The 121782-nt window shown below is 39.7% G+C and overlaps 5 protein-coding genes across 7 annotated transcripts; 3 read left to right on the forward strand and 2 right to left on the reverse strand.

Moving 5' to 3' along the window:
• The first annotated feature begins 8607 nt into the window (after window positions 1-8607).
• Window positions 8608-67677, forward strand: nlgn2b (neuroligin 2b). Of its 2 annotated transcripts, XM_040151370.1 has the most exons (9): window positions 8608-8924; window positions 33540-34291; window positions 41636-41689; window positions 46580-46729; window positions 59168-59353; window positions 62510-62775; window positions 62957-63110; window positions 64202-64568; window positions 65093-67677. In XM_040151370.1, the coding sequence occupies exons 2-9, from the start codon at window positions 33775-33777 to the stop codon at window positions 66024-66026; spliced, it is 2628 nt and encodes an 875-aa protein (XP_040007304.1). In that variant the 5' UTR covers window positions 8608-8924; window positions 33540-33774; the 3' UTR covers window positions 66027-67677. The 2 variants fall into 2 exon arrangements, with proteins under 2 accessions (XP_040007304.1, XP_040007305.1); XM_040151371.1 differs by lacking the exon at window positions 46580-46729.
• A 5531-nt stretch (window positions 67678-73208) lies between these two features.
• On the reverse strand, window positions 73209-74716 carry LOC120802997 (endonuclease domain-containing 1 protein). The gene is made up of 2 exons (XM_040151239.1): window positions 74390-74716; window positions 73209-74091 (listed from the first exon to the last, which is right to left on the reverse strand). Exons 1-2 carry the CDS (start codon window positions 74690-74692, stop codon window positions 73483-73485), a joined length of 912 nt encoding a protein of 303 aa, XP_040007173.1. The 5' UTR covers window positions 74693-74716; the 3' UTR covers window positions 73209-73482.
• Window positions 74717-81434: 6718 nt separating this feature from the next.
• Window positions 81435-99108, forward strand: kdm6bb (lysine (K)-specific demethylase 6B, b). Of its 2 annotated transcripts, XM_040151290.1 has the most exons (21): window positions 81435-81568; window positions 84027-84083; window positions 84644-84767; window positions 86111-86167; window positions 86503-86722; window positions 86844-87089; window positions 87242-87397; window positions 87489-87773; window positions 88108-90749; window positions 90875-91001; window positions 91584-91689; window positions 92473-92678; window positions 93553-93710; window positions 93809-93877; window positions 93968-94116; window positions 94244-94358; window positions 94452-94639; window positions 94786-94927; window positions 95022-95148; window positions 95269-95439; window positions 96069-99108. In XM_040151290.1, the coding sequence occupies exons 3-21, from the start codon at window positions 84649-84651 to the stop codon at window positions 96090-96092; spliced, it is 5307 nt and encodes a 1768-aa protein (XP_040007224.1). In that variant the 5' UTR covers window positions 81435-81568; window positions 84027-84083; window positions 84644-84648; the 3' UTR covers window positions 96093-99108. The 2 variants fall into 2 exon arrangements, with proteins under 2 accessions (XP_040007224.1, XP_040007225.1); XM_040151291.1 differs by lacking the exons at window positions 94244-94358; window positions 94452-94639; window positions 94786-94927; ... (1 more) ...; window positions 95269-95439; window positions 96069-99108 and having other exon boundaries at window positions 93814-93877; window positions 93968-94080.
• Window positions 99109-102392: 3284 nt separating this feature from the next.
• On the forward strand, window positions 102393-105673 carry tmem88a (transmembrane protein 88 a). Its single transcript, XM_040149728.1, has 3 exons — window positions 102393-102918; window positions 104146-104471; window positions 105143-105673. Exons 2-3 carry the CDS (start codon window positions 104163-104165, stop codon window positions 105428-105430), a joined length of 597 nt encoding a protein of 198 aa, XP_040005662.1. The 5' UTR covers window positions 102393-102918; window positions 104146-104162; the 3' UTR covers window positions 105431-105673.
• A 1830-nt stretch (window positions 105674-107503) lies between these two features.
• On the reverse strand, window positions 107504-113618 carry pcolcea (procollagen C-endopeptidase enhancer a). Its single transcript, XM_040151358.1, has 9 exons — window positions 113417-113618; window positions 110761-110869; window positions 110412-110670; window positions 109050-109174; window positions 108822-108958; window positions 108364-108719; window positions 108198-108275; window positions 107950-108120; window positions 107504-107858 (listed from the first exon to the last, which is right to left on the reverse strand). The coding sequence occupies exons 1-9, from the start codon at window positions 113503-113505 to the stop codon at window positions 107728-107730; spliced, it is 1455 nt and encodes a 484-aa protein (XP_040007292.1). The 5' UTR covers window positions 113506-113618; the 3' UTR covers window positions 107504-107727.
• Window positions 113619-121782: the final 8164 nt, after the last annotated feature.

Genomic DNA, 121782 nt, shown 5'->3' on the forward strand with positions numbered 1-121782 from the left:
GAGAGAGGCGAGTGTTTGAGAAGAGACACAGAATGAGAAGCTGAACGACAGAGAGTGAGCTTGGCAAAGCTACAGCGTTTCATTGCAGAGGTTTTAAATCCTTTAACATGATTTCCCTCATCCTATTAAAGACATAGCTATGGATAGGGAGACTGTAAAGTGTTACGTACAGGAGGGAGGGGGACCGAGTGAGAAGGAGAAAAAGGGAAAGCGAGAGCGAGAGAGATTAAATGGTTGTTAAATATAGGGAACAAATCATTCCCATTTCTATCTCCAATCAGCCTGTAAATGTTCTCTATATCATCTCTTGTATAATGGGCTGGATGACTTTTCATTATTTTGCTCTCCTCGAATACAATTTCTTACTCCTCACATGGACATCAACACAAACCTGTCTCCCTTGGATTAGGGTTTAGGCATGTCAAAATGTATCTGAAGCATTTTTTGAATGGCACCTTTTTTCTTCACTGCAAATAATGAGGAAAAAATAATAACTGGTCAGAGCAACATCAACCTTTTTGGTTTACAGACGCACATTGTTGCTGCTTTGGAGAGGAATGTTATAATGGCACAAAACAGTTGAAAGTAGTGTCAACCTCATGAAGAGATTGTCAAGACATTTCATGCTTTTAGTCACTTTGCTGTGTTTAAAATACCTGCTTTCCACGACTGTCATAGTATATATTATGGATACGTGGTAAAGGGAGGAGGAATTGTATAGTATATTGGCGTACAATACAGCAAAGGACAGTATAAGACAATATACAGGCCCCATTTAGTTTTCTGTTCTCACACAGCAGATATATGGTTTACATACAGGTGGCAGATTTGCTACTTGAAATGAGTGATTTCTCAAACAGTGGGTCATTGGAGATAGACAAAAGCATTCTTCACATTTTTAACCAGTAAAATCAACGATTGCCAACTGAAATGACAACTGTCGCTGTAACACTGTAGCAGATGTTATCAGCTTTATCCTTAACTTGTTAAGGTAACGTTAGCTCTATGAGTTAGCTGAAAACATTGTCTCCCGCTCACGTTGTAATGTTTCCAGCTGACTCCTTTTATTATGAGAATTCTTCAGAAGGGAACTTTAACACAAACTTGATGACTACATACATGATATAATGCTGAAAGACTGGGGCTACAGTAACATATCCCAGGCAAAAAGTTAGCATCCTCGCGAGTAAATGATCCATGTAGAAGAGTTGTACTGCAGTGTAGGGCTAGTTATGCCTAGTGTTATATATATTATATTTGTTTGTTTTTTCAAGTAATATGTTTTCAATTTTAATGTTGCAGGAGAAAAGTCATTTAGGATGGTATATGGTGGATATATAGTGGGCTATGGTGTGTGTGTGTGCGTGTGTGTGTGTGTGTGTGTGTAGCCATAGATAATAACAGCTTTTTTATGTTTTATGTTAATAATTTCCATTATTATAATATATTAGAAAATAGTGTCCTTGGCTGAGAGTGTGTGTTATGGAATTCTTTGCATCTGCTTTATCTGTTAGTTGGAAAACCTTGTTCTGCACTATCTCCTGTCTAAGCAACAAGTTATCTTTGCATTAAGCACATTACAGTATATTTACAATACTGATCAACATTCATGGTTACCTTTACACAACGACAGTGTTAACTGAAAATCAGGTCAGAGCAAATAGATACAACAGTCATTAGCTGGTTATAGAAAACCAAATAGTGAAAAAAGGGAAAGCGGACAGCTAATAAGAGATCAATGTCAGACTGAATGATGCACTGGCATCTAAATAGTAATTGAGGCTCAACACAAGATGCATGCCTTGCTTTAATGCCAGGATTACACATCTTCTTAGACACAGAAATGGTAGGAAGTGAGGCAGAGAGAACACTTTACCTTTCACCTCCCTCCGTCACTGCTATGGTCTACCACCATATACAACAGATGAGCTATGCAGTCTTTGGCTGGCACCTCTGATTAAGGAAATTCATATATTCTCTTTCCCTATGAGGTCTATCAGGATGAGGACCTCAGCTCCATCGTGGTATCTTTCCAGCAGCAGAAAAGCTGTTAAGTTAATGGGAGTAGACTCTATGTAATTATGTTCCTCTATAAATCAGTATTTTGTATTTTAACAATGCACTTACATAAACTGTTAACTCATTTAAGCTTGTTGGTTTGTGGCTTAGTGAAGTGATTTGACAACTTTTCCAGAGTTTTATTATATACATTATGATTCCAGAGTCAGCCACCTTGCCAGCTTCTCTCATTTCTTGAGTCACAACATTCCTCTATGTTCTGCTCAGACTGTGGTCTCAACCTTGGAAAGGCTTTACAGTGGCATCATGTATTCAGTTCTTACTGACGACCTTTAAAGGTCATCGGTAGGTCATCTACTTAAAAAACAGTAAATGCTGACTTGAATTGTATCATCTTTAAATACTTTAGAGGGACTTAGGTTACACAACTCTAATGTTTGACTTCATGCAAATACAGCGCATTCAAAACAAAAATCTTAAACAACACTAGTGCTGCTTTGAATGCCAAGAGATGCAATATCAACTTGCATCCAGCAGAGTGAGCTGTTCTCCAACAACTGAACAGTTTAAAATGCGTCATCTCTTCATGAATGCATCTGTGAACTGGAGCTAGCTCAGTCTCTGGTGTGTTTCCATGATGCACAGATTTTTGTTACTTTAAGTTACAGCAGTAGCCTTGTCTAGTGATTGTCTATTCATCTCTGTATTTATACTGGTTTATAATTTTTGTTTTCAAAGTATACAGTACATGTATTTTGTCAACACCTAGATTTAGTTGCCTTCAGCTCTATACTTCCATTGTGTGTCCATGTCAGAGGTAGGTTTGTATGGTCCAATGGTCTTTTAAAATGGTCTTCGTTTTGCTTTATTTTTGTGCAAAGGATGATTAGAGTTTAGGTTCAAACAGGTTGGTTAAATTCAAGATAATGTTTAAGCAATAGATTTGTTGGCATTTTAATGTGAAGTTCAACATTTTACTACTGTATGTTATATCCTCTGCTACCGTTACTCTCTTTGTAGTTTTTTGGAACAGTATTTCAGTATACAAATTGCAAAATTTAGCCTACCACGCTTGATTGAATACACGTTGAAGGCATTCATCCAATCCTTCTGTCTTTTCCATGCTTCTAATCATGTACCATCTCCCACTGCATTTCAACTCCTATGACCCAAGGACACGGGAGCAGCATGCACAAGCTTGATTTAGGAAACAACAAGCTTATATCTCCCTGCTGAATTCAAGCCAAACCAGCCTACAATTTAATTCAGTAGTGCAAAGTTTCACTACTCTCCTATCAAGCCAGGTGATGTTGAAAAGCTTGATCTTGTGATGCAATGCAAAGGGAAAAAAAAACACTCACTCCCCTTCACAGTTTCTGACAGAAAAACTCCAGGGCAGGTCCGGTCAGATACTGCTTTGTTGTTGCCGTTAATAATATTCAGTAAGCAGATGATACTTCTGCAGCTGTTGGCTCTTTAATCTTCTCTCTGGCCTATGATAAGTGGTCAGAGCCCTAGGGACCGCAGCACCTCGGTATCTCTCCTCTCATTTTAACATGATACCTGAGATTTGCCCTCTGCACAAGGACTACTGAGAAATGCTTTCCCTCTGTAATGACCCATAGTAAGAAGTTGTGGTTAATAGCCTTCAGCTTAGGAGTGAAATTCTGTTTTTCTGTATTACAATAAGGCTTTTTTTCCCCTTATATCATTACTGTCAGTTATTCAGCTTTGTAAATCTAGCCAGAAAGAAGACACATTTGTCTTGTAAGGTAACTTATCTTTTAGATGTAAAGCAAATTTCTGACACACGATATTCCATCTCAAACCTCTTACAGATGTTTAGGTTTTTTTCTAAATAAACGTTTTGGATAATATGTCCTTTGTTTTTGTGGAACCACAGTTATTCAGTAAACTGTTGAGTTACTGATGTTCTTAAAATTAACATTCCTGTTATCTTTAAATAATAGACAATTGGTGCTCTATTTTAATCGCCTTTATTGAATTTGACAATCATCAAAACAGAAACAAGTAACAGGATTGACTTAACAGAAGCACAAGAATAAGATGAAAAAAAATTAAAAATAAGTTAAATGATACTGAAGTGGCATAAATCTCATTTTCACAATTGGGAGCCAATTAAGTAATTGAAGTTAGAATAAGTATGTTTAAGAAATGCATGGGCAGTTAAAGATGTAGGGACGGGGTAAAATAATAATTCTTCTTGAACATAACATGAAAAGTAATGCAAACAATAAAAACGGATTAATCATTCAGTCTATCAGCAGGAGCATATTAATTTTTCTACAGTAAACAATTACTCTTATGATAGTAATTCTGGGATTTAGTATTCATTTTTGCATAAGACAAAAGTGAGAGACAGTGCAAATGGATACGCAAATACATAATTTAATGTGTCTGCAAGCTAAATCAGGTCAGAATATTGCTCATTTTGTTTTTACAGAAAAATTTGTTCTTAATTTTATTTTCACAGTTAAAAATGTTTTGTTGTAGTTTCATTACTGTACATAAAAAAGGAATGACGTTAATAAGCTCTGATTGTATTATCTATGAAATATGTAATTTAAAACATTGATATGATTTATTTATTTGAGAGTTTGCATGTAACCTTTAAAGAACAATAAAATGTATGAAATTTGATTTGAAATTTGACAATGGATTATATGCCAACAGTGCAGACAAATGGATGATTTGTAGATCCAACCAAACTAATGGCTACTCTTATAAAAGTATGCATTTATCAATCCATCCATCCATCCATTTCCTGCTGCATATTGTGGGTTTGGGTTGTGTGGGCAAGCAGGCTAAGTAGCCCATACTTCTTTCTCCTCAGCCACATCTTCCACTTCCTGGAGCATCCTGTAGAGTTCACAGGCCTAATGGGATTTTTTGTCTCTCTACTGTCTTGGTTCTGAGTGTTTTTCTGTATGTCTGGGCTGCTAACTTTGCTCCTGTGAGAGGAGCTTGTTTTGGCCGCTTGCTTCCTCACTTTATTATTATTATTATTGTTATTATTTTTTCAGTTACTACAGAGAGCTCATGACCATAGGTGAGAGCTGCAATTTTGGAACGTAGATCTGCAGCTGCGGTTATATGCACACGCATCATGCAAAATTGATGAACACGTCGTGCATTCATCTTCCTTCATCGGTTTGGGCCTGTTAATTCTCATTGGGGTATTTATATGGAGCATTTTTATTCTGTTTGGGCTTTTAAACCGATTAATTCGAAAATAAGGGTCCATCTAAACGTACCTACTTTTGACATCACACCAATTCGCCTTTGGATCTCATGCCCAATTTTACCCTAATATACTTAAAATTCTAATTAGGGTGCCCAACCCAAAGGGGAGAATCCACCATTTTACAGTACCAATGTCACAGTTGAATGAAGCCAGCAGAACTACATCATCCACAAAAAAGCAAAGAGGCAGTCCTGAGGCCCCCAAACCAGCTGCATCCTGATATTTAGTCCCTGAAAATCAAATGGAAAATTGCAGGTTCAACAGATCTGGTGACAAGGTACAGTCTAGTAAAGACCAACACCCATTGGGAATACATTTGACTTAGCCTACTTACTGGACTCCTACTGGGCTCACACAGTGGTAATACAAACAGGGGGACATGGAGATGTCCTTTAAAAATCGAACCCATGGGTCATATGTGCAAGAAGCTTATTACAACCCTTAGTTATATTTTATTGTTAGGTGACCTCTAGTGGTTGTAGTTAATATGATGGGAGCAAAGGCGGAACTCAAGTGACATAATATAAAGAGTGACAAAGTCCGCGTTAGGAGGTTGGGTGGATGCATTGGTCCACAAAACACAGAGCTTTGACACTAGCTACTGCTGTTTGTTTCCTGTATGAAACCAAGGCAGTGTTGTTTGTTTTATCCACAACTATAACCATATGTTCACAATTGTAACCATGACAACGAAGGTCCTCTAACCTTAAGGAAGTACTTATTTGAACCCAAACCACGATCTTTTACTATACTAAACCAAGTAGTTATTGTGCCTACACCTTACCAAACTGTGACCGGTCCACAACCTTAGCTGCGTGTTTATAATGATTACCATGGCAATGAAGATCTGGTACACCTGCCACTGGTACACTCCTACAGCTTATATTTTTTTTACCATGAGGATGAAGGTCCAGTATGCCTGCCGCTGGTACGCTCTTATGAGCTGCATCTGAGGGTAGGGACAAGCGGCCTGTATAGTCGTTTAAGTTGGAGGACTTATTACAAACAGCGATCCTGGCACCCATATTTCAGCGCAATCATAAGCCTTCTCAAAGTCTACCAAGCACATGTAGACTCCCATGACTGCTCAGGATCCTTGAAAAAGTACAGAAGTGGTCTGATATGACTATAGGACTGTCTCCTGAAATAGTGCCTCTCCAGCAGCAGCCATACCAGACCTTCACTGTCACTGTGACAACAACAAATATGTGGTTAAGCTTATGGAAAGGTCAAGGTTTGGTTAGGTGTAGGCATAAAAACTGGTTGGTTAGGTTTTGGAAAAGATTTGTGGTTTAGGTTAAAGTAAGTACTTCCTTAAGGTTGGAGGACCTTCGTCATCATGGTTAAAATACTATACAAGTGGTTAAGGTTGTGGAAGGGTCAAGGTTAAAACAAACAATCATGATTATTGGTTTCAAACAGCGTTCTCCTGTGTCCAAGTCCTATGTTTTGACGACCCATCCATTCAACCAACCTCCTCCTAATGTGGACTTTGTAGCTCTATATACTATGTGCCCTTACTTCCTTCTTTGCTCCTGTCTTGATTATTATGGCCACTAGAGGTCGCTTAACGATAAAATGTAACTACGGGTCATAATAAGCTGCCTGCAAAGACAAGACAAGTATTCCTTACTCCTTTACAAGCAAACATACAATTCAACAAATAAGGAGAATAATGTCTCTAATAACTGACATATTTCACATTTTTGCACGTTCTGCCGACCCGCTGTGCAGTGACTAAAGGATTCTTTAGGTTACACTAGCAGTAATTTGTAATTTATTAAAGCTGCTCTAATCAATATTTTTTATATTAACAATCAATCAAATGACTGCTTGTAAGTGATGTACCCAGAGATAATTATCACATGACTCCGTTGTTCCCCTCAGCTCTACAGTGTATTCTAGCATCTTTTAGCTCAATGTTTTGATTTTATGGACCATGACTATACTGTTTTGGTTCATTCTCCTTGCTCTCATCAGTTCTGTTTCCAGCCCTAATCCACACTGCATGCTACCGGACCAGCACCACTTGATAGACAAAGTTTGAACATAGTAGGCCATTTAACAGCTGAAGAGCCAGGTATTTTCCACTGGAGTCGGTGGAGAAGAAAACAGAGCTAAATGGAGAGTAATTATTGGACTTGCATTGATCAGGTGGACACAAATGCAACTCTAAAGCCGACTGATGATGTTGCTGTATGTTGGCTGAATGTGTAAATCGACAACTGTTTGCTAACAAGTTAAAAGTTTATGTCAGTGATGGGTTTCTACTTTGTGTTTAATTAACACATACTGGATTGTGAAAGGAAAAAATACTGAAAGTTACAGGGAAGCATGGGCATATTATGGAGAATCGTTTTGTTGTTGGTATTATTATTATTGTTATTGGTAGTAGTAGTATTTTTTGTATCTTCTAAAATTACTAGCCTACCACTGCTAGTATTATTAAATTTGAACGCTGTGAAACGCGCCCATGCCTGGCGCCAAAAACTTGAAAAAAAAAAAAAAACTTAAAAAAAAAGATTAAAAGACTGACGTCAGCCTTGTGCAGATCCTGATCTAAAAACAATCAAAGCAAAACCCCTACCCTGTGTTTCAGATGCATACTTATTTTCACATGACGCTTTCAGAAGCAGCGCATGGGCGTTGAATTAGGCCTATGCGTCGCACCTCCTCGTCATGACAACTGGCTGTGTGATTGAAATATTGCAAGTGGTGTCCTATAAGGGAGAGAGTCGACGAGACCGCACTGAGAGAGAGAGAGAGAGAGAGAGAGAGAGAGAGAGAGAGAGAAACAGAGAGAGAGAGAGAGCTGTTGAAGCAAAAGCCGCGGGATCTACTTCAGCGCATGTATCGGGCTTCAAAATAATATCACAGCATGCTGATATTGAAAGCTGTTACGGTTCTGTTCTGAAAGCATGACGGCCAAACGGAAGATCCCGTTTCGCCGTTTCTCAGACTGAGCCTCCGCTTTCTGTCAGGACCATCAGATGCCAAGTCAAACCAAGAGAGCGAGGGGGAGAGAGCACCACGCAAGCGCGTAAAGAAGCGATTGGACACCTGATTTCGTGGGGTGTCTTCAGAGCGCTATTTCACATTATAAGTCGAACAGTCTGTTGTTTTTGAAGGCCCCTCGCGGTGCAGCGGGGCAGATACCGTGGATTATTATCGGCATGGACAAATGGGGAAAAGAGGACAGATCACTGCGTTGACTTCTGAAGCAACGCGCAGAGTCTTGACGCTATAGCGTTACGCATTTATTTTACTGTGAGTGCTCCCCCCCCCCCCCCCAGTTTGAATCATACTCGCTGCTGCATCTCAACATCATAAAAGTCAAATATCTGGGGCCAAGGAACAGAGCAGGGTGTTGTCAAAGAGGGATGAGAGGAGGAGGGGGGCACTATGAGGTGTGCTTTTTTTGGAAGAGCCGGAGAAAGACGGACACCGAGAAGGTGTACTGATGTGCGAAACCCTGCAACGCGTTGCCCTCCTGAGAAATAATTGCGATCAGGGAAGAAATGGCCTAGTTAAAACATCATCGGCACACCGACCGAGGATAGAAAAGAAGAATCGCGTGTAGATGGACGGGCCACCATCGTCGTCATCATCGTGATTCCGGTGTTTGCATCGAGTCTTTTAGGTAAGCCATATGTTCACGACCACCTACTAAACGTGACTAGAGGTTTTCTGTCTGTCGTGGGTTTTATGTGTTCGCAATCTGTACGCTTTGGTGACTTCGCACATTGCGCAAGTTGACCATCTTGACGCACTGTCAGAATTGGGGAATGAGATTTCAATGTAAATTCTCATACCACTTTGTTGCTATAGCGCGTATTTTCTTCCTTTCCCTGGGAGCCTTCCATTGGCCTTGCCTGTTGATAAGCTGTCACATCTTAACGGGATCAGTCCACTTCTTGCGTTCAGCATCAGTATTCTGTCATTTTAATCATGCTGCTAACAAGATGATATTCATGGGATTTAATTGGAATCAGTGGTACTGGCTCCTCTTCTGAATGGGGCTCTAGTTGTGTTGTGTTGTGTTGTGCTTCTCTGGTTGTAAAGGTATAGATTATTCTAATAATGTCTTTTATTACATGCTTTAATGACTGCTTAATTAGACACACATGCTGCTTTGGTGTAATATAACTAATCTCAACCAGAGTGTGTGATAGGGCTCAAACTCAGAAGATGTCCTCGCTCATGAACAGACCCACAACAGCTCTGAGACACACACAGTATGCACAAATCACACACAGACACACAAAGCCTGTGCCCTAGAAGATGCAGATAGGATTGTGAATTAAATGCACACACTCTGATGATCCAGGGAAGGCTCCATTAATATTCAGTGGTGGTTGGGCATTGCTCAGTTAATGGCAGACAACAGGACCTCTGTTCTGACAGGTCATGGATGAGAAATGGTATATTTTCATTTTTAGGGAATAAATGTGGTGGGCTTTTTTTTCCACGGATATTGTGCCTGTAGCTACAGAGGAGTGACATTTAAAAGCAATTTGTAGGAGAAGAAGTATTACTCTTGTTCATGTATTGTTGAAATAGCTTTGATTGCTTTCGTAGGCCGGCATCACATCCACCTGGCTGCTGGCATTTGGACACTTAGTCAAATACAACAGAACATGGGTGAAGACATCGAAGACTTCCATGGGCTTCAAATATGCCATGCATCTGCATAATTCAGTCCATTTTAAACCTAATGTTGTCATTGCATATAAGAGAAAAGACATAGTATATAGAGCAAAGAATGGAGACCAAATACCAAAATTTGGCAGAAATATACCCAGAGCCCGAAATTTAAGCGTTTTTTCTGAAGCATTTAAAACATTGAAAACCTTTATTCCTTTTAAGATCACAATTTTAAATGATCTTTTTCTAAAGTTTGTTAGTCCATGTACCATTTTTGTCTGTATTGCATTTTTTTTTGTCTCTGTTGCATTTGTTTTATTTAATAGCAAGTGGGACTGGACGATCTGGTGGCAAATTTATTTTATGGATGACCCTTTTCCTTTACCAAAGAATGCAATGCAGTGACATAATACACCTAATATAAACAAACAAACAGGAGTTAATGCATGAATTTTAACTGTTACAACTGGTTTTCAGGCTATTTTTAATCGTTAAGAAAATATAATCTCTTTGCTACCTTTCTCAGATTACTGTGTCCAAAAAACTTCAGTAAAGGGCCGATAAAGCTAATATTGTGGTTACCACTCTGTTATTTGGTCCAGAGAGAAAATAGAAAAGATAATGCAGTAAAAAAGAAAGAATGGCTGCTTAATGGATTGGACGACAATGCAAAGTGTAAATTTACAATCCAGAACAAAAGGTGTTAAGTCTTAATGTTTAATGAAGTATGTTTGGTTAATATGTGAGTGAGGAAGTGTCCAAAAATGTTCAATGTGAAAGGCCCAGCATTTAAAAGGGGTAGTCACATAATTTAACTTTCATATTGTACTGTCACAGCTTTTAGTAACTGTGGTCTTTGCTTGGTTAAATTTTTGGTTAAAGCTTGATTGTGAATTGATTGTCTTATTATGGGTCTATGCAAGTAAAACAAATGAAACACTTGAATTCCTCATTAAGACTTTAATATGTGACATGTCAATTTTTCATCTACATAATTTCTTTCTGCTGCTAACAGATATAACAATGGCTCAGTGTATGTCGTGTATTGAAGTGTATACTGTATATTTTATAACAGCAGGTAACATATAGCACATGAATTGGCAGCTGAAATGGCCCTTTAGTCGGCTCTTTGATGCTGTGCTGCTGTGTGGATGAATCAAATCTTTCTATTTAAAGAACAAAATTTTTCTATTGCCCAGAGTCAACAAGCCTTGCCATGAGACAGAACGAGCTAATATGAAAGTACTGTATGTTAGCTCCCCGACCTGCAGGTCGCTGTATGCTGTACAGGCATAGGCTGCCTGCTACAACCACAGGATGTGCTTTATAAAATTTAGGCGGTAAATTATGGTAAACAGAGGTGTCATTTGTTTCTTCATTTAACTATGGTAATCAGAGTAGAAACAACAGTAGGAATAACAAGTTGTTCTGCTCTTGTTTGGGTTATGGATTCATGTGTTTTTACTGGTTTTAAGTAATATTATTTGCACAGAAAAGTTGCATTGAAAACAGTAAATATGCAGTGACTTTTCAAAGAACAGCTGCAATTTCATTTTATTGTCCTCCTACTGTGCCTACATATTTTACCTCAGCTTCTTTACCTCTATTTCCACCATTTACTCTTAATTCCACATTCTTTAGTTTGGCCACTATCGATTTTAAAAGTATAGATACTAATGTCTCAGTCTTTATAAATTATGTTATCAGAGAATCTTGTCTTCTGCTTTAAAACAAGTGTGTCCAAGTATAAGTTAAAAACTCCTCACACCAAAAGTATTTCAAGCTGTACCGTATCATTATACTGCCATCACATTAAAAGGCAATGTTGAAAAAAGTGGGCTCATAGCAATGACACATTCAGAGTTTGGTAAGTGCAATGATATTAAATATTCTCATATAATTATACATTCTCATATAATGCAGTTGCTTTCAAAGTGCCTCTGATAAAGTTAAAGTAAGAACAGCAGATCCAGGCTGTGCCTCATAGAGGATGTTGGCGAGATTTTCTGTTCTTGGTCAAACATTATCTTGGCAAGTATCGCTGGTGAAGTCAGCTTAGTATTTTATAGGAAGTCTGATCTTTAGAGCGAACACTCGTATGTCCATCCATGTTAGAAATTTTCTAATGGAAGCTAAGTCATACAGTATAATACTGACCCAATCTCAATGTTCACTCTATGGTCGAAGCATTGAACTGCACAGAATTTAATTGATGTCACTTGTGCAGCATATTCATTAATATGCTGGGTACAAAGGCTCCAAATAGAGTATGGGATATAAATTATGAGACAGCACTACATGGCAACACATGCCTTGTAGCAGAGGTAACTGACCATCACTCTATTTTTTTTTCTTTTTTCTGGATGTTACTGGGGTTCCCCTGTCAGTCCTGTATTTATATGTCACAACACTTTGAATTTTGGAATTTTGTGTCTGTCCCTTCAGGAAAGTCTTCAGGATTGTGCACTTGGAGGTAGTGTGTACTGTTAGGGAATTTCCTTCGGGTTACACAGATCAAGCATGGGCCTTGAGGTCTCAGGCGAAACAGCAGCAAATCTTTCTGAAAGGCACACTGTCTTCTCTCCTTGAGATGTTGGGCAGCTGCCTGAGGTTATTTGGGGAAAACAGAGCCATTCTGATAAAAGTGAAGCAAAACTGCTGTAGTAGCCAAGGTCAAAGGAGATGGCGGTTTTTGCCTGCCTAGATGCCATAGATTGGGGTCTGCTAGAATCCATGGGCATAGCCAGATGACAGTGGCTCCAGACCAGGATGCGCTGATGTTATACTGAAGGCTACATGCAACGTGATCTGAACTAACTAAGGCAAAAACATTTCCCTGTTTACAGAATAGGGAACCAACGGACTAACTCCAGATACTGTGGAGGGATTGAGCTTGACCATTTCTGAGTGTAAAGTTTTTGCTGCATAAACTGTAAAGGTTAAAAGACTGAGCACGGGGGACTGAGCTTCAGAATGGAGATGGCATCATGCACATAAACTTGTATTGATAATTTCTCCAATCTCCTTGACCAAGCTTCAATAAATATTTTCAGCATAAGACATCTTGGGCTCCTGAAAACTTTCTTCGCTGATGAGTTGACCAATAATCAGCAAAATCTCCGCAACATGTATCAAGGGCCCAAAAAGTTCACAAATAACCCCTTATGCGCTTACCAATTTTTTAGCTTTAGACTGTCCTGATCCCTCTCAAGAACCTTCAAAATCTGTGATTTCTGCTGGACTGAGAGGTTGGACATTAGGATTGGACGTAACCTGTAGTGTCACTGCTGCATGGAACCCATTCCCACTGCCTGGGAAGCTACACATTTATAGCACAAAAACAGACAAATAAACATAGGATATGTGGCTTTAGATTTTTAGCACTACCATGTTGTGTTTTTATGCCTCTGCGATGGTAACAGCTTTGGCTCTAGTCAGAATTTTTACAAATATCATCAGCCCGAAACAGAATGAAAATCCATCCCATATTGCCTTATATGTGACTGGAGCTTGGAGGTATGGTAGCTTACTATCCATACTTCCTCTCACCATATGACTAGCCTAGTTTCTCACCAAGCTATGGCATCTTTACATAAAGCATTCACTGTATGCTGGGACATTGGTGTGAGCTGCTGTAACGGAGGTTTGGAGATTTTAATTTCTGTGTGAAGATGTCAAGTCAAAGAAAGGGGAGGTTAAATGACCCAGCTCATAATCACGTCACAACCAAGGAGGAGAAAAGCAGGAGAATAGCTTGACCTGACCCATTATCCGCGAGCAAAGTAAAGCTGAAGAAACGCCTGTGCAAATGCCATGGTAACTATCTTGTGTAACTTCCTTTGAACAATATCACATAACAGTCATCCATGAGATAAGCCAGGATAACTTCCATCCTGTCTTGTACAGTCTGGGAAGAATATCAAACCAAACCCCATTAAAATATCTGGTAATTTAATGTGTCGTTTATTAGCAGCAGAGGCACAAGCCCATTAAAACGGGACACGTGACCTTTCCTGAATTGTAAAGTTCCACCCTTGAATTCATCAGACATGATCCATTAAGCAGCTGTAACATTTAATTCTCTGATATTTTTGGGGCAGTGATGCAGAGGCTTGAGCTGGCATTCAAATATGGCATGTATTCTTAAAAAAATAATAATAATTGTTTCTCACAAGCAGTGTTAGTGTATCATTGACGATGATGATCATAATTCACCTTGCTTATGACACAGCACAGGCATTAGGCAGCTGGTGCTCTTTAGAAAGGTGTGGGCAGTGTTGACATGAGTTAGGCCAATAGGCAGTTATAGCCTACATGATATACTGTATTGGAATGGCAGCTTGTTTGCTCTGAATTAACTGTCATAGTTTCTACATTTTCAGATGGGAATATGATAGCTGTTTAATGTTGCAGTATGAAGTTAGCTAATGCTAGTTTCATTGCCTTGGGATACAGTGAGGAACTTTAATGCCTGAACAAATTTGAGATATGGTGTTCAAGGAAATGTTAATAACCCTGCCCCCACCTACTCTGTTCTTCTAGTACAGAAGTAAACTCTTGCTTAAAGGAAAGATGATTGGAGTATGTGCTTGGCAGTGCAGTCAATGCAATGTGGAAACCCAGTGTAGCTAAAAAAGACATAATTAGGGCCAAAAAATGAGTGAAGATTGGCATGTGATGACCAAAAAGAAATGCATGTACTGTCGTCACTGGCTGTTAGAATTGTCTGATCATTATCAGGATAAACCGAAAGGCAACAAGGCTGAAAATATAACGTCAGACAATGCAATCCACACACATTTTAAGACAAAGCTAGAATCTGAGGCAAACACTGAAGAGCACTGAAATGAATAATACTCTGAATACTATAGGGACCTGAAGAGATTTTTCAAATTCTACCTGACAATCAAAATGTTGGACATTTTGTCTTTAATGAACATTTTATAAAAATCTCTTGATATGCCACTGGAAAGGTGCAAAGCCACTAAGGAAAATATACTCAGTATGTAATGACAGTACAATTACACCCTGCTGTTCAAAGTACAGATATCCACCTCAGAACCACAGTCAGCTCCTGGTTGAACAGATTTTCGTGGAAACAGTGCATCAGTAGGTTAATGTAAGGTTTGGATTTGCATGTCTATGGCTTAAAATTAAAACTATCAACAACAAGCTTTGACACATCACTGCAAATAGCAAAATCAGAAACATATTTAAACCGTGTTTAAATATGAATATTGCAACTTTAAATGTTGTTTTGGTTTAATTAAAATATTTGGTGTACCAAATCAGACCGTGAACTGTACTTGACCGTTAATTAACTAAACACTCAAGTGACTGCTCTGCTCTGTGTAAACTCTGTGCAAAAAATAGGCATCCCACAAGGCTCTTGTAGTCAGTTATTTCAAATGAAATTACAAGATAAATGACTTAAATGGTTTACAGTTTATACAAAGTGTCTCCTGCTTGGTGTGTACTGTGTTACATTACATCTGATGGCTTAAGTCTTTGATTTCCATTGATCTCGACATAGTTATTGACACACTGTGCATTCTAAGCTGCTGATTTGGTGCTTATATACGGGGACCTTTAGCCATATTTGTTCCTGAACTGTTTCAAAGCAGAGGGTAAGTGGTTCATATCAACTCTTAATCATGGTATGTTGTTGATTTTAAAAGTTCTGATAATTCTGGGTTCTGGGTTAGTCACCGAAGTAGACCATTACTGCCTGCCCTTGTTAATTCAAAACATGACTGTCTGTTCAAACAAACAAGCTTCCACTGCGTTGATTCCAGCTCAAACAGCAAGAAAATGTGGAAGTGCTGTACCAAGGTTACTATGTTTTCAAAAGTTCAAGAACTCCTGTTTGAAGGCAGCAAACTTTAATGTTTGTCAGAAGAGCAAAATGTTGGTTTGCAAGTTTCAAATACAGTTGCAGAATCCGTAGGCTGGTGCAAATGGACTAAAAAAGTGGAGCTAAATGAAATTTAGGTCCAGCAATCGGGAAAATTGATTCACCTGGACAATAACATGAGGGGGAACACTAGATACCATCATCTTAAAAATAAAAAATAAATTCTCATAAACCATCAATTTGGCTCATTAACAATATTTCCTATGACCTATTTAACCAAGGCTATTTACTCTTGTGTAAGAAATTATAAGTAAACATGAAATGTCTTACAGTTTATTATATTAGGGAGGCAGCGTGAGATTATGTGCTGTAATACAGTGGGATTGCATAAAAATTTGAATTTCAGAAATGAATGCCAACACTGTAAAACAAGTCAGAATAAAACAGGTCACTACAGTGCAATTATTTGAAGTGACAGATCATGACACAATTCATGTTAGTAAATATCCCCAATTGTTGTAAAATCTAAAATTTCCAAACTTAATTATGCCAAAGCAAATTGTTAAAACAGATGTATTCCTGCAGTGCAGAGTGGCTCAGCTAACACCCAGAAACATGGAGTTCCTGATCCAAATGTAGATTCCAGTATTTCTTGACAACTCTTTGACAACTTTTGTAAGCAGTGGGGGTCTTTTTGTGGTATGCAAAATGTAACGTAAATGTAGCCAGCCAGGCAACTGCGTGGGTGTTACAAACAGGGTGGCAGGTTACATTGACAGCATAGATATCAATAAAATGCAGGCACCTCTAGACCTCTTTGGCAATAGTGCCATACTACATGCTAAAGGTGCACAATGAAATTCATGTTCACATCTTTGCAAATGTGGATCCAGGATTTTGGCAAGCAAGGCTCGACAAACTATCAGGCTTGCTAACTGTGAAAAATCATGCACATTTGCTTTTCCCTTGTGCGTGCATCCAGTAATTGCGGCGATTCCATTGGAATCAAATTATTTTGTTGCACAATTGCTCGTGTCAACAGGCTGAGTTTTTTGTCTCATGAATAATGGCTGTTTGTTGGTTGAATACAATTTCAAGTCTATATTGGATTTTTGTTAGGCCTGCTGTATATATAAACTGTTGAGCAGTATTTTAATGCCCAGTGTAAATATAACCTCATGAGGTCCTCAAGTTACATTTTGGCATTACATCCCACAACAAATCACTTGAACCTGAAGAAGATCAAGGTCAGTTGTAAAGAAGTCTCCCATTTAAGCAGGTTCATGTGAATATGACCAAGGGGTTAGATTGTGGACTACTAAAACCACTACACTGTACAGTATTCTTGCCAAACGTAAGGTTCTTCAGACAGACACTTAAATCAGTGGATTCAGGACAATTTATTGTAAATAGATGTCCAGATGCACTGGGTGGAAAATGCCCTGCATTCATCTCAACAGATGAATCCAAGCAGCATGGCAGATTCTGTGTGGCATATGAGCCATAACAGAAGCAGTGACATGAATAATCATGGGATTGAGAGTGTGAGCTTGTCAGATTACCAAAACCACCTAATTACCTTGTTTCAATCTGATAAGTGATTGAAAGAATCATTTGATACTGACCAGCTGATGGCATGTGGGAACCCATTTCCCTACTTGAACCAACACGATGCCCTATTTCCCTACATAAGAACCAGAGTCCATATTATTTTTTTTTAAAACCCTAAACACAAACGTTTAGCAATTAACAGTATGGCAAATTACTAGCAATCCTTCCTCTAGTATTGTATTTTGGGTATCGTTTGTATTGAGTTAAAGGGCTTAATGAGGTTGCAACATGTCTAGTTTTACTTTGAGGTTTCAATGTCAGCTTACATAGGCAATTGGTGCTGATAAAATTATGCTGTCTACTTTTTCCTGAAATATTTTACAAAGCACATAGTAGTTATACTGTCAAATACACTATTTAGGGATGATTACATTAAAATACAACGAAAACACTGTAGCAAGAAATTTAGCAAGAAACAAAGGCGTCTATGTTTTATGAACTATCTGTATTTTGAATTTGTCCATTTTAAAATTTAGAACTTGCACTGAAACCCAAATTACATCCCCCATCTTTTATTCAACTGACCTCAGAGCAGTACCTTTGGAGTACAGGAAACCTCTTAACACTTTTGGGCATACAAATCATTTCAGCAGAGTACATCACATACAGCGAGTCTCAGTGCTCTACTTAGGCTAACTTATACATCATCAGTCCAGCCAGCCCATCTGTCAAGGTACACTTTCCACTGAGCGTGACAGTCCTCTTAAGGCAACGTTTAGATTTCAGCAGCTGTTTTGTGTTGTGGCAGCTTGAATAGCATGCCAAAATAAACTGTATGTATTTACTCAAATGAATGATGATCTTGAGTCAAAAGCCCCCCCAGTGAGAGACAATAAAGCAGGCTTATGTTTCAGTATGTGTGGCTGAACTCCCAGGCTGTTTTCCCCCTTCCGAGCACATGAGCAGCGTGTATCTATAGGACCAGCTGGGTGACATGATTATATTACCTATTATTATGACTGTCTGTGGTCAAACACAGAGCACCTGCTATCTTACCTACATATAGCATATGATTTTTTTAGGTTTCTGTTTGTCATTGCTCCTCTGTTGTAAAATCAAATCTGCCATGGTGTATATCTAGATCCCCAAAAACCCACAACAGCTCCTTCCTTATTCTGTCACCAGGTATACGAGGTTAAAAGGGCCTTTTATAATATTCTATAAATCTATAGTATACTCATTTAACTACAGTACCAGCACATGGCAATTACACTATGGTTAAGGATAGGAAAAGATTGTGTTTATGGCACGTAAACTATGGTTAAAGTGCCAGTTAGGGTTGGGCATTTTAAACACTGAAAGTTTTAATCCTTTTGGTCCTGGATGATTTTGCGACATCCATGGTTACCATGGAAACAGCAAGTTCAGTTTAATACTTCAAACACTCTGAGCAGCTGCTTTGTCAGAAATGCAACAGAAGAGGAACTGGTTAATCTGTTTATAGTGCAAACTAATAAATAAAGAAGTTTCATTATTTTAATAAAGCATTTAGTCAAGTCGGTCGCAGTTTGATGGTTACCTTGCTGAGAAAGTTGAGGTGTGCAGCCAGTCTCTTGCAGCTTTTCATCACTTTTGATGAACGAGTGCTGTTAGCGCTAGCCCTGCTGAGAAATGCTTTGCGTTTCCTGTGGCTTCTTCACAATAAAACCCATTCCGTGGTGTACAAATTGAAAACTTTTAATATGAAGCAGCAATACTAGGATGTTACAGTTGCTTTAGCATTAACTTTATACAGCTGTAATGCTGTATAAAGAGTGTACAGTACATAGTTGGGCTGTTATTAGTGAAATAAAATAGCTCTGGATTTTAATTCTGCATTGTTTCCTGTGAATCCCTCGTGCGTAAGTAGGGAATCTGAATCCAGTGCGTGAAACACAGACTCTGCCACTACCAATAAAAACTAATATATAGAGAGGTGATGACTATATGTGAATACACTGAATGGCTATTGCTGAATAATGTTGACCATAAACAGTATCAAAAATGGGGTTTGATTTCATGAAAAGCTTAAGGATTACAACTGTAAGGTTAGGGAAAAAATGTAGTTGAGAATTAACATTTACCTTTTTAAAAATTGAAGACAGAAGTATTGTTAGGCAACTACAACTCTTTGTTAACATTACGGAAAGACTGTTGCTGTGATTTATAAAAAGTCAAATTGTTATTTTACTAATTGGATTGGTGTATCTCTTAATCCAAATTTTCTAAACAATTGTGTTTTAAGCATCTCAATTTCCCTTGGTTTTTCTAAAGTCTATCAAAGTATCATGGATTGCTTTTGTCTGAGCTGATCTTCACGGTATTCAGATTATAATGCAACAAGAGACTTTCCCTTTTTTGAACAAACAATGGTAAGAAAAAAGAAAACAGCAAAACAAACAGTTGATTGGTTTTTCAACTTTTTGATCCCCTGTCGATATTGTGGGAGTAACTGCATTTACACATATAGAGCTCTCTGGTTTATTTTCAGAAAAAAACAGGGTGGTGTGTCGCAAAAGAGGAAAAACACTATGCATGTTATCCCAGCCTTTATGAAAACATTTTAATTATTAATGTGTTTGGATACTCAGAACACAGCTGGACTACAGTGCATTACACCAGCAGTTGGGGAGCTAGGTTTCAGCAGTGGTGAAGGACACAAACTAAACAAACAAAAGCATGCAAACCAAACAATGCCAGCAACTTAATGAAGGAAAAGCATTAAGTAAGAAAATAGGAGACTTTCACATGTTGGTGTAATGATTTCAAGCATCTGCAGATAAAGGCTGAAGTTAATCACGTTCAACTTTCCACTCCCCCTCACAATTTATTCAACCCACTGGAGCTCTGTCATTGAATCTCTTAACTATCATGCATGGTATCTTTTATATTGGACAATTAAACATTTAACTTAATAACAAACTTTCCATGGAGGTATTTCATATATATATATATAGGAATATATATATAGATATATATAGATATACACACACAGTACATGTATATACTGTATATAAACATCATTAAGCCACAACATTAAAACCGGTAACTGATTTTAATGCTGGCTGATGGGTGTATTTATCAGTGAAAAACATCCAAATCCTTTGGTGTCTGCAATAGGTCCAACCCCGAAAAGGAAAATAATAGTGTCAATGGGCTATTCCAGTTTTATTCATCATTTTAAAAATTGTCCTTTTTAATATAACATTAAGTTTTGACAAAAGCTTATATTCTTATATACTTATATACTTGCATTTATATTCACATGCAATATTATTTAAAACATGCAGCCTCCCTCAAGTTGTTAATCTTGACCTGCTCTGCACAATATAACCAGCTTCATATGTGCTGTAAAGGACTTATCATTATTCAACATAGGCTGAAAATTGATAGCGCTTGGGTTTGAATAAGGTAATCATTATAGGGACCAAGGTGATGGTTGCTATAGTCATAGCAGAAAAAGGCATGGTTCTCAAATGGCCAAAAAGATTGTTTGTATTATAGCCACATCAGCAAGGGTTTGATGATGATTTCCAATCACTGTTTGTGATCAATTTTAATGAAATACTAGTGTGGTCATCATATATGGAGGTGAGTGGGTTTTGACAACACCCCTGTCACATAAAGTGACATTATGAAATAAAAGATGAAATTATGAAATAAGAGCAGACTTTTGAAAAAGTCAGAGCTTCTCTCTGTGTTTCTGAGCTGGGCCATTGACTCATTCGCTGGATTGTACATTCCTCATTCAATAGAGAATTTTACTGGAGGGGGAAAAAGCTTTCGGAGCTTGTTAGCTTTGTCACTAACTCAATAACAAGTTCACATGGACTTATTTACTCATACCAGTCAGTAAACCATACCTCTGTTGTAGAGCAGTTGACACTCCAACATAGGAGGTTAAGTAAAAAAAGACAAACGTGACAGCTAACGGGCTATGATAGCCTCCTCCATTTTGGACTCTTCAGTTCTCTGCTCCCTCAAAGGTCAGCACTGTCAGGACGGCTTACTATTGCTCGATGTGCAAGTAAGCATGTCAAGCTCACCGGAGTTTAACTTGACGCGGAAAATTTGTGCAAATTCACTTCGCCGCTGTGAGTGAATCCACTGATTATGTCGATTCCATAATGACATGAATTGATTTCTCTTTGAAATTTTGCTGTTTTGAAATGCTGCTGTGACCAGGCCTTTACCTTTTATTCCCACCTCTTTTCTCTCACTATCCATGCACCTTAACAGATACATCCATAAGTGTGCTGCAGTGTTATTGTCTCATTTCATCTACACATCATTGTCACTAATATAACTCTATGTTTCCACCTTTCTGTTGAGCTTTAGGCCACTTCATGTAAAATCTCAGATCGCTTTTCCAGCACAGCACTTATCCTCCAACATTGGTGCAGTATCCAGACTGCAGCTGCTCTTCCCTATCCCCCCAATGACTGCACACTTGTGTAACATTGAGTATTATTGTGTTCAATGTGCTGTACAATGTCAACCGTGTGTGCTTTTTCCAGCCGAGTATTTCTTTGTACTCAGATGATCTTATGTAAGAATGGAGCAGGTGTGGCTGACATGTGTCTCTCTGCCACACACACTCAGGATGCTCCTTAAAGCATATTGCACTTTCCACTGGGGAGTGTGGGAATAACAGGTAACAAAACCCCAAAATGCAACACGTTTTGAAAACAACCAAATGTTAAGTGGATGCTTATTTATGCAAAGCATGAAATAAAAAATCCCCACACAATCACATTTTGGAAGTCGATATCAGAACACAACAGGCTGTCATAACAGAGATTGAAGTAATAGTTCAATTGAGCAAATGCACAGTTCAAATTGTGTTCAAAAGTGATTTCACCCAGCAAGGGTATGTCTGATTAGACTGGGGGCAGTTTGCATAAAGAAAAACTTGACATCAGAAATCACTGAGAATTTTTTTGTTGTTGTCTCTTTGATTTTATCTCCTCACAGACAATGTTGAATGGAAGCCTCATTATTCACAATTTTAGCTAAAAGCATTCAATCCACAAGTGTGGGCTTGTGCAACTGCCACTTACCTTTTTGTCATCCCTGTAAGCAGTCACACCAAATCCCACCTTCTGACACAATAACACATTTAAGAGAAGAAAATTAAGAGGTGGGATTTTATCTAGGTGATTCTCACATTACTCATGTCACAGAGAGACCAGTTTTAAGAAGCCAGATGCAAACAGCTGGAGTAATGTCCTAATCAGGGCTGTCAATTGTCCCTAAAATCAATGTTGATGATTAACCAACTGAGAATAGCTTCAGTAAGTAATGCAACCCTCGCAAGAGATGTGATGAACAAGACATTTGCTTTTACACTTTGAGTCCAAGATGGGTTATATATTTACTGTATTTTGCTATTAGATCTGTAACCAGTTATTTTCTCTGTTCTACAAAACTGCACAAACTAGTTCACCTGACGGTCTTCCAAAAGGCAGGTTACTTGCTAAATCCAGTAAATCCCTGCAGTAAATGAAAAAATATTAAAAATATGAAACGAACATACTGTACTTGTTCAGATAAGTCAAGATTATTGCTACCTAGAAACAGATCTTTTCATTTTAGACTGTGGCTTTATAAAATCACAGTAAACAACCATGCTGCTTCTCCTTTGAAAGTACTGAAATTGAACTGGTTTGAAATTAGTTGCGAGGGAAACTTTCAGGCAGAACGGTTGTTTGAAAATTTATGCAACACCGTCAGGAAATATTGGGATAGTGACATGTTTTGATTCTATTCCAGCACATTTGATTTGAAATGAAGCAATGGCTGTGAGGTTAAAATGATCAGCTTCACGTATCTCCACGTGGCTCATATCTCACTTTTATACATAACATCCCAACTGCAGCACAATGAAGCAGGACATTGATCCGAAACATAAAGAAAAGACAGCCAAGGAGTTTTTTGGGCCAAAGATCAATCAGACATCAATCCAACTGAGCACTTATTGAAGACCAGACAGAAGGTGAACGCCCCTGAAACAAGCAAGATGCTAAAGTGACTATGAGATTGCTTTTTTGGTTTGACCACAACAGCGGGGTGAGCCCTATAAACGCGAATGTCTGTCGCTGACTGATTGACTGAGTGATGAAGTTGCACCATCGTCAGCCGGAGTGTTGGAGTTCCCCATTGGCTATTGCTCTTTCAAAATGAACTGGTGCAAATAGTTTGTATTATGTCCTCAGGGGGGGCGTTTACAGGCAGTGTAACTTAACAGAATGAATCTCGAGTTACCGACTTTTCACACCCCTTTAGCGACTTTATTTCTTTTTTTTAAAAACTCCTAGCGACAATTCTAGCAACTTTTTGGACAAACCCTAGCTACTTTCCGTAGGACAGCGGTTCCACAACAGTTTTCAACTACGTCCTTGATTACACACATTGATCATATGTGGTCCACCCATATACTAGGGTTTGACCTGGTCTTGTTTTTCTTTTGCAATATCTCAAGGAATGATGTTTGGCTGTCATGCAGTACGGTAGGAATAAGGCCATTGACGGACACTTGTGAATGCTATATGCATATCTCAGAAAATTCAGCAGCATTAATATTAGTGTTAAATGCCATGCAGTTCAACATGTTATGGTCTAATCATACATAGATTTTTTTAGATTTTTATTAGGTTTCATCTTTAGCCACCAGGCTATCTTCACAAACTGTCAGTATGGTGGAGCTTTGAGAAAGAGGATTAGAGGATGAGCTGTAACTTAACATTCAGTAAATGACTTTACCGTGCATGTCACTCAGTTACCTTTACCTGCCTCTATTTTAGCCATTACAGTTTTTTCCCTCTTCTCCTGCCATTGCTCCCTACTCCTACATGCCTTTTTTTAGCTGTCCTCTTTCCTTCCTTATTTTGACCTCATACTTGGCTCTTTTCCTCCCCCTTTGCAACTGTACGATTTCCCTTCCTTCCTGTGATCACAGCCTTCTTCAGTTTTGCCGGGAGCAGTTTGAACATACTGTACAACCACCGAAAAGACATATGCAGAAAGAACCAACGTGTGGCAACAGGTAGTGTTGTTGAATAAACCTTAAACATGACAAAATTAGAAAATTTATATAAACATCTACCCTGATACCTCTCTAGTAAAGCCCAGATTTATCATTCCACAGAACAAGGCTTTACATTGATTTAAAATTGATCATTTTGAATACAATTAAACTTAAAAATAAGTGGCTGCTGGCTAACTGGGGTAAATTTGTGGCTGAAAGCATAAGTTGTGTCAAATTGTGTTCACAAATCAAATTACTTACTGTTTAATTATTAAAAGAATTTGCAGAATACCATTAGCTGTGATTAATTCGGCAACCCAAGCCCCTAGTTTGACTTAAGCCCCTAGTTTGACGTAAACCAAAATATTTATTTTGGTTTACTTTGGCTTGTAAGTTTGACACCAGTTAAAAACAAAAAATCTTTATTTTTCAATACGACTAGCTAATACATTTCAAGTTGTGTATGATATTCTTCTAACAGAGTCTGACGATATCTAGTACCAAATACTAACTTAACCGCACAGTCCTTGACTCAACAGTAAGTTTGGGATATTTTTCCTCATGCCACTATAATAATATTAGTGATCTGTATAGTAGCCTATCCCATTTCTTTTATGGCATTTTATTCCACCAAACTTACTACACGACCTTTCCAGATGGTGTCCAAATAAAGGAAGAGGGGTTTGCTTGTCAGATGATTGTGGCTGCCTCACACAGTATTGAATTAGTCAGACTTTGACATTGACAGCAAAATGTTGATAAAACACACACATCAAGAGCATGAGGCACACATCCACAGTGTATTACTTGAGAGTCCTAGAACAAATGGGATACATTGGAAACCACTGAGGTCGGTGGTTGTCAACCAGTGCACCGGTTTACCTCCTTCAGTCTAGAGGAGGCATGATGTAAACTTGCGCGATATTGTGGGGCTCTGGCTTGGTGTCATCACTTTTCAATGATCACATTTTAAAGTAGGTAACGTCTGGCCTGTGGCTACATTCAGACTTTTGAGTTTCCTGTCAGCCTGAGCTCCTCGGGCTCTTTTGACTCTTCTTCAGTCTAGAGTCAAGAATAAAGCTGATTGCAGTTTTGCTAGGGGGGGCTTAGCATTGTACGTGCCCGCCTTAGGAACGTAAGCTAGTTAATTTAATGTTATCCTGTAAATCTCCTTTTAAATTGCACCCCTCTAGACATACTTTTATGTATTGTCTTCATCTTTGCAACCGCCTTTTGTGTTTTCCCTGTTTTTACTAGCTTGAAAAAGATAATCATCAGCATTATTATTTTTATTTGAATTTTTTCATTTAACAGAATATCGGCGAGACTGGGCAATCATGTTTATATGGTTAAGATGTCATCTCTGTTTAACTTAGTGGGCCATTCTATTCTCTTCTTAAATTAGCTTTAAGCTTGAGGCAAAGCAGCTGTCAGACTGCTCGCTCAAACTGTGTGTTCGCCCACAGACAGCTAGCATTTCACCTAGATCATCGCTAATTAGTGTGCCACCAGATTGTGAACACTGCTTGGCTTCATTATGACACATTCTCCCACTTACAGTTACCAAACACACTAAGAGAACAGATAAATAAAAAGTAAAAGTACCTTAAAGGCAGCAACGTTCATCCAGACCAGATTTTAAAGGGTGTCTGACCAGTAGCTGTCAACATATCATACTTTATTCGTGTGCTGGTGTGGAGAGCCGTAAGATAAAGGGTTTTCCGTGTGATCTGCACGTGTTAAGCAGAAAGAACAGTAGTGACCAACAGCAACATATTGATTTTCTGGTCCAGCAGTGACAGAAGGCCTTCTGTCTTACATCTCCTATCTGCTCCTACTGCCTGCTGCTTTATGATTCCTGCTGCTGCTTCAGTAGCATTCATTGATGCTTCATTAAGGCCCCTTTAATTAACTTCTACTTCAACACTTGTGAACTTTTTCATGCCTCTGCGCCGGCGACAGTCGTGGCCAGAGGCATTATGTTTTCGGTTTGTGCGTCCGTCCTATTCTCATGAACGAGATTTCTCAGGAACGCCTTGAGGGAATTTCTTCAAATTTAGCACAGACACTAACTTGGACTCAAGGGTGAACTGATTAGAATTTGGTGGTCAAAGGTCAAGGTCACCATTACCCCTCAAAACATTGTTTTTGGCCATAGCTCAAGAATTCATGTGCTGATTATGACAAAATTTAACACAAATGTGTAATAGGATAATTTGATGAAGTGATGACATTTTATATCCAAAGCGTAATCTGTCAGCTTCACTGTGGACATCATAATGTTCTGGAAAAAACACTTTTCTGGCCATTATTCAATACCATAATTCAAGAACAGAAGGGGAAATTATGACCATCTTTCTAGCAACTTCACTGTTTGGCAGAGGCATACAACCGTGAGGCAGCAGTTCTAGTTTAATTTTAATTTGTGTTTTCATGTTGTTAATTATTGGGGTGAATTCATGGAGCAGTGTAGTCAAGAAATGAAACACAGAAATGACATTTAATTTGTTTTAAATTGAGCTTGGCCTCTGCTGCTCAGTCAGGAACTGTCCAGCAGAAATGAGGTGTTTGCAGTCATTTATTGTGTCGCAATTATAATAAGTGTAAAGTGGTATTTCCTTGTGGATATTCCCACATTTTTCTGGCTGCAGTGTGATGAGGATAGGAAAGCAGTGCCAGATGGAGTGGCTGTGGTATCTGATTGAGCTGCTCTTATGGTAAACAGAATAAATTATGGTATGAAGACCACAGCCTTTCTCCGCACTAACAACATAGCGGTTCGCCACAATTATGGGGTCTCCCTGAAATTAACACTGTGAAAAGAACTTCCAACCTAAAATATTTATTTTTCCCATTCAGATTAACCTTTATTTGGATATTGCTCTCTAGAACTGATTTTCTGTGGAGATTAAACAAGAAATCAGGACAGACTGTCTGGGAGATGGGATATAGTAGAAATAAATGTATATAAAAGCTTAAGGAAAGGAATTAACAAGTAAATTCACTATGTGTTTATGTGTGTCTGTCACCCAGACCTAGTGACACTGTACTTTGAGGGATTGGGTATATAAAACAAAATAATACTAAAGGTCTCTTGCAACAGAATTAAAAAATTTAGCATGGAACAAACAACACTGTCTCAGTTAGCGATTTGCTAAAGATGCAACATTCGTCGTGACGGTAGTGGTAGCAGAAAGGCCATGGGATCATTAGAATTAAAGGGTTCATCCTCTTGGCAACATCAAATGCTCAAAATTAGCACGGTTGCAAAGTTGTCATTTGGCCTGAGGGTGGGGCCAAAGTGAAGCTCGTGCAGTGTCCAAAATGGAAAGCATTAATCCTGTGGTGAGCATACAGTAGTTGAATTAAATAAATATCTGTTTTTGCACAGTGTGTAAAATGTCAACTGAGCCGTTACAACATGCACAAAAAGATTATTTTTTTGTCAAGAAGTAATGTAGATGATAGCTGACTACAGTATCTTAGCAGCCTTGAGTCGTGAAAGTCCTGTAAACTGTGACACAAATAGTTACACTTGATTGTGACTTATACTTTCCGAGGATATTATTATCTCTGATGTCCATAGCATATAAGCCTCCCCACTCAATATGTTACAGAAATTCTCATCAGCTCCATGAAGATACAGCTTTAATGACAGTGTTGAAGTCAGCAGTGATTTTTTTTTTTATCTCCACAGCTTGAAAGAATATATTACAAAGTAAATATGTATCTTCTCAGAAGGTTCAACAGTGATCCTATTACAGTAATCCTAATATAGTTTAAAGTTCGATTGACATAAAGTCTGCCAGATCTCTGCCTATTACTGTCTGCAGCCCTTCCCTTGTCTTCAGAGGCTTCAGTTTTCATTATGTGACATGTCACATAGTTGAAGACAAAAACGTTTTAGGGGCTTAACTGTTTTTATCTAATTAAAAGACATTTTTTTAATCAGTTGGACAGTTAGTGACATTGTTATGACCAAATAAATTCATAAGTTGTGACCCATAATTAAATGATGAAAAAAAAAAACAGTTGGGTCTCAAAGTAAATGAATCACACATGATCCTAATTGACAGGAATAGGTGGAATCTGCCCTATCACTACCCCATTTTAAAATGAACTAATTTGCTGGATACTGTAGGAAGCCCACGCCCTGTTGTCTCAGCATTCTTGGTACATCATATAGTTGTTATAGATTACAAAGGAGAGAAGCTGTCAGACTTTTCCAGTGGTGGCTTTTGAGTAAATGAACTCTGAAATAAGGCTGCACTTCGCAGGAGTGGCAGCCATTTCTCCCCTTATCTCCTATTTCTGTAACACACAGTGCACCCTGGCAATCTGTACAGGGAGGCGTTGGGGCGGATTCTGGACAGCTTCAATGTCTAGTGTGAAAAGAGGATGAGGCCCTATGGCTGAGCCTACATACACAGCCTGACAAGTGTAATCTTAACTTCAGGAGCTTCCAGTTTCAGGAGTCACTCCTCCGTTAGCCTCTCACTTCGTCAGAAAGACAAATTATTCATCTTACAAAATGTCAAACTTTTTTTTTAAACAGAATAATGTCAACATATCTGTGCCTTCTACTACCAAGGAAGGATGAAAGTGTGACCTGAGAAAGAAGCCTTAGATAGTAGTAACAAACTAAATTAGCTTAGCATAAGTGATGTTGTGATGGGGCACTTGGAAGCTCTGACTAGCTCTATAGACAAGGTTTTTTTTTATCCATCTCCTTTAATAAAATGCCATGATTCTATTACCAAGGAATAACCAGAAGGTGTGCCCATAATTCGGACAAGATATCGGACTAGGAATAACATGGATTTACTGTCAAAGTCATTGCATACAAACTCTACCATTAGTGATGTCTCTTGCAAAAAGGTGTTCTCTTTCCACTCAATTATTAATGCATAAAGACAATTGATTACTGTATCTAGACATTGTGGTTGCAATGGAATAAAACATACAGAGCTTATTTTTATTTTTGAATTAAAAGGTCCCTTTTTCTCAGCACGGTGACAGTAGATGACTAGCAGAGGAGAGCAGTTTGACAGTTGAAGTAGTGCATGTCGTTTTAACACTTAAACTGGAAACAAAGCAATATAAAATCCCAAGACAAGCATTTTCCTCAAACCACTCTGACCATTCCATTTAAACATATTCATAGGTGTGCCACTGGCAGAGAGGCATTACCTTCTCAAACAGCTCCAGCTGACAGGACTACCTATTATATAAAACAAACAGAAAACAGCTTACATCAGCCTGGTGATTTGTGTGTCAATTTATACCATTTTATGTGTGAAGACTCACGCTCAATGCCATTTCAGCTCACGGATGGCTGACATGAACAGATGTTAGGGATGTTAGGGTGCTACCATTTGCCAGTCACATGTGAGAGGTTGAGAACAGACTGATTTGTGCTTACTGTAGAGTCTCCACTCACATGCAACATCTGATGCCTCATTTGAGTTTACACATGTGCGTGCATGTGTGTGAACGCTGCTCATATATACAGGGAAGCAGACGATGCAGAGAACACTGTGACAGGCTAAAGACATTTGACCCACACCAATGCTATCCCAGTCAGTAAGGACATAATAGAGTGTGCATCCCTGGAACTACTGTGCGTATCTTGGGCTTGTGCGTATGTTCAGTCACATATAAGATGTATTTTTTCTAGGCTTTCTTCCATATTCCCCTTTAAGAAGCATCCTGTGGTATTTTAAAGCACTTAATTGGCATTCTTCTCGTGTGGTTGATAAGATCGACACAGTACCACTCATATCTCATATCATATTAAATGTCAGACTACAGCCGGTTCGCTTAGCTTAGCATAAAGACTGGAAAGAGCTAGCCTGGCTCTGTCTGAAAGTGACAAAATCTACGTACCAGCAGCTTTAGAGCTCACTCATTAAATGGGAAATCCACTGATTTTACACATCAACAAAGTCTGTTTAGCAGTCTAGGACTACATATGTAACGTACATATGACAATATAGAATGTGTGGAATAAAAAAGACAATGTTTCTGGTTCTGCTGCATCAAATTCGATCCTTGTCCATTGGAAGTTTGACAGTATAATAGGAGTGCAATGCTAAATCGGTATGGTAACGAGTGCTCTTTCAACCAGTCATACCTCAAACCAAAAAGAAAAAATGACACGTTTTGGTGTCATGAGGGTTATAAGCAGGACTACTTCTTGGCCTGGAGCAGTGACTTCCTGGAAGGAACATGTTAATTAGTGAGCTTTAGAGGTGCTGAAGAGAGACACTAGCTGTTTCCCCCTTTTCCAGGCTTTATGCTAGGCAAAGCTAAACATCTCCTAAATGTAGCTTTACAGACAGATGTGAGAGTGGCATCGATCCTCATCGTCTCACTCTGGGCATGACAGCGAATAAGCAAATTTCCCAAAATAACAAGCAATTCCCTTAAATGGACTTGGCTGGGTAAATAATGGTAATGCAAAAATGAGATGAACAATTTGGGAAATAAACACATCTCCCTCATTTCTTTCTTTCTTTTTCAACACAGTGTAGAAAGTCATGTACTGTGTATAATTCACATTAATCTTTTTCTAAGTTAGATTTTCAGCTTGACTATGTATGCGTATTAACTTTTTTGATAAGGATTCAGGGCGACCTGACACATCTTACCTCCTCCTTAGAATGTGTAGAGTCGTCATAAGATGCAGTCACTAGGAGGGCTTTAATGAACTGACTATTTTTCCAGTCAGCTTGTTACTGTTTTGTCCTATAATGAAGCCGAGTACCTCTCACATCACTAACTTTGAACTTCCAGTGATGTTGCACACCCTCTTTGTGCTGTATTTTACTGTCATCCCTTGTGTCTGCTTGCTGGCAGTGGAGTGTGGATATTGCAGGGTTGAGGGTGGAGGGATGAGGTGGCATTCAACCAACAGTTAGCGCCACATAAAGCCTTTATCACACCTAAACGGCTCTGTCTCCCAAAGCCAGAGTGCGATAAGCACTGCCCATTCATCTGTAATGATGGGGAAGCAAGAACCAACTGAACTGAGTTGAGAGGGAAAGGCTAACTCTGACACAGTGTGGATGGCTGAGAAGGGTGCGGGGCCAGGGGGTTTTCGCTTGTTAACCCTTTAGAGTGATGTGTGAATATGCTTTTATTTATTTTGTGTTCTCCGTGGGTTGAAGTTAATTACAAGACATGTGTTGTTTTACACTTCAAAGTACTGTAATTATCATGGAAGATGAAAATATGAAACAGGGGCCACATTACTCCATGGTAATTGAAAAAGTTTCCCTTTGGACTGCAAATTAAGTTTTAGCAAACAGACCAAATATTCTTAAGACACTGAACCCTGCCTTAACATGCTCATTGTAAGTTTATCTTAATAGTAATATTTGTAAAACCCATTAGTTCCCAAGTTCAACTTCTAAATTGGGAACCAGTGTTTCCAATATTTCTGGTAGCCTGTGAAAGCAGAATACAATTTAACCACAGTCTTGTTCATAGTAGTGGACCATAACCTGGTCGGATGTCAACTGTGAAATGAACTCTATACAAAATCTGGATACGCGACACTGATTCTGGGCAAGGCATTTAGGAAACCAGGACTCTACAGATACTTATCATCCAGAGCAGTTCTAAGTACAGCCTACAAATCTCTGTAAAATTGTAAGTCAGGATTGATATTGTAGTCAGATGACATGGCAGTCACACAAAAGAAAAGATAGATACATAGAGGGAAAAAAACATATTCATATCGTTTTCCATAGTAGTAGCAATAAATTAGCTGGCTCACATGACAGTTGAAAAAAACAGACAGCAGTGGATACAGTAAATGCCCTTGTGCTGAACCCAGAGACATGCAAAAATGTCCTTTTTTCAGGTGTTTTCATATTCAATGAAAATTTATACTATTAATACTATTAAATTTTGAACTTAACATGACAAAGTATTAATTGAAATTCAAAGCGGACTCTGCTTCTGTTAGAGAAGAACACGAAGAGTCTACAGCCATGCTCACGTTTCTACGAGGCTATACTTGTGCACAGCAATGCTTTGAGCGAAATGCTAATGTCAGCATCCTAACATCCACACACTGTCAGTGCTAAGATGTTTATCGTGGTCACCATCTTAGATTAGCGTTTTAGCATTGTAAGATTTGCTAATTAGCGCTAAACATAAAGTATAGCTGAGGTTGATGGAAGTGTTATTAGTTCTGTAGGTATTTAGTAATAAACCACAGTGGTACCAAAGCAGTCCATCCTGTAGTTGTGGAGACATTTCAGACAGGATTAAAGTGGTGAACCCACTGACCTAACTGACAAACTGACAGACCAGTATTACCATCCATTGAGTTACGCTGCTAGCAGGGCCAAATAAATGATATTTCCCCAATCTTTGATTTAAGAGAGAGGATAGGAATTTTCGTAAATTCACATTTAAGTAACAAATGCACAGTACATGTCTTGAAAATTACTTTTGTTTGCAAAAGTTGTGGAGGCATTTACCATGATGCAGTCTTTTTAGAGTACAGTGTGTCATTGTGTATGCATTAAGTTTCAATCATTTATTTAGATTGTTGTCAAACAAAGATGTGATCATTTCAGGTAAATAAAAACTTGCGGATGCACGCTACTGCAGTACATATGTTGAGTTTTGAATTAATTTGACTTATGCATTGGTTATTCACACTAAAAGTAAATAACTGTTGCTCATTGTATGCTTCATTTTAACTATTGGTTCATGAAGTCTGCATAGTTGGCTTCTTCGTAGATACTGTATATCGCTGGTGTTCCGGGATTAGCAATGCTATGCCACATTGGAATTACATTTTAGTGAAACAGATTCTCACTGACATCAATATTTGCAGGTTAAATAAATCATCTTCAAGACGACAAAATCACATGACATAACAGATATAATCCTTGATGTCTGTTGTGGTTGACAAAAAAGCAGAGTTTAGTCATGGGGTAATATACAGGTACTATAAAGGAATCGTCTACAGTAAAGTGTAATTATTCCTTCCCTTTTGAGATAACAGACACTTCATCTTTTTACCTGTTGTGCCTTTTTAAACACACTGACAGGGCTTAACAAGCACACCTTTCACATTCAAACACACTGACTCAAACCTGCAACCTGTCTGTGTCTTCCAGGTGTAATTGGCTCACTGACTGACTGCAGCTCTGGACCCAGCAGGAGTTCCAAGGTGGAAGACGGATGAGACCACAGAGTCTACCTGAGAATGCTACCTGACCCTCTGCGTCACCATGTCACCCTAGGAAAACTGTTAACCTGTCCCTTTCCACACACCCTCTTTTTGCCTTTGTTATTTCCCATAACCCACTGAGTTTGTGATCCCAGTCTACACCAAACTGAAGTCCTAGTGATATGACTAGAAGAGCCCTTATTTTGGACATGTTGTTTTTTCCTTTCAATGCTGCCAGCCACCAGGGCTATGGTGGAAAGCATCATTATACTTCTCAGCAGATTGCTAATCACTGTCTGGTGTGGCTCTTGGGACTAGTGCTACACCTGACCCTTTCCTCATGTCAACGGGTTGACCTGAAACACCCCATAGTATCCACAGGCTATGGAAAGGTCCGTGGCATCAGGAAGGAGCTCAACAATGAGATCTTGGGCCCAGTGGAACAGTACTTAGGTGTGCCATATGCCACCGCACCTATTGGCGAGCGTCGCTTCCAGCCACCCGAAGCTCCAGGCTCCTGGCAAGAGATTCGCAATGCCACCCATTTTGCACCTGTGTGTCCCCAGAATGTGCACGGGGTTTTACCTGAGATCATGCTACCAGTGTGGTTCACAGACAACCTGGATGCTGCAGCGACCTATGTTCAGAACCAGAGTGAAGACTGCCTTTACCTCAACATTTATGTACCCACTGAAGATGGTGAGTGAGACAAACCTCTCATACTAGGTACAGGAGGAGATAAACTTAGCCTTGGCCTGTTGAAGTCTTCTTTTGATAAAGAATGGGTCAGCAAAATGTCAGTTTAAGAGTGAAATCCCTGGTCTGTCTCTTTGCATCAAACTGAGAGAAAAGATTAGTTTGTGTCACAACTGTTTCAGAGTGTAAAAACAACTTCTACTTTGTAGATCATTTTCAAGTATCATATTTGTGTCAGTACTCCCTGGAAAAGTGTATTTTTGATAAATTAGTTAGAATTATATTCTGTGGAAGGAGAGCTCTTAATGTGAACCAAAATACACTCAGGAGATTACCAAAGAATATATTCTCTGATAATCCCCTGGGTTTGTATTAATGCCAGTCTCAGTCACTATTGGTTATTGAGTGTGATAATTTTCTAGATGTCTGTACTGCAGCACATATGAAATTGTCCTTCTGCTAATACTCTGTTAAGCAATTAGATACACTTTACTTTTATTGCTCCTATGTAATTAATTTGAACGTTTGATCAAATGCTTAAAAATAAAACAGAACATGTTGTAGTTCATTTTTGTACCATTTAGCTACATTGTTGCATGCTGCATTTTAACTTGACTTAACATTAATTTGTTTAAATCATCCATGAACATTATACAGTATCTTCATTATGGTAATTGTATTAGCTTGTTAACATTAACCTTTTGCATGAGCAATGCAGAGTAGGTCACATGTGTTTTGAGTGACAGAACAAAGTGAACCACTGATGTAGTAGATCAAACAGTGACTCACTGGCACCATTAACATTTTGTTATTTCAGCTGGTAGAAGAGGCAAATCTCTCACTGACATAAGTCCCAGCATTTAGAACATTTTCTGTAAAACTGTCAAAAGTATTTACTTTTATTCTGATGTTTCTTATATTTTATTAATTTGTTGTTCATTTCTTTCCTGTCAGCTGTTTTGTACTTTTAGTCCTTGCTAGCTAGAAGAAGTACGTAACATAACTGTCCTTAAAAAAAATTGTTAGAATGCTCTACAGCAAAGGGAAAAACACAATAACGATTATTTATTGATCTGCCACAATTCTTTTCTTCTTTCACCTCTACTCAGCCTTGACAAAACAGTAACTCCATTTATGCTGTTATTTGAATGTAATCGGTGCAAAAAAATACAAACCACATTAATGAGAGAAACAAACCAAAGAAATACTTGTAGCAACACAATTGCCTTTCAAAATATGGCATTATACCCCTCAGGAATATACACATAAACATAACTTCCAAATCAGATATTGAAAACTACATTTAAGGATCACTTGAGTAAAAATGATTTTCCAGTTCTTCAGTGTATGGGTCTGTTGCTCAGCATGAGACTTCCACCAACTCTTCACCAGCAGTAATGAAGTAATGAAGAGGGCACAGCTCACATCGGCAGTAGTGGTCACCAGACATTATCGGTAGTGCTTGCTCAGCTTCCCCTGTCAGTGACCTTCACCTTGCAGGTCCAATCAAGAGCCTCCCATTTGACAAAAGCATGGTTCACTTTTAATAGTCAACAAGTAAGCTGGACTTACCTGCATATTTTTATCATGTCAGTTAGCTGAAAGACTAACATTCACACTATCATATATTGCATTACCGTTTAATAGAACTGATACCGCCTGTTATTCTAAGGATGGAACTCCTATGTCCAGGATTTTAACCATTGATTAAAACTGTTTTATCAAAGTTGGATTTGCAGTGTGGCAGTTGGTATTGAACTGCAAAAAAAGACCTGTAATTAACTGTGTTTTTAGTATTGGTAGCATGTAGTTTTAAACCTCAGTGACCATTGTGTTCATATGCATGTGTTAGCTTCATGATTCGAATTACTCTTTACGCTTGTATTGCATGGATTCTGTACTGTGGTTCCAGTTGTTAGGCTTGGAAAACTAATGCTGTTGTAGCAGCTAGGTTAGTAGAAATATAACAAATATAATACTGCCAAAAACAGCCTCCTGGGGTGAAATTAGTCAAAAACTGAAGATCACTATAAGGTAAAACCTCCATCTCCTCATGGGCTATTTGGGTGTAATTCTTGCATTAATGATCCTGTGGAGAGCGTTTGAGAAGTCAGATGGGCAGGTAAAAGAAAAAAGGATCAAAGTGTATTTTTGGAGGCAAGGCATACTCTAATGATGCCAGTCAGCAAGAATAATGATAAAATGTTTAAAAAAAGTCAGTGATTAATGGGCTCACCTGAGATTTCCCTGAGAGTAGAAACATGTTTATGTATTACTGCTGCTGCTCATGTATGAAGTCTAACTACAGGATTAGTCTAGGGTAGTGTACACCATTGTTGTATTTTAACACTAAAGCTCAAACCATACCCTACTTAGCAAGATTGTGTCAGTGTTACAGATTAATTATTTTATTGATGTTCCACAGCTCAACAGAAAGATGGAAACAGATTAATAGCTAGTGGAAAATATCAAGTATTACTGCAGCATAAAGTGAGACCAGAGGACTGAAAAAAATATTGTCAAGTGATTATAACTACTCTGGACATATAGGAAAGTGTAAATACATGGGTAGAATGACAGCTCACAGTTGTACAGTATGTGTGCTGTACACTACATATGTCACATACTCACTGAGAGGATGATGTAGAGTCTCCTGTGTTATTCCCAGGAGAAAAGGTGTGCAAATGAGTGAGACAGATTTTACATGTAGCCCTGTCTGCTTGTCAGAATCTGTCACTTATTGTCAAGGGTCACTGCTTACACAAGGCTGATGCAGTCTCCAAGGATATGTTCTGCCTTGTGTGTGAGAGGAAAATAGAGACAGAGGAAAAGTGAAGTGCCCTCAAAATCAAACACTACATTTTTCACATATAACTGTTGTCACAATCCCTCAAATTGTTTACATGTCGTTAAACTTTCAGTAATCACAGAAGTACCAGCTTTGAAGCCTAAATGAACTACAATCAAAGTTAGTTTCCTTAAAAAGAAGTATTCGGTGCCCCACCTATCTGCCTTCAGTGCAGCATTTATGTATTTATCCACTCTTGCAAAGTATCTTTATGGGATGACAATTTCCAGACTGAAATATCTGAACAACTATAGGAAGGATTGTCATGAAATCTTCCTACTGACTTTGGCAATCCCTTGACCTTTCCTTTAGCGCCACCAGCAGGTTGACATTTTTGTTTTTAGTGAAATGTCTCTGGCACTACAGGATGGATTGCACTCGAATATGGTACGGACATTTATGGTTCCCAGATGATGGATCCTAATCCTTTATCTCGAGCACCACAGTGAGGTGACATTTGTGGTTCTGAGTGAGATTTCTCTGCACCTATTGTATTGATTGCCATGATACACATATCCCCGATTGTAGTTTATATAGAAGCACGTCCACTGACTATGTGCAAGTCTGCAGCTGTCCACGTCCATCCTGGAGTATGCTATAATCTGGGCTTTAGTGGTGTTTCAGTTACACTAAGCTGTTTTAGCTAGTAATTAACTTGGTACCAGTAAAGTGATGGTCAAGCATGTACAAAGGGTGAATGTCGATGCTATATTGTGCTGTGTTTGGGGGCGAGCAGTTGCATTCCCACTCAGAGTGGATATAGGCGGGCCAGAATGAATTGGCAGCAAAGATTCATACATAGCCTGGATCTTGGAGCCAGACCTGGCCTGCACAACTTGATTTTAATACATTAATTCTCCAGAGTACAACATTACGTATTATCTTCCTATTCTACCATACACACACACACACACACACACACACATTTTTCAGACCTAGAAATACTCATACTGAACATATTCTCTGCGTTATACTTTGGAAAAAGAAAATTCAGAGCTCTCTTTTCTTTCTGCATCTGTTCACCCCTCCTGCTCTCTTCTCTCTGAAACCATCCCTGCCTCTTCCCCTCTCTCCTCTCTCCTCCATCTTTATGCAGATGGCGGTAGAAGGGGTCACTGTTCTGAATGCAAATGAGCTCTTCCCAGCCCCCTCCCTGGGCCACTATGTTGCCCGCTGCTTCTTCAACTCAAATGAAATATGAATAACTTATTAGAATAATGTAAATAACACAAATGTTCTAGTGGACCACACAGTGAGTTTAATACTCTCCATTTATCTCTCTCTTGCATCCTGCCTCCTTCTCTAGTGTTCACCCTAACTCTCCTGTGTGGCCAGGCTGCTAGGTTAGAGCACTGTCTCAGTGCATTCCTATTTTCTCAAGACACTCCTCAGCCAAGAGCCTCAGATCCCTCATTTTTATTGCTGCTAGAGCAGCTATTTATCCTGCCTTTATTAAAAACCATATTTCAGGAGGTAGTACAGTGGAGGTAAGGATGGAGCTGGAGGCTGAGGGAACAGTAGAAGAGATGGAGAGCAGAAGGATAGTACTGCATGTGCTGGAAGCTGCTGCCTGGATGCAGGGGGGGTTGAACCAAAGCTGTGTCTGACACCTTGTCAAGCAGACAGGCCACCACAGACATGACATACTGCAGCTTCATCCCGTTTACTGCACTGAGGAAATGGAAAGAGACGGGAGACAGCTTGCGCTCTGGCCACTGGCTCACTGAACCGAAAAGAAACACTGTTGACTGAGAGATAGAGCTGCATTAGGTCAAACAGTACTGGGACAACCCAAGCTAAATGCTCCTGTGTAGGCCAACAAATTTTACTGACCAGTGGCCCATAACATCATGTCACAGAGCCTACTGGCAGGCTTCTCTGCTGTGGCGATGGGAAATATGTTTTCTGACCCATAGAAGTTTGTGTATGTTTGTTTCCCTTTGGCTGTATCCTACTATTTGTCTGGTCTAATCCGTTGTGGTATTTCTTTATAAAAAGTCTGTTGTCAAAATTCACAACCTAGATAATGCCATTATCATGCATTTCAATGCAATTAGTCAATCAATAAAATTTCAAAAAAATTTAATATAAAAAAAAGAAAAGTTTTTTAAAACTTTGCTGCTTTTCAAAGTTTTATATCATTGAAAATTGAGGGATGGCAATGTTAGTCTGTTGGGCAGTCAACCACTTTGGACCAGACTAAAAGATCTCAACGACTATTGGATGGATTGCTATGAAAAGTTGTGCGAACATTCATGGTCTCCAGAGACTGAACGCTTATGACTTTGGTGATCCTCTGACTTTTCCGTTTCCTCCACTGGCAGGTAAAGTTTGTTTTGTTTTTTTTTTGTTTTTTTGTTTTTTTACATTGGTTTATGACAAGTACTTGCTGTACTTATTGTTTTGTACTAATAAGTTAATGTTAGTATGCTGACACGCTGAAATAACATGGTAAACCTACTAACATCAGCATGTTAGCATTGTCATTGTGTGCATGTTAGCATGCTGACTCTAGCATTTAGTTCAAAATGCTGCTGTGCCTGAGTACAGCCTCACACCGGCTAGCATGGCTGTAGACTCTTAGTGTTGTTTGAATCTTGAAAGACTTCACCTTGGGCTTCAGGGAAACTATGATGGGCATTTCCACTATTTTCTGATATTTTATAGACTGAAAAATCATTTTACAAAAAAAAAAAAAAACGTGTTATCTGATGATGAAAATAATTCTAAACGCAAAACACTTTTTTTAAAAAAAGACTACAAGAGGCGTCTTCTGTTTACGTGAGCCTAAACAGTCCGTCAGTCAAAACTGACGTTCACTACAAAGTGCGACTGTTTGAGCAGAGCTTATCCTGACATATAGGTTAGGTCTTTATTGGTCATTAAAAAAACGAATGAAATAAGAGAAGTCTCCATTAAGTGCCGAGGCGTGGTTTTTAGTGTGGTGCTAAGTAGTGGGGAAATGCTGACAAGACAGAGGGCTAATGTGCCTTTCTATCCATTACCGGTTTGTCTATTTGCCTGCTCTGTAGCCTAGGACCAGCTACTGTACTATCTCCCTCTTTGGCATGAAGTGCTCTCTAGATCCGGCACCTGCATAGTGATACTCAGAGGATGCAGCAAATCCATTCAGCATTGATCCTTTTTCCATTTAGACAGAAGATAAACATTTTATATCAAGAAACCATATTCATATAGTGGGATGAGCAAAAAATGCTGTATTGTAGTAGAGTGCAGTGATACTCAGTCTCTCTCATCATTAGACGCAAAGCACTGTGAAAAAGAAAAGGGTATATGCCATCACTTAACTGCGAGGTTTCCAGCAGAATGATAGAAACAGACATGTCAGCACTCTGGCAGAGTGATAAACCCCTTGGCAACCCAACGTAGAGTATTCCTAAAAATGAGTGACTGCAATGCCTCCCCACCAGAGAGCTGGCTGGGTACAAGGAGGATAGCAACAGATGATAAGGACACTGTTAACATGCTTTGTGTAGCGTGTGGACGTTTAATGTGTGTGGGGCTGTGGGTGTGCGAACATGGGTGTGTTTAACGACTTCCTCGAAAACGTGTAGACTGACTGAGAACGACACAAAGCACAGCACTAATTGTGGGCCGATGGAAAGCTCAACTGACTGAAACCCCCAAAAAAAGAACAATTAATTGGATCCTTATCAGTTCAGACTTACAGAGGTTGACATGCCAGGGTGTTGGTTGGTCACTCTGATAAATGCTTATTATTGGCTCTGCCCTATGAAGCATCTAACTGGCGTTACAATTCACGCTTAATGTTGGGCTCCTCTTTGACCTTGGTGAGGGGAATCCTGTCACAAGCCTTTGCAGGCAGTGTAAATTTCAAAAACCGCTCCCTTTTTGCGAATATTGTAGGAAAGACTCACATTTCAAGCTTTATGCCAGCATTTCTCTGTGCACAATGTGTGTGTGTGTGGTCACATGTATTCATAATGCGTGTCTTTGCCTGCCCGCATGTGTTTGTGTGTTATCAGTGTTAAGTTTTAACAGTCTAGGCTCTCTGGATCTTGTAGGGACTTTTGCCTTAGCAACACTGTCCTGAGCTGGAGCAGGATACAGAGTATCTTGGCATTCCTTTTCTCTCTTTTTTTTTTTTTTGACTGAAAAGAGTGATGGCTTGATTCTGCTCATTGATTTTTCTTTGCAAAGCAGCAGTGTGTCAGGACTGATTGGGAGAAGGGTTGAGGAGAAGTGGCCTCTGGGGTTATTTACAAGGCAGTCCGTGACTAGATCCTAAGCAGTTAAAATAGATGAGTTTGGGGTTATCTTTTCAGGAAACTGTGTAATCCTTGTAAACATTTATTCTTCAGCTGTGCAGTCACACAATTGCAACAGAGCATAACGTCTTACAGTTTTGCTGTTTTTCTCTTGTAATTATTTCTTGTTTTACTGGTTTTTTTTTTCTTCAAATGCAATCTTTTTGAATTTTGTCCTTTGTCTCTCCTCCCCCCTTTTCTGAACCTTAGGTCCGCTCACAAAAAAACACGATGAGTCTACAATGAACAGACCAAGGGATGAAGGTATTTTAATTGCATGTTTTTTTTTCTTCCTGCTCCATTTTTGAAACTCCATGGGGAAATGTAGTGTTTGCATCTGTGTTAATAATCATCTCTGTGTGCACATTACACTGTCCATTGTTAACTGCTTTTATTAGCACACAAATCACAAAAAAGTCTTTATGAAATAGTCTGCTAAGTTATTGTCCTTCATAATTATATTGGGCCTTCTCCAATTTTTCCTTTTTAAAGTAGGAAAAAGTGGAGAATTTCTGCATGTTTCTGCTATTGCTGTACATTTTCAAGTTCACTGCAGTCAAAGGGAGATGCTCTCACTATTCCTTACTGATGCAGCCAAAATCTATGCAGACAGCATGTGCGTATGTTTCTGTAAACGTGCGCAGACGTACTATGCACACATAGAGTGCGTTGCATTTCTCATTTGTGCATGTGTGTCTACTCAAGCACAGCGCTATTTGTGCTATATGGTATTGAATTCTCTCTCCCTTGCATCTCTAATTGCTATGGTTTAAAAAGAGACAGATGTAGCTAATCCAATTGTGTGGTGAAAACAGAAGGATTCACGCAGGATTGTCGAGGAGTGGAGCAGAACGATAGAATAGAGATGAAAGAAAAAGGAAAAGCTGAGTACTGCGAGAGCAAAGGGGAGGGCAACGAGGGGGAGAAAGGGAAAAATAATCATAATGAAGACAAGTGCATGATGAAATGACATTTATAGAGCCTTGAAAGCGAGAGAAGGAAAGAGTGAGAAGGGGGATGAGAAGGAGACTAGTAGAGCTTGACATTTATGCCAACACCTGAAGGATCTTGACAGGCTCAGGAGGGCTCAGGTAGGGCTGAATTCCTCACTTAATTGTTCAGATAAGGATTGGACGCGGGTTCCCAAATAATTTTGAAAAAACTATCATTAACATCATTTTGAAAGTTATTTGCAAGAACCTGCACTGCTTGGGTGTGGGTTTTGCTGTAAAAAAAAAAAAAATACTCAAGTGCTGAGTCAGGCTAAAAACTTTAACGCCCAAATCAATCAAGCTTTCCATAAGAGAAAGAATGAGAGAGGAGCACGGGAATGGAAAAGTAAAAAGTCGGCAGTTTCTATTTGGAGGTAAGACGTTACATCGTGGATGGGTGTGAGGGAGTGAGGTGGATATTGAGGAGGATAGTATCAGGTTAGGTAGAAAGGAGAGGAGTGAATAATGTGCCAGTGTTTTGGAGGCAGGCAGGAGAGACAGTGAGCTCCTTGTTGGCCATATAAGCTTTGGATCTGAGTGAAACACTTTTACCATGCGACCCTGCATCCACTAATCACCTCTCTGTTTGTGCTGAGCCCCTTTCAGTCCTAGTACTTTTCCCTCACTTCAACACACACCAAATTCTGCGTCCATCTTTTTTTCATGTTTTCTATTTTGTTTTTGTTCTTTTATTAAACTTTGTTGCACAAATGTGAATCATATGCAAATGTGATCTTCAGTTGTTGTTTTTTTATTAACACCAGAGGTCGTCTAGTCAGAGAAATGCCTGCATTCTCGCCAAAATACCTATACCGTGCATTCGTGCAGTTTTTTTAAAATAATGAAATCTAGGCAATTGTTCTTTTTAAGCTCACCTGATGAAAATCTAAAGCCCCAAAATGTTGTCAGAATGATGTGCGTATGAGTGATGAGATAATATGCAAGAAGTTTTCTTCATTTAGACCACGTTTGGACCTTTTCCTATCCACCTTTCATTAAGGCATTGTAGGTATGCATGAGCTTTTTATCTTTTACTCCAAAATGAATGGATTTTTATTTCCATTTAGGGTTTTTTGGCTTACCCCTACTCTTTATTGGGCTTAGCAAATATTCCAGCTTTAGCTTTTAATTTTTCCAGGGTTTCTGTGGTTCTGAATTATTGAGAAATTGTGACTAACTCTTCTATTCACAGTATGATCATTTTAAAAAACTCAAAGTGAAAAAGAGTTATATTTGTTTATTTTGGAGTCACATATAAGAAATTAACTTTAGTTTCATTGGTATGCACTTCATAAATTAAAGAACTTCATGTACTGTAACACTATGTGGTTACATTGTATACTACAGGTAGGTGTATTCTCAGATGTAAATCAACTTAAATGCCCTCTTAGTCATTGGTGTGCTATAAAAATATCAAAGGGGCTGTAGTCATTAAATGCCAAGATAATTGTTGATTTATCCTAAAATAAAATTGAAAGCTTCTCAAATTTTATTTTCCAGTACAGCAGTAGATACCCATGTAACATCATGTTTCAGCCACTTAGAATAGCCAGTGAAAGAAAGCCTCAATGGGAAAATTAATTTTTCCGTCCAAGGCTAATGGAGAGGAGGCTAGCTTGAAAAGAGGGCTCCCTATTAAAGACACAATCTCTGATCTAAATTCAAACCAAAGACTTGCCCCACCACCTCTTAAAACTCTCCTGTCACTCCTGTCACCACTGTTGGTGACAGATTTGTTTCACTTCAGTACAGCTCTTTATTGTCCTACAAGAGGAAAGTCTTGTTGCAGCTAGGCAGCATAAAAACACAAACACATGGAAACATACCACAATAAGAACGCAATAAAAACATTTAAAAAAGCCGGTATTATACATGCAATTTAAACAATAAGGATGTTTGTTGGAAGCAAGGAAAACGGCAACAAAGAGAATAAAGATAAGAGAATAAAGTGCTTAGCTAGGTTAGGAAAAAAGCAGTGCATAATGTGCTAGAATTAAGAGCACTTAATACAAATGGTATAAATGAAAACTTGAACCCCTTGCACCTGATTTTTGGAAACCTGTGTCTGTGACCAGAAGGCAGGATGTCAGATTCATTAAAGAGAGGATGGTCTGGATTAAATAGGACGGATGTAGCTTTTCGTGCAATTTGACAGAGAGAGGGAGCCTGCTCACCGATGATTTTACTCGCTGTCTTGAAAATGTTTCATTATTGATTTCTGTTTTTTACATTTAAATTCCCATTCCAACAAATCATTGAAAAGTTTAGGACTGATTCTGTGACAGATTTGTAAATAACACTGTCAGGTGTCTTGTCAACATTAAAAATAGTTCTTGCATGTTGACTCATTGTTCACAAATAACACAGCTATCTGCTGCATCAGTTTTTATCCTGTTTTTTAAACTGCCCATTGTGACTCTGACAATGCACTTTGAATATTCTTTTATGTTTTGATGTTTTACAGGTAAGTTTGCATCAAGTATGTTTACATCAGTAGTCTTTGTAAACACAGCAGTAAAATAGTAATTTAACAATAACAATACTGACTGGACCTTTAAAATGGCAGGTACGTGTCACTGTTCTTTCTCTCTGAGGATATAAATAATGGTATGAGTGTTGCTGTGAGTGTGGCTGATGATGGCCTGCTGATGTCGCTCCTCTGTACTGTCCTGGTAGTGCCAGGATAATTGAACTTTTTTACATATCCTCTGGGAAATCAGCTAAGGTTCAGAACACACCAGAGAAGACAGCAGCACGTCAGAGTGTGTGACTGAAAATTTATATTTTTAGCCTGTCTACTTGTGTCATTCGTATGATCCATAAAAGATCTCTACATGTGTGAAGCCATATGTGCCATTTTGTTGTGTTCACTTATGTGTGCATGTGTGCGCATCTGCGTGTGTGTGTGTGTGTGTGTGTGTGTGTACGTTCGACGGGGTGACGCACCCAAGTGGATGTGTAACCTGAGATTCAGGTGGTGATGCAGGCGGGTGTGCAAATACGTGAGTAGAATTTGTTACCACGGCAACTGGCATTCAGTGAGTCGGTGCAATGGAATGGCTGGTGCAGTTCTATTAGCGAGAAGCAGTTTCCATAGCGACTCGACATCGCAGCTGCCTATGCAAGTGTGTGTGTGTGTGTGTGTGTGTGTGTGTGTGTGTGTGTGTGTGTGTGTGTGTCTGTATGAATACGGTGTGAATCCTGCATGAATTTCCCGTACCTCACCATGTCTGACTTGCTCCGTAACATTTCATCCTCGCTATCATGTTGGGTTTTTTTTTTATATATAAACCTCCCATCTATGTTTTTACCCCTGTGAGCTCTCTCACGCTGCCCTATTTTCTACCCCTACTCTCTGTCTTACCCCCCTTTATCTCTTGTTCTCTCCTCCTATCTCTCTGTCTCCCCATCTCTGAGTGCTGAAGCTCATCAGGGTAAACAGATGCCGTGGCTGTTATTTATGTTTCCACTTGGTCTGGCTTTCATACAAATTATCCACAGGCCCTGCACAGCGCAGACGCTTAGCCTAACTGGGCTGCACTGGCAGCTCTCTCAGCCTCATCCAGGCTCAGACATTCAGACTATACCACAGACACTGCAAGGGGTGGTGGTGGTGGGGGGGGGGTTCAGGAGAACAGCAGCACAGACACATGCTGACAGAGCAAACCATAGCAACACACGGATAGGCATAAAGACACCAATAACAGAGAGGGCCTCGGAACTGGCTGCACCATTTGATCCACACATGGAGAGGCGTAACAGTTTGGGAAGGTACCATCACTGCGCAGGACAGGGGATACAGACATCACAGAATCACAGAATAAAATATAGAGGATAAGCCCAGTGGGGCAGAAATGAAGTACTGGCTGCCAACTTAAAGGCAGTGTACTGAAAATGTTTCATACTTAGTATCTTCATCTTCTTTTTTATAGTGAATCTCTGGCTGTAGGAGGTTAGAAAATGCTCCACGGGGTTCTTCTTTACTAAGAAGACTGCTGCATTTATATAAAGCTAGAGCTGACAGATTGAACTGGGCAGACTACCTGTTGCTTGTGGACAATTAAGCTTCACAAGAATTTTTAGACGTGATCGTCTGGTAAAGAATTTGACCAAACAGTGAATAAACAATAATGAACACTTTTGTCTGTGCTGTGTTGTGCAGATATCCGGGATCGTCGTAAGAAGCCGGTCATGCTGTTCATCCACGGCGGCTCCTACATGGAGGGCTCAGGGAACATGTTTGATGGCAGCGTCCTTGCTGCTTATGGAAATGTCATTGTGGTCACCATGAACTATCGGCTCGGTGTGCTCGGTAAGTTGGGTCAAATGTGCGGAATTTGTTTGGCATGTGTCATCCCACCTTGACTTAAGACCCTGTGAGTCAGATATCTGAACAGCAGCATTCTGTGAAAATATGTGTCGAAATGATGGTACAGTCCACATATTAAATCTGCTGTATGAAAACATAGCACACTATTAAAGGCACCCAAATGAATGGCATTATGATTTATGTCCCTTTCGAATCATAAATCACTGTTGAACGCAGAATATCTAAAAATGACCGTGTAAATCTCTCCGTCAGCAGGCTCCTGCAGTCTCAATAGGTCTTATATTGTCTTACTCTAAGCTAACTTTACAAGGCATATGAATGTCAGTTTGCTCCTGTATTGGAATATACTATAAAGATTATTTGAATTTTTTGACATAAAGCAGCCACTCATCTGAAATTATTAGTAGTGTTGACATGTGTCTCTTAAGATAAAGTAGTTTTGTATAATGGATTTTAGGGTGATCTTAGCCTTAAAAAGCATCTTGACACTCCATTTTGGCTTGAGCATGCCACCTTCACAAATTCAAAAAATGCATTCAAACCCTGACGCCACAACCACCACTGTCACAGCTGTGTCAGACCAGCGCTCCAGTATCCCTCTATCTTTCCCCATGACTTTCTACTCCATTTCAGCTGTTTTCAGCCATTTTAATGACCAGATATTTCATCTGACGGTCATTCAGAATCCATAGAACTGTATGTAACTCCCATTATGTAGTTCAGTGCGTTGTGTCCCAGGGAATTTAGAAAGGAAAAATAGGAAAGGAAAGGAAAAATGAAAAGGAAAATAAATTCTGTTGTAATAAACACGATTAAATGAGACCAGGATAGTGTAATAAAAAAGTGACTGTTCACAGATTTCTTTAACTCGAAAAAGTGGATTTACTGTTAGGTTACTCTTTAAGACGCTTTTGGGAAATGGGGCCCTCATCTGTGCCGTCATCTTTAAGCCTTAACCTGTCTGAACCTGACTGGTACTGCTAAATTTAGGGCCTGAACCTGACCCATAGCTATGTTTTTGCTTTATTTTATCAATTTCTGACTGCTAGTTTCCAAGACTAATGCAACACAATGGCTACAATTTGTCTCTTTTCCTCATCCCAGTGGGTATTGCATACGTAGTTGCAGCACATGACAGGCATGGACATAGTTGACTGGCAAAATTAAAGAGGGAAAAAGAAACATTTCTTTGGAAATGACATCTGAAAATGAACAAATGCAACCCATGAACCAGACAGGCCCTGACAAAGTATCAGGATTCGGGCCGGGTAGCAGAAGTCTAATGCACACCTGATAACACAGACTGTACTACACTATACTAGATTACTGGTCTGGGACTTGGAAACGTGTATTCACAGTAACAGCCTATGTGTACACAGTTCTAAAGAGATTTCAGTCTTGCAGTCATGCACAATGCAGCCTACTTAATCCTGAGTTAGCATTTCTGCTGGTAAAGTTGCTCACTTATACCACTGTCTGTTCACTAAATGTTATTTCTGTGCAGCAGGGATTTCATAAAGCACAAACAGGTGTATTTGCTGTGTTCACTTAGCCTGAAAATGACATTTTTTTTTATTAATTAATTGAATTCACATGCACTTCTGCAGAGAAAAACTGACTTAAGAGTGATTTCACAGTGCCATTGAAAAAAGCACGGTGTCTGTTGCTTTCAATGTATTTTTGGATTAAGGGGTATTCTATTTGTTCATTCTGTTGGAGCTTTGCAGTGCTTGCATGACCTGTGAGTTTGGGCTCAGCGTTGTGTGTGTGCGTGCATGTATGTGTGTGTGTACCTAGCCCTTGTGCTGGTGCCGGGTATCAGTGGAATCAAGTATTTACATTCAGCGTCATCTTTTGGAAGTGTTTGCACAAAGACTATCTGTGTCAGTCTTTGCTGTTGCCAGGTTGGGCAATCAGATCTTGTTTATTGCATCACGCCTGTTTCAACATATCAGAATAATGATAAACAGAGAAATGGGAGTAGTTTAGGATGCCATCCAAGAGTTGCAGCGAGTATAAGCACAGGGTGCCATGATCCAGACCGTTATTGACCGTGCCAGTGGAGAGGCACGGGGACAAGGACAAACTAAGAGTTAGTGGAATGAGGACCTGGACCGGCAGCTTTATCTGGCTCGATTTCAGCTCGTTATGCGGTCTTTTTCACAGCTATCAGACAACCGTGACTACTAACAAGTTGAGCATGAGATTCAGTTCACAATTTGAAATCCGGTTGGTTGAATTTGGTATTAAATTACACACTGATCCAAACGCTCTTCAGTGGTATTCTTTCTTTGGTCTCCTTTGCAGACATGCTCCACCTTGCTTCGCTTTGGCCGATTTACTGTGTTGGAGATGTTTGAAGAAGTGCACTCATGCATTGCACAGCACACACAATAAAATGCGTACAAAATGCACATACATCCAGGTGGAGAGCGATCCTGCTGAGTGATTATGAGGGATGGCGCAGTGTCCTCGATTCCTTTAACATTGTTGAAAATTTTGGTATGTGGGCGAATGTGTGCTCTCTGTCTCTCACTACCAGATATGCTTTAAATGGGTTACTGTACTAAGGCGATTATCCTTCTCTCTCTCGCTGTGTGTGTGTGTGTGTGTGTGTGTGTGTGTGTGTGTGTGTGTGTGTGTGTGTGTGTGTGTGTGTGTGTGTGTGTGTGTGTGTGTGTGTGTGTGTGTGTGTGTGTGTGTGTGTGTGTGTGTGTGTGTGTGTGTGTGGGTTTGTTTTACTGTATTCTTGTGATCCAAAAACCGGGAGCCTACTGTACTTGTGGGGTCCTACAGATTTGTGGGGACCAAAATACTGAAATTTAAATGGCTGTTTGAGGGTTAAGATTTGGTTTTAGGGTTAGAATTAGGTTTTAGGTTAGGGTAGGGAGCTAGGGAATGCATTATGTCAATGATGAGTCCCCAGGAATATAGTAAGTGTGTGTGTGTGTGTGTGTGTGTGTGTGTGTGTGTGTGTGTGTGTGTGTGTGTGTGTGTGTGTGTGTGTGTGTGTGTGTGTGTGTGTGTTTTATAACCATGCGTGTTTGCCTGTGTGCACACCAGTATCTTCTTTTGTGCACGTGATAGTGTGTAAGTGTGTGTGCGCTACTTGGTTGCGTGCCATGCGTAAAATATATATATGAATAATACACCATCTATCTGAATTTTTAATAGAACTCCACTCTGACACTGTGCATTTGAGTCAAAGTGAGAAACACAAGCATACCGTATTTTAATAGTGTTATGTTCTAATCTTTAGTATTATCCTGTACTTACACACACAGAGGCTTACACATGCCAACCTCATTTCATACAGTGCCTGCGCCTATCAGAGAGTGATAGGGAGTCAGGAATAAGGGTAGACGGGAGAGCAGGGAATAGAGACAGATGAGCGACGGAGAATCATAGAGAGACAGTTAGGGAAAAGGAAACAGAAGGGGAGGAGATGGGAACAGTCTAAAAATAAACCATCAGAAATGCTTTTTAAAATCTGCAGCGATGCAAACATTCATTCAAATAAATTCTCCAGCAGTGTGACCACAGCACTCCTGCATACGGTCTAATGCCTTATGCTTTAATTCCAGTACGACATTTAATTTTCCAACAAATGATACAATTTTCCAGCAAATGATATACTCTCTGGAATTTTCTTATTAATTTATGATATGCCCTGTCATGCAATAAAATGGGTGAATGAGGGGAAAATGTCTGCTGCAGCCAGCCCGGTTCAGAGGTTTGGTGACAGTTGAGATTTCAGATTGCTGCTCAGCTCACCTTCTCCTACCTTCCCTCTGCTCCAGGCCCAGAGAGCCTTCTGATTTGTGTTGCATGGCCATCTGTTCAGACTAATTAACTAATTAACTAATTAATGAACTCTGGGGAAAGGCCCACCATCGTGGGCTCTGAGAGTAAGAACATTTTTCACCTCAGGAAGAGAGATGAAACGCTTCTTCTGGAAACGTTTCTCTGCACTTTCTACCCAATTTCAGCTTTTTACTTGTAAGTTCAGTAAGAGCAGCCTACTTTGCAGTAATACCACCACATATAATAACCACAGCTTTTACACTGAATAAAAGGAGTTATGAATTTAACATTTGTTTGGTTATTATCCTGCCAAAATGTATTTTTCATATTTATAATTGTGCTGGGTGACACTTTTTGTCTTATAATAACTCAGTTACTCATAAGTTTTGCCTCATAGATACAACACGTATCGGATAAGTTCAAAACAAACACATTTTGCTGTCAATATCCTGAAAATTGATATGCTGTTACCAAAAAACCCATATGTGTGGTCTGTTGATTTGATTTTTACGAGCTGTAAACACATCACTGGCAAATTATCACCTCAGAAAGTTGATATGGTGAATGTGTTCACAACATAGCTGCCTGTTTAAACAGTGCACATTCATTTTTTGCATTAGCGTTCATTCACCAAGGAACATTAGCCTTTAAAGCCCTGAGCACCTTTTCAAATTGTTATGGCTAACCTGTTAGCAGGAAGCTACTCATGTACATAATCCACAGGTACAGAGCAATGCTAGCATTCATTTGGAGTCATGGTCATGGCCACCTGACAAATGGAAGTCCAATATTTGTTCTCTTTTTAGCTCCGTATTTGGTCTCCAACTCCTGAAGGAAATATCTAGCTCTTTAGCTGCTAAACACGCCACTGTGTTCACCAGCTAGTAACTGTGCGTGTCTGCCGCCTGATGCGGGGCAGCAAAAGTACAGGGAATTTGTCAGAACTTTTTCGTTGAAAACAGCTGCCCGTCGCAGCTGGAGCAAGGTTGATGAGAGCGGTAAGACTGAACCGGATCATTAGAGTTGCAGGCTGGAGAGCCAAAACAATGAGTTGAAGGATGCAAAATAGCTCTGTAGGGCTGAGGGGAAGTGCAGTCAGTTGACAATTATCGGTGGGCTTGTCACTCTGAGCGACATTTTTTCACAATACACATAGTCATTTGATCCATTTTTAATATTAAAAATGTGGATTTTGGCAGCTTGAAATCTTGTTTATTGGCCTAATTTTTGTTTTACCACTAAAGCAAGTTGTTAAAATCAGTAGAGACATAGTGAGATCATGTAACATCTTAAATGATCAGATATGCCACTTAAATTACCAAACAACGGATTTGATAAAGTGAATGTCATCTTTCTCCATTTGTTATCTTCGACAGTTTTGTATAATGCTTGTTGTACTGTGCCCAGTTAGTTTACACATCAAGTACAGATTAGTCAGTTAAAAAATGATGTGCTCATGTACCCTGTTTGGGACTCACTAGTAAGCACTGTTCTATCCATTACTTAATAGGTAGAATTTTACAAGCCTACGCACATTAGGACTTTTTTAGCAAGTCAAGTCACAATGTCAGTGCATCCATAAATACGACTCAGCTCAGTTAGCCATAGGAATTAGTTCAAATTGTATGACCCGTTGTTCTCAAAAACATCCCTCTAAATGTGACATAAACAGTATTTTTAGCCAGCACAGATTTTGCTGTCGATAAATTTCAGCCTGCTGCCTTCTCACAACTCAGCTGGCCCTAAATACAAATGAAACACACCTCCCACTCTCTGCACAGAGCCACAATCTTCCCACTCTGCGAGCAATCATGATCAGTTCTGTCCCCATATTTTGCCTGTAGTGCAATAACTGTGATGAAAGCAAAAAAAAAAACTAAAATCATTTTGCTACAGTAACATTCTGATCGTGATTGGATCCAGGTGCAAACTAAGATGTTGAGTCTACAAATTAAATAATAAAACATTAAACTTGACTTCTTCCCTTTGCAGAATTTGCTACAGTATGCTTAATACTTTATCTTCTATGTAGTTCTTATTTGTGATTGTGTGTGAGGTTTCAGGTTCTTGACAACAAAAAACGGGAGCCAAGGACAGCTTCACTCTTATAGGACAGTTCACATTGAACACTAATGACTTATAGGTATGTTACCCAAAACTCAAACCAATCTACATGGCAGGCTGGCAGCCAGATGCACAGCTGGACCATTCAAATACAAGGAAGATAATTAATGCAGCTAATAATACTTGATGCTCGACTTTTTATACACCGTATAAAGTGTCTAAATCGAATTCAAATTGTCAAGGTGTCTAGAAAATATTAAAAAGTATCTACTGTAACTTTTTTTACAAGTATCTGTTTATGGGAACAACTGTATCTTATAGCATTTATACAATGTTTCCTTGCTTACAACTTCTGTTGATTTTGAATCCACCAGAAAACATAGAAAAACTACGCTCCATATAAATTCAGAACTCGCCTGAGAATCATCAAGTTTTTAAGTTTTCTTTTGTGTCAAAGTAATTCAGTGATAGTTGTCTCTACATCCATGGATACACCGCAAACAGGAACTGCTAATTGCTAATTCGGCATAATTTTAATCGTCCAACTTGCCAAAATGTAAACAAATATAGGCTACAAAAACAGGGCACAAGTTGTAGCCCACAGCGAGCTCAACGACTCCATGGCAACATGGTGAGTTGGGGCACAGTCGTCTCAGTTTTTGTCCTATTTAGATGATTTCTTGGTTGATGACAGTGATTTGCAAAGAATTGTAAACCATCCTCATGGCATTATTTGGTACCTTCTGTTCTTTAAAACTACAATTTGATTTTCCAAACAACTATTTCTATGTGACAAGCCTAATTGACTAAAGGAGAAGTAGGTTAACCATAACCAGGTAATTGACCCATATACAGTAAATATTCAAATACTATAATTCATGCTAACGTTCACCATCCACACTGCAGATACCTCAATATGACTCACCAATAAACTTTAGACAAGCCAGTAAATAGGGAGTGATATAATAGCCACACTAAAATTAAAAAAACTTACTATAAATGTACTGTAATCAGTGGACAGTAGCATAATACTTAAGATAAGAGTTACAGCGATTAAGAGTTCGGAGGCTATGTTTTAAGGCTTTTACTTTATTTAATTAATCTGATATATTTTTAATTGTCACTGACTGTGATTTTCATCAGTGACCAGTTGTTTCTGAAATGGAACCGAATTTTTTTTTTTCCGAAAAGCTTTGAAATGTCTTTGTTGTCAGTGTGACATTTGAAGCATTCAGCAAAACATTTCAGTTTTGCATGACAGCCGGGGTTTATTGCAGAGTTTGGTGCCACATTTGAATGGACTGGTGAGACTAAAATTGAATGAGACAAGTAAGGTGATAAAGACAATGACATTGGAAGCCTATGGGTGGTGCACAGTAGTTCCGTGGGAGGGAGCCCAATTACAGTATCATTTCATTTCTGGGTATACTTGATACGGCGTGATACGTAATTGAAATGGACGTACCAGCAGGTCTTCAGATTGAACTTCCAGTGCCAATAAAGAGACTTAACTGATTTGTGTAAAAATGTTGATAATCCAACAAGAATGTGCAAGAGGTGAAGTACAGCAGGAGTTCTTTGAGTTCTTAGAGAATGAAAATGATCATATAACACTTTTACACTGTGGAAACAGCAGCCTCTACAGGATGTCAGTAATGCTTTAGACTTTTAGTCTCAAGCTAGACAGAAAAATGTTTTCTTGGCTAAACTCATTAAAATTTAAACTACATGCTTGTTCAAAAAGATGCAGGCTAACTAGTTAGCAAATCAGATGGTTTGCTAACTGGTCATACTGTACCTCAGTCAGTGTTTTTTTTTTAATTGATAGAACTTTAAAAAAAATCTTATAATTAGATGTTTAGTTATAAGTACATACTAGGTCATGTCATATTCGTCCATGCTTACTTTCATACACAATAGATAATCCCCTAGGTTGCCCCATAATACTGAATAATCAAATCCACTTTATTCCAACCATCAGAACAGATTCTTTAGTCTTCAGTGTGCAGGAGACAGTCACCATCTGCTGTGGTTTTTTCTTTCCTTTTTTTTTTTAACAGTGCTTCTACTTTCGCTTGATCAATTTAGTGGCTCATATATCCAGAAAAAAATTTCCCACTCCTCAGTCATCTTTTCTATGTGTATTAAGAAGACAAAATCTTCCCTCTGATTTTTGACATCTCTTACATCTCCTGTGTGACGTCAGTGAAATTATATAATATGTCCTTCAGTATATTCTTTTCACCTCTCTCATTTAGGATCTGAAAGTAGCTTTGAGCAATATTCAGTTTAATACCTGTTTTATGTGTCTGGATTTTGATTTTTTATTTATTTTTTTAATTTTTAATTTTTTTTTTTTTAATTTTTAGCCCTCCCTCTCCCCTGCTTCTTTCTTCTCTGTTCACAGAAATATGTTCAGTGACCCACTGCAGTCATTCTGTTCAGTCCCAAAAATTACTCTACAGATGCATGTTCCCGTCTCAGTAGTCAGTCAGTCAGATGACTGACCACACTTCAGTTCTGGACTGTGAATTTGTGAATAGTGCAGGCTTTTGCAGAGATGGTCGACAACAGAATGTAGTGAATAAAGCTCTTCATTATAGTAGACTGAATCGTTGTTCAAAATACTAAAAACATGCTTTTGATGTGGGGCTACTTGCCCTTTTTATATAATGGAAATCTCTTGTGAAATATAAAATGAAAATCCTTCTGATACATCTCTGTGCTAATATAAGACCCTGTTGTAGATGCAGTACCATATCAATAAGGGATAATGGCTTTTATCATGACTCATCTCATCAGTGTATAATAGAGAAAGACTGAGTACTCCCCCTCCTATTTTTTTGCATTCAGTGGTAGTATTATGCTTTCATGATTTCATAAAATACATTTTTTTGAAAGATTGCCTGCAATCATGACATCGAAGGTCGCAGTTATTATCAGATGTTTTTGAGCATGATACAATATGCTGTAAATATTTCTGTTTTAAATTTCCCTCCATCAGTTGCTCACTACTCCTCCAATGTGTTTCAGCCATTCATTTCCCTGTGTTCAGCCTGTATCTTTACTTAGAGGTTGATGACTCGCCTCACAGCTCCTTGGCCGCTACCTAAAGCAAGTGTTGAATATGCATGAGTTCAGCCTCATAAACTGCTGCTCTCAGCGCTAAAGTCAGTAGGAAGCCCAACTCAGCAGATGGGGGGGAATCAGAAAGAAAACTTACTGAAAGAGAAAGAGAGGAGAAGAGTAAAACTTGTTTGACTCATCTTCAATGGTGGAAGATAAACCACATTTTGGCTCTTCATGTTGCCCTTGCAAAGAGATCGACGGGAGGTGCTAGCTCGAGCTAGCATGCTAGGTCATGCACTCATCTGCGTGTGTGTGCAGTGACTTTGTTCTTTGTGTTCATGTGCCCGTGCATGCAGCTGTTTGTGTACTTGAATATGGAAGTGCTTGAATGTGTGTATGCAAGTGCTTTTGTGAGTGTCTGTCCATAACATTTTGCCTGAAGCTCTGGACAGTTGCCAGGCAACTGTGGCAGGCAACTCAGCATTCGGCTGGGCAGCCATGGAGCATAAACTTCCACATGCCTATGGTTTTGATAAGAGGCACAGGTCAGCCCTGATTCATTACCAGGTCAGAGTCACATCAGGCTAAGAGCTACTCAATTGCTTGGATGATCCAAGGATAATACAATTACACAGTAACACGCAAACTCTATCTTGATTACTGGGAGTAATCCTTTTAAGGTAATTTCTGCTGTGACATTGATGTGATTTAAACTAACAAAGATACTAGGCTCAGTAAAGCAATAATGTACACAGCAATAATGTTACTTTCTCGAAAATGTCGAATTTTTTTTCTTTTTTTTGACAAGTGTCTTTTTTTTATCCGTAATGTGTTGTTTATGTGATATTCTTGTTCATTAAATGTGAGAAATGATTATAGGCTAAAATATTTTACAAAATTTGCGTAGCTAAAAATTTTTGCCAGCCTATCCAAAATAATTTTATTAAGACACCTGGTACCTTAGTGTACCCCTATAATAGGTTAAAGTAAATACAATAAATATGAGCAACCACTACATTTTTTTCACTGGCTGACATTTATAATTGTCCAAGTTGTCCAAATGGGAGAAAATTAGTAATGACATGAAATATATTCATCAAAATATTTTGACACCCTGCAATATGAATCATAACTGAGCCAGGTTACCCCACCAAAAATGCCTTCGGGCTTAAAGGGATGTTAACTGTAGTGTAAGTACAGTGTGGAAGAGTGTGGAATGAGACGTGTGTATCACCCTGATGGTTGTAGAAAGGTCATTTTGGCAGGTTTTCATCATCACCACTGCTGTTACCATTATCATCATCATCAGCACCGTCACATTATAATCAACAATAAAACTTCAGTTGCTGTTCAGCACACTTGGAAACTAACTGACTGCTGTCTTCTACCATCTGTCTGTGTATACTCCCTATACTGTACTTTACAGCCGTTCTTTAGAATATACTGCTTGATTCAGTGATTAATTATATGTGTCTGTTTCAATTCCCACGCAAGGAAACTTTGTGAGTTTTGATCACTTTATTCACCAAATGACACATCATACATTTAGGATGTGTCATAAATGTATGACACATCATAGCTAACACAGTTAGACACACTGACCATGACATCAGGACCTTGTCTGTAGTGGGATATCTTGTATACACTAGGCTTTATTGTACATATCCCTGCAAAGGTATACATTTGCTATTCAACCACTCAGCTCATCTGGATGACATGTAGTGTGGTTGCACTGTATACAGCTTTATGTCTTTGGCAATGTCTGCAATCCAAGTTTTGAATTATTACTGAATATGAAACTATTCAATTCAAACTACACATGGAATGCCTACTGTCTATTAGCTGTTGAATCTGCACAAGAAAAGATGTAAATATTGTCCAGCCATCTTATCCACTGAAGTCACAAATTGTGGTTGGAGATAACTAGAGAGCTCCATCTTCCTTAAAGCTGCTATAGTCAATATTTTTATGTTGCCAATGGATCACATGACGACTTGTTTGTGAAAGGGCTCACTTGTAGTGATGAAAGCACAGATAATTATTACCAGACTTTGCACTTCCAGCCAGCTCTGCAGAGCTTTATAGTGTTTTTCAGCTGTTTTGGTTGTTTTGGTTTTAGTCTCACTACTCTCATCAACATTGTTTTCTGGCAGCATCAGATAGCTGTTTACTTCGAAAAAAAACAGTGTAGGCTACCTTCCCAGCGTTAAATAACACACAAGGTCGGTGACTAGCTAGATATGTAAGTAGACTATGTGTGAATATAAGTGAAGTATAAATAGACAACTGTTTGCTCACAAGTTTGTCATATCAACTTAAAAGGTGATAATATGTCAATGTTTGTTTACAGCTTGTTTTCCGCTGCCCCCAAGTGGCCAAAATTTAGCTGTTGCAAGTTGAATTCGGGCAAAATGAAGTTCAGGAGCCAGATTCACAAAGATATTTTTGACTTGTTTGTAGGCCAATCTTAATTTTGCTTTGAGATTAATCAAATGCAACTTAGACAGTTTCACAAAAACAAATTCGGACCTTTTTTAAGCCTAATAAGTTAGCCACCCTGCCCCCATGCTAACTCTGAACTAAGAACCACATTTCCACCAGTGGCAACAAATGAAGAAAAAAGGAAAACATGGCTGATAATTTGTGGTTTCCTAACAATGTTGTGCAGCAAACAATTAGAAAGGAAAGAGTTTACAGAGAGCGCAGTAACCTGTAGGAAGTACACAGCAGTAAGGGCATCATCAGTGATTTTTATTTGTCCTAAGAAACTATTCTGAGTGTGACTGACTTGCTCAGTCGTGACACAAAGAATCACAAAACAGATACTCCTAAGCAGCACGTTTCACAAGGAAATCAGGAGCCGAGCTGACCTCCACAAAGATACTATGATTTTTTTTTTTAAATCGCATCCTCCACCCCGACACCCACTAATCTGGGGAGTCATCCAGTCACAATTTTGAAAAGCTACATTTGTTTCAAGGTAATATAGCGCGGTGCTGCTTGAAATTGTGTAATGCACTGTAATTCACTCTCATAAAAACAGAGCTTTCTTTGTGTGTGTGTCTTGGTGTGTGTGTGTGTGTGGCATTTTGTTCAGTTTATTTTATCTTGTTGTGGGTGTGCACCTACTGTGTAAATGTGTGTCCTGGAAGTAGGTGAAACATGCCTTCTGTTGCTCTCCTCTCCTTGCTGACAAGTTCTCTTAACTGTGTTGTATTTCCAGCGTGGGTATTAAAAATGAGTAATTTGGCAAGCTTTCCGTGTAAAATCTCCTCAGACTTGCAATGAGTTGGAGGCTGAGAAGTTCCTGAAAATGACAGGATGCCATCTTCTGTTTATGTGGGATATTTTTTAAAAGGCAGTAAACGCACAGGATTATGTTATCCTGTGCCCCTTAATTTCTGCCCTGCTCCTCCATTTGCACATAAATCTGTTTTTTTCTCTCCCTTTTCCTCTTTGTGTTTGTTCTAATTCACCCTGCAGGGTTTCTGAGCACAGGGGACCAGTCTGCTAAGGGGAACTATGGCTTGTTGGACCAGATCCAAGCCCTGCGCTGGCTCAATGAAAACATTGGCCACTTTGGAGGAGACCCAGAGAGAATCACCATCTTTGGCTCCGGAGCCGGTGCCGCCTGTGTGAACCTTCTCATCCTCTCCCATCACTCCGAGGGTAAGGTTCTTTCACTGTCATTGTCACTTTAGTAGTATACCCTGCTCAAAAGGGATTAACATTTCAGGACAGTGTGGATAGTGTATTTCTTTAAAGAGCATTTTAATAAATTCAGTGAACAGCCTAGACCAGATAAAGATATATGAAAATATTATTCCCACAAGTGAATGGATTAAGTGTTCAGAAATTAATTATCTACTATATGCACCAATATAGTTTTTTTTTTTTTTTTTTCAATAAACATGAAAAACTGCAAAGATTGAGTTATCTGAAAGAAAACCAGATTGTCAATCTGGACGGTGCAAGAGTCGACAGATGGCTGAAAACAGTAGGTTATTTGCCATAAAGCCATTACTCACCTTGGGACACAAGCTGTAATAATCCCAAATATCGTCATTCCACATGGGGCTAAGGTCACTGAACCGCACTAACAAAATTGTCCTTCTCCAATAAAACTAAGCCTGTCAGGACAAGGCATTAGAAAAAGATACTACGTATGAGTGTGTGTGTGTGTGTGTGTGTGTGTGTGTGTGTGTGTGTGTGTGTGTGTGTGTGTGTGTGTGTGTGTGATATAGATATAGATAATTATATATACTTACTCGTAACGTCAAACGTTTTAGAACACCATCATTTTAACAATTGTTACTGAAATGTACATAGTCTCGGTGTACTCTGAAATAAATGAAAAAAAGGAATCATGGAATCTTAAATCCTAAATTTATTCAAAATTTTTGACTCATCCAGCAGCAGAACAAACTCGTGGTGTTCTCTCTACAATGGAAACGAAACATTGTTTGGAAAGTTCATCCCAACACTGTTGCTGAAGTTCCCGTGAATGTGTTGCACTTTCTCGTTCTGTCCAGTTCATCCCAAACCAGTTCCGTGGGGTTTAGGTCTAGAGACTGATCTGCTCTTCCTCCTAATGTTTATTATCTTGCTGTAGGATGAACCCCTGACCAACCAGTTTACCAATGTCTTATTCAACTGAAAAAGGCCTTTTTTCTGTGAAATTTACAAGAAATTCAGTTTTTGGTGACCTTAACTTTTTTTTTTTTTTTTTACGTTGGGCAGTTTACCACTTACCTTTGTAACATTTAAGTTTATTCACCGGACTCGAACTGTTTAAATTTCAACAAAAACTGGAAAAATGGGGGTGTTCTAAAACTTCTTCAGAAAAACATAATTAGCACATCCCATATTTATTATTGTATGTATACTGTATCATATTATTGAGTTTCATTGGTGGGTTTAATATTTTTGCAAGGTTTTAACAGTGCTACTATTGATAGGTGATTCTAAGACATTAACAACATGTGTCTCAGTGAGGACTGAGTTTAACCATATTTTAAAATCATTCCATCCCTATAATAGATGGACAGTTAAAAGTGGCTCTTTTGCTCAGTGATTTTGCAATTTGGGCTAAAAGCTAATTTACAGAGTCTTCAGGTCACACACCTGACATCGCTAATGTCACCAGCAGGTGACACTGCTGAAAAATTTGCTTGGTTTGTGTTATATTAAAAAGTACAGAAAAAGAAAAAAAAAAAAAATCTTGATGCATCATTGGTCTGTCCTCAAGGCACAACTTCGGGAACCACAACAGTAGGCTATACTACTTTTGACTTTATACCAAGAACTCAGATTATGTTATTATTGAATTGTCAACCTTCATACGGACAGACTGACCTTGGACAGATAAAGTAACATCTTTTATTTGTGCTGTATGAAGCAGATTCTCAGCATTCTGAGCGTGTGCAAGGGAAGACACATCTTTTTGTCTGTCATGAATCAGAAGATATTCAGGAGGAAATGGATGAGCATTTCAGTGATTGGGTAGTATTGGCCAAGTTGTTTGTTGGTGACAAGTTGCCAGCTAATGTTGGCTGTATGCTGTCCATAGACAACGTCAAATACTCACACCTACAAGCACGAACTATACTGGGTTTTCTCCGATCAGCCAATCTGATCCCACACCAAAATCGCACTCAACAATTACACGTAGGCTTGTGGATAAAACAATACCATACAATCAACTATCACATTTATATTCAAATACATTATTTTTGCTTCCAAAATTGCACTGTGGCCCCCCAGCTTTGCATGGACACTGCTGTGCTACACCGGATGTGTGGAATTCAACCAGACAGACTTTGTATAGTATTAAATATAAAAACACATTTTATATATCATATCAAAGCTTTCTCTTATTTGCCAATTTGTTGCACTACTTCAAAAATCCTCTAACAAGAATTTGGTAGGTTGGGCTCAATATTTTGTTTAATGTTGGATTATTTTTGGTTAGTATTTGGTCATTATGGTACATTTTTTCTCATGTTATCAGCTGGTGCAATATCAAAAAATGAAAACTGAACATCCACATTGTGCATAGATTTTGGGCAAAAATCCTCCTCTGCTCCATTTTCAAGGCAGGCTGTAGCACCACAAAGTGCTGAAAAAGTTGCAGGGTGAAGAGTTTTTAAAGGTACTGTGTGTGTGTGTGTGTGTGTGTGTGTGTGTGTGTGTGTGTGTGTGTGTGTGTGTGTGTACGCACGCAGCGGAGAGATGAGATGAGCAGTAGAGTGGAGCTGCAGCTGAGAGGCTTCTTAATTGATTTCACAGGGAGAGGAGCGGGGGTGGGGCACATGCAGAATATGGGGGATCTTAATTATTAATGACAGAATCTGCAGATAAAACAGAGGGACAGCAAGCCACTTTACATAACAGTGCAGCGGTGCAACAGTGCGAGCAGTTTTCGTTCTCCCTCTGTCTCTCTTTCTGTCTTTCTCACTTTATCCAACTTGGCCATCAAGCCCACTGCTCTGTGCAGAGTTGTCACCATCTTTCTTGCTGCTGTCTCTCATTGTATATAATGGAAGCACTTCATTTTCCTACACTAATACTCATAAAGATTCTCTCCGGCTATGAAAAGCAGCACGATATCTGCTTCATCTTGCTTCGTATGTAATACACTACTATTGCTCCTCCTCCAACATATGCATTATTGAAAGCACTCACACTGTAAAGCCTTGAAGGCCCCATCAGCTGCTAGCAAAAGTGTGTCAGAGGGAAGAAAGCAAAGCTAAACTGAGAGAGAACAAGTGGCTGTATGTTTTCTGTGGAAGCTATATCTGCTGTATACGGTCCTGCTCTGTGTAGGCCTGTTCCAGAGGGCCATCGCTCAGAGTGGCTCAGCCATCTCCAGCTGGTCAGTCAACTACCGACCGCTGATGTACACCAAGATCCTGGCGAGGAAGGTCGGCTGCACTCTGGGGGACATGGCTGATTTGGTGGACTGCCTGCGGAGAAAGAGTTTCCGGGAGCTGGTGGACCAAGACATCCAGCCCGCACGCTATCACATCGCTTTCGGACCTGTGGTGGATGGGGACGTGGTGCCAGACGACCCTGAAATCCTCATGCAGCAGGTAAGATCTGGTTTCTCTGGGTATCATCCAGTGAGTAATTGCATTTTTTCTGTTAATCATTTCCTTGCATTTGGTGTGTAAACACAGCACTGCCCTAACTACTACTAATTGGGGCTGATAGCATTCTGCTTTAGCAATCTGTTTTGACATGTCATGCTATGTGTGTTTGTCGCGACACCAGGGCGAGTTCCTCAACTACGACATATTGCTGGGTGTCAACCAGGGAGAGGGCCTGAAGTTTGTGGATGACAGTGAAGGCGAAGATGGAATATCAGCAGCGTCATTTGACTACACCATCTCCAACTTTGTGGACAATCTGTATGGATACCCTGATGGTCAGATCCTCTTTTACCTTAAAATTATTCACTGATTCAAAGCGCAAATCTGTAATTTTCCACCTGTTGTTGGCCTCTGACACTTAGAAGTAATTAAAATGATGTCCAAAGATGGCAGGGCATCTTAAGTTGTGCTTGTGACGGGCGAGTCTCGTCAGGCCGCTACGACCTGCAGGGCAAGGGTCAGGGGTAGCAAAGCTCACACTACAGTATTGTATGGATTTTTATATGCTACAAAGGATATATATCAGTAGGATTTTTTGTCTTTCCGCTGCAATAGCATTCTTTCCTCTTCACTGTCTGATGCTTTTTCAGCCAAACTATCTGAACAGGGTTAGTGGAAGTCTTTTGCTCAGACCCACTCATTAAAGAATCTGAGGGAAAATTCTGTGATAATAGAACTGTAATACAGAAAGCCTTTGAAAATCTGATTAATTAAAAGTTGCATTTGCATAAATTATCATGAAGGCTATATATTTTGGAATGAGGTTGGTTTGCTACAAGTCTTTGGTTGGTTTCTGAACATTTTTGCACTGATTGCAATCAAATCACAGTTCTAAGTTACTGCTTTGTCAAAAATAAATAGAGGTGACTGAATAAAGAAACGTGGCATATTGATAAATACACTTTGCTGCGTATTTACTTCTACTCTAGAGTAGATTTATTTTTTTAGGCACAGTTATGTTAGGAGCTTCTTCACTGATTTACTTGGCTGTAAGCAGACAAGCTAACAGGCTACACTAGCCTGCTAATGCCTGTCATGTGACCATAGCAGTCCCTCATGTCTCCTGCTTTGACATTGTTTCACTTGCTGTGATGAACTCACACACTAAAGGGGCATAGGCTAACATGGATTTTCCAATATAAAACAGTGTTCACAGTAAACTTTGATTTATGATGATTCCTGTGCAGTGGCTCTGGTCTGACTTTATTGCCGCAGTAAAGCAGTAAGACTTAACAGCAGAACATAGATAGGAAGTATAAAAAAAACAAATCTAACAACACACCACCATGAAGATAATGTTGCAGATAACCACACACTCTATCACTGTGTATAGTACATACTCACATTCCTTTTTGTTTCTTCCCAGGTAAAGATATCCTTAGGGAAACCATCAAATTCATGTACACAGACTGGGCTGACAGGGACAACAGTGACATGCGTAGGAAGACCCTCCTGGCTTTGTTTACGGACCATCAGTGGGTGGCCCCGGCTGTCGCCACTGCCAAGCTGCACGCCGAGTTCCAGTCGCCTGTCTACTTCTACACCTTCCACCACCACTGTCAGACCGAGGCAAGGCCGGACTGGGCAGACGCGGCCCATGGAGATGAGATCCCCTATGTGTTTGGGATTCCCATGGTGGGAGCCACTGACCTCTTTCCCTGTAACTTCTCCAAGAACGACGTAATGCTCAGTGCTGTAATCATGACATACTGGACCAACTTCGCCAAGACAGGGTTAGTAAAATGACAAATTTAAGAGTAACTTTCCAATGTGTAGATTAATCGTACTAAATATCAAGCGCGTACAGTATACAGTATTCTTAAGCTGGTATGTAACACAGTGGTTATTTTTCTTTCTGAAAAAATGAGTCCATTGTCCCTTCAGCAATGTAGCCCTCTAGTGAATTCAGACGTTCAGTGAGTTTTTGGAAAAATTAGCTCAAGAAAGGACACACTGTAAGTCTGCTGAAAATGAATATAAAATGTCTATTTATTTTCGTTCCTAGTAACTCTGGAATAGTTTCCTAGAAGACAGAAACTGCTGAGATTTCAAAATACCCGTTCTTTCTGAACATTCTTACATCGAAATTCCACAGCAGATATCTGCTCAGTTGCTCACCTCAAATAGTGCATCAGCTGCCATGTTTCGGTATATTAGATTATTGAAGTCACAGGTAATGCTCAGTTACTAATTTATTAGTAGTTAATTGCTCTTAACAGAAAGAAAGTATTCTGATTCTCTTATTTCCCTCTTCCAGGGATCCTAACTTACCAGTTCCTCAGGACACAACCTTCATCCACACCAAGCCCAACCGCTTTGAAGAGGTCATCTGGACCAAGTTTAGCTCCAAAGACAAGCAGTACTTGCATATCGGCCTGAAGCCTCGTGTCAGAGACAACTACCGGGCTAACAAGGTGGCCTTCTGGCTAGAGCTGGTGCCGCATCTGCACAGCCTCCGCGAGGAAATCATTAGCTCCTTCACAACTCGACTGCCGCCCGGAGGCACCAACCGCAGGAAGGGCCCTCACAGCCCCGGTGCCCGCTCCACACGACACCCTGTAATCTCCACCTACCCTCCTGATCCTGAGCCTGATGGTTCAGAGACACCCCGCTATTCTCCCTTCCCCAGTGAGACTAGGGACTACTCCACCGAGCTGAGTGTGACCGTAGCTGTGGGCGCCTCGCTTCTTTTCCTGAATGTGCTGGCCTTTGCTGCGCTTTACTACAAACGGGATAAGCGCCATGAACTCATGCAGAGACGCCACCGCCGACTCTCCCCACAACGAGGCACGACAATGGGCATGGGTGTTGGCATGGGAGTCGTAGGGGCCCCGCCGCACAATGACCTGGCACTGAGCCAGGAGGAGGAGCTAATGTCGCTGCAGATGAAGCAGCAAAGAGTGGAGCTGGAGCACGGCACACCCCTCCCGTCCCGCGGCGTCCATGGCGACCTAGAGCCTCTGCGGCCCCCCGTGTGCCCGCCTGACTACACACTGGCCCTGCGGCGAGCACCGGAGGATGTGCCACTGATGACAGCAAATACCATCACCATGATCCCCAGCACCATCAGCAGCATGCAGCCCCTCCACCCCTTCAACACGTATCCCCCCGTCCCGGCTCCCTCCACTACACCTGTCCCCAGCCACAGCAACAATGCCCTGCCCCATCAACACTCCACCACCCGTGTATAGGACCAGGCACAACCTCTGCTACCCCACTCTGGGCTTACAGAGACACACCACACAAACTGCTCCATACAAGTTCACTCTCTCCACCCTCTATTCTTCTTCAGTATATCTTTGTCTTTTCTCATTAAGCCCTCAAATAAAGCTGCAGTTTGTAAGATTTTAAGCAGTGAAATACCTCTAAAATGTAATCATAAATCAAGGAGTCGATTAAAAAAAAGCTCCTTTGCCAAAAGCCTGTCATCATAGATACATTCTATTTTGCCCCGTTAAAGCTCTGTCAATATCTGTTGCTTTGTCGGGCCACCAAAAACGCAGCTTTAAGCTTGTAGCTCTCTCTCAAAGAGGTATCGAGCTAATCAGGATCAGTCAGGCATCTTATGTGTAGCTTGGTTGTTTCGCGCATGTGCTCTTGTGTCAGTGTAAAACTAAGTTTAACATAGAATACAAATATTCATTTTTATTCGTTTAGTGAAAAGATATTACAGTAGTTAGCAGCTTTGTATGCGGCAACATATGCTCCAACAAGCTGGCTGTCATAAAGCAGTCATTTCTTGAAACTTACAAATTGCAGCTTTAAAGGCCCAATCTGGAAGTGAAGTTTGGCACCCTGTGTTGAACACTATGTCCCAACAGCTGTCTCTGTGTTCTGATTTTGGAGAATTTTGTTTCATGTGAAAATGTACTGACAGGACTGGGAGTACAAGGATCAACACTATTTGACAGCTAAGCATGAGTTTTTTTTATTTATTTGAAAGCTTAATTTCTTCTACTCACAAACGTATGTACCTGTTTTCAGTTAGGATGCAACCTAAATGCCATCAGAAGTTCTTTTTTTTTAAAAATCTGTATACTCAGAACTGATGCTCTCAGAACATTTCCAGATTGGGGCTTCAACTGATGGGCGGTACAGGAAATAACTGAATCATACTCAGTCTGTGGGATGCAACCTGGAATCCAGGCTGCCCATTAGAACTCGCTGCATCTCCGCCACACTGGCTCTAATCATGTCCATTACTTTATTTGTTTCTCACTCATTATCTCTCTGTCTGTATGACCATCTCAGCTCATTTAACTGCTTCACTCTTTTTGCTGCCTCACGCTCTATCTCTATCGCTCTACATCTTCCCTTGTAGCTCTTTTTATTAAACCATTGACATAATCCATTTTCATCTCCAATTCTTTCCTCTTTCTCACAATCACTTCTAGACTCTTTTTTCCTTTTGGAGTCTTTTATACAAAAACACAAATGTAAATGATGTATTATTAATAAATTGTAAGGATATGAATGAAAAAAAAAAAAGATATTCTGATATCTCGTTTTTACCAGCATTCTTGGTGCCAAGTACTGTGATAAAGGTCCTCTTTCACTGGCGTCCAGTGGACTGCCTGGAGAGGTCCGTCCTGACTGTATCTTACAAAAGGAATTACCATCATAAAAAGTGCCAACCCTCTTCATCTTTCTTTTTGATCCACACACTTTTTTTTTTAAATTACACTCAATGTTGCACTGTGGCTGGTCCCTTCCTTAAAGGGAAATCAGATCGAATCAATATACCCTCTTTTAAAAAAGAAGAATATAAAGTTTTATTAACTACTTTACTGTCTGGGATATTTGCATGGTGTTTTTTTCCTAAAGAGTGTGGACAGAGAAGTTTGTTTGTCATTTTGATGATTTGCCTTGTTCTTCGATGATTTTTTTTTTGATTTTTTTTTTTTGAAAATCATTTTCATTTTCTATTTTAATATCAACTGCACTTTGTGGCACTTCAAAAGGTATTAAAGTATTAAAAGATGAATATTGTGTAAAACTACGATTACAACAAAGAGTAAATATTTCCTCTTTATTTTTTTCATTTCCTAACACTGAGGCTGTGCTGCAAAACTACCAGAAAGACGGATGAAAGCCGTTTTTCTTTCCCCCCTCTATTTTGCTCTGTTTCTCTGTGAAGTTTGCACAGTCACTGTCTCTCAATCCCACCTGAAGATAGCACTTTTTTAAGTTACAAAAAAAAAACTTTACATGAATAGTCTAAATAAGGTTTTTGTCTGTGACTGACATAAACCACATGCTTCAAGTGTTTGAAGACTGCCTGACAGTTATCTTTTCGTCTGCTCTTTTTTTGTTTTATGATTCTCCCTTCTGCAAGGCGGGAGAAAAGATGAGATATATTTATGACGGTCAAAAGGTGAGAAAGCCTTGTATGCGCATTTCACATATTTCGCACAATTCAGCACAGAGACGGGTCGCACTCTGGACAATTCTGAAAAAACCCTGTGGCATTAGGACAACACTGGACAAAAGCCAACAGTGATTCAATGATGACTAGGAAAAAGCTCATCAACTACAGTATAATCTGTCAACGTGCAGAGGATGCATTCGAAAAACCTGATTTTAAAAAAAAAATCTTTAATGACAGACATTACTCATACACCATATACCACAAAAGCAAGGCGGGCGGGATCAATTCCCCCTCCTTGTAATGTTCTATATCCTGTCTGCTGAGGATAACAACACTCTGGAGCCAGACTGCCATCCCACACTGGACTGGAGAGAGCTGCGAGGACAAAAGAACAAAAACCAACACATGAAACAAACTGTACATTTTTTAAGTGTAAGAGAACAAACTGGAATTTGTAAATATTATGTTTGTTGTTTGGTTTGAGTGATTGGCCGGATCTTTTTCTTTGTGACAACAGGTGCAAGTTTAGATGACTTACATGATTTTAGCACTCGTGTGTGTTTGATTCTCCTTTATTTCCTAAATCTCAAGGGGCAAATTCAATAGGTTGTGGGCACATGGATACATCTGTTAACATATGTGAATAATTTTTTCAAAAAACCACAACATAGTCGAGGTCAACATAAACATGAAATGGAATGCTTCTGGCTCAGGTTAGCCTGGATGTTATGGTGATCAAAAATGCTCTTACTGCATATATGGCTGTCTGAAGCATACCGTACACACCTGGCACTCTATCCCATCAATCATGGAGGAAGCTTTTGCCCTAAATGAGTCCTTGTATTGGTTTAAAAGCTAGAGAACAGATGCAGAGAACAGACGAAGGAAGGGGAAATATGGGTTGATTCGAGAAATGAGGCAGAAAAACAAGATAGGGCGGATGGTTCAAATGTGCTCAAAACAAACCACAAATCAAGACATTTTACTTGTGATGCTGTTGGATTTAATTGTTAGTGTCTCACATTGTCTTGACCATTGTCATACAATATAACCCTGAACTGGAAGGTTGTGAAATCCTTTGTACTCTTTTGGTCTTATTTGAGACTCATGGTGGTTATAATCTAATCATGGTGGTTGTTTGCCTACCTTTTGCAATTTTGTCTGCACATTCTGTATATGGGATTATTGACCCAGCTATTTGATGTGAGTTTGAGTTTCCCACACTTCCAAAAACAGCAAGACAAATACAGTTGTTTTGTTTTGGCTTTTTTTTTTTTGTTTGGTTGGTTTTTTTGTTTTTTTCTTTTTTTTTTCTTTTTAAAAAAAATAAAAGTATGGACAGCCAACAGGTAATGGAAGCACACTCACCAAGTTTACATGTTTACACTACAGTTTTGATGTTGGCTTAAAGTAAGGGACAAAAGAAAAAAAAGCATTACAAGAATCTAGATACCTTCTTATTACAACATTAAACGCTGGAATGGTAAAGTGAAGGCTTGCACCTGTTTGTCTGTTTCATTTAGTCTGATTCAGTAGCCTGCTTGAAGCTCAAAATACTGTAAGAGAGTATAAATGTCCAGAAGGGGTTGAAAGAATTAAAGTTAATATTTCTATTTCAAATAGAGGCTATTACACACTGTATGTTGTGTATCTGAACTGGAAAACATTAAAAGACATTCTTAAACAAATGATTTGCCATTACTGTTCTTCAGTTTTGTCACATGGTCAGATCTGATAATAAAGTTGTATTACGTATTTTGGCCACTTGGAGGCAGGAGAAAAAGTAGATAGAGACTGTTTGGCTATCATTTTAGCATCCAGTTGTTTATTTTAAAAAAAACTAACCGATATATGGAGCAGAGCAACTTAAGCCACCTGCTGAATATAAGTCCAATATTCACATATCTTTTAGCTTTGGTTTGGTCTCCACCAAGTCCTGGGGAAAACAATCAACTGCTGTATTCAACTTGTTTCACCAGCTAGTTAGCTTAGTTGCTAAGTTTGTGGATTTACTATTTGGTAGCATATAGTGCGGATAGACGAACTTTTATTTGTTAAAGTACTTCCCACTGTTGCTGGCGAAAGCGGCTGCTCACATCACAATAGTAACTGAATTACCTGTCAGTACTAAAACATAGAATATTAATTTCAAGGAAGTGATGATTGTTGTTTTTGTTTTTTTTGTTTGTTTTTTTTTAAGACAGAAGCAATCGATGTGGCTGTCAAGAGAGAACAGCTAACACCAAGAACAGGGCATATACATTAAAGTAAGGCTACTTTAAAAAGGACGTAGTGATCCCTGACTATGATATAGTCATGACCACTAATAGAAATTTTGCAAGCAACTATGGTATGTGTCTCCTCAGTGTATCTGGTATAGGCAGGAGAACATCCCAAACTGTTTTTTTTTCCCTAGGTCGTTGCTATCCAGCATCTACTGTAGTATTTATCACAAAATGTATTTCTTCAAAGCAACACAAAAACTGGTTTTCATTCGGTACGGTATTTCAGTTATTTAAAGGATTTTCATTTCAAAGCCTAAAATAACTTGGCAGCAAAACTCTTTTTAGGGGAGCCGTCCTCGGATCTGTGTTTATTCAGCTGTTGTACACAATAAATCAGTATTACAGCAAATATACTGGAGCGGACTGATATACTGGTCCTGTTGGGGGGAAAAAATGTTGATGTACAGCCATCCATTCATTCAAGCACTGATGTGGAAATAACAACACTTTTTTTTGCCAAAGATACAGTTGTATTCAAAAGTTTGGGCACCCTTGGGCAAATAACATATTATGTTGATTTTTGAGGTGAAAAGACATTAATACCCCCCACGAAGCAAACTGATATTTAAAAAAAGCCTCTCTTAGAATGTTATTGTAACTTTTTATATCAATGTCTGGAGTGTGCAAAGCAACATCTGGATACGCCAATGTCATTTTGGGAACAAGTGCTGCAGACAGGTGAAGTTAACAGGTTAGCATTAGGGATAAGGTAAGGGGAAATACATATCAACAGGGAAACAGACTTCTCTTCTCACAGAATCTTCTCCGGAGCCTTGGAATCTAACACCAACTCCACCCAAAGGTTTGGTGTGTTCGGAGGGGAAGAGGAGCAGCATTTGATGAAAAGAGCACCTTGATATCTGTTAAGCATGGGCGTGGAAATATTCTACTTTTGGATTGTGTGGCAGCCAGTGGCACAAGAAACACTACACGGACAGAGGGAAGAATGGGTTCCACTAAATAGCAGCAGATTGTGGATGCAAAAGTCACGTGTTCAGTCAGGAAAGTGAAACTGAAAGAAGGCTGGTTTCTACAACAGGACAATGATCCAAAGCAAACCTCCAAATCCACCATGTACTACCACCAGAAACCCAAGCCCAAGCTTTTGGAACAGCCCTAACAGTCCCCTGACTTGAACATCAAAAATGAACTAATTATGTATTTTGCCACGAGGTGGCCAAACCTCGAAATACAACTGTATATTTATTTCTGTGTTAGCACTGGTAAATAAGTACTTTAAGACCACATTACATCTCTTTTTACCTCTTCAAAGTCACAGTTTACCCCATGATCAATTGATCATTTTTTTTTCTGATACATCTTTGGGATTATGAATATCCCAGGTAACCTACAGATAATTACCTTGGCGAAACAACAAAGACTGATCAGCTAAATAAGCATAACCTGCCTGCAGTTGTACTTAGAAGCACTGTAGAAAGTTTTGGGGATTAATATGCCAGAATTTCCTAAAGGAAAAAGGGAAAAGCCAAAACTGACTTCATAGCTGAAATACCAAATTCATACCTTTGGTGTAGAATAACTGGCTTGAATTATTGCTGCAGTAAGAAGCAAGTCATTAGTTCCCAGTCTAATAACTCATATGGTGGATGTGCACTGTATTAATCATCTTTGTTATAACTTCAGCAGATTCATTATGTATAAATGTGCTTCAGATGCACTATTGTTTAGATGGCAGATGCAGATTGTAATGTCATAGCATTTTTCTTCTCCACTCAACCCAATTACCTTTGAGTTACCTCTTCAGATAATGATACTCTGTTTCTTTCCTTTAAGAACTCATCACAGAAAATACTATTCTCCCCTCACTAGATGGCAGTGTGGTAGCTATAATGTATAGAAAAGGTCTGCATGCTGTACCAAAAAATGACTCTATTTATAAAATTTAAAAAATAAAATAAAAATACTTGCTGCCCTTATGGTCAGTTTGGGCGGATTGCAGATAATGCCCATAGAAAGAAAGCGTCTTCCTCTTTGTAACTGCAAACAGAAAGGTTATTCTCAAAAACCTTACAGCAGATTACTCCAAAAACATTTCTTAAAATGTGAAAAGTCAAATATTCCTTATGATATGATATTTACAGATTTAGTGGTTGAATATTTTTAATTTTCCATTGGGTACCCAAATGTTATTCTCACTGTCTTTTAAATGTTAACATTTAGATGGTAAGTTTGTTTGGTGTCCTCAAATCCTGTTGGTTTCTCCATTTAAAAACTTGAAAACTTTTATATTTAAAAAAAAACTTGAAAACTTTTATATTTAAAAAAAAACTTGAAAAACGCTTCAACAAATTTATGCAACTGTCTCTGAATTCCTTTTGTTATATTCAAAAGACTTTTACTACGGGCAGATGAACTAAATGATTAAAGACACTAAAATCCATCAGACAGCCATAAAAGTCAAATCCAATTTTTATGACTGACCAAACACTGAAACTCCCATATGCTCATGAATTTGAAGAAAGACCCTTTGTGTCATACCACATTTGTGATTCCCCACCTTTGTCACTACAAAAATGAAACATTGGTGAAACTGTGTTCTTCCTAAATTCAGTATTTTATGTAAAACATGCCTCACATAGGCTACAGTATAAGTAACACAAACACAATGTAGGCCAGTAAATTAGGATATTTTATTAAATGAGCCAATTTGCATAACGTCCCACACATTTGTGTCATAATTCCTCTCCCAACAAAGTCGCTCTCCAGTAAAATTTGTCTCAATGATGACAGGGAATATTCATCTAGAAAGCCTTACTGAAGAGAGAAGTTAGGTTCCTTTAGTATCTTCAAGAACTTTCTAAGAACTTTTAAAGAGAATAATTCAGCTACAAGGAACATTCTAAATTACCACCACAGAAAATTCTGACAGTATCAGATCGTTGTACTCTGGCAAAAAAAACAAACATTTCTACTGTTACTCATGAAAATATATAGAAACCCACATGCACATAGAAGGTATAACTGGGAGAGCTTTCATATGGTGTGTTGCAGGTAAAGAGGAAGGGGTGAGGGAGAGATGCAGTTGTCATAGAAGAGCTGAAGGTTCTGGTCAACGTCCATATTATTTTTCAGGAAAATCTCAAGTTCCTGGACCGGCATTTCATGAACGCTGTTGCCCTCTTTGGCATTTTTGGCCATGGCTCCTTGGGATGGGAAGCGGATGCGAACATCGTGGGGTGCGTTTCGGTCGTAGTCAGTGCAGCAGTAAGCGGACCACACATCTTCTGGGATGGCCACGCGGTCCTGGTTGTTGCGACGGATCATGTTGCCTCTGGTGGTCACTCCGGTGACAATGTAGGCAGTGCCACGGCAGTAGTTGTTGAGACGGACCCGGATCTGCTCCTCATACCGACGCCAAGGCCCGATGTTGAACTCCCGTATCTCTGGGACCACATTGGTCAGGGTGTAAGTGGCAGCGCGGTCGTGAGAGGTGGACTGGTGCTGGTCCGGATTCAGGTGACCTCTCTCATAAAGAACCACATCAGAGTAGTCATCCAGGACTGCCTGGCTGTCTTCAAACTTCATGTGCAGGTAGCCAGTGGGGAAGGGCAGCATGTTTCCATTTCCATCGACTTCTGCCAGCTTGGGAAAGACAGAAGAGCAGTTACAGTATATCTTTGATCTGCTGGGAAATAATACAAAGCTGCAGTTGTCTGTGAGGCCTCTGAGTTCTCCCCATTCTTTCGAGTACATCTATTGCCTATTTTAGCTGCTGCCAAGTCTTCTATGAAAGATATTTTTAACTTAAGTGTGAACTACCTAGTTAAACAATGGTCAAAAATGAAAGAATTATTGAATGAAAGAGCTAGTATGAAGATAGTTTTTGCCAGTTTTGAAAAAAATAAATGTGAGAAAATTATTTTAAAGACAAGTCTCTGACCTGTGGCTCATACATCCAAGGGTAGTCGACACGTCTGTCTCCCTCTGTTTTCTTGAAAGTATAAGCTGAGTAAACTGGAATCCGCTTGTTAGGGTCATACAGGGTCACATAACGAGGTTTGTCTGCGTAGCGTTGGCAGATCTTCTTCAGTTTTGTGTCAATGATCCCCCGTGGCGGTGTCCCCATATACAGGGAGTCCTTGCATCTCTCTACGTGGTTAAAATCTTGAACAACCGTCGCCAACATAACAGGCAAAAAACAGATGATCAAAAGAGCGAAAGCTAATGGCGTTAACGTATTCATGGTCAATAACGTCTCCTCAGTGTGTCCCACTGTGGCCTCCTCTGCAGAACAATGGCAGAAAATGTTTGCAGGTATGCGTTAAATGTCTCAGAGTAGATATGTAAAGCGAGTAGAGTGTGACCGAAAGGCAGGCCTCCCAACACACGTGGGCGTGGATGTGAAGGTTATTGCATTACTCTGAGCTATGATTTTTTTTTTACTACAAATGATTTAAAATACCCTAACCGGTTTGTCCCTGTGCATTCTTATTGAGGTTGTGGTTTTACCTGTGTGATAGAGACCAGTATCATCATACTGATATGCAATCAAATGGTCAGACAACAAGAGATGGATCACTGCTGTCTATGAGGTTATAATTCTACATATTCACCTTAGTACCGCAGGGAATTCATAATAACCAGTGCACCTATTCTAAACAACTAGTAACAACTACACTTGTAAAGCCTCTATTTGGCACAAAATGTAAAAACCCCATCTACCTGCCAAAATAACATGCCCCTGCAAAGACCTTTCGAGCTTGCAAGATGTTTTTCCTCCGCTGACGTAAGCACAGTAGTTTTCTTCTCTTTCATTTAGTTATAATTGGAATTCATTCTCACAGAATCCCATTCTCTGCTGTGTGATGAACACAGGGCACTGAAATGGGATATGTGCTATCAATGTAATAGTAAAATGCAAAACTGTCTAATCTGTCTCACTGATGGACAAAAGGCGTACAGTGGCCAGTGTGCTTCAGAGGTACTATGGTACTCACTGTGAGTGACAGATAAGCCAATGGGCAAAAGAGAGATAAAGCAGGAAGGTTTAACATAGTGACAGAGCGAGTTACGAGCACTGGACATTTTCAAGACAAGGTCTTTGCTTAACTGCTCATGTGTGTCTCGCTATTATATTATATCAAAGACAATAGTTAAACTTGAAATATACTAAAATAAATCTACAGTTACCAATGATCAGAGATAATAAGCATTTTAAAAGGTTTTGTACAGATGGGGTTTATTTAGATTAGGAGGAAAAACGATCACAGTGGAAAAGTGTTGTTGGTTTTTTTTATTTAACAAGCAACAATCTAATATAGAACAATAATTGCATTTAAAGCAATTGTGAAGATAATGATGAATATGACGAAGCAGAATAAGAAAATTACCTAGTACAAGTACTTCATAGAACATGATGAAACTTCATTTTCAGTGAAGTAGAAGTATTTCAGAGCAAATGACTCAGTGTTCCGCCAAAATGGGTGCTTGACCTATTTTGGCAGTTCACTGTATACGGAGCAATTAATCCATCTGAAACTCTTTTTTTTTTTTTTTTTTTTTGTCCTTAGTCCTTCATAGCAGCTTCATGCAAGTTCTTTATTTGTATCTTTCTTTTTTAAACACCCTAACCACCACTGTTTTGAAGTCCTGTCAAAGTGTCTTTGACCTCATTACACATTTTCATCTAAATCAGTGATTCCCAAACAAGGGGCTACGTCTGCACTTGTGTGGAGTAGCTCAAGTAATTTGAAAAAAAAACCAAACAAACAAACACAGAAATTGTGATTTGATTTAAAAAAAAAAAAAAAAAATTATCCAATTATAAGGTGCATGAAAACTAGCTAGCAAGCAAGCAGAGTGGTTGAAACATTTGGATAAAAGTAGTAGATGAATTGTTGCAATAGCTAAAAGTACTGGATAAACAGTTGAAACAAAAACAATCTAAAAGCAATAACTAAACAGGTGAAAGAGTTATCTAAAAGTAAGTTTCCCTACTTGAAATTAATTCAGATGAACACATTTGGAACAGGATTGGTGGTGACGATGGTGCTACTTGAGCTCATCTGACCGGGCTGTGGCGGTACGTCTGACAAAAAGATTGGGAACCACTAATTTAAAAGTGTGAAATGTAAAGCAAATAAAATGTGCTGCATAAGTAGATGGAGTTTCCGTTGCTGTCCTGCACTGCCCTCTGCTCAATTCAGTCTTATGCAAATGGAGACTGTTTGTCAGATTAGCTGGAGCAACAATCTTTCACTGCCCTAATAAGTCAATTTGAGTGACTGAGTGTTGTTATTCATCGAGGGACCAGCTTGCCTCTCTGAACTAATCTTGAGTTATGACAATCATAACTTATGTGGCTGGGGCTGATGATGCGGTTATGTGAACAGACATTTTTCAGCTGTCAGCATTTTTACCAATTAAAATTATAAATTCAGGCCAAGATGCAGACCCAGCTCAGCTGCCCCCTGCTGCTTCATCTTCAGTAGAGGAGGGAGAGCATTTCACTAGTGCTGAGTTACATGTTCATCAGGTCTGCAGTAGAAAATGTCACGACTGCTCATGACTGGCCGTGCAACAGATTTGACTTCTCTTCAGTCAGTTATTGTCAGCACTTTAGGGTAGGTTTTATGATTTTCAGATATGCGACAAAATCATCTGTATGATAATAGATCATGTTAATCTATTTTAAATGTGACTGATAAATAATTCACCTCGGAAACTGCTTTCACTAGGACCTGAGCCAAAACTAGCATGGCTAAAAATTAGGTTTGAAACCATGTTGATATTTGCATCTCTCCATCCAACTGCCTGCCTGCATGTCTGTTTGCTTGTTCCTTGGGGTGGATTAAAGACGTCAAGTAAATGCGTGTGATTTAGAGTACATCTCATACAGAGTCCTTTACACACAGAACTGCTATAAATCCCTGAATTGTTCTGTGTTTGTCAGACTGGCTTGGAAATGTGGTCAGTCAAAGTAAAAATTTACAGACACGTCAGTTGAAAGACATGTCTGACTGACGTTGAACAAGTCCATTAGACAAGCCTGAGTGTGCGAGGCTGTTGTGAGATTTAATGGCAACTTAAATAAGTTAACCGCTGATTTTGGTACTGGAGCCACACAGTATCTCGTACAGTAAGGCAGTTAATGTAGTACATACTTAAACATATTCCACCTATTCTACTGTATTTTGAGCACCCATTCTTCTCTGCTTTTAAATTTTAATATTCCTGGCAGGTTCACTTCATATTCTGCACATTCATGGAATCCAGTATGTCATCGAGCAACATTATATGTTGCCCACTTGGAGGCAGTATAGGTTTGGTTGTTGCTGGTTCCCAGTTCCTGCTCCATAAAGATAAATGCGTACAAATATAAATTTAACCTGTTTTAAAAAAAATCCAACTAGATGGCTGCTTTTGTAAGCCCAAAAAGTGAAAGAAACACAAACATTGTCATGTTTAGTTTTAAAAAATACTGACATTTGTTAAGCAATTATTCAAGTTGATGAGAATTTTAAATACTTAATGAGAGGGGTACTCTACACTGACAGACAGTTAGGCTGTACAGTGGAGGTTACATAGTATTGTGTTATAACAACTTTTCTGTTATGTAAATGAATGTATTTCAGTTTTGAAGTAGTCTACATTTTTTCTTCCAATTTCAGGCTGGTCTGTTCTCCTCTTCCTTTCTTGCCTCTCCTTCTTTTCTCTTTTTCTTCTATTGTGTCACTCAGATTTTGTCAAAGCTGTCTTCCATCAGAACATTAGTTACTAGTCAAACAAATGCAAAAGAAATCTTGTTTATCTAATCTTATTTATTTTTTGTTTATTGTAACATTAAACTAAACTTAAACCCACATTTGCATGATATTTATAATTACTTCTGAAGTCCATAGGCAACATGGTAAAACATGTGCTATATCCTGACTGTATCAGTAGCTCCCAAGCATGACCGCTTTTTGGTTTTTCTCCTGGGAAATGTCCAAACAGAGCAGATAAACTACAGGAGAGAGTTTGTAGGCCTTTACTGGGCCACCAGGGGGCATCATATAGCAGACACTCTGGCTTGTGGAGCTTTCCCCACTTAGTTCTGCACCAAAGCCTGCTGATTGGTCCAAATACCCACATGGGTTTGAGCACTGACCAATAGAGTTTGAACTGATCAGGGGCTGTTGCTAAGGCACTTCAGAGGTAAGAAAAAAAAAAAAAAAAAAGTCTGTCAGCAGTGTGCTTCCACCATTTCCCTCTCACACTCCTCTGGCCCCTCATCAGCTCTCCCTCCGGCTCTACCTCTAACTGTGCACTAAGGGCCAACAGCTCTGCCTGCTTGTTATTGGTCGATGATGGGTGAAATGAGCAGATGAGTGAGTGGTGGCTTTGCATTGTGAGCCACAAAGACTAGGCCCTCCCTCATGAACCAAGCACTGTAGCCCCACCTCCCCCAGTTGTCCTGTCACTTGACATTTGAGCTCAGCCAACACTTGCAGCCCGTCTGTCACCATTTCACCCTGCCTTGCTTCCCAATTCATCCAGAAACACACCTGGGTGTTCAGCTCCACCAAGGTCCAGAAAAACAGGAGAGAATTATACATTGTTCATATTGATACTGCGATGTGTGTTGTGACTCTAGGACCTTTTTTTTCTTCTTCAATTAAGTCATCAAATGAGCTGTTTTGAGAGGATTTAAAAAGAGGGAATGCCAAAATGTTGGCAGCGTGATCACGTGTGAGAAGTGTATGTATCTTTTTGAAGAGATAAGTGGATAAACCTGCAGTGATACTGGGGGAAAACATGTCTGTATCAGCTTGAAGAGATTCTTTTACAGCTGTGGAGAGATTTAAAATATCATCTCTACTGTACTGGCAATGTTCCAACTCTCACTTACGCTCTCTCACACACACACACACACACACACACACACACACACACACACACACACACACACACACACACAAACACACACACACACACATATATAGGCTAATATTCAACAGTTTCACATAGCTCAAATGTAACCACAAGTGTAACTGCCAAGTTCCCCTTCACATTCATCATTTCACATTTCTGCACTGGGTCTGCACGTGAGCACTACATTTCTGCATGAGTGTGTGTGTGTGTGTGTGTGTGTGTGTGTGTGTGTGTGTGTGTGTGTGTGTGTGTGTGTGTGTTTGTGGGAGGTGTACTATAGTAAGGAGGTTCAGTGTGACCAAGTGAAATGATTAATCTTCATTTAGAGTAATGTCTAAACTGTGTCACATACAGTAACAGTACTTGGCTCTACTGAAAGTTTGTTGAACACATCCTACACAGAGACCTTTTCACTTTGTTGTGTTTTTATAAAATAACTGGCTCAAATGTTTGACCCACACATCTTTAAGCTGTTTGAAACAGAATAAACTAAGGACATCTAGGGTTACTGTCACTAACATGCAACATGAACCCAACGTATGCTTTCAGTTGATATGATTGCTAGCATAGGTAACCTCCCGGATGTGCAATTCTAGGTTATTATACCCCACACAAACCAGGTGTCTGATGCACACATGTGCATCCAGTGCTTTCTTCGAACCTGTTAACCTGCTTCATTGTCTTTGTTCACAAAAAGCTGTACATGTTTGCAAAAGACACCCCTCTTTCTTGTTCTTGACCTTGCCTTGGTACATTCCAGTACCCCTCAGAGGGCTGTGCTTTATGGAGCATACACTGGGAGAAGCTGCTATTATAGAAAGGGGATAGAGCAGAGTGAAGCGGGGCTGCAGGGATGTTATTTTTAGAAATGTGATTGATATTCGGCTCGTACTGTACTTTCTCTCTCTGTGATCCTGACGCTATTTCAGGCCTGCATCCAATAAAATCATACATGTGCATGCATTCAGGGTGGGTTGTCCGTGCAGTCTCAGTCTGCCTGTACGTTGCATTTTGCTTCCCCTCCATCTGTTCTCTTCATGTCTCTGCTCCTCTGTTAGCTAGCTTAGGAGCCACCAGAGACAGGCCTGGTCTAGTGCAGTCCATCCTTCCTTTTATGGTATAGGAAGCAGTTTCTTTACTACATACACACACACACACACACACACACACACACACACACACACTCATAAAGCCTCAGCAAGAGATGCACATCTGCAGTGCTTCACTGCAGCTAGCAAGCAGCTCCAGATGGAGTGAGAAGTGCAAGAATGTGACAAACTGTTGATTTGTCCACACAAATTTGAGTGTGTTTGTGGATCCGAGGCAGTTCATTACTACTCACTGAATATTTTTGTTCAGCTGACAGAGCTGCTGTACAAATGTTGCAGACATCTGAGAAGAGTGGGCAGAGAAAAGAAGATAGAAATGTGGAAATATACATTAAACCACCCCCCCTCCCCTTGCCCGCCCTCCCTCCATGTTATAATCACAGACACACGCAAACACTCCCCTCCTTGCTTGAGGCCTTGCTCCCAGCTCTGGACTAAATGATATCATCGGTTGCCAGGGATACAAGGACACAGCGTGCAGAGAAAAGGGAGGGTGAGGCATAGGCAGAGCCATGCACATAGCCCGGACGAGAAAGCAGGGAGGCTGGCATATTGGGTATCAAGAAGGAAAAGGAGCCTGTTTGAAACAAGTAGGGAAGATAGTAATGGTGATGGGGCAGGGCCACAAAGAGGAAAGACAGAAGAAAAAAAGCCCGCCAGCCTGTCAAAGGTTACTGGCCCATCCTTCCTCTCCCCTCTCTCTTACATCTCATTTCATTCTCTTTCTTTGTCTAGAGAGGGTCAGAATTGCAACAGTGCAGATGTATGTGACAGCATGTGTTGTAGGAAATGAGAGACAAAAATAGAGAGGAAGAGAATGGCAGCAATACCTGAGGGATGGTGGAGAGCTACTGTCCTTGATTTGAAACAATAAAACCTTCCTGTATTGTACATGTGTGCACCAAATGACTGGTGTTTCCTCACTCTTTCTACTGTGTGGGTCTGTGTCTGTTTGCCAGCTAACGGATGATGAGCATGTCTATTTAAAGGGATCGGAGACTGCACAGGTCTGCTGTCTTTCTATTCCTGACTGACAGCATCATTGAATTTGGACCAGAGAGTCTGTCTCCCCCTTTTCTCTCAGTACTCATTGCAAGGTAAGATTGGTTACAGGGATGAACATGAACACACACACACAAAGACAGGCACACACACGTACACACGAACACACACTATTAGGTTTCAAATAAATGTCTCCGATTTGCACTTAGCAAACGGGATTCGTGTGGTGAAATTGTAAAAAGGTTAGACAGCCAAATGGGGGTTTCAGCAGAGACATGAATGCATGCATGGTTATTCCATGCTCCATTCTCCCTGTGTGGTGACAGAGGGATGACCAGGGTTTCCTTGGTGACAAGAGGGAGAGAGGTAGCAGACGGCAGGTCTAGCCTGTGAGTAGGTGACAGCCATCCACCACCGTAAGCATTTACATGTTTAACTGTAAAGCATCATTTGTAGACAAATACGTCAGTGTACAAATTAGAAACAGAACTGTAACATCTTAAAAGGAATGCCCTAATTTTATAAAGCTGCTATTTAACACAATACACTACTACTTACTGTACTGTTTAGATTGCACTTTTTTTTTCTTCAAGGTTATCTCACTCTGAAGCAAAGAGTTTACCCAACAGTAACGTAAGCCCTTTTCCGCACATGACATCATTTGGCCCCTGTGCTGAATTCCAGATGTCTCAAATGACCCCTGCACAGATGGGTTAAATGTTGCAGGAACTGAGCCATTGTTGTGTAGAGTCAAATGTAGGCTGCTGTCAATACTAGGAAGCTAAGGGTTAACAGCATGGTAAGGTGTGTTTTCTTGTCTGTGTGTAAAAATGTTGTAATGCTGCGTAAACAGTAAAACACAGTTTATAAGTTGTTTGCGTGAATTAAGCACACACTGACCGTCTTAATCGCAGCACAAGACCGACAGTGACGTAACGCTAACATAAGTTGCCATTTTGGGACACAAATCCAAACAGGCAAGTCTAAGAATAAAGTCCTCCAACCAAGATCCTAAACAGAGAAAGCTTGGAAGCAAAGTATTTTACGATGATGAAGAGGTTATTGGAGCATTAGCGAAAAACTGTAGAAGCTCAGAAAAGGAGCCTCTGAGAAAGCTGATTTTAATGTAACGCGAGATATGCAAACTAGTATTGATATTACCAGACATTTTCTGCCTACTATACAGCTTTATATAGCAACTGATGGCATACATTGCTGTATGTTAGGATAACTTACTTACGTTACTTACTTTATGTGTAGCAGCGAACATTGTACGCACATAAAGGCCTTCCATTTCTTCTTCCTATTCTAAATATAAATCTAAATGCAGTTTTCTCCAAAAAGCCTAAAGCCACAGCAGAAAGAACTGTCTGGCTTCCGTTGCTCTAGCAACTGGTTGGAAATGGACGCTCAAAAAGGCTTCTCACTTAACTCATTCATCACTCACAGAAAGGTTATTATAGCACGACTGCAACAGTCTTACCAAAAACGAACCTTTAAGGAACAAACTTGCAGTACAAATACAAAAAAAAAAAAAAAAAAAGTGCCACTGGGGAAGTGGTAAAATGTTGCAAAACAGTTCTTCATACTATTTATAGATAGCTGTGGAAAGTGAATGCATATAGTTGTGCAACCTGTAACAGGGGCAACAATGGTCTCTTCAGCATGCAAAGTTGAGCTTTACAAGGTCAGCTCAGTTCAGCACAGTATACCCCAGTTTTGAAGTGTTTGGCAGCAGCAGTAGAGACAGTAAGAGATCTTTTCTGTCCGTGGTAGAAGAGACTGTATGCAACAATTCTGTTTTAAACAAAGGGAAAAAAATCAATAAAACTCGAAATAGACAGAATTGGCTTAGGAGGTTTGAGATTAGAAATTTTGATCAGACAATAAGAGAACAACTTGAATTTCCAGGGAGACACAACCAGCCAAACACCTGACCTGGTATCGTGGTTCAGTACTCAACAGGCAGCTATAGAGCTCACTGTACCTCTGGAAGTTCTTGGACTTGAAGTAAATAGAAGGAAGAAAGCATAAATCTAGAAGATGGAGCATCCATGTTGATTTGAAACATCCAAAACACCAGCTCTCCCTGAGAATTAAGGAATCAGGGCTTACGGGCCAAGAAGAATTCTATAGCAGCACTGCCTTTTGTGATTTTTTTTTTCTTTTATCTTCTTTGTTCTTAAAGATTGCCATGGTCCTTCGTCTTACTGCCATTTTTTCTTCATCGGATGGCCACTGGCTGTGGTGGCTGCTGGGAAGCAGTGATTAGAAAGAAACTGAGCGCACAATGCAGCTCCGGCTGACTGATGATATGACTGCTGAACAGATACAGTGCAGCAGAAAATACAGCATGAGGAAATAAAATCCACTAGAGATACACAAAATGACACTCTGGTGCTGATATAAATCAAAGACTCACAAGGATAAAAAGCTTATTTGTTATTAAGCCAGAACCAAAGAAGATAATGTGTAGACATGGTATAAAATACGCGTTTCTCTCTCACTAGTTATATACAGAATATTACTCTCAACCATGTGTTTTGTCCACAGGTTGTTTTTTGCTCTCAGGTGTGAAGTGGAGGGCCTCCCAAATACAGAGCAAGACTGGTAACATTTGTTTCTGTCTCTGTACTTTGTGTGTGTGTGTGTGTGTGTGTGTCTATTTAAATGCAAACACATACCATGTGCACCGACTGCAGTACTTTATAGTATCATAGAAAATTAAATTTACATGGATAATTCTTTGGAACAGATGAAATGTCATCAAACCCTGAATATAACTGTGTGTGAGTTACTCCATGTTGTGTTTCGTTAGTGTTCACCTGCTACTGTAATTGGATTTTCCTTTAATTGATTAGGGGGTCCTTCCCTTTGGGCTCTTTCAAAGAATAAGTCAGTGAGTTGAACAGGTTTCTGAATCAGCATTAACGAACTAAGGCTTCCCTTAGAATTGTGTAAGAATTACTCACAAATTAAAGTGATTGTACTATGCAACGTGCTGGGCATCGTCAATGAATGAGCTAAGATCAGAATGGTTGAAAGTGTTAGCACTTCCATGTTGCATTTGATGTAGTCAGGCTTTCTTTAAATGAGATTTTATATTTATTTTTTCATTTATTTATTCAAAATCTTAACACTATACACATTAAACCGTATCTTTGTTTCAGGCTGCATGTATCACCCAGCAGAGCTGTACTCTGGCCGTAACACATGGGACTCCTATCCAGCTGGAGGACCTAACAGAGGACAATGGGCTCCTGTAAACAGTCGGCTCTGGAGCCACACAAACAGGTCAGGAGCACCATCAACAAACATATGAAATTATTAGAGTTTCTTCAGAGTTTTATTTCTAAAAGGACAGTAGTCCATTCACAGGGTCAGTATATCGTTTCAGATGCAGTGTCAATACCCTCATGTATTTACTGTACTACTAGTGTAGTTTTTTTTTTTTTCGATTTCTCTAATGGTTATGCATTGAGCTCTGTAGTCACTCAGACCAGCTAAAACTTAAAAAAATAAGGGGAAGAAATAAGAAAAAATAAATAAGACTACAGTAAACTTGGAAAAATATATGAAGCCTTCCTGAACAAAATTTAAACTCAGTGGGAGTGGATAGTGGAACAACTTGAGACTTGACTTGAGACTTGAGACTTCTAGCAGGTGCAACTACAGCCTTTGTTATCTGGGTTGATTCAAGATAAACACCACGTTATGGGGCTGGCTGACTTACTGAAAATGCGATGAGCATATTCATGAAAAGCTTTTACTTCAGCTGCAGCAGTGTGCATGAACTCGTCTGCACAGTTTAAACAAGCACGACTGTGATGAATGAAACCATACCTCCTTCAGCTGCAGCTGAGTAACACCTCAGTCTAACTATTCAGCTGCAGCAGTTGGGAGTGGCTTTAATGAATATGATTGTAACTGCAACTATGCGTATCTGGTTGTTTCTTTTGGCAAAAGAAACAATTGTGATTCCGATAAAGAGGTATGACTCTCAAAGAGACATAAACCCTAAGCTCTACATAATAAATTGTTTTAGAAGAAAAAAATCTTTTTATAGAGCAACATACAGTACTGTAGGTCAGTAAGTTCTCTCATCATGTGATCCAGTTCAGCTAAGAAATAGCATCACAATTCTCCCTTAAAGGTCAAATTAACGACTTCAATGTGCTTGGCTTTATTTAAAGTAGACATAATGAACCAATATCAAATAATGGGTTATCAAGTTATTCATTTAAAAAGTTAAGTAGGGTCACAGTGACAACATAACATTTTTTTTTTTTACTTTTTTTAATTACATCTATCCAAGTTCATCAGAGTTGCTATTAAAGAAATTATCACGGTTGAATTTGCATCTTATTTTTGAGTGATGCCAAAGTCTCTATCACCATTGAGGTACCAGTGAGTAAGACATTCAGAGAAAGACCATATACAGTACGTATGCACAGAAAAAACTTGAAAGAGAAATGGCCAGTTAGGTTAACAGTCAGGAAAAACAAGTAAGTTTAGCTTCAACCTGAGTTTAAACTGATAGCAAAAGGGTTTGGATCTCCCAGATTTGTTATATTATCCCACAAACTGCATTATTACCGTGAGACAGTAGATTTTCCTCGTTTTTTTCATTACTACAGATGCCAAGGAGGGCGAAATCAATCACATCATCCACTATCAAGTCGTCTTTATAATAGGTGAGTTAAACAATTTATTTATCATTCATACACTGCACTGAAAATGTGTTTCACATTTTGCAGCTTTGCTGCTTATTGTACATAAATTATTTCTCTTCTTTTAAGTTATGTATTGTAATGGATCTGTTACTGAAACCTCTTGGATGAACAGAGTGTGGCTTTTGAAAAGGCATCATCACGTTTGCTTGCCATTTGAGCAACAGAACAGTAGAAAACGTGATGCCACCATGGATAGGAGAATTCACTTGATATATGAAGTCCCATTTTTGCTGTGGCGTCATTATTTTGAATACACCATGATACTTGTTGCTCAGTTAAGTTGGTCTTTTTCTTAGGGGGGAGAGACCAGTCAACCATGTTCAGGACAAGGGTATCTCAAAGGGGCACAGACAGCATCTACGTCTTTGGGATGGTAAAGAGCCGCTGTTTGAGGCCCAGAACTGGCATCACAACTCCACACGCTCATTCCACAACCGAGCTGCCACTAGCAATGGTTATCTAACAAGACCCGGAGAGCACTACGCAACCTGGAACAACAATGTCAGCAACTCCGTGGTGAGCCATGCTGATCAGGACCAATATTATTTTATATAACACATATTGTTATTGGAGCTAGAAGTGTGTCATCATATGACTTTTTGATTATGGCTGTACTTTTTCTCTTTTTGGCTGTTAGCATGGGGGTCCTCGCCTACATCGCAACAACAGAGAACTCCAGTCCCCACCAGAGAGATGGGCCCCCTCAGACTGCCGCAGGAGCTTCCCGGGCAGAATGATAAACAATAGGCCAGGACCCTGGAAACGGCCAGCCCTCCATCAGCGGCGAGACCAATTACACCAGCACAGTCCACCCCCACAGCACCCTTTATCCCCAAGGGAAGAGTGTCCTGCTAAGAGGAGAAGGGCCTCTGGCCCTGATCAGGTAAAGTTTTTTTGACTTATTACAACAAACTTTGATTCTTTTGCTAAACATAGCCTATATATCTGTACATCACATTTCATTTCTGGGAAACAGCACCCCCCATTGGTAAAATCCCATCTAGTATGACAGGATATTCATGCTTCTCTGTTTAGTCATCTCATCCTGGATCAAGGCATTTACCTTTACTTGCCCATGCCCCATCACCACCTCGCCACCACCGCTGCAACCAAGATGACTGGAAGCCTCTTCATGACAGGGTGGGTCCTTGCTACCACTCTGACCACAGGACCTCAACAATACAGCAACAGGTAAGTTAGTATCATCGGTATCATCAGTGAATGATTACTAGAAATTAAAACAGAAAATAAATGTTGATCATTGTTGAAATGAAATTTGCAGGAAACCTCTAAACTGCGAGCTGGAGGATATGGCTTCAGTAACAGCAACCTAGCGGTTTTAAACCAGAGTTGTGGCAGCAGACTGCCACATCACGGAAGCAGAGGGAAGGTCGAGCGGAAAATCTCGTCTTCACCAGCAGACCACACCCGTGTGCCTTACAGCCACCAAAACCATCATTACCACTATCAGCGGCACACAGGCCACCCCAGAGCCCTACAGCACAACCCACTGCTTCATCCTCTAGAGGACAAGGACTCACGGAGCCATCACCACAAACAAAGCACAGTAAGAAATAAACATTGAAACAGCATGTTCACACAAAAACCTGTGTTTTCAGGATTCTTCAAAGGTTTTTATTACACTCTCTATGCTCTTACTAAATTGGTAGAATGGGTTATATTCTAAATCCAAATAAATATCTGTTGATTAATCAAGCACAAGAAGGTAGTATATTAGACATAAAAACTCTCTTTTTTTAAAAACATTTTTTTCCCATTGCAGAGGGCTAACTTTCTTTTAATAGTAATATTAATGTCACTAATCATTGCATATACTGTATATGATTTAAGTGTTCTATCCTTGAAAAAAAGTCTAAATATATATAATTTAAACTCTGCAGGAACCTCAGCGCTCTCATAAAAAAGGCAGTTCAAGGGATCCAGCCCTCTCCAACTCTTCTGGTGCAGACTCTCCTCCTTATTCATCCCTCCTCTGCAGTCCTAAAGATGGAGGTTCTAATGCCAGCAGTCCACGTGCTCCTTCCTGTCCCTCTTCATACACAGGAGCCAGTGGCAGAAAAGATCCATCAATGATTCATCAGTGTAGTCCTGGCCTCAGTGGACAGCAGAAACTCCAGGGAAGCCCCATTCACACCCCAAGACCTAGCCTGACATCTACCACGTCTCTTCCACCTCACAATGTTCCAAAATCCAGGTGTTCAGACATCAAATACAGAAAGACCTCACAGCCCCCCTGCTCACGAAAGTTCCCCCACAGCAGATCGAGAGCAAACAAGTGTGAGAAGGAGTTGGAAGAACACAAAGAACCGGAGTGCAAACAAAAAGATAAGCTTGGGAAAAAGGAGAGAAAGGGAGATGTTCAAAAGACAAACAGAAAGGGTGAAGAGAGAAAAAGGCGGAAGAAAAGAGAGGAGAAAAGGATGGGCGACAGAAAAAAGAAAAGAGATAAAGCGCTTAAGAAAGAAAGAAAGTTAGGCTTGAAAATCAAAAAAAAGGAAATGTTCACCTCCACCTCTGCTTCCAACTCTTCGGGACAGGTCAAAACACGTAAAATGGAGACTACAACTCTGACCCCCGAGAATCAAAGCCAGTCAACACCAAAACACAAGCACAGGCGGAGGAGTGAACGAGCAGAGGGGACACACATGCCATCTGCTTGTACTCTTCATCCCAGCAGCACTTCAACACATCCACCCTCAAAATCTGAAAATAACAAAATGTCCAAAAAGAACAACAGTCCCCAGAAACTCCCTGTCAAGAATCTACTAATGCAGTCTCTTCCCAGGAACACCAGCCCCAACCAGACCAGTAAGAAGCCCACTATTGTCTCATCCCAGTCAGAAGATGGACCAAAAGAAAACACTGATGATACACTCCCTTCACTTTTATTTAAAGCCTTAGCACCACTCAGTACAGCATGTTCTGTTAGCTTAGAGCAGCCCGCCCATGGCAAAGATGGTGCAAAGGGAAGAGTTCTCAGTGCCCCAGATCTCCAGCCTGTGGCTGTGATGGGAAATGTGAGGGAAATGGGAGACAACCTTGCAAACACTCCTCCTGTTCTGAGCTGGCAGGGCTCTCCAGTATCAGTTCTGGGAGAGGATGAGGAGGAGCTAGAAAAGGGAGTGATAAGCAGACCTGTCCTCCAGCCCAGCCCTACCCAGTGCTTTTCTCCTCTTCCTGGAGACAATGAGAGCATTGATAGTATGAATAAGGAGCCTTGCGAAAGTATACTGGCTGATTATTCTCACAATGACAGGTCTGAATTCTGCGATCTGCCTTCTACAATTGAACAAGCTGGCGAGGAAGAAAAAGAAGACAAGGACAGCAACGGGGAAACTTCTGGCTCTCTTCTTTGTGAGCTTCGCCACCATAAAGCAGGATTGGATGATGTCTTCAAGAGCCTGGCCACCTTTCTTGGAGGCCAGAGGGTCGCATTTCGAGGCGGTCCATTTGGCGGGCCTACTGTTAGTACTGCAGGAGGGGTGAAGTACTCCTCTTCTCTTGCATTGGGGCCAGAGATACACTGTCATGACCATCAAGATTTCTGCCCAAAATCAGATCCCACAGCATCCTCCAAACCCAGTAATCAGTCACCAACTCACACTACCTCAGACACACTATTGAAATCCCACAGTCCGACAGATCTGATTGAACCTGTCATGGATGGCCGGGTGCAGGAAAATAAGGAAGAGACTGAGAATGATATAAACCTTAAACAGGAGGGTAGAGATACAGAGATTCTCTCTGAGAGAATTGAGTCATCTCTTTTGGACGGGTCACTAAGTGCAGAACTGAGACTGACCACCACAAATACAGCCTCTTTCACCGGCCTCCTCACTGTTTCCACTAAGGAAGACAGAGATCACAGCAAAGAGACAGAACACAGACATACAGAAAGAAAAAGAAAACAAAAAGATAAGGATGAAGGAAGAGAAGAAGAGATCAAGATTAAGATAAAAACAGAGGAAAGTAGTGTCATTTGTCCTAAAAACAAAGTAAATGAATTAAAGGATTTAGAAGAAAGGGATGTTTCATCCTTAGAGCCAGTCATCTCCAGCTCACCTAGACCTCTGAAGGATATTATGAAGGGCCAGATTTCTCAGGAAAATCAAACCCCACATGGAAAGGACATACAGAAAGAAAAGGTGGACACTGGGAACACCGAAGTAAAGGTAGTAATGGAGAAGAAGGAAGTGGTCACTGAGTTAGAAAATAAGATATCCTCAGCAGCTAGAAACAGAGATACCAAGACCTCAAACTCAGCGTCAACTGTAACAATCCATACATCCAAACTATGTGTCTCCACACCAGCAAGTAAACCTCCCTGCTCATTAGCGCCAGTCGATCCACTGAAACTGAAAGCATTGTCCATGGGCTTGTGTAAGGAGCTAAAGATCCTCTTGATTAAAGTGGAGAGTGCTGGAAAACAAACATTCAACATATCTGAGGTGGAGGAGCAAAGAATCCCACTTTCCAAGATCAACATCGGAAACACGGCAACTGAAGTGATCAGAGCTTGCAAGTGAGTACTCGGACAAAGATACTTCTAGTCTAGTTGTCTCATTAAACATGGGATTTTGATGGGGAAACTTTAGCGTAGTTGTTCCTCTAATTGAATTTTGTCCTTTATTGTTCATCTTTTTCCAGGGGAACAAGGGTGAAGGGGAAATTCAAGGAGTCGTACCTGCTTCCCACTTTCTCTGTTAAACCTAACATTGCCATTAACACCCCCATTCCTCGAGAAAAGCTCAACCCCCCTACACCAAGTATCTATGTGAGTCCACAAAGATAAACACAGTCAAAATAACCCAGCCTAACAAGTAACATCATCAATGATCGAATCCTAAAATCTTGTTTTTAGCCTTTTTAGCGTTGGTCCCATTGACATTTGTGGTTCAGAGTGACATATCTAATTATTGAATGAATTGCCATTAAATTTGGTACAGACATTCACGAATTGTAAGAACTTTGGTGATACCTTAACTTTTCATCTAGCACTAACATTTTAATTAGTTTGAGACTTTTGTCTTATGACTACATACTCGCAAAAAGTACGGCATTCACAGCCATGCAGAGCTGCTGGCATGGCTGCAGACTCTTAGTCTTGTTTTAAAATGAATAAAAAACCACCATAAGTACCACCACCATAACTGTTTGATTTATTTAAAATCACTGGCATTATTTCTTGAATAATTTTCTTGATATCAGCAGAGAGAGCTGCCTTATTGTAGCTTGTTTCAAAACCTCTACACATTTCCTACCAACTGTCAGTATTTTTCTTTTTTTTTAAGGAGAGATACATTTCATTCCTTTGCTGTGTTCAAATTTTTATAATTACAATGTGTTGTTTCTGCAGTTGGAGAGCAAAAGGGACGCCTTCTCGCCAGTCCTGCTTCAGTTCTGCACTGATCCCAAAAATGCTGTTACTGTCATCAGAGGCCTTGCTGGCTCCCTCCGCCTTAGTAAGTTTATCCACCGCACGCATCTCAGCGAAGTTACTGCTCTCCATTTATTCTATTTAGCCCAGTAGAATTTATCAAATTCTATTCAATCTGAATAGGTTTTTGTTGATTAGTAAAAAAATTGCCATTAATTAGGACCTTTTGTTTATTGTTTGGTGAAAACTGTCAGGCACGGAACAGGAAAAGAGAACGGAAAAGAGAAGACTGCATTGATTCCTTATACATAAATGCAGTATATGATAGAATTGTGATTATTTTAGATGAGTAGACATTTGATATATTGATTAATTTCTATAATAGAAATATGTACGGGCTCTTTGGAAACCCCTTTCTCTCTTCTGTGTTTGAAATGGATGCTGCATCTTTTTACAGTCTGCAAATGCAGCATAAAGATTTTAGAAACTAGGCTAAACTGTCAGAGGTTGGTTCTAAGAAGTGCTGTATCATGAAAACTCTCTGTCACCAATCTGCTATCTGGGCAGCATACAGAGCCCCATTGTCACAAACTCCGTACACATCACACGCATTTATGATCCATACTTGAATGCAGACCATGTATTCTCAACCACACCGTGATGACTGGGCCACTGGGAGGCTGTATTGAGAATTGATGCTTTGAATGCGTTTGCATATTCCGGTGTGTGTACTTTACAATTTTCAGGTATAGATAAACTAATTTTGTCTCTGTTACTACACCTACAAATTAAAAAAATGTATAAAGAGGATTAGAAATTTGCTATTATCTGATAATTATCTCTGTACTCTGCCCCCCCCCCATGGTAGACCTTGGTCTGTTCTCCACCAAATCTCTGGTGGAGGCCAATGCGGACCATGCAGTGGAAGTGAGGACTCAGGTTCAGCAGCCCGCTGATGAGAACTGGGATCCCAGTGGCTCAGCACAGACGTGGCCCTGCGAAAGCAGTCGCTCGCACACCACCATTGCCAAATACGCCCAGTACCAGGCCTCCAGCTTCCAGGAGAGCCTGCAGGTAGACATTTTCTGCACCTCCTCATGGCACACACATGCTCAATCGCACACAGAGTTTAGTTGACATAGGTGTAGTTAAAGGCATTAAAAATGGACTTAAACCTGCTTGTATTCCAACTCCTGTCCAAAACCAGAAGTGCTTGTTTTCATAAGAACCAGATTTGTTCCTTAAGTGGCATGTACAAGTGATTTCAGAGAATATTTGAAATTCACCAATTTTCTTGAAATTTTGACTTGAAATCACTGTGCCTTAATCTGAATGAATATAAATCTGACACAGGTACATAAAAAAAGTGAAATATATAACTAAGACATATAGGTGGTCGTCCATTTGCTTTTGCAAGAAGATTTTTAGCATGTAACTTCACGTTGAACTATTTTGTCTTTAATTTTAAAGATTTTTGTGAAAATCTTTTTATTATTCAGCAATATTTAACCCACAAAAGGAGCTGGACATGTAACCTTAGATGACCATTTAAGGGTTGTAGACTGACCAAATATAACAAATCTGTACCTCCTCAAAAACAGGTGACAGTCATCAGGTTGAAATGAGTGATTGGCAGCAAGTTTGTTCAGAGCTTTTGGTGAATCCAAGTTAGAAGACTTGTATGGCCAAACCACACAGAAAAAGTTCCATAGTAGTAAGCAAACTTGTAGCATTTGCTAAAGCCACTGTTCATGGTCTGTGTAAGTTTTTTCTTCACTGTCAGCTGTTTCAAGTGTATGGACTATTGATATCCACACATGTGGTAGGTAAATGATGATTTAATTCACAGGTATCCCTGTCCTGGACCTCGAAAGTGAACTATATAATGATGTATTCTTTTTTAGCTGTTGGCCAACCTGTCAGCTAAGCTCATGTAGATGTGTTATAGGAGGAGAAGGAGAGTGAGAATGAAGAGGAAGGAGAGCAGACCAAGACCTCAGACCCATCAGCCACCGCGAAAGCTGGTCTGACGTTATCCAACAGTAAAGGCAGTCCCGCCTCAACTACCATTAAAGCCAACTCTGTTCATTCCCCCAGCACACCCAGGTTAGCACAAAGCTTTGATCTGTTTGTGTTGAACTCACTTTTCAATTCAGTTTTACTGTTTGAACAATACTCAACTCAGAGTTTGTTCTTTTCCGCAGCTCAGAGCAGAAAACAGTGGGAAAGATAATTAAATTCGGGACCAACATTGATCTCTCAGACCCTAAAAGGTGAGATTATGTTATTAAAATCTGCCCTCTCAAACTGAGCTCACTGAGGGTACTAGGTGTTTCACATTAGCCCACATGTTTTTTTATAAGGTGGAAGCCCCAGCTGCAGGAGCTGCTGAAGCTGCCAGCTTTCATGCGAGTGGAATCCAGCAACAACATGCTCAGTCATGTCGGTCACACCATCCTGGGCATGAACACCGTCCAGCTCTACATGAAGGTGCCAGGCAGCCGCACGCCAGGTTAGTGTGGGACTGACATCACAATTGCTCACCGGTAATCCTATGATTTTAGAAGAAGGCCTCTTTTAACATTTCAAGTGAAGGAAGTTTTAGAATTCGTTAACGGACTCCTTGCATTTCTCATCAGGTCACCAAGAGAACAACAATTTCTGCTCCGTCAACATCAATATTGGACCTGGTGACTGTGAGTGGTTCGCTGTCCATGAGCACTACTGGGCAGACATCAACAAATTCTGTGAGAAGTGAGTGAAGAGGCGGCTACATAACAGAGGATGGGGCAATAAGCTTCAGTATGTGTGTGTCAAAATGTGTGCATACTAAACTGTTTCCCTCAGGCATGGAGTAGATTACCTTACAGGGTCCTGGTGGCCAGTCCTGGAAGACCTCTACAGCTCCAACATTCCTGTGTACCGCTTCATTCAGAGGCCGGGCGACCTGGTTTGGATTAATGCAGGGACTGTGCACTGGGTCCAGGCCGTGGGCTGGTGCAACAACATCGCCTGGAATGTGGGACCACTCAACTGTAAGTTACAACAAGGACAAAGAGAAAGATAGCTGACAACTTTATAGTCAGGTGTTGCTCTTTGTCTCAAATTACAGAATAAATATGCTCTTCAGTACGCTCCTGACTTTCAGCCTCACCACTGTTTATGTTTTCTGCTCTCCCAGCGTACCAATATCAACTTGCCCTGGAGCGCTTTGAGTGGAATGAGGTGAAGAAGGTTAAGTCAATCGTTCCCATGATCCACGTTTCCTGGAATGTGGCTCGCACCATCAAGATCACCGATCAGGATACCTTCAAGATGCTCAAGTAAGATGTCTCTCTGTGCGTATCTGTGTTTGTGTGTGTGCGTGCGTGCGTTTGTGTTTATATCTCTGACTTGCCACTCCTCTGTCTCTCTCAGACACTGCCTGATGCAGTCCATGAAGCACATCCAGATTCTGAGAGACCAGCTGGTGGCTGGAGGGAAGAAGATCTGTTACCAGAGTCGTGTGAAGGACGAGCCGGCCTACTATTGCAATGAATGTGATGTGAGTCCCTCTTCCTGCTGGCCTCGCTGTCTGTCCATACAGTAAATTGCACATTTGTGTATTTGGTGTAGATGCATTACAAACGTGTTGATCCGCAGGACCAAAACTGTGTTTGTTCAGGTGGAGGTGTTTGACCTGCTGTTTGTGACCAGTGAGAACAGCAGTAAGAAGACCTACGTGGTGCACTGTGAGGACTGTGCCCGAGCTAAGAGCCCGTCTCTGGCAGGAGTAGTGGTGCTGGAACAGTATCGAATGGAAGAGCTGATGAGAACCTACGACAGCTTCATGCTGGTCAGTCTCGCTTTCTAATCTTGCCCCGTAACAGTAATGCCAAAGTACATTGGGCACCTACAGTACATCACATGTCTCCGTCCAGATCATACTTTCAATCTTCAACAGCATCTCAATCACAAATATGAGAGATGTTCACAGATGTTCATCACACAGATGTGTTAAAGAATAGTGATTTTGCAAGGTGATTTTTATATGGCTTCGCCAAACAACTTTGTCATGAACTTTGTCAAAACTTACACCCAGCAATAATGAGAAGAATATGTGATGTGTAGCAAACCTGCTTTAACTTTCAAAACCAGCAGTGTGCCTCCTTGCCCAGTGGCTGCAGTAAAATCATCGTAATTCATTCTAAAACTGTATATTGTATTGGAAAAAGGTCAATTTTTAGGTGAGTCATAGGCATTCCACATAGGGCCACATTTTAACAGGACAGTTCACCACAAAATAAAATAAATACAAAAATCTGGACAAGAAGAAATATTTTGCGTTAGATATCTTTTTGATATGCTCTTTGTTTGAAAAAGTTTGAATTGGTAATTGGTTTCTAATTGATCATTTATTATGCACACACAACTTTTTCAAGGGATCAACTGAACTCTATCTCTTCCTCTTTTCTTCCTTCTCAGGTTCCATCAACCTTTTCAAAGTGAGGACTCCTTCCTGGTGTCTTTCAGTCATAACCAAAACTCTAATGACAGCACAAATGTTGTCTTCAAGGCAATCTATTCCTACAAACACTTACTGAATCAGCCAATCACATTTACTCAGTATTGTTTACATCACACAGTAAGGTATGGATACTCAGCCAATCCAACTATAGCTCACTGTCTTCCCCATACCAGCTGCTGATTGGACGTGTGTTTTGAAATAGAATGACTAGACTGGTACTTCTCATGAAAAGCATTTCAGACCTATACAAAAAAAAAAAAAACAAAACAAAAAAAAATAAATAAAAACCAATGTGAGCACTGCTAGCACTGAAAATCAGGTTGTATGTTCAACGGACACTGCTGTGATTCAAAAGCGTTAAGTAGCCAGTTCTGTGTATTAATTCAGGTACTTTTATGCAAATTCAGTAGAACTTTTTTACACCAATCTAGTTATTCTATGTGTCCATGAATTTGCTGTGATTCTGTTGTACCAGCAGGGGAATCGCTTCACAGGAGAAGTAGCTGATTGTCACATTTGGCATCGTATTGGTTCCTGTTTTGTTTGGTATTCAGGTAAACGCTGACATTTGTAACTCCTGTCTGTAAATTCTTTGAGGTGCTATTCCAATGGTATTTATTCTCGTTAGATACTTAAAAAGTTTTACCAGCCTAGAGGTACACCACATTGGCCTTGTGAACTGTATTTAGAGGAGAGGCAATTAGAGGATTAAACACACACACAAAAACAGTTTTATGTAAGTATAGAAAAAAAGGGAATCAAAAACTTTAATCAGTTTCTCTTAAATACGGGTTTACTAGAGGACTAATATGGTTTCATTCTTAGTTGGAAATCAAGTATGTAGATGGAAAATTAGGTTTTTTTAATTTGTTTTTTCACAAGTCCAGCTAAATACTTGTTGGTGTGGTTACTATGATACACCCAGAAAACATAATGTCGTTTTTATTTTTGAAATGGGGAAACAATCTCAGTTTTATACCTCCTTTTTTTTTTTGCTATGTTCTTGTTTTTAAATGACAAAGAAAATAAATAATTGTAAATTGTGAATGAATTTATGGGATACACAGAGGTGTGCATAGATAGGGTGTGGGGGGCTGGGGAGGGGTCACAATATTTGTTTGTGTCAGTGAAGTGCCCATTGCAGTCTGCAAAAAGTAATATGTCCAAAGAGACACACAATCATTATCTTCTAATGCAAAAGCCAACAAGGGCAAACAGATGATCAGACTGCAGGGCACTTCAGTGTTTCCATTCTGCCCCAAACATCCGTCCATGAGGCTCATGTCCACGCACTGCCACCGGGTTTAACATGACGTATTTCCACTTTAACAAGTTGAAGAGCACATGAACTGAGACATGACAAAAAAAAGCCCAGTCGTTGTTTTTTTTTGTTTTTTTTTTCATCCACATTTAGACAGTCCCACTAAAGACAAACTCTCATTTTGTTGACGCTACATAGTCCAAATGTTGGCCTTAGTTTTCAAAGCTGATGTTTTTATTTTTTTATTTTTTTTATCAGTTGAATTAGTTGATTTACTGTATTGTCTTGTTTTTAGTTACAATGTTATAACAACAAAAAAATCTATCGACCAAGAATCATTTCAGTTTCTATAAATACAAAACATAAACAAACACTATTGATAAGGATCTATTTGATTTGTTTTCTGAAGAATTATGACCACCGTACGTACTAAGTGGGACATTTTACAGCTTGAAAATCAACTGGCCACTGCTCCCTGGTGGAAAAACTATGTATAGTTGACACTGCTTCTAAATGATCTCAAACCTTGTTTGGCATTTGTTTACTGCAATTTTTTTCTTACTTATTGGTTGACATACTCACCAATACCAACAATAAGCTAGTATCAACTGAGTTATTGGTCTGCTCTTCTTCAAAGTACTTTGGAAAGCTTTGATTCCTTCATAAAATGTGGTTATCACGTACCACACTGGACTGTACTCAGAGGTTAGGCCCTTTTTTTTTATGGTTTAAATGGATGCTCAGCATTATTGCTGTGTAACCATGCGAATAAAATCCCTACAATTTTTCAAGATCTTACCCCTTCCCTCATTACTCCGTGCACACCATCTCATGTACATAATGTATCTGTTTTCAGGTTTACTAGAAATTCTTACGTAGTTTTGTTCTCATTCAAATATTTAATTTGTATATGATCAGATTTGTCCACCTCAGTCGTTTTTTTGTTTTTGTTGTTGCTATATTGTAATACACGCTAAAAATATCCTGTTTTACTCTAGTTTAAATTACTGCAATGGGAATTTCTTCCCACTTTTATACCTCTTTTTGTTGTCAGTTTCTGATTTTTGAATTACAGAGAAAATGGAAAATTGTAAATTGTGACATTATTTATACTGTACATGGTTGTTTTCTTATATATTTATTGTATTTCAAAGGGTACTTCACTTGATAAGGGGCTACATGGTATTTTAAAGATGTAGTATGATCATAATGTGTGGATAGGGGAAGTGCAATCAGCGGGGCGGTAAAATTTTATGGTGCTAGACCCCTCCTTGCCTCAATGCCCCCTCATTAAACAGCATATAATGATTTACATACATAAGTTACTGATACAGCTCAAACCAGCCAGTTGGTGCTTAGAACCATTTCAACACAGTTTACTGGTAACAGAAATGGAATGATGTCTTTGTACTGTATCGAACAGATAAATAAAATCTTTTTTAACTTTATTTCCATTGTATGAAATTCATAATCTTGTGAGGCATTAGTGGTTTTATGATGCGCATTAGCAGTAGTTGTAATTCTTGACTCTTTTGCAGAGACTTTTAGGGATGTGACTTTTAATGGCGTCGGGGTTTTGTTTTTGTGTCTTGTCCTCATCATTAATATTATTTGAAGGATGTAATAATGATCTTTTTCCTCTTGACTTGTTTGATTTATGCTGCACTTATTGTTTCAAAAAGAACTCACATAGAAGAAAACCTGAGCCAGACCTGTCTTAAATCCCTCTGTGATTTTTCTGTGACATATTGTATTGTTGTTCAAGAAAATAAAATGTTTTGATAAATTATTCAACAATGAGTCTTTGCCTTTGATTTCCTTTCTGTAGTCTGACTGGCTGCCCTCTCTTCTTGCGAGTCCCAGGTTTGACTGATTCAGTCCTATCCACAGGTATTCAGGCGTGCTCTCCTTACATGTCCAAAACGATGTGCTGGATATGAGTTTGAGCTGTTATCAGCTCTTGAGGAAGGAGAGGTGGCTTTAGATTCTTCTGCAAAGATGGAATGTGGGCCACATTTCGTCTCATTCACAGTTTCATTTCGGCCCCAAACTCATAACTTCTCGATTGGCATGAAACTGGCTTCCACCTGAGTCTAGTTGAATGCCAGGAAAACATTTCCACGTGAGCTAAACTTCAACAGTGTTTTGGTATAGCCTACTGCCTCAATTTAAACATGAAAATACTGAACCATCATTTGAGTTGCAGAACTATTTTGCAGAGAGATGCACATGTGCAGACTTCTAAGTTTACTGTCTTACTCTTGTAAGGTTTTTAGGCATGCTAGTGGCACAGCCTTAAGGATGGCAGTGTCAATCGGTCCGTCACTTTGGCCCAGATTATCTCAACAGACATCTGTTGATGTCCGTTGAGATAACAGACATATGGATTTTCATAAATTGTAAATAGACATTTGTGTTCCCCACAAGATGAATCCTACTGACTTTGGTGAATTTTTAATTTGTCCCAATACTTTATAAGTGACATTCCCAGCAGTCTTGGCTGTACTTTAGTGTTTATTAGCTAATTCTAGCACGTTAACAAGCTAAACTAAAATTGCGATCATGGTAAGTACACCTGCTTAGCATCAGCACGTTGGCATTGTCACAGTTATGGTAAATGGACTGCACTTATATAGCGCTTTTCTAGTCTCATCAACCACTCAAAGCGCTTTACACTACTGCCACATTCACCCATTCACATACAAATTCATACAGCGCTCTTTTCTACGCATACTGCGCTTTCTACACACACGCACACACACATCAGTGATACATCGGGGGCAATTTGGGGTTCAGTGTCTTGCCCGAGGACACTTTGACATGCGGACTGGAGGAGCCGGGGACCGAACCACCGACCTTCCGGTTAGTGGACGACCCACTCGACCTCCTGAGCCGCCCATAGTGAGCATGTTGTTGAGATGCTGATGTTTAATTCAAAGCACTGCTGATTATAAGTACATCCCCACACAGCTGCTAGTATGTCTGGAGACTCTGTTTTCATGTTTGAAGGTGTCTAAGTGTGTGACAGTCAGTCGGCATACAATTTGGCCGAAGTGTGAACAGGATATTTGTAGTAAATCGGGGTTCCACTCCACTTGAAGGCCGGTCATCTTAGTCTTTCTCTACAGAGGACCACAATGGAAACAAACTTTTAATAACCTCCACCTAGGAGCTTGAGCTTTCACCTGTGCCTATTTGTTTGTTGGTTTGTTTTTCAGCAGGATTACGCAAAAAGTGCTGAAACGATTTGCAGCTCACTTGGTGGAGGGATGGGGTATGGGAGAGGGAAGAACCCATTACGTTTTGGTGTGGATTCCAGTCATAGAGGCAGATCCAAGATTTTTTTTTTTTATCGCTTTCCTTAACATTGCTAGATAGGGCCTTTTTTTGGCCTCGGCGAAGGTCTGCGCTCTACTGAGCGCTATTCTAGTTTTTATAATGGTTTTATCCTCAACCATTGTACTGTATATCCAACCTGGGTGTCTCCGGCCTTGTATTTACCATTATTATTGTTTTATTAATCTCTCTGTCTAACAGTAGCTGCAAGTACATGTATACTAGGTGAGTCAGAATGACCTGACAGTTCACAGATAATCGCTCATATAGTGGTCCCACAGTTCAAACATTTAAGCAGCATGTGTCAGCTGCCCTTTAGTCACGGTCTCTGACTGATGTCCACTGGGTGGCACCACTGGACCAGGTTGCTTTAAAGGCTTCCCTTCAGAATTGATGCTGTAGTAGAAGAGAGCATTACTCAGTATTTTTCCCTCCAGCGTTTTCCTGATACCATCCTGTCAGAGCTGCAGGCTGCAGCTGCTCCGTTTAGTTAAGAAGAAAAGTAATCCAAAAGTAACAGGAAGTTATCTGAATAATAGCCTGTATCAATCTGTCAGTGTGTCCTGGATGCTTTGAACGAAGTGACCAAGGTGTAACACACGGTCATAGGCTACTGAACCGACAGTTTATATACTTTCAATTATAAAAACCAGGTTATGAACTAAAACAACATAACAGATGTAGACTAACATTGAACCATTTTTAAAACCGCACAAGTGGAGATGCAGGGACATCTGATCGAAGAGCGTGGTCACAGCAGCGGATATCCTGGTTCCAAGGACAGGAAGACTGCTCTTCCTCTACCAGCCCCCTCAGACACTGACATACACATATAAACAGCCCTCTCTGTGGTACTGTTAATAGCAAAACCATCCATTGCTCCCACTTTTTTTTTTTTTTTTTACCCAGAGTGCTAATGCCATGGGCTCTTTGATGATTGTTCCTTGTAACGAATGTTCAAATGCCCTGATTCTCTCCAGGGAGTATATATATCTACCCCTGTGTAGAAATAAATAAACAAAGATGCCCAGAGTTAGATGAAAAAATGAGACTTCATATCAAAATACTAATTTCACCCTTTGAACTGAGCCCCTCTGGTTTCTTATCAGTCCCATGATAGCCTCTTTTCCCCACCAAATTAGTCAGTGTTCTCCCCCATCCTCATTTCCTTATGTTTTCTGAAAGCAGAGTTCTGTTTTTCATCAAAAGGTCAAGGGCCAATCCTCTGTCATTCCTGCTTCTAAAACAAATCTCCAGCAATATGGCTTGCCCTCTACCTTTCACAGCTCAGTGTTTTTGCAGTGTAGCTGAGTAGCGCCGTCTCATTGGTTCGCACTGTCATCAGTGCAGTATAGTGTGATGATGAATGTAGCATGGTCTTGTGTAAATCAGTTTGAAAGCCTCAAAAAGGGGTTATTTGTGGTTTGTTGGCTTTTTTAAATCATAGAAATCGGTATTAAAAACCAGCTCAGCTGTTTTGAATTTTGAAACCCACCTTATCAGTATTTGAAAGTGGAGTAGGAAAAGTGCTTAGTGGGGGTGTAAAGTGTTGTGGAGTGGGAAGCATACCCTGACTCCTGTAATCTATCCAAATAAACACTCTCCCTCCCTCCCCCTGGTTCCAGGGGTTATCACAGAAACCCTCCACTGCTCCCCTGCCCACCACCAGCAGCAGTCTTTAACACAGCCCAGCCTGTTTTCTGTGCATTAGCAGTAGAGGCAACACAGGATACACACTCACACTCACGCATACAATCATAGCTACTCACACACTCAATCATATCTCAGACTGGAGTCAGGGTGAGGAAACAGAATGTCAGGGAAGGAAGCGCTGAAGCCAGTGGGAAAGCAGAATTTGCCTCAAGTCTACAGAGCTCTTTTCTGACCCACTCTGAGCGGTCTGAGGGAGACGTTTAGATTCATTACAGCAGGCACAGATCTGATGAGCTGATGATTTATTTATTTATTTGATTTGATTTTGGGAAATAGACCAGAAAAACAAAGGGAGAAGATTTTAGATTTTGTTAAGTAGTAGAAACTCAATTTTACTCAGGATCTGGATTTTCAAACGGAAAAGACACACATCAGGAGGAATTTCGCGAAAATTCTCTTCGTCTCCGACCACTCACCCATCTTCAGGTCCTTCAGAGTCCCATCATCTGCTGCCACCATCGAACTGCAAGAGGACACATCATCAAGTTTACCACACAGTGAGTACAAAACACTCTTTTTATTTCATTAAAACTGTGTTGAAAAATGCCAGCCCACAGCCTATTGAAAGGGCAGATTTAGCTTAAATGAATGTAGTACATACTTTTAATAAAACATCCCGAATATGTTTCTTGAGAAATTGTATTTCTACGATTATGGAAATTAATTCAATTTGATGGGGTCTTGTTTCCAACCTGGAAACAAGAAGGCTGTACAGGTGATGTCATCAAAAGGCGAGTGTTTGAGCTCCAGGCTCTAGGCCGACATATACTCAAAAATAGAACCCCTTCAAGAGTAAAGTAGTTTTTGAAAAATGTTCCTTAGGCCATGGTTGTTGGACAGAATCATATGACGTACATGTGAGCGGATGATGGAAGGGGGCAGTACAAATTCAGTGAACAATAATTTGCTTAAAATGTTGTTGAAAGGACAAAAATGCAAGTTACCTTGTAAAACCCATGTTTTCACATGGCATAGGAACAGTGCATGCTAACACACTTGGAAACAGGGGGAAATGGTGGAACTTGCCCCTGTCATTTTCTCATCACTTTAATGTGACACTTGGAAATTCTCAGGTCCGTGGAGAATGTCAGAGTTTACAAAATAACAGTGAAATGAAATAAAATGAGGGAATCAAAGCTCACAGTACCATTAATTTAAAAAAAAAAAAAAAAACTTGAAGCACCACAATTTTTTTTTTCAAAATCAGAGTTATAACATTGTTCTGGAATTCAGGTTAGTGATTAGTTGGACTTCTCAGGGTTTCGCAGCTGCTCCGCCCTCATTTTTCTGGGTTTTGGTTATCCTGGAGTTTGGAGGTGGGGTCAGTGGAGCCCATTTCCTCGCACTTAGAGTGGTGCAGTTATCGGTGTTGACTTTCCCTACCTTTCACCACATTATTTAAGGAGACCATTAATGGAGTAACAATAGACAGACAGAACAAATCAGGGCATGCAGGGAAGGGAAGGTTTTAATGCAACAGAAAATAGACTGACTATTTTATGGATGTTCTTTTTCATCATCAGACACAACTACAGATAATTAAAATACCTGGCACACTCTGATGAACACACATCTCCATATTGTAAAACAAAAACTCAGTTTATGCAATTTTTCCCCAAATGTAAATTGTGTCCTGATAAAATAAAGTCACTATAATCCAGAATATTGAGTCGATTCATAAAATAGATGACCTTATTGGGCTAAAACTGTTTTTTTTCCTGCAGTTTAGAACACAAAGAAGATGAGTCTGTCTCGGAACGGGACACTGGAGAAGATGGTATCTGAGCAGGCCAACTCTGAGCCGCGCTCCCCCTCCAGAGCGGGGTCAGGTGTTGTGGTGCCGCCTCCATACTCGCTGGGCGGCAGCGAGGCTGCTGAAATCCCCCTGGAATTGCGGGGCTCTCTGGACTGCTGGGCGTGCTCCGTGCTGGTCACCGCCCAGAATCTGATCATCGCACTGATCAACGCGGTGGTGGCCTGCATCGTGTTCGGCACCATCCTCACCCCTGCCCTTGCTATGATCATATTCGGCTTCCTCTGCCACTCCTCGGTAATGGGCTCCTGTGGAAATCTGTATTTTTGATTGACAGAAGTGAGAGAGAACGCAGATTTCAAAGCAGTAGGTCATGAACAGATGGTCTCTAAAGTTAATATACAAGAAATGTTTTGTACTGAAAGGAAATGGTGTAGACTGTCAATCAAACTGTGATTTTGGAATGCCACTGCCTATAATCTACACAAGGAGGAAGGAAAATGTTTTTACAGAGATTTGATACTGTTTTCCAAGATCTTACTGGATCTTCCTGGAGCTTAATTTTAATTTTTTGCAGCTGTGACTAAGTTGCTCCAGTTCCTTTGTGCAGTGCATTGTGGGACTATGAAATACACCGACAGCACACTCAAAAATCCAGCAGATTAAGTGCATCGTGATTTTATCTGAGTATACTTAATTATTGACTTATTCCAGTGTTCCAGACCACATAAACAAAACTTCCTTAGAATTAGTATGTACTGTGGAACTAGGGTACAGGTTGGGACATACTGAGGAGCCAAAGGTAGTTTTGTGCGTGTGTGTGTGTGTGTGTGTGTGTGTGTGTGTGTGTGTGTGTGTGTGTGTGTGTGTGTGTGTGTGTGTGTGTGTGTGTGTGTGTCCACTACACTCTTTGATTAGTTGTATCCATGCCATTATTCATGCATTTTCCTCCCCTCCTTGCTCTCCAGGTGCAGCCCCATGGAACCTCTCTGTATTGCTCAGACATACTGGATGACAACGGCTGCGTGGCTCTACTTGTTGTGGGTTTTCTGCTGCTAACCCCTCTGCTGGTCCTGGCGCTTGCTGCCTACTGTCGCCTGGCCCGACACCTCCAGCTGGGCATGTGTTTCATTCCCTACAGCCGTGCCGTCTACAAGAACCTGCCTGCCTCACGCCAGCGGGGGTCTGGGGCGGGAGGCTGCTGTGGCCAGCAGGGAGCTTCAGAAAGGGAGGGGAAGGGTAGTGTATGGGTGTAGGAGAGGAGAGGAGAGGAGGATTGTATATGATTGTAAGATTTATCCCTGTTTAATGACTAGAGTTGCGTTGTCTGAGTCTGGCTCTATTTTTTTTTTAAAGCAAATTGCCATTGTATTTCTATTTTTACAGCCACTGTAAAAATCCATAATATTTCATCATTTATATTCATTGTTTGGAAGTCAATATTGCCTTTTTATACTATTCCACATGTATTTTTATACCTTTTTACATTAAAATGTCACTTGCCCTGAAAGCTGAATTTTGTGTTTCATCACCATTCCGCATACTGAACATGACATGAGCCGTGTTCATTTAACAGAGGAGGTGAAGCTCAGAGAAGTAAAAAATACACTGAATAGATTAAATGGACGAAATATGTCTTTCCTACAGTATGCAACCTTCCATCCAGTATCATTGGATCTTAAGTCTGTGGATTTTCTTTGGATTGTAGCCTACAGTATGTGTTCAGAATGTAAAGTCACATCATGGTTTCAGTCAATCTAATCCACAGGCACTTAGGGGTGTCAGACATGTGGCCTATTCTCATTAAAACGCTGACATTCAGACAAGTAACAGGTTTCTGTCAGTGTTTGAGACACAGGCAGATAGAGTTTATCTGGCATTTTACCATGTGATATCATTATTTATTTATTCGCACTGGCCATTTCAGTTTCAGACTTTATATCATCTGTTGTTTAGCTCAATCTTTGATAGCAAATCATAATTTGTTTTTTGATTACATTTTGTATTATAAATCTGAATCTGCAGAGTACCTAATAACTAAAGCTGTCAGATAAATGTAGTGAAGTAAAAAGTACAATATTTCCTTTCCAATTGTAGTAGAGTAGAGATATAAAATATCATAAAATGGAAATACTCAAGTAAAGTAAAAGTACCTCAAAACTGAGCTTAAGTTCAGTCCTTGACTAAATGTAGCTTTCCACTAGATGTTAATGTTAATAGTTTAAATCTGATTTTTTAAAATCATAGACCAATTTATACTTAAAGTCCAGCTATTAATATACTTTTTAAAATTGCGTTTCTGCCCAACAACTATTTTTTGAAAAGTAATAATACATTTCAAGTCAAACCAAATGACTGGTTCTTTAGGGGAAATGACTCTAAACAAAGGAGAATGAATTTATTTTTGACCTCTATCCGTCTCTATTGTTCTGGTTAGGAGGAAAATTTGAATAACGGCATGGACACACGCACACACAAACACACACAGACACACACACACACACACACACACACACACACACACACACACACACACACACACGCGCACACACAATTACCTACAGTATGTCCCCCATTTAAGTTTCAACCTGTACCCTAGTTCCATAGTACATACTAATTCTAAGGAAGCTTTGTCATAAGTCAATAATTAAGTATACTCAGATAAAATCACCATGCACTTAATCAATGTCATTCACTAATAAGCTTCATTTCATGCATATTTATGTTCAGTTGTTATGTTATGGTTATGCCACATCATGTCCTATTTTTGATCAACTCTAGCAAAAGCAGCCAAGTACTGGCAACTGGCCCTTGGTGCTTGTTCAGGAGATACACATTTAGTGTTTTATTGGTGATATTATATTCTGTATTGATATTGACAAGTGAATGAACATTACAATTCGATATAGTTTGTAACACTTCTGTTTATCCAGGTATACTATCGGTTAGGATAAAGCAGAAAAAAACTGAACATGCTATAAACAATTTAAAAAGATGAATATAAGAGAAATGTGCAGTTGAGATAAATCAGGTATAATTGCAATAAGTATTCTCTGGACTCCGTTTAAAAACTCTGGCACATGTTCTGGGATCGTTAATCTCTATGTCAGACTTTACATTTTGATTGTAGGACTAATGGTCAATTTATGTCACAGGATTTTAAATCTAGTCCTGTTTTGGAGAAAAAAAAATTGTTAGGATTAGCGATAGCTGAAGTTGAGTGCTGTTACCGTTCAAATCCACTTGGTGGAGACAGAGGCATGATTCTAACAGTTGGAGTGAGAGAGTTACAGCTGAAAATGTGAAAATAATTTAAACATCAAACCATGTGACAGAGATATAAAACCTTTATTCATGTATAAATTACAAACATAATGTTTGGCAGGTGTTTGAATAAAACAATGTACTTGCATACCTTTAAAATATTGGGATAAAAATGAAGTTATGTTTTACTGCAATATTGTGCTTCAATATATCTGTATTTCACATTGAAAATTCAGGATGTGTGTGTGATATGTCGTCTTCTTTTCCTGGCCCAGACATATGTGTGAGGTTAACAGGGTTGGTTGTTGATATTCACTAATAATTTGTGATGTTGGGCTTTGTAGGGAGCTGTGAATGCACCAGGTTGCAGGGTACCACGTCCATCTTGATCCACTTGACCCATGATAATGTAGTTGACACCTATCGGAAGGAAAAATTACCACAGAGATTGATCAGTTTTATACTAGTAATCTGTCGTGTATGTGAGCACGTGATTCCAAGAAGTACGTACCTCTTCGGAGCAACGGGCACTTCTTGCACTGTGACACCAGCTTAACCGACATGGTTTCTCCCACTTGCGTGATGGTTAGTCGACCTGCCTTGTAGGCCTTAATAAGGGAGATGCTAACATGAACAGTGCCACGGGGCCCAGGGGCCAGCGAGGTCACCTTCCCAGTTATCACTGGAAAAAGGATGGCTCAGTCAGTACACAACATCTGATTGGTTACTAGTTGCGTATTTGAACAGTAGGAAACTTACCAAATTCACTCGCACAGAAACTACTCTTGATAGTTCCATCTCTTTTACAGGCTCTGGCACACAGCGGATTTTGAGGGACTAAAAACAGAAAGAGCACACAAATAGTGCATTAGATGTATACTCCTTCTGTTCATGGACACACACGCATGCCCATAACTTCACTCACTGGGCCTCTTTCCATTTGGTCTTGTTACTGGCACCCTCCTGCCCTGGCTTGTGGTGTCCGGCTGACGGACTCTAACAGGTTTGACTGGTTTGTATCTCTCAGCGAGCTTAGGGGGAAGAGATGGCACATACTTGGTGGTGGGGACAGGTGGCTTTAGAGTAGCGGCTGGACGTTCAGGTGCAGCAGGTTTGACTGCAGGTTTCGGGTGAATAGACCTCGTACCAGCTCCTGACTCAGCTGTTATGATCTCAGAACCACGAGGGATGCTGGTATAGTGGGCAAGGAATCCATCAGATGTCACACTGAGGTCAGACACAAACTGGACCAGTAGCACGTTGCCACTGGTGATAATGGGTCTGAACAGGAGACAGGAAATGGACAAAGCGTAAGGTTATGAATCAACGACTTAAAATTACTTAAATGGCAAACAAATAGCTATAATAATATCCGTCACTCACTGCGGGACCTGATCACCACAGTATCTTCCAATCAGGGTTGAATCATCTTTCTCTCCACCATTAAAGAACACCACATAGTCAAACCGACAATAGGTGTCGACCTCCAAGAGAAACTTATCAAACTTCACCTGGATTACCTGGTACCCAAACAGAAACAGAATCATCGTGGGTGTGTGAAGACTTTGGAAAATGAAATGTCAGCATAGAGGGAGTGAGCGTGCAGCCGACCATATCAGGCTCCACAGTGATAAGCCAAGAGCAGCTGGTTCCCGCTGGGTATTTCTTGTCAGGCCAGTTGGGCGTCTTGATCTCTCCCTGGGCTTTTGTTAGCTTACCCCCACAGAACTGTTGGTCTGAAACGAGTTGTACATTTACCATGAGGATAATGAATGAAAATAACTGTAAATTGTACTCTAAGGTGTATGCAAAGTATTATTTGTGTTCGCTAACTTTAAAATAAATTGTTTTCTTGAGGATTTTTTAACTTCTGAGGCTGGCATTGGTTCCCTTGTTGATCATATGTTACATCAATCACACTTATCTGGAAGTTAAAGATGGTACTTATATAATTAAGAACTCGTATGCTTAATTTTGCAATTGTATTCATAAGAGAAATACATTGGGCAAGATGTTTGATCTGGGGGAAAATAAATGGGAAAATAAATCCCATTTTTCTCTTTATTGCAAACACTACCATGAGTTAGGAGTGTCAATTGTTCATGAAATGGCTCAACAAAACCCTGAAATATTCTGTACCACAAAAGAGATCATTTATAAAGGGTTAATAATTCGTAACTAATGCTTCATTAATGGCTAATAAATATTTTACTAATCATTTATAGGTTAGTAAGCCATTTATAAGAACGCATTTTGGGTTGCCATGTTGTGAAACATGTGGTATATATCCTCCCTATTTGATAATAACGGAGTTAGTATGTGTTAGTAAGCCAATGATAAAGGTTTCATAAGTTGTTAATGAAGTTGGTTGTGGTCCAGATCCTCTGCAGTCTTTCTCCAGACTTTAAGTGACCATATGGTCCAGTCGATAAAATACATTTTTCACATCTTGGCAACCCATTGGCAAATAAGTGGTATATGAAGCTTTTAGTAAATTACTCATTAAAGAAAAAGTTCAACATTTTTGGCACATTTTGGGACATTTTGGGAAGCATTTCCAAAAATGTTGAACTATTCCTTTAGCCATTTAAAAAAGACAATAGTTAAAATTTGTAAAAACTTCATAAAGGGTGCCTTATTAGAATGACATGATGGTAACATTGTCTCAAAAGCTAGGAAAAGAAGACAGGATGGACTATTTAATTGGTCTTTACTTTGATTTAAGCTCCAATTACATATGCTATGTTTTCAACTAAGTCTTTTGTTGTTGGCATAAAGGTCTGAAGGTCAATTAACAAATAATGATGAGTAATTATGTGAATTGGTTTCTTTTTTTCAAATTTTTGAAGCATCATTTAAAAATGTACATGCAAGCCTATGCAGGCATGTTTGTATGCCTAACATAATATCAAAAAACAAAAAGAAAATAAAGAAAAAACTTCTTCATCATCACTCTAAAGTGTGACCACGTACCGTCCACATACGGTTTGGTTCCAGCGAAATAGGCCACAAACCCTCTACCATGCGTCTCTTCATCAGACACCATCTCTAACATCATAGTATTTGTGGTAGAAATAAGGGCGCCAGGCCGGAAAGTTCCACAAAAGCGGCCCAGCTTTTGCACCAAGTTGGAATGCCCATTGTAGACGTCCAGATAGTCATAGCGGCATTGCGAGTCAGCCTCTAGGTCAAAAATGCGGAAGGATAGCGTGACTACATTTCCCTCAGGGACCTGGAAACCAGATTGTACATGAGTCAGACAGTGAAAGCCTGAGTGAGGAAGGAGTCAGTATTTACACATGCTGCAGGATAAGTGACTCACCGTGATACGCCAGGTGCATTTGCTGTTGGGTTTGTAGAGGCTTGGGAACCCCTCACTGCCAACAAACCCTGAGTCTGCAACCAGGTCACCTCCACAGTAGAACACAGGCCTGTGATGAAGGAGTTAGACAGTGGGGAGTGAGTAGTGAGAATATTATGGACAGTAGTAGAGAAAGTGCAGGTCTATGAGACAACAGAATTGCATTAACACAAGTCTACTGAAACTCTCAAAACTCCCACAGATACAAGTATTTTGAATGACTTCCTTTAGCAGACTGTCTCTGCTACTGTCTGAGGCCTTACTTTATTTGAAATGTCAATTGCTGATACTGATTGTTGTATGGAGCCCCGAAGTGTTCGATATTTAATAAATAAGTACAAAATAAATAGTCATATGAATGAATTGTGTAAAATATATAAGATTATATAAACAATAATTTGTGGAAGAAATCTAAGAAATTTTTAAAACTCAAGTCATTATTAGAAAAGGCTATTACCATTCTTATTTTCAAAATAGCTGAGTTTTATAGCAGGCTAACTAGCTAGGAGGCATTGTGAGCTTGTGAGAATTTTGACTTCAAAGTTGTTCCTCAGAGAAAGATACATAACTCTGTAAAAAGAAAAAAGACAGACAGTCTTTTTCTGTGGTCACTCTGTCTAACAGGAGCTAGCTAACACTTCTAACACTGGCTGTTCACTTTTATACTGACTAATCAACCAAGCTCACAACCCCACCTAGCCAGTTAGCCAGCTAGGTAAGTAGTAGTATGTTCAGCCTTGTTAAGCTAAGGCATAAAAGCTGAAGACGTTTAGCTTTGGCATTGTTGGTCTAGCTAACAGAAGCTAACAAGGCTAAGTTTGGTAGCGGTTGTTAGGCGTGCTGTCTTTAGAGAGACGGGGTAAGTGATTAGCTGAGATCAACACCATGAACATGAAAAGTGACATTATAAAACAAAACCTGACATGAAATAAAATTGTCATTGGGAAATATGTCATTTTTGAAAAAGGGCATTTTGAGATAACATTCAGTGAAAATAAAATTATTTTTTAATAATTTCTTCAACTATTTCACAAATGGTTGGTTCATTTATATGCATTATTTTACACAGTTTATTCATATGATTATTTATTTCATTTATATCTTTTTTATTTATTTGATATTGAACACTTGGGTTCCACAGCTATGAAATGACTATGAAGTGATTACACAGTAATCAAAAGCGTTTCAGCTGATACTCATTCGTTTGTATTTGGGTTATTTTTTTATTTTGGGATTATAATTGCGTTTAAAGAGTAAAGGTACAGGTTGGGTTTCAGGTGAAGTTATGCTTTCCAGAGTTGAACAGAAAACATTTAACAATACATTACGAAGAGTTTGATGATGTTAGTTGGTTACTGGCTTGTGGAGGCTGATTTCTCATGGTATTATCCTAACCCATCCCAGTACTTTTAAGCGGTGGTTCCCAAAGTGGCTCCTGTATGGATGGTTCAAGGGTGTCACAAGATTTATTCATTCCCTCGTATAAATGTACTTTTTGATAATGTTTCAACACATTAAGAAATGAGGCCACATTTACTTTAACTACATCTTTATGCCACCAATTAACATTGGAATCGCAATATTAATAACCCTGTTAAATATGAATTCATGTCACAACTCACAACTGATGATTGTCATAGTAATGGTGGGGCCATGACAAAAAAAAAAAAAAGGCACTCTGGACGGGTGCCATGGTTTAACAGTGTTATGGAACATAAAAAAAATGAAGAAGCATGGACAAAAAAAGAGCTGTAGCTGAGTTTTTCAGATATAGCTGAAAAGCACATTTTACAAATGACAGACTTTTCCAACGTCGGAGTTATTGAGTCACTTCATGTAATAGATTCTCTTGCTTTTCAACACTGACAGAGCTGACTGAATGTCAACGGTCATTTCACAGAACGGAAAATTTCCTATTTCAGGCTGTTGCCAACAGGGATACATTTGACCCATTTGTATACATGTGGGCCAAGAAGAATATGCCTGTTATGCTGAAGTTATTATTATTTTTGGCATTTTGCAGTCTCTTTGTGGTGTGGGGAGTTTTTTTGGTGTCAGCTTTGAAATTTGTGTAGTTGAACTTATTCATGACGTTTGGTAAGAAGGGAAAAAACGTGTTATTCATCCCGGGCTCTTAGGAAGTAAACATATTCTTGGAAGAAGAAAAACAACTACAGGACAACTAAAATTAGATGCAATGGAAAAATAGTTTCTCACTAAGTAAGAGTTCAGTTAGCAGAACCCCAGCAAAATCAGTCGACTTGCTGATTAGAGCCAAGTTGTCCAGAGCAAGAGCCAAGTTGCTCTGATTCGACCCCACAAGTAGAACCAAAAGCATTAACATCTGGGGCGGCTTAGCCATTGCAAACTCATCATTAGCCACAAACCAACAGGACAACTCTTTGCCTGATCCAACAGTGAAAGAATTCAGAGTATTTTTTCGTTCTAAAGTTGTAGGCTCTTAGTTAATTAGCAATCAGTCAATTTTTGTTAAAACAACGATTGTATTCTCACTTAAAACATCAACAGAGTTAAATAAATGAAGATTATAATTCATTTCAAGAAGACACTGTCCGGGACACAGTCAACACAGATTCTTCACACACTGCGACCTCACCTGGTGTAATTCGCCTGCTGTGCCTTCGTCCATCCTAAACTCAGGGACAGGAACAAGGAGAGACCCCAGATGCAGCCCAAATGCATCATGATACAGTGTGCACACAAAGCAAAGCAGACTATTACAGAAAAGGGAGATGGTAGAAGGAGGCAAGAGATGAAAGACAGGGAGAAGAAGGGGGAGGTTGCTAACACGGGATGGGCGGAGGGAGTGAATGAGTGAGGAGGAATTAGAGGGGGAGAGAGTGTGAGAATGGAAAAAGACACAGACAGATGCTGAAAGTACAACAACAGTGAGGAAGAGCCATGAGGGGGGATGACGTGAGTGGGGAGGGAAGAAGGAGAAGGCTTTAATTAAAGCCAGATGTTTCTTCCAGACTAACCCTGGTTTCATTATGACAGAGGGGGCATCTGCGACAAAAGGGCAGGGAGAAGTATCAGAAGATGTGGCTGAGACTTTGTGGACATACAGAGAAGATATTTTTCCGGTTCTTCACATGGTTGAAACGTACGGTGAAAGAAGCCTGAACTTTGGTATATCCATCCTGAACGTCTGGCTAATCATTATGCAGGGTGCACAGGCGGGGGCAGAGCCTGAGGTCTTATGGGTTATAACACTCAACAAGTAGGGCCATAAATCTTTACATTCCACAACAACATGTGAAGCCTTTAATCTGCTAAACAAAATATTTTTTAAAACCAAGTTCTTAACCTTACTCATCTAGTTTAAACAAAAAACATAACAAGATCCAAAAGGACCTTGATAATAAAGTATCATAAAACCAATGACTTCTTTCCCCTCACCATATTTCCCTAAGCCCCAGGGGCTCTGCTGGCTCCGTAGCATCTGAACCAGAGAGCGTCTTTTTGCCCAGCAATCCAGGCAAGAATAACACTCTCAAGGGGGGAGTATTCTTTCTCCGTTAAGATTTGTTTATGAGCCAACCCTCTGGCCTACATTACTGAGGCCTATGGAGGGGATGCTGTTTTAAATAATGCTAAAAAATCAGTCACTTTTACGAACAGCAGAGCTGCAACACCTTGATCAAAGTCTGGAGCAAGCAGGACGGACAGTCTATAAAAGCACAAAGCAGGGTTACCAGAAAGAGATTGTTTTTCCAGCTGCATGTGGTACATGACTTCAGCTCTTTTTTAACTGTGAGATTTTACTTTGTTACATTCTCATTTCAGCATTACAGCCTGCTTGAAATATTCTTGATAAGACTTGAGAATTTTGACAGTTTTGCTGCTCCTGCAGAGCTGGAGAAATGAGCATTCCCTGATCCTGCTGTGCCGTGTTTGTGTTAACCCAGCGTCCTGATAAGAGGCAGCAGACGCAGGAATGCAATGACGTGCAGAGTCTGCTGGGGGCCAGACGGCGTCTGAGTGTGCACAACTGTGCAGCCATTGCCATTACGTGCGGGAGTAACGGCGACCTTTCCACTTAGCAGGAATCCAAGCCGAGGGTGTAGGTTTCTGCAATAACTCCGGACGAATCTTCCAAGCTGGACATGCATTCCTTTTGGAGAGTCAAAGGGAATAGAAGTGGGGGAGTAAATGACTGGTGAGAGGGGGCACATGAATAGATAAGGAGAGAGAGGGGTGGATGAATCAGACAAATTGAAAACAAACTTAAAGAGGTCTGACAGAAAGACAGTATAACAAAGTGAAAAACGATTTTTGAATGCACCCTGGAGTTAGGCTACGTTCATGCCTCCCTGAGCCAACACACGACTGTGACCTTACTCCACACATTCCCTCTGCACATTACTCTCCCATTATGTCCAAGATAATCTCTTAGATTTACCAAAACATTATTTAACGTGACGCTCCACTGGAGAGGGGGGAAACAGAATGAAAACAATTGCATGCAGTTGTGTGAATCCATCAGAGAAGATGACTCAAACTGACAATTTCTTAACAGTCGTAGAACCATCTTTTCGCTCTAATTGTGGTTCCTCTCAAATTCTCAATCTACAGTTTAAAAAAGCATCAGTCTTTCAATAATGCAGTGCAGTACAGTAGGCCAAATTTCACATGCCATATAAATAGAAATTTATGCACAGAGATAAAGATTTGACAAGAAATGATGGAATCCTGCTTTTAATGAGATAAATCCTACAAGAGGATTCCAGATGGAACTAGTTAGAAGGCTCCGAACTTTAAGTATGAAATATCAACATTTGACATCAGTTTCGAACAACAACTGAGTTGTCTGTTTCTCCGGCATTCAAAGGGCGTAATAGCTTTTTCCTAGATGCACTTCACTCTGCACTTTATGAGAAAATGTGATATTATGCATTCAGTGCGTGGACAATGTCCAAAAAGATTACATCTCATTTGTCATTAACAGGATGTTGCATTAAAGTGAAATCAAATAAGAAGGACCCTAAAAAACACTGTGGATTAAGCGTACAGTTTGATACTTTCTGCTAAGAGCCTTCCCTCGTTTTTCATGGCAAATGTTCAGGAGACACATCATCATTTGCCAGTTAGTCCAAGGAAGGTAATGACAATATCATAGCTAGAAAACAATATTCCTTCTGCAGTGGAAACAGGAATAAAGACTCTTTTTCTCAAGCAATACACACAAATATGCTGTGTATTTTCAAAAATGAAAAGCACAGGGGAAATTTCAATACATGACTTTGTTTACTCTATGGTTGACCAATTGGTAGAAAATCTGACGTCAAAGAAAAGAAACTGCTGTTTCATCTGGTACATAAAAATAGCAACGTATAAATGTTGAGGAGGCTTTTCCCACTGTATTTACTATATACGCTATATGTACTCTCCATGGTACATGGTGTATAATACTAACAGATCTAATAGCAGCTGAACTACCATTTCTATCTGTGGATATGTGTTAGAAAGAAAACATAAACACTCAGGCTTGGATTCCCCCTCTAACTTCAGCTTTCATCTTTAGAACAAACCTACAGCGCCAAAAAATGCTTTTTTTTTTTCTTTTGCATATGGAGACACGTCTAAAGTGGAAAAAGTCAGTATGCAAAGTGAAGTCTATCAGACACTCGCTGTAGACGGTATGTTATGCTCACTGACAGACATTTTTCGTGTCAGTGGTTCCACAACATGAATATGTCCATGCTAGAACCTATAGTTGTCATGGTGACACCTGGTGGTGAAAACATCCAACTACAGCTTCTACGTTCGGGAAACTGCTGCGTTGGAGGTGGGACCATTTGACTTCACCGTGTTCATGTTTTTTGCCTCCCCTCAAAAATAGTGGCATATTTCCACTAATAGCAATGTGTGATTTAACCAGACACTATCGGTGTCATGGTGGCCAATCTCACCAGCAAGGTAGACGGGTGTGCTCTGGGCCGAAAAACGATCTGATTTGAAGCTAGTGCAGGGGAAAGAGGGCTTATTTTCTCATGACCAAGCAAAGAAAGAAACAAAATGGTAAAGGATACTTTTTACTGCTATTTTTAGTTTTAGGTAAGCTATGTCTGGCAGGTTATATGAAACGTATACATTAGGAACTAAAGATAAAACAAAAGAAGAACGGGAAACACAGTAGTTACGACGTTTTGGATGCCGAGCCGCCCTCTGTACTTCAGAATAAAAGTCGCCGGAAGTGGTTCTCACGGGTGGCTCCTTTTATAAAGACCTCAGTTATTTAAAGCTTTTTTCTGCTACTCCTTCACGTCTTTAGACTCTTCTACTACCACGATGTCCAGAACGTGATAGACCAGCAAGTTTTGGTACAACTTTTTGATAAGGGGGCCATTTACAGTATAAAACGTTTATAAGCTGTAACTAGTACTTCCAAGGCATTATGGTTCTTCAAGAGAGGGAATTGTAGTTATAACAGCAGATAGATGGGGCAAAGTGCACATACCAGTGTTTGCACAAATGAGTAGATTTAAATTATGTGTGTGTGTGTGCTGTGTGTTTTAATGTGAATCCAGGGTGTGGAAGTTAGTGACTCTATACATGACTGTGTGAAGTAACTCTGGAAAAAACACAGAAATGTGCACCTGTACCGTATGACTCCAGGTCTCTATGTGTTTTGAGCGACACTAACATGTAATTAGGATAAATTAAGAAAAGAGGGTTATCCTTGTATTCTTACAGGTCAGATAAGGTCCTAGAATTGCAGTCAAAATTGCATCTGCCCATTGTTGCACACCGACAAAGCACATGAATCACACACAAAAGTACAAGTTGATATAGAGACTGTTTTTCCAATATACATATATTTCATGATGTTCATCAATATAATAACACATTGATAGATTTACACTACAATTATTTTATGTACTTTAGTTTTTCATTCAGTTTCCTCTCCTTTACGTTGAGTCAACCTTGTTTAGTTTCTAATCCCATACCAAATGACAGCACAATAAATCTATCATTAAATAAAAGAAAATGAAAAGATAGAAATAAAATAAAACTGAGCACATTGCCCATGATCCTCCAGTCCTGTCCCTCCTGTAAGGCCAGATGAACAGGGGCAATATGGACCTTCATCCCAGAAACCCCAGTCTCAAAGAGAAATCAAAATCTTTCCTCAAAAATAAACAGATTTAAACAAAAAATATATCTTGTAGATACAAACAGTAATCTGATGTAAACTGTAGAATCACTCTAAGCATTCTGGACAATTGAAGGTAAAAATACTTTTTTCCCCATTAGCTTCCCATTTTCGTTGCCTTTACCCATCAGTGCTTAGACACAAACAATTCAGTGACATCTGGAGTTATTACTAAATTGATGCAAAAGAAAAAACACAATATTTCGTTCAAAATAAAACATGTTAACATATATTAAGTTGAATATTGTATGTATATAGCCATCCAGTGAACATTCAGCGACTCATAAGGTTCCCTCCTGTTGCTGCGTTCATCCCATTTGGGGGTAATGGTAAGCGTTGGGGAACATTTCCCACTCTGTACATATGACATAATGCTTTGTTGAAGGTTTGGATCTTCTGTTGGTCTCTGTCCTTCTGCTGGGTTCCTTCCAAGTTTGAATTACAAGTTTGTCAGTTGTAACTCAAACCTGGAAGAGGGTCTGAACACTTGGTCTGTATTGGAAACTCTGCATTTCGGATCACCACCAAATGACCTGAACACAGCGTTAAGTTGAGATCACTGAACAATTCTTGAGGTTGACATAAGACAATATTCTCCATCGAATCAATGTTCCCATCCCACCAAAATCATGAATTACAACAGAAAAAGTGCCACGGTCATAAAATATATGTGCACTTCTTTTCATACAGACAATAAAGCAACAGAAAAAGAGAGCACTCACTTCATTTTCACCATTGTGACCAAATTGGTTGAGCTCTCACAGGACAAGAATTGGATTCATGGATAACACAGAAGTCCTACCCCAATCAGTAGTGTTATTTCACTTCAGTCCACTGTGTGGTTAACTCCTGCAGAACGGCTAAAAGGACCACATTTGTAACCCTATAATGTTTTTTCTATTGCCAAAAGACCCAATTTTACAGTTTGCTAATATAGTTTTTGTCCTCATATATATTTTGGTAAATTGCTAATAACTTAAACCTGAGGATATAGGACCCCCTACCCCCAAAACACCCCCATATTACGACACCAAACAATACAGATTTTTTATAACATTTTTCTTGGTTTATGTCTAATAGCTATAGTTTGTTTATATGTCATTTCATTTTAAAACTTGGCAGCACTATGGATACAGAAAAAAGAAGAGTTGTGCTATTATTAGTTATAGGATCATGTGTCTAAAAACTTGTTACAGATTAAAGAAGCTCTTCAGACCTGGATACACACGGTGGGGAGACTGTATTTGAGATTTGAAGCATGTGGTCCTTATGCTTTGGTTTAACTTGCATATGTTAGAATGGTACACTCGCAAGCCAAACTGGCACACCATCTAAATAGTGTGTAATAGTTAAAAGGCCCTGTAATCATGGCTAGATAGGGTAAGGGCATAAGCTATTTAAAACAGACTAGGACAGTTTGAATAACCTGTTTCTCTCCACTTGTTTTTGATGGCAGTTGGCAGCGTAAGCATGGAAATCTGGTCTTTGGTAACCTTCTGCAGTATACTTTTTATTTATCTAGGGGAAAGCATGTAGGGGAAGAGGGGAGGAGGAGTGGGTCTGTTGAGGACGGGGTCCTTCCTAATAGAACTGGCCGGCAGATCTGTAACCTCTCTGCTTGTGTACTTCAGTGGTCAGGGAAACAACGTGGCCTCACTCTGAGATTTAAGCGGCCTAATCTGTCGGGATAAACTAGGGATATTCTCAAGACAGAGCTATTCTAACACACACAGACACACACACACACACACACACACCGATGCACCTGCGCACACACACACAAACACACACACATACACACTGTAGGATTCTGAATCAGTGTGTTGAGCAAAAGGGGAGCAGGTTGGTCTACTCATCTTGTGGCGAAGAGAAAAACTCATGTTGAAAAGAGACAAGACTACTAAGGCTTTACACCCACTTGATTTGGTATATTGCAGGTGGTTTTGTGGTCTCTATAGTCTTCTAGTGACTGCAGCCTACTCAAAGCGCTGACAGTTAAGTGTGTATATTTTTTAGGACTGTTAACAATGGCATCAGTGGCAGCAAAGCAGGAGCTGAGTTGCCTCCTGTTAAGTACTTATTATTGCAGGCCTGCGCACTTAAAAATCCTCCATTTCACAAAACATAGATTTGATGAAATAACTGAACTACAGCTATTTCGAACCTTAGTTTTACCACGACCACAAGCAAAACCCTGTAAATAAAGACCTCGTGAGGTTAAAAGTATAATGGTTTTGATTCCGTAAAAATACTGCTCCCAGCTTTAAGGAATTTTAGCTTTATGTCTTCTCATCAAGGCCTTAGTTTGACAGAGCATTAAAAAACCAAGTGCATCATATTGTCCCGCTTTCCTGCTCATGAAGTAGCCAAAAGGGTAGTATACACAGGAGTAGATGCCAAAAAAGTAAGAGTAAAGAGTAAGAGTAAGACCAAACCAGCGTGGGCACCAATGAAAGAAATAACAGCAATAAGAATAGAAGCCTCTCCCTTGTTGTTTGGCAGTGTATAACGCATGGAGCTGATTTACAAAAAACACACCAGACAGAGGTAACGAGGAGGTTACTGCTGTTGACAGCAAAATGGTACTGATTGCACACTTCCTCTTTACCTGTCTGTTTCACACAAAAATATACTATAATAAAAATATAATCTATTATATTTAAAAAAGAAAAAAAGGCCTTAACTATAAGGGAGAAACACTGAGACAGAACCACTGCACTAGCAAAACACTCTTCTTAGGAATGCTACTGTTTTTTGAATAATTTCTTCTCGCGTTTCTTGTCGCTAACCTACCCCAAAGTTAGCAGACTGCTGAACTAAAACTCAACTGTGAATTTGACATTTTCCTCATTAGCCTCTGTCCCTGTTCCTGGATTTGCAAATAAGGCTGAATTGTCTCTCTTTTTATGTGCTCTTCATGTGGAGAGGTTTTGCTGCAGGACGGTCTTCTTTGGCCAGGCTATTGACCAGCCAGACAGCGCCATCAAAAACAAGGTTGTTTGTGCATTTTAAACAGATTCCTTTTCCGCAGTCAGCCACTCCCCCTACACAAACTAAAAGTGTGAGGGTGTGTTTGACTGGAAATATTCTGCAGTAACTAATAGAAGTGAGTGGAGACTAAGGCTTTTCATTGTCGACATAGGTACCGGGCCAGTGAGAATTAACCTTTGCTTTATGAAACTTAATCAACTTTCAATTTAAGCATTATCTCCTGGCATTAGAATTGTTTTGCAAGCCTATATCCACAGTTTGACATTAAAGACATCTCCAAAGTATACTGCAAATGTAATGTTACGATAACATCACCGATATTACACAAAAAAAATGATTTAGACCGAATGAAAATCTGATCCTGTCTATCCAAAATGAACCCTTCCAGCTATTAACTACAAGATTTTTCTCCAATGGTTTGTATGACCAACGTTTTTTCCACACAAGTCTCATCTTATGTATATTTTTTAAAGATACTTACACTAACATGTGCTACAGTAAGAGCATTTGCACTAGACTGCAATGAAGGAATGTTTTCGAAATAAGACACTACGTAATATTTAAATAAAAAAAGAAACATCTACAGACATTTGTCCAACTGTACTATGGCAGTTTTGAAATTATTAGAAGAAATTGAGGTGTTCAAGCATGCTGAGAGACAGAAGAGGGCTGTGGTGTTAAAGAGATTTGAGATGAAGGTTGTTACAGATGTTATCAAAGAGACGTGGAAAGAGAAATGACACCCACATAATTGGAGGGTCAGATGGAATGGACTGGGGATTAGTTTAACAATTCATGCATTATTTGTATGGTTG

Source organism: Xiphias gladius, chromosome 17 (genome assembly GCF_016859285.1).
Source record: "Xiphias gladius isolate SHS-SW01 ecotype Sanya breed wild chromosome 17, ASM1685928v1, whole genome shotgun sequence".
NCBI lineage: Eukaryota > Metazoa > Chordata > Actinopteri > Istiophoriformes > Xiphiidae > Xiphias > Xiphias gladius.

What these genes read in the sequence shown, in the direction of transcription:
- kdm6bb (XM_040151290.1), top strand. Translation starts at nt 84,649, where the DNA reads ATGTATCACCCAGCAGAGCTGTACTCTGGCCGTAACACATGGGACTCC. An exon ending in CCTCAACAATACAGCAACAG is followed by an intron (nt 87,398 to 87,488) that starts GTAAGTTAGTAT and finishes TGAAATTTGCAG; the next exon opens with GAAACCTCTAAACTGCGAGC. An exon ending in CATTCCCCCAGCACACCCAG is followed by an intron (nt 93,711 to 93,808) that starts GTTAGCACAAAG and finishes TCTTTTCCGCAG; the next exon opens with CTCAGAGCAGAAAACAGTGG.
- LOC120802997 (XM_040151239.1), bottom strand. Translation starts at nt 74,692, where the DNA reads ATGAATACGTTAACGCCATTAGCTTTCGCTCTTTTGATCATCTGTTTT. An exon ending in CTTGGATGTATGAGCCACAG is followed by an intron (nt 74,092 to 74,389) that starts GTCAGAGACTTG and finishes GTCTTTCCCAAG; the next exon opens with CTGGCAGAAGTCGATGGAAA.
- nlgn2b (XM_040151370.1), top strand. Translation starts at nt 33,775, where the DNA reads ATGACTAGAAGAGCCCTTATTTTGGACATGTTGTTTTTTCCTTTCAAT. An exon ending in CCTCTCCCATCACTCCGAGG is followed by an intron (nt 59,354 to 62,509) that starts GTAAGGTTCTTT and finishes TGCTCTGTGTAG; the next exon opens with GCCTGTTCCAGAGGGCCATC. An exon ending in CTGAAATCCTCATGCAGCAG is followed by an intron (nt 62,776 to 62,956) that starts GTAAGATCTGGT and finishes TCGCGACACCAG; the next exon opens with GGCGAGTTCCTCAACTACGA.
- tmem88a (XM_040149728.1), top strand. Translation starts at nt 104,163, where the DNA reads ATGAGTCTGTCTCGGAACGGGACACTGGAGAAGATGGTATCTGAGCAG. An exon ending in GCTTCCTCTGCCACTCCTCG is followed by an intron (nt 104,472 to 105,142) that starts GTAATGGGCTCC and finishes CTTGCTCTCCAG; the next exon opens with GTGCAGCCCCATGGAACCTC.
- pcolcea (XM_040151358.1), bottom strand. Translation starts at nt 113,505, where the DNA reads ATGATGCATTTGGGCTGCATCTGGGGTCTCTCCTTGTTCCTGTCCCTG. An exon ending in AATGCACCTGGCGTATCACG is followed by an intron (nt 110,671 to 110,760) that starts GTGAGTCACTTA and finishes TCTGGTTTCCAG; the next exon opens with GTCCCTGAGGGAAATGTAGT. An exon ending in GTGCCCGTTGCTCCGAAGAG is followed by an intron (nt 107,859 to 107,949) that starts GTACGTACTTCT and finishes TCCTTCCGATAG; the next exon opens with GTGTCAACTACATTATCATG.